General features: G+C 40.4%; 5 protein-coding genes and 3 long non-coding RNA genes across 13 annotated transcripts; 2 read left to right on the plus strand and 6 right to left on the minus strand.

Annotated features, from left to right (window-relative positions):
- The first annotated feature begins 1,553 nt into the window (after positions 1-1,553).
- Positions 1,554-3,069, plus strand: LOC119907896 (autotransporter adhesin BpaC-like). Its single transcript, XM_038725588.1, has 2 exons — positions 1,554-1,635; positions 1,730-3,069. Exons 1-2 carry the CDS (start codon positions 1,596-1,598, stop codon positions 2,869-2,871), a joined length of 1,182 nt encoding a protein of 393 aa, XP_038581516.1. The 5' UTR covers positions 1,554-1,595; the 3' UTR covers positions 2,872-3,069.
- Positions 3,070-18,153: 15,084 nt separating this feature from the next.
- On the minus strand, positions 18,154-73,764 carry si:ch211-264f5.6 (carcinoembryonic antigen-related cell adhesion molecule 20). 5 transcript variants are annotated; one of them, XM_038724116.1, is made up of 11 exons: positions 73,673-73,764; positions 45,176-45,499; positions 41,629-41,792; positions 41,249-41,375; positions 39,680-39,958; positions 36,135-36,413; positions 35,426-35,680; positions 34,373-34,484; positions 24,878-24,901; positions 22,868-22,907; positions 18,154-20,221 (listed from the first exon to the last, which is right to left on the minus strand). In XM_038724116.1, exons 1-10 carry the CDS (start codon positions 73,719-73,721, stop codon positions 22,889-22,891), a joined length of 1,632 nt encoding a protein of 543 aa, XP_038580044.1. In that variant the 5' UTR covers positions 73,722-73,764; the 3' UTR covers positions 18,154-20,221; positions 22,868-22,888. The 5 variants fall into 5 exon arrangements, with proteins under 5 accessions (XP_038580044.1, XP_038580042.1, XP_038580043.1 ...); XM_038724114.1 differs by having other exon boundaries at positions 18,154-20,224; XM_038724115.1 differs by lacking the exon at positions 73,673-73,764 and adding an exon at positions 45,747-45,907 and having other exon boundaries at positions 18,154-20,224.
- On the plus strand, positions 46,782-52,740 carry LOC119906775. The gene is made up of 3 exons (XR_005445028.1): positions 46,782-46,860; positions 51,416-51,528; positions 51,683-52,740. It is a non-coding gene; the product is annotated as an uncharacterized LOC119906775 (long non-coding RNA).
- Positions 73,765-74,986: 1,222 nt separating the features above from the next.
- On the minus strand, positions 74,987-80,264 carry LOC119906772. The gene is made up of 5 exons (XM_038724119.1): positions 80,111-80,264; positions 79,340-79,621; positions 78,190-78,468; positions 75,599-75,723; positions 74,987-75,382 (listed from the first exon to the last, which is right to left on the minus strand). Exons 1-5 carry the CDS (start codon positions 80,169-80,171, stop codon positions 75,269-75,271), a joined length of 861 nt encoding a protein of 286 aa, XP_038580047.1. The 5' UTR covers positions 80,172-80,264; the 3' UTR covers positions 74,987-75,268.
- A 5,635-nt stretch (positions 80,265-85,899) lies between these two features.
- LOC119906774 lies at positions 85,900-91,306 on the minus strand. Its single transcript, XR_005445027.1, has 5 exons — positions 91,209-91,306; positions 90,437-90,718; positions 89,295-89,572; positions 86,751-86,875; positions 85,900-86,531 (listed from the first exon to the last, which is right to left on the minus strand). It is a non-coding gene; the product is annotated as an uncharacterized LOC119906774 (long non-coding RNA).
- Positions 91,307-106,691: 15,385 nt separating this feature from the next.
- On the minus strand, positions 106,692-113,949 carry LOC119907224. Of its 2 annotated transcripts, XM_038724936.1 has the most exons (5): positions 113,845-113,949; positions 110,543-110,821; positions 108,916-109,074; positions 107,542-107,666; positions 106,692-107,323 (listed from the first exon to the last, which is right to left on the minus strand). In XM_038724936.1, exons 1-5 carry the CDS (start codon positions 113,903-113,905, stop codon positions 107,210-107,212), a joined length of 738 nt encoding a protein of 245 aa, XP_038580864.1. In that variant the 5' UTR covers positions 113,906-113,949; the 3' UTR covers positions 106,692-107,209. The 2 variants fall into 2 exon arrangements, 1 of the variants encoding a protein (XP_038580864.1); XR_005445081.1 differs by lacking the exons at positions 108,916-109,074; positions 110,543-110,821; positions 113,845-113,949 and adding an exon at positions 107,922-108,447.
- Positions 113,950-115,514: 1,565 nt separating this feature from the next.
- Positions 115,515-117,591, minus strand: LOC119907223 (zinc finger protein 501-like). Its single transcript, XM_038724935.1, has 2 exons — positions 117,466-117,591; positions 115,515-117,191 (listed from the first exon to the last, which is right to left on the minus strand). The coding sequence occupies exons 1-2, from the start codon at positions 117,527-117,529 to the stop codon at positions 116,212-116,214; spliced, it is 1,044 nt and encodes a 347-aa protein (XP_038580863.1). The 5' UTR covers positions 117,530-117,591; the 3' UTR covers positions 115,515-116,211.
- A 6,409-nt stretch (positions 117,592-124,000) lies between these two features.
- Positions 124,001-125,158, minus strand: LOC119907225. The gene is made up of 3 exons (XR_005445082.1): positions 124,589-125,158; positions 124,275-124,399; positions 124,001-124,056 (listed from the first exon to the last, which is right to left on the minus strand). It is a non-coding gene; the product is annotated as an uncharacterized LOC119907225 (long non-coding RNA).
- Between the last annotated feature and the right edge of the window lie 10,681 nt (positions 125,159-135,839).

The raw sequence follows: 135,839 nt of genomic DNA on the forward strand, positions 1-135,839 counted from the left end.
CTTAACTTAAAATGGAAAGTAGTATAAACATGGTTGAGTTGCTCTAACTTTAAACTGTTAGAATATTGCAGAAATGTATGTTGGTTAGACTTATAATTATTTGTTTTAAGAGTGGGTTCGGCTGGTGGGCGGGGTTCCTGGAGGTGGCATCCAGGGAAGTGGCCCCGTCTCCAGCTGGCTGTCATGCTCCAGAACATGACACCTCAAAGTATGAAGTTGAAACAAGTTACAAAAAGTTCCATCAACTACAAAAATCAATGTTGAACAGCAGGTGAACTTGCAACTTGCCAGAACTCCAAAATGTCCCTGCTAACCCAAACGCACAAGAAAAGTTGGCTCCAATATTCTCAAAATCACACAAATAAGCCACATTAAAAAAAGATCTGATGCCTGTTACAAATGTGGGACACAGGACAAGAGATTGCCCCAACAGGAGTGAGACAAACAAACAAACTCTGAATTCTAACTTCCTGTTAGACCTCTAATGAACAAAATGTTGACAGAATTTTAACTCAAACTACTATTTCCAAGGTCAACAATTAACCCTCAATGTCAAAAATTATTTTGCACTGGTTAAAGATATTATACTGATGTGAGATGTTTTACGAAGTCATTCCCTGTCTGAGTCATGTCAGAAACTTCCAGCCAGTTTTTCCAACAAGTGAACAAAATGTTTTTCTGTTGATGAAGGGAAGACAAAACTATCATTCCCTTAATGATGATTACCTGCAGATTGGCAGACAATGACCCAAATGATGTACAGTAGTAACAAAGAAAGATCAGTAAAGCTAAAAAACCCAAAGCAACAGTCGCTGTAAAATGTAAAATGTCACATCAGATGAATGCCACAGTATGTATGACATACTGGTTGCGTTGGTTGTACCCGTAAAACAAAACCAGCGAAACAGGGAAACATTAAAATGTCTACTCATCCTGTAGCATAGCTGCACATATTTCTCATTCTCACAGGTGTTTATAAAAAGGCGCTGAAGTCAAAGAGACATTCACAGCACTGGATGACATTCAAGCAGAGAATATTAACTTGTAAGTACTTCTACTTTTTCCTCTATCAAGCGATGCAATTTGTTTTAGATTAAACTTTTTTATTTGCAATAAACACTGGAAGATTTTTTTTATATTTTGTATATGTATATTAAAAGTCAGATTTCTCAAGTTTTTACTGCCCATTATATTATTATCCTAATAGAGTTTTTAATTGGCAATATAGTATATGCTGTATTTTATACGCTATACCTAAGAAACATGCAACATATTATTCTACCCTGTTTCATTGTATTCCAGTTGTTGTTTTTATATTTTGCATACAATTTAATATGAAGCACTTTGAGCTCGACTGGATGGATAGAAAGTTCTACAATTTTATTATTTAAACATTACTTTTTAATGGGAGAGGGTGGGAGTATTTTATTTGTTGGGTTTTATAATATATAAAAAAATATGAGCAAACTGTTAAAGTTAAGTCAGCTTTATCTCCTCAGTTTAAAATGCAAATAACCTTTTTCAGTTTTTCATTTCCTTGTTGAAAATAAACTATTTTTCAGTGAGCAGAGGAGAGAAACTATAACTGGATCACCATGATCGCAAAGATTTGTGTCGTCCTTCTTCTGTTTGTTGGTAAGAGAAACTTTCGTTCCAAATAAAGTTTTAAAATCAGTTTAAAATTTGGGACCAAATGTGAATCTGATCTTACATTTTCTGTTTTAAACAGCCTCTGGCAACACGGTCACAACCACCACGGCTCCACTGGATAACACCACAGCTCCACTGGATAACACCACGGCTCCACTGGATAACACCACGGCTCCACTGGATAACACCACGGCTCCACTGGATAACACCACGGCTCCATTGGATAACACCACGGCTCCACTGGATACCACCGCGGCTCCATTGGATAACACCACGGCTCCACTGGATAACACCACAGCTCCACTGGATAACACCACGGCTCCACTGGATAACACCACGGCTCCACTGGATAACACCACAGCTCCACTGGATAACACCACAGCTCCACTGGATAACACCACGGCTCCACTGGATAACACCACAGCTCCACTGGATAACACCACAGCTCCACTGGATAACACCACGGCTCCATTGGATAACACCACGGCTCCACTGGATACCACCGCGGCTCCATTGGATAACACCACGGCTCCACTGGATAACACCACAGCTCCATTGGATAACACCACGGCTCCACTGGATACCACCGCGGCTCCATTGGATAACACCACGGCTCCACTGGATAACACCACGGCTCCATTGGATAACACCACGGCTCCACTGGATACCACCGCGGCTCCATTGGATAACACCACGGCTCCACTGGATAACACCACAGCTCCACTGGATAACACCACGGCTCCACTGGATAACACCACGGCTCCACTGGATAACACCACAGCTCCACTGGATAACACCACAGCTCCACTGGATAACACCACGGCTCCACTGGATAACACCACAGCTCCACTGGATAACACCACGGCTCCACTGGATAGCACCACGGCTCCACTGGATAACACCACAGCTCCACTGGATAACACCACGGCTCCACTGGATAGCACCACGGCTCCACTGGATAACACCACAGCTCCACTGGATAACACCACAGCTCCACTGGATAACACCACGGCTCCACTGGATAACACCACAGCTCCACTGGATAACACCACGGCTCCACTGGATAGCACCACGGCTCCACTGGATAACACCACGGCTCCACTGGATAGCACCACGGCTCCACCCACAACCACTGCCACCTCCTCCGCCCTCATCAACAAAATCGGTCTCATTTCGGTTGTTGTGGCTGTGATGACACACGTACTTCACTCAAGGTGTTAAGTGCAGTTCCTATCTTGTTAATTAGCGGTTAAAAAAATAAGACAGGAGGATTTTAGATGCCTTAAAAAAGTTAAAAGGCTGATTTATTTTCTTGTTTGTGTACGGATGTTGGGTGGTTTGCGTTTTTACTGTTAATCCCTGACATGACGTGTCCCTCCAGGAGGTGTCTTTAATCAATATAAATCTGTGATGGGAGGACTCTGAAATGTTATTGCCTGTAAATGAATCTTCTTTTTGTTTGTAATTACATAATTAAGACAATAAAGATTTTGCAAAGTCATTCTTTAATGTTTTCACTAATGATTAATATTTGTTAAATCTTTAAAAAAAAATATAAAATTGTAGTATTTCTTGACAAAAAAAAGATACAATTACAATTTAAGTTGGATTACATGTCACTTACATTTATTATGAACCTGTGGGTGTGGCAAGATCAGGTCGCACTGACTAACATTAGCCACCATGAGCTGCTGGTCATACCAGGCAAAGCAAGGCAGCAAAACCCCTCAGTGTGTTGAACAGAGCAAGAGTTCAACTTTTCATTTGCAAGAGGACAAGGAAGTGACTTCTTCATTCAAGAGTAACAAATTCTTACTTTAATCATCAATGCTTGACTTTGGAAATAGTAGTTTAACAAAGAATAGTGAGTAGACTCTGATTTGAGAGGAACCAGAGTGAGAAGGGACAAAACACAAAGAAAAAACTACCAGCATGACAAAAAGAGAGGGAAATCAACACAGCTGTATTTCACACACTTGACTTTCATGATAATGTGGCAACTTTTTAAGACCATTCGCTGTTCCAATATTAAATATTTCTAATATTGAATCAAGCTCAGTAGTTTATTGACGTAACATAAAATCTAGTAAGAGTTGGTTTTCTTGTGTAGTAAAATCTCTTTGTTACTATAATAATGACATTCTCTCAATATGATAGAGGAAATGTTGCATAAATAGGATGATTTCCTTAAACTATTATAATATCTTCTTTGATTAGCATTTGAAGCAGCGACAGAGGAGCATTCATGTAAAACAGATTTTACCGCTACACCAACATAAAAGTCCTGCATCACTGTTTTCCTCTGAACAGATTTGTTTGCACAGTTAATTTGCAAGTCAACTTTATTTATCCCATACAGTGTTATTCTCACATTGCAGCCAGACAGTTCATCACTGTAACACTGAATGAAAAACCCAGATGGCAGTGACATAGAAAGAAAAAGCTCCCATCACAGTCTCTACAGTTGATTTTGTTTGTTTCACAAATGAAGTCTAACATGTGAAAAACATATGAGAGAATAATGAACCCACTAAAGAGAGAAATCATACGTCATTTTTATTTCTGCAAAGTACTAGCAGTCAGTTTTTTTCTCTTGAACTGTCAGTAACCATGTGATTCACTCAACAACAACGACAACAATGAAACGTTGTCATCACATTTCAACTGAAGTGACGTGTTCATGAGTTACAACATGTTCCTGTAAGAAACTATTCAGAGGTGATCTTTATCTATAAATCTCTAAATATATAATAATGCAAACACAGGTCGCTTATCTCATCCAGCCTGTGGAGCCACAGAGCTGCAGAAATCACTGACTGAAGGCTGAACGTTGTCTCCTGACCCGACAGAGACACAACCAGAGATGTTCAGATGTAGAACAGCTGGACTGAATTCAAAGGAAAGAACAGTCCGACATTTACTCCTGTCACCCAGAGTCCGAGGTCTGAGATCTGTCCAGGACGTGGTTAGCCTAGCTCCATCAAAAGAGACAAATTTAATCATTTACAGCCACATAAATCACAAACAATTACTTTTGGGCCGTCATTACAAATGAAGAACTCTCCTTTTAGTCATCTTGGAGTCTGGATGGCTACTTTTCTGCAGCATCAACACATTGTGCCACTCTGACGCCATCGTCTGCATTAAGGAGGTCAAGATGTAAAGAAATCAAGTCCTTTGTTGGGTTTTTTAATGGAAGATTATGTCAAACTGTTTCCAATAGAAATGTATTTGTTTACAGCATAAATTGGAGTATCTGAAGAAGAAAAAGCAATGCAGATTACTGCACCACAATCAAAATAATGTCACTGCAATGGATGACGTTTTTGTAGTTTGGTGAAAATCCAACTTTTGGACAAAATTGTTTACAGGAGAATTTTTAGCGATAACTCTCAACTAAGTTCATGTCCGTGTTTTGTGAGTGACAACAATGTATTTAACCATGTTTTGGCCAGTTTGAGGTTTTGAAACACAACGTTCTTACAGATGGACAGAGGAGAAATTATAAATAGTACATCTAGCTAAATAACAGTTATATTTTGTTTGAGAGGTTTGATCTGTGGATATTTTTTTATATAATTCTGCAGTGACGACTTGTGATTGTGAAGTTTTTATACTGTTTCATGTTGACCCCTCCGCAGAAACTAGAAATGTTGTGAAACTACTTGTTGCATTTATATATGTACATTAACTACATATGACCATGTTTGGTAAACAAAACAAAAAAAACTGCTGTGTTTTATCTGTTTGAATGAATCAGAGTCCTTCCTGCTCAACAGACAGTGATGCAAATGCTGCTGGGAAAAAGAAGAAACTGTCGTCAACAACCTCTGTTTCTGCTGACGAGAGAAACTGTAAATGACTTCGCTGTCAGCGGTCATCTGTCTGTGACTCCAGCTGATTAAAATCGGCCCATTCCTTACGTAACACAGACGAGCTGTGGGTCTGTTCATCAGAATCTGTTTTGAAAACAGTAATTTAATATTTTCAGTGATTTACATACAGGTACAAAAAAAACGAGATAAATTCACTTTACATTTCTAACATTTTTCTGTGTGTAAACAGTGAGACTATCAGGTAAATCTTTAGTGATAGTGGCTTAATATTCATTTATGTGTCATTTTGCTTATTTTTTTAGTTCCTGGCAGATTTAAACTTGTTAAATTGACACAATGAGAAGTCAGGCTTTTATCTGACTTTGTGCTCAGATACCAGTGTGGGGTAAGAAAGGTGCTAAATAAAGACAAAAATGACGGCATAGAAATGAACCACATGGACGTGGACTCCAGAGGTAATGTCTCATTTAGGCAGAAACACTTTCAGATCGCCTCTGCCAGATGTCTGCAGTCTCTTCTTGTGCTGAAAATGAACATGAACAAGACTACAAAGTTTGCACACCTGCCATGAGAGGTGCGAAGAGGTGAAAAACAAGTGCCTCCTTTTCCCGTCCCTCTTAGGAAAATACCGTTTAGTATTTTCTCCGTTCCTTGTTAATGAAATAAACAAACGTACCTGCAGAATTCAGATTGTGTCTGAGTGCAAACGCAACAAACACACCTAAATATACCAACCGATTATCAGCAGCTGCATGTTTGTGATGACAGATACTCAGTTAGCCATGACGCTAATCTGTCTCTGCCACACAAACAAATGTGTAAAAGTGATTATTAGTAGATGATCACATCACATACAGTATTTATAAAGATGTTTAACAGTGTGCGGGAGTTTACTGATGTTTGAAACGATCCCGTTTCTTCTTTGTTGATGTGACAGCTTTAAATAAGGTTGAATAAAATTCTTCAATGTTCCTGCTTCACGGGGAAAAATATATGATATCTAAAATTTAGACACATCTGGATGATTATTTTTCAACACAATAAATCTGAACATTTCTCCCTAAAATAAAACAGATTAATCAAGAACTGCAGCCTTGATTTTGTGTCGCCTGTCATTAATTTTGCTGTAAAAAGTGAAATAGTGATTAAGGAAATCTTTATATCAAATTGTTAAACAAGTGTTAAATTGTTAAATCAATGTGACAAACGAAAACGTTACTGTTTAAAAGGCTGCAGTTAATGTACTATGATATAATAACCAACAATAAAATTGAATCACATTGAATTATTTAAAAGGCCAATGACAGAAGGGACAAGTTTTAAGTCTCTTTGTCCTGCAATTTTAACTTGAAATAAGTTATTTTAATCCACTTAAAGAGAAAACTACCTAAAACGAAAGCAAAAGCAACCAAAGCAAAAGTGCAGAAGCAACGTGGAGGCAGGGAGCATTCAGGTACGCTGATGCATGGACACAATAGCAGTGGAACATCTAATATTAATCATGAGACACTGTTTGAATGGGTGTTCAGCTTCAGTGACACCAGCATTTCATCACACACACACTTCCTGTGATGATTCACATCTTTAAACACTGAACGCTTGTTACACTAACTCAGTTTTTAGAAGTAAACATGATGCAACGACCCACTAAGTGTCAGTAAGGGTGAATGTCTTCCGTTTCTCGTTAACAACTTTGTGTGACAGCTCTTATGAAAGCCAAGAAAAGATGAAGACGTCATCGTGATAAAGAATGAAAATGCTCATGTTCACATTTTTTATGACAAATAAGGAGATAGTCGGGCAAGTAGTCAAGACGTCACGTCACTGACTTGATTCTGTGGTTTGTGGTCAGTGACGTTAACTTGAATAAAATAAAATGTGAAAATACAATAAGTGTGTGACCAGTGTTGGGAAAATATTAATTTTCCCAGTAACTGCTAGTGTTACTTTTCCAGAACAGTGATATTATTACAGTTACTAATCCAAGTAACGCTGCGTTACTGTGTTACTGCGTTACTGCGCTGTTCATGCTGTACGTAGACACTGCGGTTATTGTCTAAGATGCAAAGAACATCGTCGTACGTTGTAAACTTTGTGCGACCAGCCAGTAGCTTTCAACCACGAACAATACTACATTTACTTTATTGAAGCATCTGCTGAAGCAGCAACGTGAAACTTAGACAAAGAAACTGCCAGTGATTACTATATAATATATATACTATATAAATAGATGTGCAGAAAAACAGTAGTTCAAAAGTCGGGATTAACGTGCTAGTTACTTTTATCACCCAGTAATAATAATAAGAAGACTTTATTAATCCCACAAGGGGAAATTCAGTGTTCTCACTCTGGTGTTATTAGTGTACACACACAGGTCTGAAATACACACACATGCAACAACACACCTCCGTGATGTTGCATGTGTGTCCAAGTAACGCCGGCGCCTCCAGCAGTTGGGGTCACCTTTGGCAGGGCCCAGGTGGCACCGCTCCAGCTACCGGTTCACGCTCCACAACTCTGGTCCGAGCTGGACTCGAACCTGCGACCTTCCGGTTCCTTGCCTAAAAGTGGACGCTGGTGTGTCATGCCATACACTGCCGCCTTCTGGTAAGCCGTTGTAAATGCAACTTAACATCGTCAAAACCAAGATGGCCGGCGGACGTTCAGAAACGCTGAGCAGCTCTGGTAAATCTTGCCATTCCTCTAATTAACCCCTGCAGGTAAATACATTTTGGTAACATCTAGCTGCAGCTACGGAGTGATACAATTGTTGAATTTTCCAAGTACTGATTTTATGTTGGGAGGAAATTACGATTAATCATCTGTCCACTAAATTGGACAATTATGCATCGCTGGCTATATTTTAACTACAATTGAGACTTTGTTTTTCTTGAAAATACTTCATGTGCACTAACGCTTTTGGATGCAAATCAATGGATTTATGTTACACTTGAGGTTTTTATAACAAAAACAACATTTTGTGCAGATTAGTTCCATTATGTGAGTAACATTTAGTGTGTTGCAGCAAGTGATAGAAAGGCATTCAGGATAGTGGAGCAAATTCCATCAGAATCAAGCGAGGATGATACTAGTGGCAGTGATGAGGAATGGCTGCCAGAAATAGGTGGATCCCCAAATGCTAGCAGCAGTGATAGTGGAGCTGAGGATGCCGAGGAGTCAGAAGTGAGGTTCAGCGTTTTTGCTTTGCATTAAACTCTATTCGAACATGTTAAAATATGTGACCACATTAGTTTAACAGCCTTAAAAATAGAGTTTTCACATACTATATACTATCATGTTGTTCATTGGTTTGTTAAATGCATGTTTCTTCAGTTAAAACCTTACGTGCATGCTGTGTGTTTAAAAAAAAATGAGATTCAAATTTTATTTTTTATGCATAAAGAGCAATAAAAACACATAGGAAAGAATTCATGCAGCAATTATACACCTACAAAATGTATTTATGTATTAATTTTTGTTCATTTTAAAGTAGTAGAAGTAGAACCAGTAGAGAAAAAATGTCAAATTTCTCCAATAAAATTTAAAAAGATGTATAAATATGCTTACTGACACTATGGTTAAAGTTAAAGTTTGGTTGGGTTAAGGAAAGATCGTGGTTTTGGTAACTTGGGAACGATGATCATACTTAAAAATTAACCTCGTTGATTGTTGGTAGGAAACGGGAAACGAACAGAGTGCTGTGGTACACCGCCTGACTTCCTCTTTTGCTCCCAGTGGACAAGAGTCCATGCAGGTCCAGTATTAAAGCTGGCTACTCAGAAAAAAGGTTTTAGATAAAATATCCCTCCACAGGATTTTTGTTTGGCTCAACTTATCCTGAAACTCAGATCCAGTCAGTCCTGTCCTCCAGCCTGAGACTCTCCATTTGGATGTCCATGCAAATTGTCCTCTGGCTCATTCAGTGGAGCTACAGACACAACACAGTCATCAGGATCGGCAACAACAACCAGATAAGAACCTGTTTACAGGCGGCATGAAGTGACCGTGGCGGTGTTAGTATCCCTGAGTCCTTTGCATACATGCAGAGCGAGTCGCAGACTAAAGAGGGTTTAGTGTGCTTGGGAGGAAAATATCAAGGTATAATCTCCATATCTGTGATGAGTATCAGCTGGCTGATCTATACAGACAAGCACAGGTGTTACCTCCCGTCTTAACAGGTGATACATATCTGAGGAGAGAGATGACCGTCAGTTTGTGCACAGATACAGAGTCCTCAGATCTAATCCAGCAACATGGAGTGACCGGACCATGCGCATACATATATGTGTGTGTGTGTGTGTGTGTGTTGTTGCTCACATGTATATATATATATATATACATGTGTGCAACAACACACTTTCTGTAAACAAGAAAAGTGCTGGAATACATATTAAGTGATTAATTGAAAAGATTTTTTTTATACATTAAGCAGGTGTCTATGTACAGGATATATATAAATATCTGACAATGATGATGATATGTACATGTTAAAAACTGTAAATATATGATTTGTGGTACAGAGGATTGTTTTCTGACTCTATGACTGATATAAATATTTGAGGTTGTGATTAGCTTTAATGCCCTCCAGGCTCATTTCAATGCTGTCTATCGATTCCAGAATAGACTAACCACCCACACACACACACACACACACACACACACACACACACACACACACACACACACACACACACACACACAGTATGAATAAGGAAACAGTAATAATAGCGACAGTGTTGCTCAGTGAAAAATCTTGTCTCGCTTTAGAGATTTAGGAGATCTTAATGGATGAATTGTGTTTTTAGTGTCATGAGCTTCCACGCTGCATTAACTTCCCCCTCCTCTGTATATTCTACACTACTCACTGTGCTGGAATTAAAGACATCAAACCATGAAATCCACCCGGCATGCATTTCCCCTTCGACACAGAGACGTTTAAATCAAAGAATTAATCATCACACAAATATTTCCAGCAATAAGACCGAATCTGGCAGCAGCTGCCGTCGCCTTCCGATCCCACTATCAGCTCCTGGAGGAGACATCCCGACTCCTTCAGAGGACGTCAGTCTGGGTTTGGAGACGGGCCTGCTGTTTCTAATTTGATCCCCGCCTCCAAAAATGTCACAATTCGACGTGCAGATTAAAATCCATTAATGATCCTGTTGCTGTTTCACCCCGTCACTTTCAGGATGTCATGTCAGGACACCTCGTTCAGTCCCCGTGCTATCTGCACACCCTAGAGATTAAATCCATTCCTGGAGTGTTTTTATTCCTAAGCTTTTTATTCGCTTACTTGCAGCCGAGCTCTGTTGAAACCTGCAGCTGTTTCGTTTAAACATCTCAAAGTTTACAAAGATACCAAGAATGTCAAGGCTGACCTGTTGGGGCATGGGGCCGTAGTAAGAGCTATAGGTTACATCCACACTACTACGTTTAGGTTTTAAAACGCAGACCTTCTGCTACGTTTAGACTGAAACAGCGAATCCGAACACCTTTGAAACGCTGCAGACGCTCACATTTGGCTTCCTGATCGGCTCTTATCGGTCATGCAAAGCAAAACACGATGCTACTTTTTATTAAAATATTCTGTACTGGGTAAATATACACTTATTCAATTGTACTGTGCATGTGGCCGTATCTGTTTCCCGCCGCGACAGTCTCTTTGTACTCCCGTGTTCCCCTCAGTAACAGTTCCACCTCGTGGTCGGTCCACGCAAAGAAATCTCTGCCGTGATTCTTCACCGTCGCTGTTCTTCGTTTGTCTGCAGTAGTATTTTGTTCTTTAGCCGAATCTTCTGCAACTGTGGACAATCTGCTTCCTGTTTACACCGGCTCGCACTCGCTCAGTGTAAACGCTGGTGTGGACAGAGATTCTTTTCATTTTAAAACAAAAACGTAGTGGTGTGGATGGAGACGTCAACAAAACAGGGAACCAGCTCTATAATGCTAAAAAAAAAAACTCCACAGGGAACCTTTAACAAATACCATTTCCCATGAGCCCTAAACTTTTAGTAGAAACTTGTAGCAGCATGTCATTAACTACACTAGTTTGTGTGTTTACAGGTTATGTTAGAAAAGGCCCCTTTCAGCACCGATTGCTTTCATGCAGCTTGTAAATACTGCTGGAAACGCAAATCCAGATGCTCTCAGAGTTTGGTGTAACGTCAGTGGCTCGGTCTCCAGCAAGCCCCTTAATAAAAATGTTTTTATCACACTTCCAGCAAGAGAATATAATACAAGTTATAACAATTCTGTAATTTAATTCAGTTCAATAAGTACAAGAGAGCAACAACAATATCTTGATGTAAAGAAAGAAAAAAAACATTTTAATTAGAAAAGAAGTGTGAAGATACATAAAATAAAATAAATAATTAATAAAAACATAATTCTTATTGTAGTAGTAGTAATAACAGCAATACTATAAAAAAAAGTAATACTAAATGATAACAATAACAGCATGGGTGAAAAGGGAATAAATGTATGGCTAGCTGTTTCCCCCTGTTTCTAGTCATTATGCTAAGCTAAGCTAAGCAGCAGCTGGCTGTAGCTTCACATGTACTGAACAGACATAAGCTGAGCATCTAACTGGCAAGAGAGAGATGACAAAACCGTTCTTCATAGGTGTGTCCTCCTGTTGTTCATTGTTCGAGTGGACCCGTACAGACCTGTGGATTTAGAAAAGCTTAACATGTGACAGGAAATGAAAACAAGTGGGAAGAGCAGACATGCCGGAACTGGAAAAGGTTCAAGTTCCCACAGAACTGCGCTGCTGATCCTCAAACTTTCAGATTCATATACAGATCAGATTATAGTCGTACATTTTTTATCACTTTTTCTGCATAAATATTAATATATTCATGTTCATGGCAACCTGGAAACAAACCTGTTGTGTGGTCACAGAAAGTGAACTTCCATATCTGTGAAACTGAAGGAAAAGACCTTCTATGTTTTCGCTGTGAGTTATCGTTCTGCCATCCCACCCGACAAGGCCGTTATTACTCTGCTCTGTAATGACACACACAGCTCCTGTAGGGTGGAACCTGCTGGTACAGGCCCACGGGGCCCGAACAGATGTCCTCCTGCAGTGCTAAAGGATCACACTCATTAGTTTACAGCAAGCCTCAGTGCTGATTTAACGCATGTATACACTAACAGTCTGCTTGCACAGCAAACACACATGAACCAGCTCCATTCTGACTGTCTGAGGTGATACGCTGCTTCACCACCAGGGGGCGGTAACAGATTCTGTTCAAAAGGATCAAAAGGTGTCTGTCTTCCTTCATTTGTTGCCTTTTTAGTTGCACAGTTGTATAAATAAAAGCTTCAGAAGGTGTATTAAAAGTCTGTTCCAAGGTGTTTACTGTAAAGATGTGTTTTTGCATCGACCGTCAAGGTTTTAGTTCCTTCCACTGCTGCAGAATAACCAGAGAAGATAAGGACAAAGTTGAGGTCAGCAAAATAATACATTTCACAGATATACAATTTCCAGGGATCCAGTAATGAGTTAACAACGTCAAGTACATTTTTTGGTATGTGTGTGAGTATGTAAGTCTGAAACTGAAGGAAATACATGCAAAACAAATATACACACGTTTTACCTACCGAAGACGCCATGAATCCACTGTTTATTAAATTAAAGGCGCTACACTTTAGAGACAAATATATACGAAAAGAAAATGCTGAGGTAATGAAGATATGTTTAGTGGTCACTCAAAATAAAAAATTCAAAAAGCAGAGAAAGGCAAGGCAACTTCATTTGTATAGCAAAACAACAAGGTCAGTGCTTTGCATAAAACATAAAGCAACAGGGAAACATAAAAAATACAATAAAATACACATTTTTAAAGAATTTCTAAAAGAGTTAAACAGAAAATAAAGCAGCATAAAACAGTACTTTGAAAATCAGAAAATAATTTATCTACTCCTTCAACTCTTGATTTTTTTTAACCTTGTGTAAATGTTATTTCCCTGCATTCTGGTCTAAATGTCATTTTGTCAACATCCAATTGAATTAATTGAATGTTGACCAGAGGATGGCGCTGGTCAGAGGATCACCTGGGTTTTGAAAATGAAGGACTGACACACATTTCATCACAATCCATGAATGTCCGCCCAGTCGGAGTGATGTCGAGGGGGAAATGTTTTCTAGTTATGTTTTCCCGTTTAACGCTGCCCCCCTCCTCCCTGCATGATTCACTGTTGACCCAGAGAGAAGTAACACACATTCCTGACTAAATGCTGCAGGCGTGTTGAGTCCTGTCAGCAGAACCTGATTCAACGCAGCTCCCTGCTCTGCTGCTCTGCTGCTCTGCACTGAGACGTTCAGATAATTACCTCAAGTCTGTACAGTAAATATGAAGCCACAGCCGGCTAACTCACCACTCCTGCGCTGAGTGTAATTTTTTTTTATCTCACAGACTTCTACAGAAAACCGATAACAATGAAAGAATGCACAGAGCTGAGATGGACCGAGGCGGAGCCAGGACACACCTTACAGCCTGCAGGCCAAAAAGCTGATGGAAGAATTACACCCCTGCTACTTCGTTATATTATCAACTTCTCAAGACATTCAGTCACTTGAGGGCTTTTTCAGGGACTCTGCTTGTGTATGTAAGCGAAGTAACACCCTATTGTGTTGTATCTTATAAAATCTGCAACTCTCAGGAGAATTCCCTGCACTGATGTCTACAGTCTGTGTTGCCAAAGCAAAATCAAAGTCTTAAGAGATGGAGGTATGGGAAGCAAATAAAAAATAAACCAAAACATAACAATTAATAAAGTCATGTATTAAAAAGTGAAAATGGTCTGGTTGAATTTGAAAGTGGACTGACAATGAAAGAAGAATCTTTAAGTTACAAAAAGACATATTTCTGTGTGTGTGTGTGTGTCAACAACCACTATTTACTCCTCTGTTGGTGTAAACAGTCGCTGCCTGTGTGTGCGTGTGTGTGTGTGTGTGTGTGCATGTGTGTGTGTGTGTGCATGTGTGTGTGTGTGCATGTGTGTGTGTGTGTGTGGCTGCCCTGCTGCTGCTTGTTCATAGAAACCACAGTCACTCATACAAACACACATACAAAACATGTCAAGCATGTAGCTGAAAATTGTCTTTCATAGACATTCACACTGACAGCGTTTATTTAAGACGTGTTTGGGTTAATCACAGTCAGCAGTCACCGGCGTGAACACATGCAGGAGGAGTTATGGTTCACCCAAACAATTTACAAAACATGCAACAAATGTTCTGGGTCCATAAGCAGAACTAAACTCAGGCCGCGATGACTTACCGGAAACAAACACAACCAACTAAACTCCAAATAAAACAATATGACCTTTTAACCAACCAAAATAAAAACACCAGAAAACTAATAAAGAAAATCTCTAAAAACTCTGAAAAACATCAGGTTAAAGAGGAAGAAAGAAGAGAAGAAGAAATTAGTGTGAACAAAAAGAATTATATATATATAAATAGAGCATTGCATAGCTGGTGCGCAGTGTCATTGATAGTTAGATAGCAAAAGAAGCTACAGGTGTCTCTAATGTATGTTTAATGTTCAACAATAAAAAAGCACATTTTAAGAGAAAAATGTTCTTTTGGCAAAAAAAATATGGTTTGCAGTGCTCGGCCTACCGACGTAGGATTTTAGGGGGGGGGGGGGGAAGATACACGTGTATTTTGTATAAAGTAAATTAAATAGAACTAATTGAAATTCTGTAATACTGTAAATGAAAAACAGTAATAATACTGTAAATAAAAATATGGTAATAATACTGTAATGTAAATGACAGTAACTTACTGGCATCCAGCTGTCTGTGCGCCTTTACGCAAGAGGCACAGCAGCGCAACTTCATTGATCATTCAAATCTCCCAACACGCTGTCAGGATCTTTCATGTTCTGTGACTTTACTGCGCACATGGAAACGTTTAAAACGACTGACAGCAGCCTCTCTAATCATCTTACTCAATCTCACAAAAGACAGAAACCACAGTAGGGGACAGATGTGATGCACGACCGGTTTATCATAGTTTGTAAGAACGCAGCGCAGTGACAGGAGACAGCGTCAGTCTGTGAACAGACTCCAGACTGCTTCACTGATGAACCACAGGGCTGCAGAGAAACATTAGGCTTCTTAATCAGAGGCAGATTCTATATCACGTCCACGCTTCTGTCCATATCCCCTCTCTGCTCTGAGTCTGCCATTCAGTCATCTGAGGGGTTTCAGAATGCGCCATTCATCCACCATTATAATAGCAATAAAAATAAAGGGAGAGGGAGATGACACTCTGATTGGTTTATTGCATGTTACGCCTAAAACACACCCACGACTAACTCACTGGTTAAGTGAAACCCTTTTGAACCATGCGTCTGCGCACTGACCATTTTCTCCACCTTCAAAATAGCAAAATTGGAGTTGGACACGCCCCCAAACGCAACTGCGCCAGACGCTTCACGCAGGACGCTCAGATCGTTAAAACATGGCCCTCAGTGTTTGGTGGAGATTCATGAAAGTGAAATTGATTTCATGTAAGAGAGGGCTCGACCTACCAACCCTGTGGAAGTAAATTAAAAATGAGTTCATTAAGACACTTTTTCTCCAGTTTAACTACACATTTGCAGCATAAATTCTGCAGGACACTAAAACTGAAACACATTAACTTTGCAGCCGAGCTTGTTGGGTTTCTTGTTATGAATGTTTCTTGGTCTGATGTATTTCTCTCCCAAACTTGATGTCTTCATCACTGTTGGTGGTGACGTTCAGTTTGAGTGTTGGTGTAGTGGTGAAGTGTTTGCCTGTGTCGCCACAGGAGCTCCTGGTTTTGGGCAAAAGATCTATACGTGTGTCATGTAATTAAGAGAACATCATCCACATAAAATATAATGCTAAATAACACCATCAACATGTACACGACAATTTCACTGACTTATATATAAATATTATGTCTTGTTTCTGTTTCCTTCAAACTGTGTGTGTGTGTGTGTGTTCTCAGTTTATCTTGGGTGTGTTTTGAAGGAAAGGGATTATCAGGAGGTTAATATGACCCAGGAACACAGCGTTGAGGACATTTTGTCTGGTCCTCCCCTCTTCAGAGGGACGCTCTGTTGGATTTCTGTACTTGTGATTTTACTCCTCTCACAGGTTTGTAGGGGGAGGGGCTTAGGTGGAAGGCAATGTCTCAGAATTCTGACTTTTTCTCAGAAAGTCTGATTTAGATTTTTTTTGAAAAAAAAATTCACATGTGCCCTAATCCTCTTCCATATATTGTTCATCATGTAACGTAACACTGGCTTTGAGAGTCTGGGGGTGTGTTGACTTACAGAAGTTAATAAGCTGTCATTAATGGCAAAAAAAAGCACATTTCATGGTTGTGCTCTGAAAGTGAAAAACAGGTTACAGAATCCCTTATAGCCATGCAGTTTTATAAGCAACCTGGACTGAACGCAGCCATTCGAGTGACTTGAGACTTGACTTGGACTCTAGCTCAAAGACTTGTGAGCATCTCTGGCCCTGGGTAGCTTACCCTTTAGCGTCATTTTGGAGTCTTGGGGCTTCGCGGTCAAGTTAGCAACGCTTACCAACAACAAATATGCAACGTCGGGGTAGACTTTCAAAATAAAACGCTAGCGTTGCGACCCATCGCCATTTTGAAACGACACGTTATCAAGTTTGTGAAACGTTTGAATTTGGTTAGGTTTAAGCACAAAAAGCACTTGGTTAGGGTTGGAAAAGATTAAAATAACTACATAAGTCAGTTAAAACGCTAGTTAACTAACGTCACTCGCGTAACTTGCGCAATTTACGGAACTCGCATAAGTGGCCCTCTATCCACCACCTTACTCAGTCTTTTCTGTTAAATATCATATACCTGCCTTTACTGTCAAAAACTGACGCTACAGGGCTTCCTCCACTGCACTGAACTGTGGCGCTAAAGGGCTCCCCAGTGCGTTACAAACTGACGCCTTGGCCATGCGTCCATATGTGTCAGGGAGTATAAAGAGGGTCTTCATATCGATGGGGCAAATTTTGCAATTATGTTAAATATTTACGAGAATTGTTTAGGGCTGTAAAATGCAACTCACAGCGGACGCATTGCAGAACGTCTCATCATTTGACCAGATGCACTAACACACAACAAGTGATGAAGGCCCAGCGGCCACTTTAAGCTGCACAAAAATGTATTAAAAAGATATCCAGGAAATGTTTAGATGCAAAAAAAGCATTTATAATGCATCGACACAATCATTATTTAGTAAAACTTGCTTTCTTGCCATGTTTAGACATTTGTGAAGAAACCACTTTTTTAACAGAATCAGAAAACAATCAGATCTAAACGGTGTAAGTCTTGTACTAAAAGATCTGTGTGTCTGCAAGAAGTCCTAAAGGCTGAAACTGAAATGAAATGACTTGTTGAGGTCGATGTCCTTCACAGTGTGTGTGTGTGTGTGTGTGTGTGTGTGTGTGTTTTGCTGTCTATCGTCGCCTGCCACGCCCTCGTCTCCTTGACTCTGTAGAGAAAACACAGTCATCCAACGGTTTCAAAGAACACTCGCTTCTTTCTGTGATTGGATGGTTTGAAGATAGACAGGCTCCGATTGGCTGTTTTAAACCATTTTAACAGCAGCCTCCCTGTCACAGTGGAAACTAATAAATAAAAACACAACAAACAAAATTAGGAAAATATTTCCACAACTTTTATGCATTTACACAGATGTTTACTTGGACATGAATTTTTACCGTGGGGACATTTATTTTATGTTTTGAGATTTTTACAGGCGTTATGGAGGCAAGACAGTTTCTGTAAACATTAAACAAAAATGTGTATTTCTTAACAAATAAATCATGATAATAAAACCCCCCATATATATTACCAAAAATGTAAATAAAAACGTGTTTAGAGCGTATCTATGGCTTTATTTACAATGACGGCATTTTCTCTTTAAGGCTGGCTGCATCATTTTTACTATGGTCCTGTTGTGTTGTTTTCATACACACATAAGCGTGTTGAAAAGGACACGTTGTTTTTAAGACTTTTTAAAAGCATCTTCAGGGTGAAAACACACAAACTGAAAAAGCACAAAAAATGAGATTTTGAATGTGTGATCTGCTCTTCAGTTCCAGTTAAGTTTTTTTTTTTTTTAACAAAATAAATACCTTTTCACACCAGAGATCAGTGCATGCTGCAGTCTTCAGATCACACATAACCACTAACGACACACCAAAAAAAAAAATCATCAAACAGCTCAAAAACAGAATAAATCACCTGGTTTGATGACAAAAAAAAACAAAACAGAAAAGGTGTGTGATCCAGCTAAAAACTTCAAATAATACAGTGGTTTCTCTTACATTTTCAAATGAACGTCAGGTGTGTTATTAAACTGCAGAAACTATAATTTAGTTTTAAACAACTTCAACCATCCAATTGTGTTAAAAACAAAAAAACTCAGTAGCACCGCCCTGACGCTCACCAAACTTTCCCTCCAAAACTCAAAGAATGTTGCCGCCTTTTTTCTTCCTCCTTTCGTTTTCTCTTTCTTCTACACCACCCCGTCCTGGCGGGTTGAATCTTGTCCACGCCGCCTTAAAAACATTTAACCCCTCCTCTTTCTACTCTCCCATTGAAGACAACACAGAATGATTTAAACGCTGAAGAGATTCCTGGACCATAAAGAAGGGGAGGAGAAAAGCAAGGAATCCAAAATCACAGCAAAGATAGCTTTCTATCTACGTAGATGTTCCTAACGGTCGGACAATTAGAGTATCTACAAAAGCACAAACCCTAACCCGGTCATGTTCTACTCTTAATCTTAAAGTTTTATTCATTAGTCATCATTATTCTTATTGGGACATCTCGTCTTACTTAACGGCCACACCACATTTCCATGGCGCTTTAATAAAAAGCCATGTGCCTCACAAATGGTGAAAATATCGCATTACAAAGTACCTTAAATTAACCTTTTAGTTAAGGAAGCAGCGTGACGGGGAGAAATGCAAATAAAGTGGGCTCAGCAGATGTGTTAGAAAGACTTTAAATGGTGAGCACCAGAGAAACTGAGGTATTTTGGATCAGACCCTTCGTTGCACTTGAAGCGTCCCCTATCAGGTAAACTCCACCCACTTGGCACAAAGAGTGAGATAAATCAAACCACAGAAACTTTTAGATATTATTTTAAACCAGAATCCAGAGTGTCTTCGTGTGTGGCCTCCGTGTGTGATCACCCAGGCATCACAGTCAGCTAGTATTCCCGTGTGTGTGTTTCCTCCTCAGGTTTCCGGCAGGATAAAGAGAGTCAGTCATCGTAACCGTCAGTCCATCAGCTTCAGTCCAGGAAACATCTCCGTCACACAAAGTCTCTCTGTGTTTTTAGTTTCCTAAAGGCAGCAGCGAGCCGGACAACAAGGTGAAGAATGACATTTGTTAACACCAGGCGGAGGAGAAGAAGAGCGAGGGAGGTCATGATCCAGCGATGGTGTAGGTGAAAAAAATCTCCAAATAAAAAGGTAAAAAAAAAAGAACAAATTTGATCAAAACAACAGCAAATATTCCAAACTCTGACAGAATCCAGCGCTGGGGTTAAATCAAGTTTCCATTGTCCTCGTCAGCCAGAGAGAGGGGGATGATGGGAAAGCTGGTTTAGATAGAGGGCTTCACAGGAAACCAGCTGGATCCAAATGGACGCTCCTCCTGGCTGCACAGATGGATCATGGGACACAAAATGGTTGGATGTTTGGGCCGGCATCTGCTAGACACAGAGAAGAAAAATGTTATTATGTTGTTGTCACTGTACGAGAAACCGCCTCCTCACAAAACACACACACACACACACTCACACCAACCCCATCTTGTTTGTCCAATCAGCTTTCTTTGTGAGCTTGTTGTTCTGCCGACACCCGTCTGTGTTACTGATTCATTGTTCAGTGACACAGAAGCGACGGGGATTACGGCTTTTCATTTAGGAACAATACTTAGATTAGATTCAACTTTATTGCCATTTTACAGAGGACGGGTATCGCTACTCGATACCTTTATGGTATCGACCGAAACGGCCCAGCATCGAGTGGAATCGTAACGTCTCCAGTCAAACCAGTACTTCAATCGATACTTTTTGTAGCCAGATTGCAGCACAAAATTACTTTTGTATGGTTTAGCTTGCAGCCAAACATGCACGCCTTTTATTTTTCCTTATGCGCCTGCACCATAAACTGTATAAAAAAAGGCCTGCACGCGCTCAGTCCATGCGTGATTTTAACAGGGCTGCGGTCTCAGGCACGTTCGTCACTGTTTCAGGTTTATCACCACAAGCTTGGCTTTCCGTTGGTTTCATCTTCTGGTACCATTTAACGCTTCTCTGTACATTTTTATTTGCTGTTCACATCACTTGTCGCTGATCGATCGCTGCGTTCCATCACATCAATTAAACAGCTGATTTTCCTCACGGAGTCTGCGGCTGCTTCAGGTGTAGTCGGTTTGATCGGCTGGACATGCAGCCTCTCTTTTTCCTCTGGCTGTGAGTCTTTAGTTTAGTGACTTGTTTAAACAGACTTTTATTAAATATACTGAGCGTCTTAGCTACTAAAATATCTAAAAGTTCCCTGTTAAACACGTCAGGGCCTTCACATTTTTTTGTTGTTTAGTTTCAGTCTCGTCTGTCGTCACGTATCAGGAGATCAAAGAAAAACACACACACTCTTTGGAAACACCTGAGAAAGCTGCAGGTAGAGGCTGAAAGCAGGAAACTGCTGCAGGGTTCAGACACACTGACAGACGCTGCCTGACTGCACTTCAAATCCGCACAAACGCACACACACATGCACACGCACACACACCCCTTCAGGGACTTCGAGACCAGATAAAACAAACATGTCTGATCAGCGGGCGTCCAGTTAAATCTTAAATGTCGACGACAGTTCAGGTCAACATGATTAACTCCCTTTCTTCTTCAAAGTAGATTTAACTACCGGTAACCAGATTCACACAACGGCAGCAGTTTATCTTTTATTTGTTTGATCAGAGGCCTTAAAGCCATAACGCACGCTTCACCCTCACCTGGCCATTACAGTCACTTACATATTCAGCCATATTTGTTTATCTATATTTAATCTTTGATATGGTATAGTTTTCCATTAAGATCACACTTATGACCTTAGTTTCTTTCTTTATGTTTTTTATTTATTTATTCATTTTATTTGACCTTTATTTAACCAGGAAGTCTCTTGAGATCGATATCTCTTTTCTGAGGGAGCCCTGGCCAAGACGGCACAGCAGTCTCAATTTAAATAGAAATAAAACACAGTCAAAAGAAACAAACATCACATTTAAAAGAAAGGGACTACTCCCGGTCACATGAGGTTACATGGCATTTTAACAAGGCTTTAGGATACAAGGATCACTAGAGTGGATCACTTTCTTGTATTAATGTCCAATATTTTCACAAGATATAGCAATTTTTATATAGCAGTGGGAGTGTAACACTACGCTATGCTGCTCATCTGTCTATCTTACAAACTGCAGAAGTGATAAATAAGACTGTGTGCAATAAGATTTGCCTAATACTGAACACCGAACAAGTACATTCACATATCTGCCTTTTTGTTTTTACCATTGCATAAATTAAATAGTCAAAAAGTGCTTTTTACTCAGTGTAAAGTAAATTACATGAGTTCATTTACTTTTAATGGACACGTGTAATATGTTTTACACTTTCTGTGAATATATTCCAATTAATCTTATTTCCATCCTGTACAGACGCCTTATTTTGACGTTGTCACATGTGTATCCTCCTTGTCGCGCTGAATTCATCCAGTCCGACCCAGTTTGATAAATAATGTTGTATGTGGTTTTCGTACGGCGTAACATGAAGACTTCACAGCCTCTCTTCAGGCAGGACTCTCATACTGCAACACTGACAGGATGAAGTCTCTAACCTGCCTGTCAGCTCGCTCTGGGCCGGTTCACTTACCATAAAGGCTTGAATACGAGTGCACTCCAAATGTAGGCGCGGCTAGCTTAATCTCCTTCTCACAGATGAGTGACAGAAACATTCACAGCAGTTCTTTTCTAAGAAGTCAGCCACAGATGGAGCGGATGTGCTGGAGACAGCGTCTGCAAACGGCTCGGACACTTTGAAATGCTTCCACGCTGCCGACATGTCAACGTGATTGTTTAGTAAAATTTAAACGATCATTTGACTCATTAGGCCGAACACTGAAAGTGCTTTTTTTTTGTTATTTTCAGCCGATTAATTTCAGTGGCCGAACATTCGGTGCATATTAAACATTGGCGTGGGAGTGCTGTCCTAGTCTTTCTTCTATGGCCATAACTTTATTCAAACATAGTTCTGTTTATATCCACATAATGTATTCAGATTGAGTTACATATGACTTACCAGCAGTGTGCAGGAACTTCTTTAGTACGGTGACTCGACCCTGAGGACAGAAAATAGTGATTAGTACAGCAGACTGATGACCTCGCTGTGGTGCAAAATTATCAGTGATAATACTTTGTCACCTGTACACAATCTGTGATATCAGCTAGAGTCAAACACTAAGAATAAGCAAGATTAAATAGAAATAAATATGACAAGGTGCGTACAGACTGAGATCAACTCACAGCAAGTTATTATAAAAAGGATAGACAGAGCTTTGACTTCATCAACCGCAGCTACATTATTATCATCAAATTTATTTATTTTGGAAATGAACTACTGTGGTTTGTTGATTCACTGACACGTCTTTCTGACAGCCTCATTATTACCCTGACACACTTTGAGGATGATGTCATCTCATCACACACACGTTGATACAGAGTGTCAGTGTTCAAACCAACGCACACACACAGAGTCTTTGTTTAGAGGTTACAGCCGGAGGAAGAAGGTGAAAGATCCTCGACTCTGAGGTATGAAATGTGAAAATGTTCAGAGAGCTGCTGCTGAATATTTATACCATCTAAACTAAGTTTCCTAGACGTTCCCCCGAAAAGAGAAGTGTTGCTCCCAAAAAGTTGTGTCTCAAAAGAGTTTCAGGATGTTTTGGGGATTTGTTGATAGTTTTTTGTCTGGCAGAAAAGTTAGTTTTGAAAGTTAGATCCATTTCTCACAGATATGGCGAGTCTAAATCAATTTTAAATAACTAATAAATACAAATAAGCCTTTCATGTTAAATGTGTTTGCTTTTAGTTACATTAGTGCAGACTTTAGCATGACACTGTGTTGATCTAACACTGTTGCCTTCATTTTTCAAGGTAACATTGATCACATTCTTGCAGTGCAGTCTAATCTCAGCCAACTTTAACTTCATACTGATGAAACTGTTGCAAAATATATGATCTCCATATTTTTGTTAAGTCTTCATGAAACCTTCCCCCGTGGCCTTGAGAGAAGCATTGAGAGAGTCGGGGAGCGACTGCAAAGTAAACATCAGCCTGCGTTGTTTTAAAAATACCTTTTTGTTGAATCACTGTATCTTATCAGAGAAACTGTGAGACACTTTTTGGCTGCTGATAAAAACAGCAAAACATCAAGGTTCAAAGATCCGCAAAAGGAAAAAGAATCAGTGGATTAAAAAAACCAACAACGGGTCAGAAACACAGACACAAGTTAAGAAAGTTCGGGGATACAGAGAGGTGAGAATAAACACTGGTAATAATATATGTTGTGTTTGTGACCTGGCTGCAGCAGAATAGAGTGTGACCTTGCAAACAGCCCTGTGGCTATGTATCCACTTTACAGCACTTCTTCAAAATAAACGTGTTTACTTAGCGGCAGAGGAAAAAAACATCTAAGAGGCTGTCCGGTCAGGGTGCAGCCATGTTTGTTTGTCTGGAGCTGCTGTTGTTTGTTAATGTGACATTTTCAATTCCCTCCCTCTTTTAAAAGGCGACATGCAGAACCATCTGTCAAGAACAAAAACCGCTGAACCAATTAGTTGCAGCACTAGTTTTCCAATGACGGACTAATAATTGACTAACGATTATTGTCATTATCGATTGATCTGACAGTTATTTTCTTAATTAAATATGTGGTCTAATGTGACGAATTGTGCAGTCCAAAACCCCAAAGATTCAGTCAGATTTCAAAATAGCACTTTCGTTTATGATTAATTGATTATCATAATAGTTACCAATTAGTTTTCTGCCGATGGACAAGCACACCTCTACAGTAAAATTAATCAACAACAATTTTGATTTGTCAATTAAACATTTATCGAGCAAAAAAGAAAAAACTGAACATTTTTAATTTAATGAGATTCGTCAAAAAACAAAACAAATAATTTAAAGACACCTCTTTGGATTCTGGCCTTTTGTTTGTTTGTGGTTTTTTTACATGTTATAGACTTAATTTGTGGATTTTTTTTTTTGTTTTTAAAAAGGAGCCCTGTCAAATAAAGTTTACACTTACTGTAATGTTCCAGTACTGCGGGACCTAACAATATGAAAAGAAGTGAAAATGAGTTTGTTTTTTTGAGGTAACAAAAGGTAGAAATGACTTGAATGAGATTGATTGTGTAGAAAAACACTAAACAGAAAACTAAAAGAAATCAGATAAACCAAGAAGATGAAAAAGAAACTGGAGGGGGAGATAGAGAAGTGTGAGCAGAAGAAGACGAGTGCAGACATGACAGAGGCATTCCTGCCATTCTCTGAAAGACAGGGCCTCGCCCTGAAGAAAACCTCAACAGACGTTGGTCCATTCTCAGACCCACAACCGAGTGTTTCTAAATGTATTGATCCTGGTCCCGTGTTATTGTGCTTGATGCAACAGAAGTTATTGTATTACTTTAATCAACCGAAAACAAGCTGCAGCAAAGCTCAGTCACATTTCATTAAGCAGACCTGTCTGTGCTGCTGTGGGTAAAAGCCATTTGGTGGCATGTTTGCCATCTGCTGTTGCTCTTCTGGAGCTAATAAAGTTGGGTGGGAGATGTGGAGCCAGTACAAAAAAAAATTAAAAATCCTCAATATTCAACGTGTAATTATAACTGAGGGGTGTGACCTGAATGGGTTTTCCCAGCTGGCAGCTTGTTTTTCTGAAAGCAGCATCAAGAGGAGGCGACAGCGGAAAGACTTTGAGTCCCAGCAGTTTGAATGGATTCTGCACAGGAGGTCTGATTTGTCTTACGTGAAATGTTTTTGTTGCTGCTGGATCTCCAAAAAGAAGAAAAGCATCCAAACTTTTTCCCGCTCGTTTAACTGGTTTCCAAAGATTCAAACAATATGAAAAACATGAAGATCCCCATACTGGTGGTTACTGACACCACTAATATACAGTACGTGTCTTATATCTCATCTGTCTTCATATTCGGCAGTCGCTTGTAATTATTTCATAATAAAGCTTTTATCTCCAGAGTCAATTTATCAGATTACAAACCAACCACAGGATGAACACATCAAGTTAAATTACAGGGCGAAGTCAGGCTTGTTTTTACGTCATTTTTTCTTCAAGATTAAATTCAAAGCATTTGCTTAATGTATAAATGAAGGCACTCTGGGTAATGTGAGCCACGAAGAGACGAGGAGACTGATTGCACTCCAGCTCCGAACAAAGCAAATGTCTCCAACAGTCAAATTGGTGAAGCAGACGGCTGCGGAGCTCGACTATTTTCTCTGCCGACATTAACTCATTTAAGGGGCTGTGCGATGCTAAACAGAAGAGAAGCCACACAAAGCTGTGCTTGTTTCACCAATTTCTTTCCTTGTGAAATACGGGATAATTGCATTGTTTTTAAGATTTAAAAAAATATTCAGATAAGATCACTCAAACATGGTGACGAGGTACTGCAGGCCGTCATCACTTTGTTTCAACATGAACCAAAAAGGTTGAGAAACCACTGGCTTAGCCATCATTAAGACTTACTACATAGAAGATCATGTGATGTGATCGAGAAACTTCTACCGGCGAGGTCGTGAGTGCACATTTGATCTTAGATTATTTTGTAACAAATATAAAGAAATGAAATTGGACTCTTGAGAAAGTATAAATCCAATCTGAATATTTTTGCATATGAGAGCATCGAACTGCAGGCATCAACACCTCCTGCCGCCCTCTCGTCGAGGACTCTTCCTGCCTGTGATTGACATGAGAGAGTGAAGGAATGCGGTCGAACTGTGTTCTCAGAATACCGAAACCCACGCGGAAAGACTTAATCCAGAGTGACAACGCCAGGTTCAATGAGTGGAGGAGCGTGAGTGCAGTTGAAGATAAACTAGAAGCAGAACTGACGACGTAAAGACGCCTTGTGTAAACAGTGTAACTAGCGAATACTTTGACTATTAAGTGTGAGCTTTTTTAGATGATTGTCTTGTGTTGCTGCTCTTTCTACCTGGACATTTATCTGTAGAGTTATAATCTTGTTATCACTGAAGTTCTGCGCTCTGCTCTTCTACAAAAAGTTGTGTGTCCACTAAAGATGTTTCAAAACACAAGACTACAGGAAGAGACTAAACTAAGCTTACCGGCTGCAGCTTCATCTTTAGCGTACAGACTGCGTGAGAGCGGTCTCCATCTGAACACTACTCAGCAAAAAAAGCCTATGATAACAAGTAAAATGTCAGACTGTCTGTTTAAATAGCCAGTATCTGCTAAAAGTGACACAAACATACAACACAAGAATAAAACCTGCCTCTCGTGAAACTACTCCTAAATGTGACAGAGCTCCATCGGTCTGTGAAATGACAGCAGGAGCTATGAGCAATATGTATAATAGTCTAAGCCTGTTCTTTGCAGCTGCTGCCTTCCTGCAAGCTGCCAGCTCTACTTTTAATGAGATAAATTCCTCAATAGTGCCAAACAAAAACAAAGCTGGGATTGATTTTGTTTCAAATCTTTTTGTTTTGTTCCTAAACTTGCCATTGTGGTGCTTAATTCTAAGGCCCCGTGTCTTTTGTCAATTCGTTGCAATGAGAAAAAATTCACGTTTTTACAACATGGTGAAAACGGCAGCAGCGTAACGAGCGTCAGAAGAGCAGCTGCCGTTTTCAGCTGGCAAAAAAAACACTTTGATGGACACGAGCCTAATGTGCCTCTTAGGGCTGGGTGATATGGCCAAAAATGTTATCATGAAAAATTTCATACCATTTTATATCGGTAATAATCACAAATGTGAGTAAATGATTTTTGCTCCTGAGTGAAAATTGAAGGAACCAGATGTTTAATTAAACTTTTCTTTATGGTCAGAATGTGAACACTTGATGCCAAACAGCGGATCACTTAATAAATCTGAGGGAGAACATTCAAAACTATTAATCACAAAAACGTTTTTCAACAAATATGATTAGTAAATTTTTTTCAGTCCCTTTTCCTCAACAAAATAAACATTTTAATAGAAAAATAAGTGGTAATTTGTCTGTGATTCAAAGGAATTAAACCAAATATTTATTGACGATATATTTAACCTTTATTATATTCTTATTGAGGAAAATTATATTGTGATAATTATTGTTTTATTGCCCAGCCCAACCTCTACTAGCAGCAGCAGCAGCAGCAGCGTTTCCTGTTCAGTGTGCCCAGAGAGAGCTGTGTGAAGTCTGAGAAAAGGCGTTTGGGCCTGAAGACGACGAGCTGAAGGAAAAAAACAAATCTGTTGGCGTGGAGTTAGAAAGAAGCGAGCTCACCAGACCTCTGTAGCTGGTAGTAACACACCCGAATCTCCAGCTGACCTGTCAGCGGTTTGCATGCAAGAGTTGCATTGTGGGTAATGTAGGTGGCAGGTTTTCAATTCTTTTTAAACTCTGTTACAGGAGCGTGAAGCTAAATCAGTGGAGGTCTCTGTTAATGTGAGGTTTTAATTGCTGCTGGAGGTTTTTAAAGATTTAATACAAATAGAATTCATGAATAAAATCATGAAAGGTTTTGGCAGCACTGAGAAAATGTCTGAATTGTGACGGACAGCAGGGCAGGTCTTGGTTTAGAGCTTCTGTAAATAAACTTAATGGAGCTGCTTTCATTTCCTCCCACACTTCACTGGACTGAGCGGTTGGATTAATCTGTTTTTCTTCACGGTTAGCAAAGAATTTCTTTTTGGGGGGCTCTCAGCTTTCTTGTGTGTAAAGATTGGATACAAGTCCTGACTGATTTTATCAGTTCAATCCTGTCATGAACTGCACAAGGTTCTCTCAGACACGGCTCTACATGCCTGCGGCAGGTGGTTTTGGTGTGCTGTAGTTAAGACTTTTCCTTCAAACTCTCCGTCTGCACCTGCAGCCGCTGCTGAACCTGCTAATTCTCTTCCTATTTAAAGTTAATACGGGCTGTTTGATTATCAGAGGACGGGATCTTTATTGTGACTTCTGAACACATGTCTTTGTTCCGCTCCCATGTCCCAGTACAACAGGTGTGTGTGTGTTACTTTAAACCTGAAGGGAACCGGTTTTAGTTTTACACCTCCAGGACGAGGACATTGTTGTGTAGTGGGGTCAATTTTCTGTAAGCGCCATGCTGTCAAATGAGCAAGAAAACTACGTCCCTTTGGATAAAAGCACCAACGAATGTGGTTTAATGTCAACAGCTTCCGTGTGTTATTTTTCAGTAACTCCACAGCTCACAGTAGATAATGCATGTGATTATGTAACAACAAGAAATGGCCTGCTGCAAAATGATCACCTGCAGCTTCAAACACCTTCTCCAGGTGATTTAACAGTTGAACAAGGGGACACCTGCCAACCAATCACAAACTGATTCTATTTTCTGTGGTTGTGTAGTGAGAACAATGTTATTGTATTAGTGTTTTTGTTAAGGTATAAAGTCTGATGGTGTCCAATGAAAATCTGCCAACAGGTATTGTGTTTGTATCACATCCTGATGTCTCTTCATCCTCAGTGCCAACAAGCTCCAAATGTGGATTAACATGCAGCGGAAAAGAGTCACCATTTCCTCCTGTTTGTTTGATTAAAAACTGAAATTATAGATTTGTTTAAAAGGATTTAGGCCTTTGGCAGGAACCAATGGGCTTGGAGCTGAGAGCCACAGACAGGAAGACAGGAACATATTGTTGGTTTGGTCTGCACAGGAGATTTGTTGACAATAAGAAAAACACAGAAGAACAGCAGACATCTCCTTTACTGTGAGGAGAAACATGGGACATGTGCGCTTTGCTACTATAAGAAAGAACAAAGCCATTAATATATCCAGCCTTTTAAATAAACTAATAATTCTAGCGTCCTACACGGCAGCATGTTTAACCACTGATGTAACGCAAAACTACACCTGTAATTCAGCACTGCCAGTACAGGTTCTTCATACTCTTTATCGCTGTTGTCAACACACTTAATGGCTGTTCTTTACTCCGCCGTCCTCATCCTGAGGCCACGAGAGGAGCTTCACCGCTGAACACTACCTCGACCTGACACCTGATGCCTCAGAGGTCATCAGGTGTCAGGTAGAGGTGACCGTCCGTCACCGCTCTGCCTGACTGACGGCGGAGTTTGTTAGAGAGGAAGTCGGGCTGGGGGGGGGGGGGGTTTGGAAAGAGGAGACGGATTAAAGCTCACACCCGCAGGGACAAACAAGGTGTCCTCTATTTTTACAAACAATCATCCAGGAAAACCTGTAGGATGACAAAAGGAGATCTGCAGGTGAAATGAGCCGCAATTCGACTTGTTTGTTTAAAAATAAAATTTGAAATTCAAACAGATGTCACTAACAGTGGCAACAAGGACGGCCATCAGACCAGGCCAACCATTTGAAACTTTGGATTTTAATGTCCTGGGAGCCGAACCGACAAACTGCTTTCACAACTGTGTGTGTCAGAGCTGCAGATCCCATCTGTTTGTTCTTTGTTTCAGGACGGCAGCTTGTTCTGCTCCTGTGTTGAAACCTGACAGGATGTGGTGCAGGATTGCATCACTGCCACTGTTTGGGAGGCCTGTTGCCTTCAGGTGGGAAAACATGTAATCTGCTGCAGCTCGTCTCGCTCTGTTGCTTCGTGTGACTACAACTGCTGCCTTAAGTCATTTATCAAATTACACTCCATTAGTTCACCAAAGAAGGTTAAAGTCAAGGGCAACTGGACTTTGTTAGCAATACCAGAAGACATTTCGTCCCTCATCTAAAAGGACTTCTTCAGTTCTGGTGAGGGACGAAACTTGACTTTAACCTTGTTTTCTTTGTAAGAGTTTGATCAAAGCTACAGAACAACAACAACGCAATTGGATCAAGTGTTGTTTCCAACATCAAGAACAATCTTTGAATCTTGAATGAACACAGAATGAAGGCCTCAGGATGCTTCAAATAAACCAGAAATATGACGCACCTCAACAGCCACAGGGTGAAAAGCCGAACGTCCCGGAGACGGATGACTAAGTTGAATTGCACAAATGGCGATAATGACTTTCAGACAGTCTCTCCCGTAAAAAATTGCAACACTTTTAAATCGGTTGGTGACATAAAAAGTGGGTGTGACCATTAGATTTACAAAAGTTGTCAAACTCATCAAACACCCAATTCTCCTGTTGGAAAGGTGGTTTCAGGCGCTGTTAGTTGATCTGGCAAGCACTTTGTATGAAGCATAGTGAAACCAAGACTTTCAGCAAAAGCTTTTTCCCCTGAAGCTCTGTTTTCAGCACTATACATTTTACTAGACGCCTTGTGGACAAGAGAGCTAGACAACAAACATGTCCGAAGGTGGATTTGGCCAATGTGACAGTTACTGTTGCAACAGTGTTGAAGGGCGTGGCAGCTGTAAAGAGTGTGTGTGTGTGTGTGTGTGTGTGTGTGTGTGTGTAACTGCTGTGTACATTAGTCTAACATGTTGCAAGACACCATGGCGTGAGAGGAATGAAGACAATTTCCATGGAGGTCATGAAGGCAGACATGACTGAGATCCATACAGACACGCAAACAAAGAAAATGACAGGTGTGCTGCAGACACACACACACATATATATCTGTTCTGTACAGGTACACATTCTAACAGAAGCATGAAATCTTACTGAGAAACTGTTTCGTGTTAAGAAATGCAGAAACAACAGACAAAAGTCTGGTGTGACAGATATAAAAAAAAAACATGACACTCTCTCTCTCTCTCCTCGGCCAAAGGTATGTGGACATACAGAGTCTGTTTTTCCTGGTCATGTAGTCCCAGTGAAGTGTTCTTCCAAATTGGTGCCAGCGGTTTGTGTTTGTCTTTCTTGTTTTAACATCACAAACCAGCTCCACAAACTGGCCTGCAGAGCCTTGACCTCAACACCTTTGGGATGAAGTGAGACACCGACTGTGAGCCCGACCTGACCACCGAACATCAACGGCCAAAATCTGGAGGAAAACCTTGCCAGAAGAGTGGAGGCTGTTCTAGCAGTGGCTAAATGCTAATGGTCTCTGAACAGCCAGGTATTGCTGGAATGTTTGAGTGTCCACAAACGTCTGGCCGTGTACCTGTAGTGCGCTAAGATAGGGAACGACGTCAGAGTAAAAGCCTGGCAACAATAGAAGTTTGACCAGTTTGATCAGATTAGATTTCTTAGCAAAACAAAAATAAAAACAAACTTTCTGGGGATATATGACGTTGGTACTCTTGGTTGTCCAAGTACTCCTCAAAACAGACAAAATGGCAAATCAAACAAATGTTCTGTAGCCACAGTTTCCTCTTGCCGTGACTGCTGCAGTTATGTATTTGCCTTAAATATGCAGAAATAGCCCGTCTATAAATGTTCTATGATGCAGCGCCTCTGCAGAGTCAACAGCAATGTTACACGGTTTATATATATATATATATATATATATATACAGTAGGTACGGAAAGTATTCAGACCCCTTTAAATTTTTCACTCTTTGTTTCATTGCAGCCATTTTCCAAAAATCAAAAAATTTCATTTTATTTCTCAGTAAAGTACACTCAGCACCCCATCTTGACAGAAAAAAACAGAAATGTAGAAATTTTTGCAAATTTATTAAAAAAGAAAAACTGAAATATCACATGGTCATAAGTATTCAGACCCTTTGCTCAGTATTTAGTAGAAGCACCCTTTTGATCTAATACAGCCATGAGTAGTTTTGGGAAAGATGCAACAAGTTTTTCACATCTGGATTTGGGTATCCTCTGCCATTCCTCCTTGCAGATCCTCTCCAGTTCTGTCAGGTTGGATGGTAAACGTTGGTGGACAGCCATTTTCAGGTCTCTCCAGAGATGCTCAATTGGGTTTAAGTCAGGGCTCTGGCTGGGCCATTCAAGAACAGCCACGGAGTTGTTGTGAAGCCACTCCTTCGTTATTTTAGCGGTGTGCTTAGGGTCATTGTCTTGTTGGAAGGTAAACCTTCGGCCCAGTCTGAGGTCCAGAGCACTCTGGAAAAGGTTTTCGTCCAGGATATCCCTGTACTTGGCCGCATTCATCTTTCCCTCGATTGCAACCAGTCGTCCTGTCCCTGCAGCTGAAAAACACCCCCACAGCATGATGCTGCCACCACCATGCTTCACTGTTGAGACTGTATTGGACAGGTAATGAGCAGTGCCTGGTTTTCTCCACACATACCGCTTAGAATTAAGGCCAAAAAGTTCTATCTTGGTCTCATCAGACCAGAGGATCTTATTTATCACCATCTTGGAGTCCTTCAGGTGTTTTTTTAGCAAACTCCATGCGGGCTTTCATGTGTCTTGCACTGAGGAGAGGCTTCCGTCGGGCCACTCTGCCATAAAGCCCCGACTGGTGGATTGCTGCAGTGATGGTTGACTTACTACAACTTTCTCCCATCTCCCGACTGCATCTCTGGAGCTCAGCCACAGTGACCTTTGGGTTCTTCTTTACCTCTCTCACCAAGGCTCTTCTTCCCCGATAGCTCAGTTTGGCCGGACGGCCAGCTCTAGGAAGGGTTCTGGTCGTCCCAAACGTCTTCCATTTGAGGATTATGGAGGCCACTGTGCTCTTAGGAATCTTAAGTGCAGCAGAAATTTTTTTGTAACCTTGGCCAGATCTGTGCCTTGCCACAGTTCTGTCTCTGAGCTCTTCAGGCAGTTCCTTTGACCTCATGATTCTCATTTGCTCTGACATGCACTGTGAGCTGTAAGGTCTTATATAGACAGGTGTGTGGCTTTCCTAATCAAGTCCAATCAGTATAATCAAACACAGCTGCACTCAAATGAAGGTGTAGAACCATCTCAAGGATGATCAGAAGAAATAGACAGCACCTGAGTTAAATATGAGTGTCACAGCAAAGGGTCTGAATACTTATGACCATGTGATATTTCGGTTTTTCTTTTTTAATACATTTGCAAAAATTTCTACATTTCTGTTTTTTTCTGTCAAGATGGGGTGCTGAGTGTACATTACTGAGAAATAAAATGAACTTTTTTGATTTTTGGAAAATGGCTGCAATGAAACAAAGAGTGAAATATTTAAAGGGGTCTGAATACTTTCCGTACCCACTGTATATCTCATCTCTCAACAAGTCTCAGTATCAATGTGTAACATGACCCGCCCAGACCTTCAGCTCTCTCAACAACAAGTGCAACACTTTAACTATCTTCATCAGCCCATCTTTTGTGTTCAGACTACAAAGCTTCAGAGTTAGAGAGCTGTGAGAGGCATGCAGCCAGGAGGCTCTTCACCCGTCTTCCTGCGTAGACATTCAGAACAGACAGAAACACTTTGGACTAAAGACCTGGACAGGAAAGACGTCCTGGCAGCTAGTTTATACTAGCTATATTTTCTGTTTTCCCAGGACCCATTGAAACCTTAAAGAGCATTGTCATAATCAGCCAAGAACCCACGTGAAATATAGTTTTGCAGCCTACAATCTCAGACAGGAGGTTCACCTGCACACCAAAACCAGACCGCTGTGAGAAGAAGGTTAAAACCACAGTTCTTATTGTCCATGAGCTCTGGGATCCAGGAGATCAATGCCTGTCACCCATGAACAGCCCCAACCGCATGCCCAGATAAAGACTTTAGAAAGGAGAGTACTTACGGTACTTTCTGTCTGCAGTAAAAGATTAAACCGATGGCGATGCCAACAGCGATGAGGACGCCGATGACGATTCCGGCAATGGCGCCGTCTGAGAGACCTTCTGTTATCTCCGCTGTAAAAACAACAACAATAAGATTTATAAAGTTGGCCTCTTGCTGAGAGAGAAAGCTTTAATGTAAATTTACTTTAAATTCAAAATAATGATCCATCTGGGAAAAATCGTAGTGGGATGTCTAAAAGTTAGAACATTTTGGCAAACGTCTGTAAATTTTTTAAGATAGTGCCATAATATTCAGAGTTTACATTGTGTGTGAACTACTGCTATGGTTTTAAGGATAGCATGTTTCAAAACAGAAACCACAGAGAGGATCTGTTCCCCTCTGACTGTGGGCGGTTTGGTGAGTCACCTCCGTGCAAGTGATAACTGATGCTGATACTGTACATTCCCACATGACATCCTATGTGCAACACCATTTTAAAGATCCAATAAAAATGCAGAGCCACATTCCAACATCATGAGACGAAAACCTACGCTGCTCCTGCTGATCTTTAACGGGCAAAAATAAAACTGATTCTGAACTGAAAAAGCAGAAATCGGTTTCACCGTATGGAATCTGTCGGTCACATTCATTTCACAAAGTCTAGGAGAGGCAAACTTACAGTCAGACATTTCCGTATTTTACGGGTTGAAAGTGAAATCAGTATTCCTTCCCAACAAAAAACATCGGTACACATAAACATACATCTTTACCACTACTGTAGTTAAAAAGTGTCATTTTAGTGCACTTACATCAGTCTAGGCTGGACTTTGTCAACCTTTGCTTGTAGCCTTATGCTTTGAATATTAACACTAGCATTTGACCCCCACTGCTAAATCGGGCAAAATTAGCTTATCAAAGATACATTACCATATACAATATTACCTTCCTATTCTTGCAGTTAAGTGGCCAAACGAACGTTTTACCGCTAACCCATTTTCTCAGTCCACGTCTGCAGGTGATACAGGTCAATGTATTACTTTAAAAATAAAATATATCTTCAAGGCCATCTCACCTTTGACAGTGAGCACGTGGGTGAACTTGGAGGTCTTGCCGGTAACAGTGTTGAACACCTCGCACGTGTACATTCCAGTGTTTTGGTAACCAGCCTTCTCAATGGCATACGTCTTCGTTGTGACACCAGTCAGTGTGTCGTTAAGCCTCCAGGTGAAGCTGCCGGCGGGTACGGACTCAGCATCGCAGGTGAGTTTCACAGGGTTGTCCACCTTTACGGCCTTGTCACCCTTCACCGACACCTGTTCAGGTCCGTCTGGAGATAAAACAGAAAGAAAAGAGGGTTTGTTACTTGGGTTTAATAAAGTTAACAGGAAGTTAAAGTTTATTAATGTGTTTTTAATTTTCAGGAAAGTCAGGACTCTAGCTTAGCATAAACACTGGAAGCAGAACCGCTAGCTTGGCTCTTGTTGAAAATATGAGCGGTGTGTCAGAAACCGTGCTCACCCTTATTAATTCCTCATATTGTCACTACCATGACTATTGCAACATATCAGAGATTTATCTGTTTACCTAATAATTTTTATTACATTGTACAAATAACCAAGACATCTGAATGAGTTTGGTTATAAAAATGCTATAAAAATAAATCATTGCTGGGACAAATAAATACACGCCCATAAATACCTCATGATGTAGAGCCATGACCCCGGACAACACAGCTGTGTCACCAGTACATTTTCAAGTCTCTTAGCAAAACAAACACTTACAGTTGACCACCATCATGTAGGCGGCGTCCACTTTGTGCACAGGGTTTTCGAGCTCACAGCTGTAGTTTCCGTTGTCCTCTTTCTGCAGCGGGTTGATCATCACGGAGCTCATGTCGGCGGCAAACACAATGCGGGTGCCGGGGGACAGAGGACTGCCATTTTTCTTCCATTTCCTGCTCATCACGGTGCCAGACGTTGCCTGGCAGCTGAGGTTGGCTGTGCTGTTGCCGGCGATGAGGGTAGCAGTAGGACCGGTGATTGTAATACCTGAGATGGCCTCTGTGAAGATTAACAGGAAAGGGAGGTTTTAGTTCTATTTTTACCACTTTATCTGTTCCAATATATTGTAGGTCCTTCTTGTCCCTACCACAGGTCAAGCAACCAACAAAACAACAACTGGATCCTACATTTCCCATAATGCAACTGGATAGTGTCTTCACGCGTGGTATACACCCACGTCTTTCAAACTCCACTGGATATTAGAAACTGTTAGTCTCCAAGCCCAAGCAGAGATAACCCTGCTGACATCACAGTGACATCATCAGGCTGGACAAACCTCCTCCAGAGACACAGAAGGCATTATACGACAGACTTAAGGAGGACGAACCAAGACCAGAAGACTGGTCTCCAACACCAAAACACAGAGTTGAAGTCGCAGCACAATGTGATGTCATCCAGCATGCCCCGAGCCCATTCTCATTCCCAGAGCATCTAATAGCCATGTTCGCTTGCATCTCTCGGCAACTGGTACCAACACACATGTTCACATGGCACCCTTTCGTGTCCCAGTTCAGAGCACTGGGGCAAGCCCTTTAGCACCATCTTTCAACGCTAACTACTACTATAAATAACAATTCCGTAAGTCCACTGACTCCGGCTGCATCGGGTCGCACGGCTGCGCCACTGTTTTGTTCCGTCTCTTTTGCCTGCCTTTTTTTGCTGACGTGTTTAGATGTTGTTGATTTGGTAATCGGTGCTTGCTTTTTCTGCCTCTACTATGATTAAGCAGGCCACGTAGTTAAAAGGTTTCTATTCTATTTTGTCTGTTTTAAACATGTTTATTGTTGTTTTACGAACATGAGTCTGCACAGGGCGTTTTATTTTGATTCTCTTTGCCGTTCTGAAGGGTCTAGTCTAGTCTCGTCTGCGAGGTGGTCAAGTTGATTGGGGTGGACGGGTTGGACAAAACCTGGACTTTCACCCAGGAGAAACAAAAAGTCAACAATGGCTCCTTTTAGTGATGTTACTTAACTTACATCATTTAAGAGATGTAAGTATTGTCCTAAACCTATCCAAGAGGTTTTGGTGCTTAAACCCAGAGTTGCTCACAAGTCTCTGAGCTAGAGTCCAAGTCTAGTCTCAAGTCTCTGAGCTAGAGTCCAAGTCTAGTCTCAAGTCTCTGAGCTAGAGTCCAAGTCTAGTCTCAAGTCTCTGAGCTAGAGTCCAAGTCTAGTCTCAAGTCTCTGAGCTAGAGTCCAAGTCTAGTCTCAAGTCTCTGAGCTAGAGTCCAAGTCTAGTCTCAAGTCTCTGAGCTAGAGTCCAAGTCTAGTCTCAAGTCTCTGAGCTAGAGTCCAAGTCAAGTTCAACGTTGCATTATCAACAATAAACCTGTAACCTGTTTGCAGCCAATGTTAATAATCAACGTGACAGCAGCCAGCGGGATGTAAATGATTATGTTAATCGACTACCACAAGTTTGGCAAGTAAATGCTCATTCATCTTTTCATAACAAACGGCAGTCAGAGTTAACCTCCTGTAGGTCGTAGCTAAAGTAAGAAGCAAGCTAATGTTAGATGGTGCTGAGGTTACTAACCTATTTTGCATTTAGTGCTTCTTTGTTTGGGCCTTGTTGTATGAAGTTTTAAAGCCAAAGTTTATGATTACTGAACAGCAGCAGTGTTTGTTGTCCTCTCTCACGAGTTTCAAGTCTGAAGTCACTATGTGTGCGACCTAAGAGCAAACTCAAGTCCCCATCTCTGCTTAAGTCCAAAGAGCGAAGTTTCACAGCGTTAACAAGTACTTTTATTTTGAAAATGTAACCGGACGTTTCCTAGTTATTCTAGCTAACTTGCTTGACGGTGCCAAACGGTATCCAGGACGTCAAAAAGCAACGCCAAGCGTCCGTATGTGACGAATTGGGATGAGAACGGGTTGATGCTGCTGCTGCTGCTTTGGCCAAATAAATATGTGGAGGTGCACATTCTGGGTAGATCTTTGTCGTGTAATTCTATTGTAATTCTGCCCTGTGATTGTGAAGTCAGATGATAAAATAATTGCTGCCACGATCACTTTCCAGAGTAGAATTAGAAACCTCTGTGCTCGCTCCCCCTCCTCTCGGTTCATCACACAGACAGAAAACACAAAAACTCTTCGGGGCATAACGTAAGACCATCCTCCAACCCGGCAGGTTTCACACACACATACAGAAATGGTTTGTCACCAACTTGAAAACAACTTCCTCCAAAAGCAACAACAAAAAAACATGTTGGCAGTAATTACAGACAGCACAGACTGAACCTTTAACCAGGCTGTTCTCTGTGTGTCTCAACACCTCCCAGGTAAAGACTGTGCTGTTGCTGCTGTGGGTCACTACAGCCTGTTTGTACTGAGTGTCACAAGCCTCTAGTGTGACTAATGTGAGCCCATTTAACAGTCTCATGCCTCGAGGGCTTGTCACCAGGAACAGAAAAGCTTTCGGTCTGCTTTTATTCAGCTGCCTGTTGGTTTCAGTGAACGTCTAGCTTATTCTAAAGATGAAACCACAGTATTTTGTTTTATTTATGCAGATGTTGAAATGCAATTTTGTATCCAAATTTACACTGAACTAAATTATAAACACAACTCTTTTGTTTTTGCCTCCATTCATCATGAGCTGAACTCAAAGATCTAAGACTTTCTCTATGAACACAAAAGGCCTATTTCTCTCAAGTATTGTTCACAAATCTGTCAAAATCTGTGTTAGTGAGCACTTCTCCTCTGCCGAGAATCCATCCACCTCACAGGTGTAGTATATCACGATGCTGATCAGACAGCATGGGGATTGCACTGGTGTGCCTTAAGCTGGCCACAATAAAAGGTCTTAGGCTGGCCACAATAAAAAGCCACTCAAAAACCTGTGCAATACCAAAAACAAAAGTGTTGCATTTATGTTTTTGTTCCATGTATTTATTTGTTGATTTTCTAGTCATTCAGCAAAACACTTCAGAACAACAACTACTGCTGTTAAAGGGCAATGTTTCAAAATGACCACAGTAATTACATCACATGGGAATTCGTTGTTGGGTTTTTTGAGTCTGGTATCTATAGATGCTAACATGGCTCCTGTAAAAAGCAGAACCCTGACCCGAAATTTAAACGCGACAGTATTTCAGAAAAGATTTCAGCTGCAGACAGAAAACAGTTTACTCAAAAGTTTTCTTTTTCAAATGAGGAGGTGTTGAAGGAGTCAACGGCTGCAAGGAAACAATTTATGTTGACATCTTTTGTCATGCTGCACTCTACAACTCACAAAGAGTATTTCTCAAAAAGCTCAGGCAGATTACTCACGCAACACAGCGAAGGAAACGGCAGGAGAAGAGACGGTGCGCTGGGTTTTGGCGTTTTTGGCCCTGCATGTGTAACCTTCCTTATTACTTCCTATTCCGTGTTTTTCGATCACATCCAGAGTCAGGACGGGACCCGATGCCTCCATCAACTGCTCGTTGTGGTACCAGGTGAAGGTGGCGGGTGGGTTGGAGAGCACTGAACAGGACAGGCTGAAGTTGGAGCCAGATTTTAGGTACTCTGGAGGGTTCACAGGAGTGATGGTGACTTGATCTGGTCCGTCTGTGGAGCAACGACACATGGAAAAGTTCAGCTTCAGCAGTTTACATTAGTCCTCATATCTGAAAGGAGCTGTATTTCAGCTTTCACTAGGCTGCAGCTTCTCATCGGGGATGTCCCAATCAGGTTTTCTTTGCCCCAATCCTGATGCACGTCCTTTAATATTGAGTATCTGCTGAAACGATCCGACACATTGAAATAACCTACTAAATGTGGCTCACATTATTTTTCAATTATTTATGGTCCTAAATTTAAATAAATATTACATCTACATGTCTAAATTATAGAACCAAATGAAAGTTTGGCTTTCTCCTAAAGACAAAAACCTTGAAAAACACCTCACTAATGCTGGGACATGAAAAAAAATAAAATAAAAAATACGTAAAATAGGTCTCTCTCTCTCTCTCTCTCTCTCTCTCTCTATATATCTATCTATCTCTATCTATCTCTATATCTCTCTATCTCTATCTCTATATCTCTCTATCTCTATCTCTATATCTATATCTATCAATATATATCTATATATATCTATATCTCTATCTATATCTATATATATATATATATATATCTCATTAAAAATACTTCAACACCAGACTAGACGAAACCCTCCTTAGCTGAAGCAGTGAAGGATTTGATTAATTAATAACAGGGTTAACCAGCGGTCGTTGTGGCGTTGCTGCCTTTCAGGTTAGTCATGAGGAAGGAGTGGAAGTGCAGGTTGCTGTGTACACAGTGTGGTTTTAGTGCAGGCTGAGAGGGAGAGCCCTGCAAACACACACCACAATCTAAACTACAGTCACACGGCTACTGCTCAGACACCCAACCTGACCAGGTTTACAGTCTTAACAGCAGCGGACCCACCAATACGGTCAAAGGTCAGAGATCAATGTGATTCAGAGTAAGAAAACCAGTAAAACCATCTTTGACAAATGACCTGTTGGGGTGTGAAGGAGTGACGGCGACTGACTCATCTAAGTCTTTTGTTGTCCAAAGGGTGTGGAGCTGTCACAATGGCGTGCAGTGTTTCAAATGGTGCAAGACTCAAACCTTAGTGCAAATACATGAACCTGGCTGAAAAAGACGATGTGTCTGGAACTGCTGTGAAGAATAAATCAGCGCTAAAGTAAAATTAGCTAAAAAGTAAATGGATGTTCTGTTTGAGTTTCTGTAGGTTGTTCTCTGTCCTTTGAACAGTGGTGGCCATCACCGCTCATGCTAACCAACTAGCTCTTCTGTTTAGTCCCAACACGTCATTTCCTGTGTGGGAGGAGTTACCGGCAGCGCAGTACTTACAGTAGACAGTGAGGTTGAAGGGGGCGCTCGTCGCCTTCTCCAGGCTGTTAGAAGCTGTGCAATAAATGGGCCCCAGCAGGTCTGTCCTGAGAACACCTGCGATGGTCAGCGCACTGGACAAGTCCCCCTGGGATTCAATCCAACGCAGAAAATACATCAGTTATACATTAATGAATGGAATTAATTTACACAACAAATACTTAAAAAAAAGATGCCCAGCAAAGATTTCTTGTAAACAAACAGTTCTCATTCAGTATTTCTCACTAAAACTATGTAAGTAAAGCATCACATGCTACTTACAAACTGTACAACTTCAAATCATCTTTAATCTGTGTGTCTTTACAGCAAACATTTGAATTGAATTATAATTTAAAACGGACCTCTTTCACTGTGAGCCGTGTGCCGTCGGCCACGATGGGCGCGGTGCCGTTGGTCCAGGTGAACTTGAGGAAGGAGCCTTTAGCGGAGCAGTTCAGAACCACGGTGCTGTTCAGCTCGATGGCCTCAGGCAGGCTGGAGGTGATGGCCACATTGGACACCGCCTCTGCAGGGAGAAACAGGGAGGTTGTTTTTGCTTGAGGAACAAATGAATAGAACTGAGTGTGGGAAGAAAAGACGCCTGAGATCAGAGCAAAGGAGGAGATCATGACTCCTCCAAAAAGGCATTTTAACAGTAAGTAAATACAATATTTTAGACCATCGTATCAGCCTTTTTTTACCTGCAGAGAGAACCAGGCCTTTGCTTTTAATTGTTCCTGCTGTTTTAAGTATATTCCATCATATCGATTATGGCAAAAATCACAATCACGATTATTTTGGTCATAATTAAAATCAGGATTATCATCATCACGATTTGCTGACTTAGAGAAACATCATGCATTAACTGAACTTTTAAAATGTAATGCTTTTTACATTATCCGAAATCGGAGTGGAGCAGAGCAGGTGAGAGGTGAGGTACACGACAACTCGCTGAAATTCAACCGGAGACGCAGTTACTTAAACTAACAGTGAGAAAGGTTTAAATCTGGTAATAAGTTAGACGATGGAGACACGGTGAAGATTTTAAAAGCACAGACCAGGTAAAGGAAGGCTTTACGCCCCTGGTTTAGTATAAATTGTAAAGCTACAAGTAGAGGAGAGAAAATTTGTGCAGTGTAAAATTTCATTGGCTTAAGCTAATGGTGACTAGCAAGTTGGAGCAGTTATAACCCCTCATCGCGGCTCCAGCTGAAATAAACATGCAACGGTCTGACTGAGAGGGAGTTGGGGCTTTTGGGGAGGGGCGTGGTGTCGCTCTACAGGAAAGGGTGCTCTGGATTTAACACAAGACAAAACAAGTATCATTGCGAAACAGTACGCAGCATAATTCAATCAACTTGTTAATCGTTGGAAGCAGAAATTGAAATCGTTGATTACATTTCAATTAAAAGCACAGCCCTAACTTTAGTTTTCTGATTCTTAAGATTTAAATACGTAAAAATAGTATAAATGCACATGACAGCGACAGACAGGTGACAACTTTAAAATGTCTTGTTTTATCTGTCCAGCAGTCCAAAGACCAAGAACAGCAGCAAGACCTCACATTTGAGAATTTGGAACTGCTATAAATATAACTTAAATGATTAACCAACTGTCAAAATAGATTAATTTATTTCATTCTACTAATCAATTAGTCTGCCATCATTGTTGTTTCAGCTTTTTCTACTGTCAAACAGAGCTTTGCCCCCCAGAAATCAGGTATTTCAGGGTGGATTTTCTGTTGCGATTAAAGTAATCTACAGTTTTGTTGATGAGCAGAGCAGCTAGAAGCAGCATGATTATACGTGGGGGTGGAGAATTTACCATCCTGCTGGCCCGAGGCCGGTTTCTCTTCACACAGCCGTAATTGTACTAAATCAACATTTGAATGGAGCGAATGAAGAATTCAGAGAAAAACTGCAGTAACTTCACCTGCTGGACTCCATTTCTAAATACCCAGGCTGGTGGCTGATAGCTGATTAGGCATCAGTAGGTGTGTGGGGACAATGTGAAGGAGCAGTAACTAGTTCTGACAGCAGGGCAAAGAGTCATCCAGTTACTTCACACAGTGTTACTTTGGAGACCATTTTTCTCAGATCAATTCTGTTGATTGTCTGTAAACCCAATTCCCCTGCAGGGACGTTAAGGATCTACTGATGCAAAAGGCAGAGACTAAAGAAACAAGAGTCAAAAGGAGTGCTGCACCGCTGCCAACCATCCTTTGATAAATAAAGATTGGTTGACATGAGCTTTAGTAAACTGAGTATATTTGAGTTTTGAACTGCTGTTGGGACAAAACAACACGTGTGTATGTAGCTTTAGGGAAATCGAAAACTGTACTGAGTATTTTAAAACAGTCACCATTTTATAAATGTATTAATTAATCAAACAAACAACTCGACAGAATAATTGATAATCGATGGGATTATCAGTCGCAGACATTGTTTGGTTTCTATTATTCAGGTCACTCAGTGTAAATCTGCATGTCTGCATGCAGAAACCCGTCTGTGTTTCTGTGTTATAACATGTAAAAGAAAAAAGAATAAACCTTTTCTGGGAGCTCAACAAACTAAGAAGCCAAACAAACATAGTTTGTCATTTTGTCAACAAATCTGATGAAAACCAACGATGTGTTGATCTCTCAGAGGCTGAACTCCGAGCCCTGTGATCCTTACTTGAAGACAAATCTTCAAAAACACCTCACAAATACATCGTTTCATTTTCAAAATAAGACTTCCTAATTCCCTTAAACAGGTGGACATTGTAGTTTTTACACAAACAGCAGCAAATAGTACATTTGTTGGGGACTATTTTCAGCATCAATCTACATTTGTTTGCCGTTGAGCGGGTAGAGCACAGCAGGCTTATCAGAGCTTATCTGAAAAAAGAAAAATAAACATGAAAAACACTGAGACTGAACAGGAAATGTGCTGCAAAACCAAAACCAAGACCTAGTTGTGGGTTCAAAACCAGTCCTTCAAAATGTCTTGCTAAACAGTGGCTTTGCCAGCACATATATTTATAGTGTGTGTGTGAGTGAGAGAGAGAGAGAGAGAGCTTTGAATCAGCAGTACTACAGTATGAGGGCTGTGAAGCATTAAAAGACACAGCACAGCACAAAGACCTCTAACTGAACTGAAACCAACCGCAGGTACAAACACTGAACCAGGAGGGGACAGTGTCAGAGTAAGAGCCTGCTCTTGTCTCTGTCAGTTGAAGCTGAACTTCTCTTACTTTAAAAGCTATTTGTTGAAATGATAAGCTAGAGAAATGACAGTAGCCAACTCACTCAAGGCATTACTGTACAGGGGTGTTAATGAAGCCACGGAGCATTATGATGTAGAAAACATGCTTGAATTGTGGGCAAATCAAATGGGGAAAGGAGACTCTTGTTCTCCTCCGCCGAGGAATATAGTCCTGGAGCCCTGGCTACACTGCTCTACACCCTCAACAGGTGTGGCTTGCGCCTTGAAATGGACCCAGACTGCATCAGAAAGTCTAGCAGTTGTATCCAAAGTTACTTTAACTTTAGGAGCCGCTGGTCAACTCCTCTTAAACAGAATCCAAGAAGCCCTTTACAGTCAGAGAGTGGCCACTTCAAAATGACCTAATCCTGTTTGAAACACCTGACTAAACTCTATCCACTCCCCTGAAGAGGCTGTTCACCTCTTGCCAGGCCGTCCAATCAGAAGAGGCTGTTCATAAGTGTTAAATACAACATTTTAAAACATTGTATTTTGAAATGGCATCAGTTTCCACAGACGTTGCAAGCATCGATATAAGCCTATATATAATTTATTTATCATTATGACACACTGGTTAATTGGGTGTAGCTGTAATCCACGACAGTGGAAAATAGGCAACACCTCGACAGGTGAAACTGTACAAGAAGAAATAAAGTTAACTTACCGAGGACTCGGAGGAGTAGATCTCCGGTTTGTGTACCCTCTGGTGATAATATGCTGATGCTATAATCGCCGCCGTCAGCTGCCGTCAGGGATGTCAGGGTCAAGTATCCGTTGGTCGCGTTGATCGACGCTCTTCCCTGGAACCGTGTGCCCACTTTCAACCCTGACCGACTCAAGGTAGCAACATTAAATTGAGCCCCGTTGTTGAAATTCCAGGTTATGTAATCATAATTTGCTTTGTCAACCAGGGTGGTTAACGTGACATTTCTTCCCACAATTGCGTCCACCGGACCCGATGGCAGTACGGACTGCCCCGCACAGCATCCTGGGGGTGAGAGACAAGTCAGGTGAAGTGGTTAGACCTGTGGTGTGGAGTTCACCAGGTAGAAAACTTTACTCTGTGGTTCTTAAATATTTAAGGCCTTATTTCAGCATGGATCAGATCAGACCAGGCTACACCCAGGACATTACATTTCCGCGCACAAACGACAGAAACCAAGCAAAAACACAAAATAATAATAATATAAATGCCAGTTAAATAGTGTTCTAGTAAGTATTCTTTTTCCTCTTACCGATAAAAGCGAGCAGAAAGAGAGGCGACTTCACGGCGAACAGATCCATCCCGGACGGTTCGAGACTTTCCAGCAGAGACAGAGACGGAATGCGGCAGTAGATTACCTGCTGCTGGGAGAGGGACACACCCAGACACGGAACACACACATGCGCTCCCCCCACACACACACACACCGCTTTGTATCAACGCCACCTCCGCACACACGTCATTGACACCAGCCCCCTTTTCTTCAATGAATCATCTGAATTCCCGCAGTTTGAGTTTCTCGTCAACCCATGCGGTCATTCACAAGTTTAAACAAACGTGCTGCGTTACTTTCCCACCCGATGGAGTAGGGAAACATAATTCATTTATTATTTCTGAAGGACACCATAGAGAGCTCATTAATTTAATGAACAGCGCATTAAATATCAGAACGTGCAAGGGTGCGCCGAGAGCTCTTTATTCCAGTAGAGCAATTAAAAAAATTAGTGAGCAGCTTTAATTTTCTCTCTGGGGGTATAAATGGCTCTTTTCACATTAATAACCCAGTTATGACCCATAAGCAATGCATAAAAGTTTTTTTTTTTTTTTTTTAAATCTCTTAGTGTCCATTAATCAACCCTTTCAACACATTCACCATTCAATTTTTACTTTTCCAAGATATCGCATTATTCATGAATGAATAATTCTGATTTATTAGACGCATGAAGGACATTTACACAAAGACCCCCTGAAATGTGTTAAAAAAAACAGAAAAGTGGAAACATTAACTGGATCCAGCAGTTTCAACATGTAGTTTAATGAGGCGCTGCTGCAGCCCTGTGGACATCTGGGGAAGTCTTTAGAAGTAAAGGCCCAGTGTGTAAGACTTTCATTGGAGTATAATCGCCTAAAAATAAGAATTCAAAGGGTTTCTTATAAACCCTTTATATCTACAGAGGGAGCAGGTCCTTGTTTTTAGATTTATTTAAAAGGTACAGTGCAGATTAATGAACATATTTGTCGTGGGTTGGCTGAGTGAAGGCTGAGGTGTGGACCCAAACGCAGACCAAAAGCGAGGATGCAGTTCTAAAGGATTTATTGACTCAAAAACCAAACTGAAACAAGCTTACATGGAAGTCCAAACTGAGGTAAATCCATCAAACACAAGGCGATCCAAAAACACAGGGAATAATCCAGAACAGGGACAACAGAGCACAAGTCAAACACTCAACATTTGATACAAAGACTGAAGACAAGTGAGGACAACATATACACAGCTGAAATCCATCAGGTAATCAACCACAAGAACAAAGCTAGACAAGGACACCAGCTACAGAGGATTACCAAAATAAAACAGGAAGTAAAGTTCACAGGAACACACAAGGACAGATCTACCAAAGTAAAACACAAACCATGGAAAGACAGCAAAATCAGGACACGGACAGAGACGGGGACCAAACAGGAGGCAAGACTACATTAAAACATGGAGATATAAGACTAAGGACTAAAACACAGACCATAATGATAAAACACAGAAGTACGCAGATCAGAAAAACACTAACATGAACAAAAGCACAGGACTAAGGAAATAATGGCAAAAACCAGAAACCCACAGGGAAAAAATACAACTCATAATAATATTTGCTTTTCAGCAATGTAAATGTGCCAGAATTAACCCAAACTATATTTTATCTGTTGTCTCCAGGTAGGTCACGACGTCACAAGATGCAACACATCAGCACAATAAAACAATATATTATATATACACACTACACAGCGCTTCAACCAGACTGTAGGATGGCGCCTTTTCAGGTAAATTATCCAACAATAGTCGATTTTTGAGTAAATGGATCAAAAATTCTTAAAGTCTTAATTGACCTTGTTTGCAGTTGGAGGTGTCCTGTCAACAGTTTCACAGACGTCTCTTTCATAATAGTTGTTTATTGGGGAAAATGCTTTTTGGGCTGCAGGGGAATTTTTTTGGAAGTAAGGCTGAGCAGCGGCGCTGTGTTCAGTTCCAGTAATACATCCATGGTCCTCATCGTCTGCAGTGTTTCCACCGAAGCCCAGAACGGACAAATTAAACACTGGTTCTAGAGAGGACCTTTAGTGGCCACCGTAGTTTTCCTACACAGCGTGAGACGAGGTTATTCAGCTGGTTGCAAACCTCAATACTAGTTGATATAAAAGCATTTTGAAATTTTGAACATAAAACTAAATACTGAACAGGATAAACTGAGTTTTTCATGTTTGTAAATAAATGGAAAGACGGAATAAATGGACTAAACATAAGATTTTATCTTTAAAATGACAGGATTAGATCTTGAGCTAAGGAGGAGAAGGAGAGCATTTTTTATGTTGATGGTGCAACAGGAAAAGTTCATATTAATGGATTTTGTCATTCCTGTTCTTTGTCTTTAATTGATTTGGTATATAATCACGCTCTAAATTGTTCCACTACAGGTCCAGAATCTGGAGGTTTTAAGGGGATGTAAACAGGAAGTACAATGTTATAAAAACTATAAAATGCCATGGAGTCAGTTATTTTCAGCCTATATTTATTTACATTTTGGCAGTGGTGAAAGATTTACTTAAATATTTTACTTAATAAAAAATATTAATACTCTGTAAAAGCATTCCAACTCAAAAGTATCAGCATCAAAGTACACTTGAAGTACTAAAAGTGGGAGAAGGGCCCATTTCAGACATTAATCTTAAACACTCCAGGTTATACAAACCCAAAAAATAAGCCTTACAACAGAGCTGGTTCTGAGCTAAGCTGAGTTCTTATGTAGAGAGATTAAAGGAAAACGAGAGCGCGTTCTGGTGCCGTTCATGTCGGTTATAAAGCCATCGGGCAGGATGAGAGACCTCTAAGTTCCCCAAACACACACCTGATGATCAGCTGACATCCTTAGCCACCGTCAAGATGACAGAGCGTCAGGTCAGAATATGAATTTCATTGCATGCTTGCGTTTTGTAAATTGTTTGCACATTGCAGCTGGTTTGTGTTAGTTACATAGAGCAGAGCCCAACAAGTTCGACACGTGCGTCGCCCATCAGATTCTGTCTCTTGCTACGCTTCCTGTCGGAGTTGAACACATTTCTCTGCTTAAACTGAAATGCTGATCTTCAATATATTTAAACATTCTTAATGCAAAACACGTCTATAAGATGATGAATTCAATCAATAAGTCTTAGAAAATACAGTATTATACTAAAGCAACCAGACTTTAATGGATAAGATGATAATACAAAGAGGAATCTTTTTACTTTTCTGCTCAGACTGAAACAGATTTCCACTGCTGAACATTATGCCTTTAAAGTGAAACCAAATCATCTCAAATATCAGCACATTTTAAATAACTTTAAACATCACGATTACACAGAACACATTTAAAGCTCAAAAAACAATTTTAAATCTCATTTGTCATTTTTATGTTTCTGTGCGGATTAAATTATTTGTCTTCTGGGAGTTACACAACGCCAGCTGAGGAGTAGATCTGGTCCCGGTTCGTGCTGGCTGGATCGAGGCTCTGGTAATTTGAGTCTTCACATGTGGAGACTGGAGTCCTGTTCTCGTGGATGACAGATCGCTGAAAATAAAAGATACAGTGGCAAGAAAACAAATGTGAACCTTTTGGAATTTCATGGTTTTCTGTATAAACTTGTCATAAAATGTGAGCTGATCTTAACCCAAGTCAAGGGTACTGACAAATATAATAATCCCTCAGGTCTTCATTGACCACACACATTCAACATGGCAGTGCAAAAGGTAAGTGAACCCTTCAATAACTGGTTGAACCCCGTTGGCAGCAATACCCTCAACCAGGTGCTTCCTGTAACCATGGATCAGACCTGCACATCATTCAGGAGGAATTTTAGCCTGTTCTTCCTGGCAGAACTGCTTTAGCGCCGTCTTATTCTTTGGCTCTCCAAGTCCTTCCATAGCATCTCTACTGGGTTGAGGTCTGGCTCTGACTTGGCCGCTCCAGAAGGCAGATTTTGTTTTTCTGAAGCCATTCTGTTGTGGACTTGCTCCGGTGTTTTGGGGTCGTCGTCCTGTTGCATCACCCAACTTCTACACAGTTTCAGCTGACGTGCTCACATAATCCTGAATAATTGTTTGATACATCTGTTTGATACTGGCCAGGCCCTGATGCAGCAAAGCAGGCCCAAATCATGATGATGCCTCCACTATTCTTTACAGTTGGGGTTATGTTTTCATGATGATATGACGTGCCCTTTCCACACCAGATGTAGTGCTGTGTGGTTCGTCCAAGTAGTTAAATCTTAGTTTCATCAGTCCACAAAACATTTTGCCAAAACCGCTATGTGCTCTTTCGCAAATGTCAGGCGTGCAGCAGTGTCCTTTATAGTGAGCAGCTTCCTTTGTGTGTTCTGCTGTAGATACTGTGTTATGGCAGAAAATTGTTTCCTCTTACATTTAATTTTATTATTATTATTATTATTATGTGTTGTATTTTATCCTCAACCCTTCCTCTCCTATACTTCTGTTAGTCTGTCCACATTTACTAGGGTTTAGGTCAGAGCTGTGAGATTGTTTTGGTGTTTTCCTCTCTTGTTGTTCCTCTCCTCTCCTGGAATGATCGTTCAAGGCCAAGAGAGGATCTCTGTTCCCCAAAACATAGAAACCTAGACTGTGTAAATGATCATGCATCCCTTTGCTCGGGGCCAGACGTTAGTGACTGTCTTAGGAGACAGAAGCTCTGGTCCAGCTGATTTCGGTTTTAGTACTTCTGTTTATTCTCTTTTGTTAGATAAATTCTTCAAAGATAGCAGTTTGTTGTTACTCAATTATTTGCTCAGCCCCTCACCAGGAATATAATTTCCACAACACTCTGCTTGTTCAGTGTTTAATGTACTGTAGACAGAGATGTCAGCCAGTTCCAATGATGCCTTCAAATCTTTGGCTGTCACTTGGGGTCGTTTCTTTACCTCACTGATGAGTCTTGGTTGTGCTCTTGATGACATTTTGACTGGGCGCCCACTTCTGTGTCTCCATTTGTAGAATGTTTGACAAACTGTAAACTGTAAACTGTAAAATCTTTGAAATCACTTTGAAACCTTTGCCAGCTTTATGTAAATCAACAATTCTTGATCATAGATCCTCTGAAAGCTCTTGTTGGTGAGGCAGCATGTTTTTCTTGAGCAGAGCAAACTCCCAAAGTCAAACTCATTTTCTCAACGAGACTCCAGGTGTGCTAAAACCTGACTCCAATTGGCTTTTTTTGAGGTCATTAACTTAAGGGTTAACATTGCACACTCACCATGAGGTTTTTTTTTTGTTGTTCTTAATGAAGGGATCAGATTTTATTTTGTGTTGTTATTTTAGACACATTAAATTTTTTCAATACCCTTGACTTAGATGAAGATCAGATCATATTTTATAACAAATTTATGCTGAAAACCTTGAAATTCCAAAAGTTTCACACATCTTTTCTTTTTATTTTATTTAAAATACAGATCCAATAGTGGCATTGTATCATGTTCTGATTCAAGTCACAAAAAGTTTTATCTAATGTGTAATTTTATTTTCTTGAGCAGGTTTTCCTCAGCATATTAGGAGACATCATTGACACTGAGTTTAACAGTAAACAGAGACAGAAAGAGTAGAAGAGAGTTACCTCCACATTTCTGCCATTTGAAGATCTGAGGTTTCTGTTTCTCATCCATTTGTAGAGCAGCAGCAGAAAACCAGCCAACAGCAGGACAATCACGACCACACAAACAACCAGAGGAACAAACAGAGGCTGAACCACAGGCCCATCATCATCTGGACGAGAGACACAGAGGTTGAGAAAATATCTTATTTTAAGGCCACATGTACTTTTTGAGCACCTGAACACAGAGCAGGGTGTACGTTACTTCCTATTCTGTAGAAACAGTCTCTTGACATTTATTTGAAGTCAGCATTAAACCCTAATTAAAATGTCTGTTCCCTCTCAGGTCTCTCACCTTTGATCACAATCAGATACGCAGCTGGTTTTCCATCACAGTAGTAAAGTCCGGAGTCACAAGGCTGCACGTGGATTATAGTCAACGTCTTTTCATAAGATGAAACATAAAAACGTCTTTGTTGCTGTATTTCACCAGACTCTCGGCTCCATTTTTGGAAAAGCTGAGCCGCCAACATCAGGAGGGCATTTCAGAGTGACAGTGGTCCTCTCTGCAGCCGTGAGACTCTCTGTCCCTGAACACAACAAAGAAAACAACATTCATGTTTCATAATGCTCCATCATGCATTTATCAAACAACCTGTTACTTGACAGAGGTATTAAAAAGTTTAAAGAGTCCATGTAAAAGTTCCTGAATGAGGTTTTAGATGAGAGGATTTAATTTGGTGTAATATTTCCTGACTCTACATGAAGAAGAGCAGTGATGTCTTTTACAGTATTTAAACAGTCTGAAGATAAAATTTCCTGTGAGACCTGCTCACAAGATTAAACATTCAGTTTAATCAAACCCCTAAAAGTTAGAACACACAGTTTATACTCAGTAACATTCAAGAATCTTCAAAGCTATTTGTGACTCATTCTCTTTGTGAGAAGCTCAGTTTGAGTTTTATTATTCCTGCACTGGGATGTGATCAGACACAGGGAGTTTGGCAGTTTAAAAGAAAAATAGAGTTTGATTTCATATTTAGTGAAGCATATTACAATCTTTATAAAACAGGAAGTAAATGTAAATTTAATATTTAGTTTAGTAAATTTAAAATTAATGACAAAGTACAACAGAACACATTTGAAATTACAATTTCCTTAATGTGCCGATAAATTTCTGTTATCAAAGATTAAGAAAAATGAAAAATTTAGCTCAGAGGCATAATTTTGAGAAAAGAAAACAGAAAGCAGAACGACTTGAGTAATGTTTGAAGTTACCTCTTGGGGTCACTATCAGCTCCACAGGTTCATTATTGCAGTAGTATCTTCCAGTGTCTGAGAGGCCAGCTTTGCTAATCGTAAGTGAATTATCTTCCAATAAAAAGTATCGTCTGTCTGGGACAAGTATGTGACTCATGTCTCCGTTAATAGGCATAGGTAGTGCAATTTTTTTTCTATTCCACTCTTTCCACCACGTCACTTTACCCGTCACAGAGTGCGGACATCGCAGAATGGCCTGGGTATTCTCCTCGGCTACTTCATATTTTATTGCTGCAAAAGAAACTTTTTTTATGAATAAGAAAGTTCACATTTAACTGTCAAATGCAGTGATTACACATTGAATATGACCTCATCAATTTGTGTGTTTACATTATAAGTCAGCCATAACATACAGCACTGAGACAAGATTCAAGCCCCGAACATACCAAGACCTCACAGTAAAGTGCAGACTACATCTTCTTTATTAATTATTATTAAGATTATAAATGCATTAAATAAAGTTAAGTCCTGTTGAGTTTCATGATATAAGCCATACTGAGTCCCAGTTGGGAAGAAGGAAATGTAACCAATATTAATAATAATTCAGGCTTCGGACTCGAGGTGCGGGACTCGTGAACAAAGTTTTCTTTTAGGAAGCGTCTGATGAGCTTGCCGTTATGTGTCCTCAATGTGTAATCACTGCATTTGACAGTTAAATGTGAACTTTCTTATTTATAAAAAAAAGTTTATTTTGCAGCAATAAAATATGAAGTAGCCGAGGAGAAGGTTTTTCCTATGCACGCTCACCGAACCACCACCACAACCACTGATCCTGTGTAGGCTGTGTTACACTCACCTAAAGGATTATTAGGAACACCATACTAATACTGTGTTTGACCCCCTTTCGCCTTCTGAACTGCCTTAATTCTACGTGGCATTGATTCAACAAGGTGCTGAAAGCATTCTTTAGAAATGTTGGCCCATATTGACGGACAGCATCTTGCAGTTGATGGAGATTTGTGGGATGCACATCCAGGGCACGAAGCTCCCGTTCCACCACATCCCAAAGATGCTCTATTGGGTTGAGATCTGGTGACTGTGGGGGCCATTTTAGTGCAGTGAACTCATTGTCATGTTCAAGAAACCAATTTGAAATGATTGGAGCTTTGTGACATGGTGCATTATCCTGCTGGAAGTAGCCATCAGAGGATGGGTACATGGTGGCCATAAAGGGATGGACATGGTCAGAAACAATGCTCAGGTAGGCCGCGGCATTTAAACGATGCCCAATTGGCACTAAGGGGCCTAAAGTGTGCCAAGAAAACATCCCCCACACCATTACACCACCACCAGCAGCCTGCACAGTGGTAACAAGGCATGATGGATCCATGTTCTCATTCTGTTTACGCCAAATTCTGACTCTACCATCTGAATGTCTCAACAGAAATCGAGACTCATCAGACCAGGCAACATTTTTCCAGTCTTCAACTGTCCAATTTTGGTGAGCTCTTGCAAATTGTAGCCTCTTTTTCCTATTTGTAGTGGAGATGAGTGGTACCCGGTGGGGTCTTCTGCTGTTGTAGCCCATCCGCCTCAAGGTTGTGCGTGTTGTGGCTTCACAAATGCTTTGCTGCATACCTCGGTTGTAACGAGTGGTTATTTCAGTCAAAGTTGCTCTTCTATCAGCTGGAATCAGTCGGCCCATTCTCCTCTGACCTCTAGCATCAACAAGGCATTTTCGCCCACAGGACTGCCGCATACTGGATGTTTTTCCCTTTTCACACCATTCTTTGTAAACCCTAGAAATGGTTGTGCGTGAAAATCCCAGTAACTGAGCAGACTGTGAAATACTCAGACTGTCCCGTCTGGCACCAACAACCATGCCACGCTCAAAATTGCTTAGCTACCCCTTGGACACATTGTCCAGAAACATGATATTCATGTTTATGCTGATGACACACAAATATACTTGCCCGTCAGATCCACAGACCCTTAAATGCTGAGTTCACTTACCGACTGCCTCTGTGATGTCAAAAATTGGATGTCAAACAATTTCCTCCAGCTGAACAAAACAGAGATCCCGGTCATTGGGTCCCAGAAGATGGTAAAGCAAATACTGCCATCTGCTGGTTCCCTAGTGAATCACATTAAGACTGTTGCAAAGAACCTTTGCGTCTAGTGCGACAGTAATTTAAGTTTCGAGCAGCACACCATAAAGCTTGTGCGATTATGTTTTACCAGCTTAGAAATCAGAATCAGTTTTATTGCCAGGTACATTTTCACAGACGAGGAATTTGCCTTGGCATAAATTGGTGCTTACAGCACACATGAAAATAAATAGCACTTTCAGCTGGGAGAGCTTGTCCTGCAGCAGGGCCGGGATGATGGTGTTGAAACCAGAGCTGAAATTCACAAACAGGAATTCTGGCATAGGTTCCTGGGGAGTCCAGGTGTTGGAGGATGTAGTGAAGGGCCATGTTTACTGCAAGGGTTCCAGGAGTGGGTCTGTGATGGATTTTAGTTGGGACAACACAAGGCGCTCTTCATTACCACAGAGGTCAGGGCGACGGGACTGAAGTCGTTTCTCTCTCTCTCTCCCTGCTATATCTGTGACCTTTCAGTCCCATACACACCAGCATGTACATCGAGATCCTCGGGCAGAGGTCTGTTGTCTGTTCCAGAGCTAAAAACTAGAAGGGACAGAGCATTTGCGGTCAGGGCCCCGAGGCTCTGGAACAGCCAGTCTGATGAAATCAGGGTGGCTGAGTCAGTGAATTATTTTTAGGCCCTTCTTAAAACATACTTTGATCGGAGAGCCTTTCCTTTTTTTCTTTTCTTTTTTAATCTGTTCTTTTACTGTTTTATGTGTTTTATTATCTTTGCACATAAAGTGCTTTATAAATAAAGATTATTATTATTATTATTAAAGGCAGAGACGTAATTACCTTATGAACATGTTATGCCAAACATGTTAACAGTTGACTGCTTCCACATCCAGCAGACACTGAGCAACATTAGCATGAGTGTGCTTGTGTGTTTAATGAGTCTCTGGCGCTCTAATAATGGGGCGGCGCTGTTCAGCACTAAATCTAGGAGGGGTGACGGCCTACTCGGTTGTGTTTCTCTTCCTAGATTCGGGGTGCTGGTGTGCGGTGTTGTCCACAGTTTGGCGTATCTCCACTACTCCCCTGCTGCACTGAGATTAATAAGGTTAGGCAGCTCTAGCTGAGAAGTAACTGAATTTATTCACCTAAGACACTGGGGTTGTTAATGTGTTCTGTGCTCTGGTGTTTCCCTGGTCAACTGTGTGGGTAAGTGTGTGAGTGTGGGTGTGTTTAATCAGTGAGTCATAGTCAGGCACGGTGCCAGGATTTTTTTCTCTACCAGTGCTAAGGGGGGACTAAACCAATAGTCGGGGGTGCTAAGAAAAAATTATTGTACGTGCAATTTCATGATGTCAGCTCTACTTTATAAGGAAATGTTGGTTTTTTTCAATAAAAGCAGCTAAAGTTCACCACACATTCAACAGAAATGTAGTTAACACCTGTGGAATATTGCTGTGCTAGAGACGAAAAAGATCACCACTCTGTCAGAACAAGAACCAAGAGAGAATCGAAAATCAAATCATCAAAACGGACGAACGAAACCGAACAATATGATATAAGCCCGTGGCAAGCTTGGAATTAATGTTTAACCAAATACCAAAGGATGAAAGCAACAGGTTGCTGTCCTAACGTCTTCCACATCACACAACTCGGTATGGGCTGGGAAAGCAAAAGTACCTAGCACTCAATCGGCCAAACACAATCGGCCACAGGCCACCGGCCCAAAAACGCCTCCATCCTAAGCGACAGGGCAGCGGGCCACCCCTCAGAAGGTCATCGGACAAATAGGGCTTTGGCATGACCAAGAGAGATCCAGCCAGATCGGAACACCCGGATACCCCGACAATCTACGGAAAACACCGGTCTCTCTCTTTTCACAGGGTGGCACTTCTTAGATAGGGCCTTACCAATCATATGGAAGATTTATCCATCCATCCATCGTCAACCGCTTATCCTGCGTACAGGATTTTTACACATTTGTGGATCATTTCCTCTCAATTTGTGGGTCATGTTACATTTGTTACGCATCTGTGGAATTTTTGTCCACTTTTCCCTTTTATGCATTTGTAGAATTTTGTCTGTACAGCAATCTGTACCGCAGAAATCTGTAGAAAACAATCTGTAAATATTTCACTACCCACAAACATGTATATTTATGTGTGTGTTCATATCCACATAAATACAGTGCAATTTGCAATTAATCAAAATTCTCTCTGTACACAAATATTTTAATTTCACATACAAAGTGTTATTTACGCATTTTTCGATCTATTTCTACACACAAAACAGTTTTTGCACATTTCCGGATCACTTCCTGTCAATTTGAGGATCATGTTACATTTGTTACGCATCTGTGGAATTTTGTCCACTGTGCCCTGCATAGATCTGTTAAAAGAGATCCATAAGTTTAAGAGGAGTTTACTAGCTACAGCAGCAGGTGGCGGCAGCAACATTGCCTCCCATGAGTTGACAGAATATCCACTGCACTACCCAGCGTCATCCTCATCTGACGGCAGCTGACAAAGTGTTGGGCGCTAAAACATTTTGGTTAGGGTTAGGCAGCAGAGAGATGAAAGGAAACCCAGAGAGCGTTTTGGTGTCATTCAAAGATGTCTGTTATAAAGTCATCGGGCAACCTTGAGTTCCACATACAGCGTCAGGTCATGATATGAATTTCATGCATGCTTTTTGCACATTGCAGGTTTGTGGTAGTTATATAGAGCAGAGCCCAACAAGTTTAAAATATACGTCACCCATCAGATTCTGTCTCTTGCTTCTCTTCCTGTCAGAGTTAAACACATTTTTCTGCTTACACTGACATGCTCATATCTTCATTTTTTTCAATTTCAAACATTCTTAATACACAACACACATATAAGATGATGAATTCACTCAATAAATCAATAATAAGTCTTAGCAAATACAGTATTATACTTTAGTAAGCACACTTTAATTGAGACGATGAATATGAGGATAATAAAAAGAAAGAGGGATGAATACAAGATGATTCGTCTTCTTACTTTTCTGCTCATACTGAAGCAGATTTCCACTTTAAAACTGAAATTCTTTTCCAATTTTGAAACCAAATCACTTAATCAACCACTTTCAAGGTTTTCCCAAATATCAGCACATTTTCAATATCTTTAAACATCATGATTATACAACACACATTTAATAATAATATTGTAATTTTTACGTTTCTGTGTGGATTACATTATTTGTTGTTTTCTGGGAGATGAAGAGTAGATCTGGTCCTGGTCCGTGCTAGCTGATCGAGTCTCACCACGTGTACACTGGAGCCCTGCCCTGGATGACAGATAACTAAAAATAATAATAAAACACATATTTAACATATACAGATCACTGATCCAGAGGTGCCAGTGTATCATGTTCTGATGCCTCTGGTGGCCACAAATTCACTCACGCAACATTTATCTTACTTTCATGAGCATTTTCTTCTCCGTGTAATAGGAGACATCACTGACACTGAGGTTAAAAGTAAAATGAGTAAAAGAGAGTTACCTCCACATTTCTGCCATTCGATGCAATGAATTTTATGTATTTCATCCAGAAGCAGTAACCACCCAACAGCACGACAATCATGACCACAAACATGACCAGAGGCACGAGCAGAGGCAAAACCTGAGGCACAACGTCCCCTGGGAGAGACACAGAGGAAGGGTGTGGAAGAAGTTATTGTATCTTAAGGACATTTATTATAATAAATAATAACTAAAAAATGTATCCATGTAACTAACTACATTTAATGAAATCGTGTAGTTTAGTTAGTAATTTGAGGTGCTTTCACTTTACTTTATTGTCTTTTGTAATAACTGTATCTTGAGGTTTGGACTGTTGGTTGGACACAACAAGTATTGTGAAGGTGTGTCTTTACACATAGAGTCAAATAAAGCGTTCTGAAGGGCATATTACAATAGTAGAATATAAACAGAGCACTGCACAGCCTCATTGTAATAAATATCCATCAGTTCATTTTGCACCTTTTTTCACCCTCAGCCAACAGATCTTTCTTTGTTTATTCCCTCTTTTTCTCTGTTCCCCCCTTTGGTGGTTTGGAGCCCTGATTCATTTTCCTTTAGCTTGGTCAGTGATAACTTTAAATCCAATGTGATCCATGCTGAATTTCTTGGTTCCGCCTTCGGACGACTTTTCAACTGACTACGTATAAGGGGATCATGACTTTTTTTAAAGAGACATTTTGGCCGATTTTAACTGCATAAACTAACTTTTAATAATCATATCAAATAATCAAAATTGTAATAATCAAACAAAATTATTATTGTTGTTGTTTCAACCAATAAAATGACCCATTCTGAGCGGCCCACAGAGGCCCAAATACCAGATGGCTGGTACCTCAAATTCATACTTATGTACAGTACTTGAGTAAATGTACTTAGTTATATTCCACGGTGAGCAAGTTTGACCAATTTATTTAAAATTTCTTACCTGCGGCGACATTACAGCTCAGAACGAAGGCCAACAGGCTGCAGCAGATAGTCGCTCTCATCTTCTCGCAGGTTGAAATGAATCAGTACACAGAATAACATCCGACCTTATCTTGTCAAGGCTGAGAAAAGGAACTTTGTGGTCACCAGCGTTTGTTCCTCAAACATAAAAACATCTTTTCAACAAACCTCAGAGTCTTTTTGTGGTCAAATACTGATGTTTCCTTTAGTGTAAACATGAGCTCATACCAACAAGAAATACTGTCTGGGTGCTGGAGTTCCTGTTATTTAAATATATAATATAATCACATTTCCCACACAACTGACTCTGTACCAGTACGAGAAACAATCTGAAATGACTGTCTAAAAGGCAAAGACATCATTACCTTATGAAGTTAATATGCCAAACATGATAACAGTCAGCTACCTCCACATCCAGCAGAGCATTAGCATCCCGTTGGAGAGGAGTTTGCGTCCAGAGCAGCAACAGCTGAAAAGCAGAGAGCAGAGATGCTAAACAACAAAACCAGACCCACATGGAACAGATCAGTGTGTGCCCTCTAGTTTGAATAGAACAGATCGTTGTGAACATCTTGTGAAATGGTTCCAGGCTGGGTTCAACTGGTTCACTCTGATTATGAGGCGGTACTGTTCAGCGCTGATGGCCTACTTGGATGTGCTTTTCTGTTTCTTCCTTTGACTTAGGTTGCTGGCACTGTTGGTTCTTTTGGAAAAGTTAACAGCTGCATACAACCTGGAAATAGAAAAGATGAACAAGCTTGCAACTTTCCCCAAAAGCAAGGAGGCTGTAAGTGAGGAAGATGAGAAAAAAAACAAACTGGAGAGCTGCGCACACACTAAAGATTATGCAGAGCAGAGCACAAAAGTTCAAAATTTTCCACTAGAACTGCTGCTGTGTTTTACTGACTGTTTTACAGACTCAGGTAACTTTCCACTTTGATAAAGTTTAGTTGTTGCAGTTAGATGCTGCTGAAATACAAAAAAATATGACATATAAACAACAGTTACATTTACTAGTGATGGGCAACGATTAATCGCATTGTTACGCGTAAAACTGAATAATAAATTCTAAAATTGTTTATTGTGCAATTTCAATTTAAATGTACTGCTATATACACAAAGGTGTAATAACATGTGGTCTGCAAACACTTTAAACAAATAAGGTGCTTTTTACCAGCCGTATTCCCTTTACACAGCAGCAATACAATATTTCTTGTAAATCTCAACTTAAACATTAAAGTAATCCACTGCTAGGGCTTCACCTTTTTATTGGCATCAGGCAGCTTTTGTCAGGGAGCAGCAGAAACAGTCTGTTCAGTAGGGTTGGGACTCCATTCACTTTCAATTTCTTTGAAAGGATTAATACATTTGACAAAAAAATTGGCACACTTACAAGCTTTTCCTGCACTTTCAGCTGCCTCTCATGATCAGGAAGGTCACTGGCATCACATGACCAAAATTTTCATATCCATTTTATATCACATGATGACAACCAAGTTATCTCCAAGTCAACTCAGCAAAGTTCATCTGCTGATACAGACTGTAAGACGCAGATGAAACATAAGTGAGTTAGTGGTTTCTAAGTTTAAAGGACTAGTTCAACATTTTAGGAAATACACGTATTCACTCTCTGCCTGAGTGAGATGATCACATCTGTTCTCATGTTATGTCGCTGTGTTAAGGACGAAGCTGGAGTCAGGATGTGTTTGGAAGCAAGGGGAAACAGTACGCCTGGCTCTATCCAAAGTTCAAACACTATAGGTGACAATCTAAAAACAAAATTTAGTCGCCGGGAGGGGAGACTTATCTGCCTGAATTCAAAATCCAAGTTACAAAGTGCTTTCACAAAGGCAAAGATGACAAAACACACATACAACAGATGAAACAAGATACAAACACGAAAACATTTTTAAGGAATTAAAATACAGTTAAATGTATAAATGTAAAATCAACTAAAATCAGGAAATACTCTCCTATAAAAGTCCTATGTTTTAAGAAGGGACTCAGCCGACCTGATTTCCACGTGCAGGCTGTTCCAGAGCCTCGGTGCCCTGACGGCAAATCCTCTGTCCCCTTTAGTTTTCTGCCAGGCCTCTCGAACAAAGAACAGCCTGAGGATCTCAAGGTACGTGCAGGTACATACTGGAGTAATAATAACACTAATGTTGCTGTCGTTCTGCTGGTTTTCTCCTGTTGTCCCCCCGCCCTCTCTTCTCTTAAGGACAGGAGTTAACTGTTTTATTATATATTATTAATATATTATATTAAATTAACTGTTTACTTGTAATATGTAGGATTAAAACATTAATTCATCTTCGCTTGCGCTTCTAAACAGCGAGCTACTGTGTTTCCGGCCCCACTGTTGTTACTTTAGTTGCCAGAGCTCTCTGGTTTATACAGACCGCACACAACGGGAGATTGCTTGAACTTGATTTGAACTCCATTTGGAAAAAAGGCAGGGTAAAGTTGTAAGATTGCAAAGAAACTCCCGCACACTGTTTAACTTGCAAAAATAAATTTATAAGTTAGCAATGTTTCAGTACAAGACCTTCATCAGGCAAATGGTGTTACATACGAAGAAGCCATCTTTTGTAGGAGGTGACTTGTTTGTCAGCACCAATCACCCACTTCCACGTGAAACAAGGCAACATTGCAAAATATTCATTCACATTTTGATGACTATGGATCAAGCTTAAGCTTAAACACAACACTCTCTATAGAAACAATAATATATTGTCCCAGAGAGATCTATAATATAAGGATGTAGGTTCTCAGATCTTGCTGGTACCTTAAACATTAATAGATAGAATATCATAATAAACAACATGTGACCTCACAAGAGATTCAAAAGGCAATAATTTCATACTTCATTAATTTAAGTATTAAGTAACAATGAAATGTATAGAAAAATAGAAAAAGCATACATACACCATAAATATTACTTACAGACCTCCAAAAACATCAATGCACAAGCTTTGCGGTGTGCTGCTCGAAACTTAAATTACTGTCGAACCAGACGCCAAGATTCTCTGCAACAGGCTTGATGTGATTCACTAGATAACCAGCAGGTGGCAGTATTTGCTTTACCATTTACTGGGACCAGGGTCTCTGTTTCTTCTCTGAGTTCTGCAGGAGAAAATTATTTGACATCCAATTTTTTGACATCACAGAGGCAGTCTGTAAGTGAACTCAGCATTTTCCAGTGAATAGACAGATTGGTTGGACCACAGACTGTATGTGGACGTAGTCATGGTGATGTCACCAGCTGGTTTATGCAGTGCCGTTTTGAAGCCTTGAGTTTTGGCCGCCGCCATGTTGATTTTTTGCAACCACTGCACTGAACGTGTATTTGGACAAGACGGTGGAGTTAACGGCCGTGTGTGGCGCTAGGTGCATCTGTGATTCACGTTAAGTGTCATTTTAACAGGGCTGATAATTTTGTCTAGCGAACAACAGCCTTAAAACTAAATGTCCTCGCCAGAGAAAGTGAACAGCCGACTCCTAATAAGCTTTTTCAACGGCGCTGGTTACATTTGCACAGTGCTGTGGGTACAAGTCACTCTAGCCTGATTGACAGGTCGCCATGGTAACGACTTGTCAATTATAGATAATCCCGCCCTAAAGCCTCCCCTGCTTCCTGGTCTCTGTTCCTCTAAATGGGACCATAATTTACTAAATGAACATCATGCTGTGTTGAAGAAGACTTGAAACTAGAGACTGAGACCAGAAACTCATCAGGAAAGTGTTTACTGAGGGAATAAATCAGCTGACAAGTAGAAACATTTTAACATTATTTCTAATGGAACTATTTTATGTAAATCTTGAAATTGGTCTATAGTTCTGATGGAGGGAGAGGTCCAGGCATGACTTTTTCAACAGTAACCCTGGAGTAACAACAACATTTTAAAATTATCAGGAACACAACCGGCCAATAAGGACCTGTTAAAAACAGAAACCAAAGGCGGTTTGAAAGATGGCATTACTTTCAGTAAGAACTTTGAGCTGGAAGACTCTCATTTGTGATGAAACTGCATTGTGGGTAATAAAGGCTTCACTTTATCAGTCAGATAAGATAAAAACAATTCACAATCATTACTACTTTCAGCTGGGGAACAGGGAGTGGCTTTACCAGCTGATTGACAGTCTAAACTAAAAATCTAGGGTTATGTTGATGGGCAGAAATAAGTTCTAAAAGATAGTGTGTTCTTGCATCCTTAATCATTTTGTTGTAGTTTAATAGTGCACCCTTCATGTTGAGGTAGTGTACTTGGAGACTACTATATTTTTTTCCCATCTACGCTCTGCTTTCCTGCTGTAGACTAAGTCCTAACCTTAAGAGGTGCAATACTGTTCAGTGAAGACAAGCAGATCCATTGGTGGGGGAATCAGACCTCTGTGAGTTTTACCTCTCAAACAATGTGCAAAACTTTTTGATGCTTTACTCATTTGGTGGACGAGAACATTACAGCGTACTTGATGACATTTATTTTTCCACAAAAATAAAATATCCTCATGTTGTCATTTCTGCTTATGTGCAGATTAAACCATTTGTTGTTTTCTGGGAGTTCCACATTTAAACCGTATCATGTCTGTTGTGTGTTTGTGAATGAGGAGGAGATCTGGTCCTGGTCCCTGATGGTTTAACTGAGGGTCTGGTTAGTGGACTCTTCACGTGTGGAGATTGTAATCCTGTTCTCGCGGGTGACAGACTGAAAATGATAAAACATATAATTAACAAATGGACATAAGATCACTCATCAAATGGTGGCAGGTGCTTTTCTGCCCCCTAGTGGCCAAAGATTCCTTCATGCAGCATTTATCTTATGTTTGATCACAGTGTAGGAGGAGACATGATTGACACTGAGGTTAAGAGTGACAGACAGAAAGAGTTAAAGAGAGTTACCTCCACATTTCTGCTATTTGAAGTTCTGAGGTTTCTGTTTTCTATCCATTTGCAGAGGAGCAGCAGATAACCAGCCAACAGCACGAAGATCACAACCAGAAACACAACCAGAAGCGAAACCAGAAGTTCAACCACTGGCCAATGATCTGAGCGAGAGAGACAGAGGAGGGGTGGGCAAGAAGGTGGAGAGAGAGAGAAGTGTGTAAATTAATAACTTATTGTGTTGTAGAATAAAGACATTTCATTTAATAATGAATAATTCGTTTATTACAAAAATTACATTTTTAAAGAAGACGGGAAATCATTTGTTGGCAAAACATGACACTACATCTGTCTGACAGCTTCACTTACTGCTTACTTTACAGATTAGGATTTCTGCACAAAATGTATGAAGAGCTAATAAAATCTGATGTTTGTTACAAAATAAACTATCCAACAGTTTAAACAAGTACAGCTCAAATTAAATTAATCCATTCGTCAGGTAATTAGTAACTATTTTGATGGTTGAAGTCATTTTCCCTGTAAATCATCTGATGGTTCAGCTTCTCACGTGTGAAGATTCGCTGCTTTTCCTTTGAATGATCGTGATAATTGTGATCTTTGTTAATAATGTCGAGGTTTGGACGTTTAATTAGACAGAACAGCATTGTGAAGGTGTCGCTTTGGGCTCTGGGTAACTGTGATGGCGTTTCTCACTGTTGTCAGAATCTTTACAAAACCAAACAATTTATCAATTAATGGAGAAAATAATTACAGATTAATCCAGAATGAAAATGATGATTAGTTGCTGTCCAACACAAAATAGTTCAAAATGAGCTCGAGCTCAACAACTACAGCAGCAACATCTGCTTTAATGCACGATGAATAATAATCTGATGAAAAAATATTTAATAACACAACAAGCAGACGGACGTTTTAAAGACATTTTCCTCATTATATTCACACACTTTTAATAAAGTAACATTCTCACTGTTCTAACTCAGCGGGGTAGTAGTGCTTTTCTGACTGTACCTGTACACTGCTTGGTGGTTTCAGGGGAAGCTGAGGTCGGTGTGGAGCTGGTGGCTGGAGCTGTGAACAATGAAAACACAAAAAAAGAATCAATACTGACATCAAGAAGAGACAATCTGCTCTGGATGGATTCATATGCGTTTGAGAATTGAGAGTGTTGTTCCTGTTGTGGACAGCAGGGGGGGGGGGAGGCATAAAGTTTTTTTCCAAAGCAGAGGAGCTCAACATTGGCAGGCTGGTGTTTAAAAATCTCTCTCTTGACAAGACATGGTTGAAGATAAGCATATAGCTGCACCATGTTTGCTCAGTGTGTTATATTGTGGCCAGATTGTTACACAGACAGTCAGTGGTGGGATCTAAAATGGGAACTCCTGGATATTAAATGTTCTCTAGTGGTCCCACTAATATTTGCTTTAATGTGTACTGAAGTAGCATATCACATGACATGGTTAAGTTATATTAGAGTCCAAAAAAGAGCACTCATATCTTAAGATGTATATTATTATTCAAATGATCTATTAGCCACTCTGCATCATTTGTGTCTACCTGCAGGATGTCTCTGGTTTGTCTTTGTCAGACTGTTATTTTGGATGCTTTTACTGTGTACGCTCACTCATGTCTCCCGGCTTTATCTTTTTTATCTTGTTTCATTCCCTCATTGTGAATATCTGTTATTGTACTGTGACGCATTCATGAGGTATGGACCCAGCGGGGCATGGATCACATCCTGCTTCTCACTTATCTCACTAGCGAAAGCCTTAGAGAGAGAAACATAACGTAACTCTAATTTCTCTGTTCGAAACAGAACCAATGCTGTTCAAATGGTCTCTTTTCTGTCTCGTGAGATGCATCGATGCTGACTCGCTGCTGCCTGTTACCCATAAGCCTTTGCAGCTGACACATTAAATGGACAAGATGGCAGACAATCCAAATTTATCTACAACTTTGTCACTTGAAAAGCGAAGCGTTCAGAGGCACTTGCCTTCTGGCTCGAACTGAGCCTATGAGTAAAAGTGCAGCCCTCTAAGCTGCGGGTCCAACTGTCCTTTAACGGCAATTTAACAGTTAAGTTGAAAAAAGAAGCTTCTCAACATGCACAAAACAGCCATGAACATTACAGGCAGGAGAGATAATGAGATTATGAAACAGGCTAGGAAAATTAAATCAGACAGGTTCTTGTTGACGTCTGTTGTGATGTTTTTTATGAAGCAACACTGCGCTGTGCCCGAGTAGAATTTCCCCTTGGGGACAATAAAGTTAACCTAACCTCATCTGGAGTTGGAGTCTGAACTAATGTTGGAGAATATTCATTTTGAAAGAGCAACGGAAAACACACACTTGACCAACCGATGGTGCAACCGCATCCCTCACTCAGTGTGTCACAGACTCGCGTTCACAGGGCAACGAAATCTGAATCATGCTGGTGTGTAACAATACATGAAGAGGAACCAGTTAAACCAATAGAACAACATAATTATCTTTGTTAGGGAAAATACGGGACCTTCTGAGCATCAATACCTCTAACCGAATGTTTTCTGTAACTTTTGATCAGACCCACAGCTCGGAGGAATTTCGGTCTTTTACTCCTTACAAGACGGCTTTAACTGAGTGAGGTTGGTAGGCCTCCTTGCATGAACTGATCTCTTCAAGTCTTTCCACAACATGTCTATTGGATTAAGGTCTGGATTTTGACTTGCTTTTTGTGCGTTAAACATTCTCCGGCAGACTGACTCGTGTGTTTAGGGTCATTGTCTTGGCATTTTGATCTGCACCTGTTGATAACGCCCCTTGAAAATCGAATTTGCATTTGGTCTGGTGATGTGAAGCACAAATGCAGAAAATTGTAAAGGGCTCACAAGCTTTCTTGGGGGTCTTTCTGTTGATCAAAAAAATGCTTCTTTTCTGTCCCTGTTTTTTTTTTTGTCTCGGGTTATCTGTACTTGCTCAAGCCTCTCTGAACATTGGTACAAAAATGTTGGCACAGTCATCTGAGTCACCTTCAGTTGCAACCATTCACCATCAGCAATGAGCAGCAGGGTGGTGAGTGCGTTGGAGATTCAGGCTACACACAGGCCGCCCTACCTTACAGGCAAAGGTTGTCGGGGCTGCATGCAGCCTGAAAGGAATACCAGCCAACACCACTCAGGGAGGACAATACGAATTAATCCTTATCATAATAGACAGTTATAACTGTCCTAAGAAGATGGGTGGGGTTACACACAGAGGTGTTTCCAGGCTCTTGAAACAGTGGGGGCTTAGTCCAGCCCACAAATCTTTCATGTTTTCACCTGTTTTCAGCCTGTGGATGTGGCACTTTTTCACCACATAATAAACACAAATAAATAATAAAAATAAAATTATCTAATGAGAATGAAGTCATGATATTTTAACAAAATCTACCTGCCCCTCTGCTGTGCATTATTCTGCATTACTGCTCTGCTGACCCCTTTTAGACCGTCCGACAGACACAGTGCCCGTCTGGGACTGTTCTTCTCTTCATCATAGAAACTGATGAAACACTTGCGATCAGGCAGGAATCTCAACACAAATCCGCACAGATGTCAACTTCAGCACCTCTGATAAAGTGGTACGGTGCGGGGTCACGTTACGTGAACTTCAAGCAACGTGTGGCAATATTATTGCGAGTAGCCTCCGCTCTTTGAAGACCTGCGAGACAGCCTGCGTCATGAAGATCATTGCATTAACATGGAAAATATTTTAGTTGCTGTTGTTGAGTTACATTCAAAAATGACCCGGCGACGCACGAATTAAGTGTGTGTAAGTATGAAAAATATCAAACTACTTTACTTTTAAACTTGGATTAAAATAATAAATGTTGTCATGGTGATCACAATGTTTGATTCATAAAATCTTACAAAACACATGCAGCTGCTTTAAATAGCAGCTTCACTTTCACATGGTAAAATATTAAATATCTGAAACATTAATATTGGAAGGTGTTTTTTTTACTGACCTGCGGTATTTTTTTGTTTTGGATGGTTTATTTTGTCTAAACTCCAGGTTTAAATCATCTACAACCTGTTTCTTCCTCAGGTACAGCACTGGTTTTGTAGTTCTGCAGGCAGCTTCTCAGAACTTATACTTCTTATATGCTGTTAATAGCCTCAGGGTTTCGCCTTGCTGGGCAAGAAATGCTGAGTGTCACTTCCGTTTTCAGTGAACAGAATCCACAGAGGGTAAAAAAAGAGGGGAAGGAAGTTTTGTAACCGACAATGTGGTGAGTGTCCACCCAGAATAAACACACTAAAGTCACACTAAATAACAGGAAGACAAACATCCACTCTGACACATGTAGGCCTCTTTCACTTTGCTGTATTATCTGACACTGATTCCTCCAAGAGAGACTGTCTGAACATAAGCTCCCGTGTGTTTAAACGCTACTCCCTTTCTATAACGGCTGGTGTTTTGGTTCAACAAGTGACTGTTGGCCGAACGCATCCGTGGTTGCCCATAGTGACGGGAGCTGTTGGAAACAAGAGGAAAATGTATGTGTCCTCATGAAGGCCTTGTTCATTGTACTTTAACTACTTTAATTAAATGTTTAATACATGTTGATCTGCTTTTTGAACATGGTGGAAACCTCTAGATTAGCGCAGCTAGCGTCTCTTGATTGACTTTATACCCGTACATCGAAATATTCTTCTGTTTGTGGACCTTGAAGGTCCCAAAGAAGAACTCAGGGAAGCAGCTGTGCCTCTTTAACCAGATGTCCATTATGGCGCGTTCCATTTGACATGGGAAGTCGGAATTTCCGAGCTCAAAGTTCAAAAGTCTTTTTTTTACTGACCTGCGGTATTTTTTTGTTTTGGATGGTTTATTTTGTCTAAACTCCAGGTTTAATTCATCTACAACCTGTTTCTTCCTCAGGTACAGCACTGGTTTTTGTAGTTAGATTTCCGACTCGGGAAGTCGGGAGAACCGCACTACCCCGACTTTGTGATACAAGATGGCTGTCGGTGTATCAACAGTTAGTGAAAGCAGTAGTTTATACTATTTATTAGCCCTTCTGTGTACTTGTGACTCTTAGAAATGTTCGTCCACAAAGTGCTGCCCAGCTTCTGTCTGTGGACGTGTTGCTACTGTGTTTACTGTGAGTAAATACCACACAATGTGTTTTTTTTATCAGCCGGCGTATCAATGGCTAACCTGGCGAGTTGTAAGCAACAGCTGGCCAGTAACGCCAGGAACGCCGTCGGGTGTGACGTCATTCCCAGCGCCGACCTCCGACTTCCGAGGTCAATGGAACGCAGCATAAATCTCAGGCTTTAAGTGTTTTTCTCTCGCAAAAACAAACCCAAAAACACCACTTTTTTTTTACCTTTATTTATTCAGGGGAGCTTCACTGAGAGGAAGCCTCTCTTTTGCAGAAAGACCCTGATCACAGTCACACCTGGAAGCGGCACAGTACAACCACAGCCTGATCTGCTGGCCACTAAGCAGCTACCCTGGAGCTGTTAATTATTCTATTCTAATTAAATCACTCCTTTGTTTAGCTTGTCCAAGTTTGTTTTCTGTGGCAGTTCATTGTGGTGCACCATACAGTAACAGGTTGACTATTGCCCCCTCTGCCTGGAGGGAAGAAAAACACCCACTGGTAGAGAAAGTAGTATGTAGCTGCAGTGCCGGTGGCTGCATTTTCCGGACTGCACTCCCAGGACCGGAACTGCATTTGTAGGACCCTAGTTTCCCTTGACAATGCCAGCTAGATATCCAGTTAACTGGTACTCTTAAAGGCATTGACAGCCACCTGAAGCCCCTTACCCTTAACGTAACCATCACAGGAGAGTGTGCCTAAAGTCAGTGATTCTATGCATGTCGATTGGTTCACCCTACAGCTGCGCACGGCCGATGTGCTAGCAGACAGCTTTAACCTCCTTTGCACATGAAAACCACCAATTTACTAAGTGGGCTCTCTTGAAAGTACAGTATCTCCCAAAAGTGAGTAAATATCTGATTATATCTTTTCATGTGACAACGCTGAAGAAATGACACTTTGCTACAATGTAAAGTAGTGAGTGTGCAGCTTGTATAACAGTGTAAATTTGTTGTCCCCTCAAAATAACACATCACACAGCCATTAATGTCTAAACCGCTGGTGACAAAAGTGAGGACACCCCTAAGTGAAAATGTCAAAACTGGGCAAAATTAACCATTTTCCCTCCCTGGTGTCATGTGACTCGTTACTGTTCCAAGGTCTCAGGTGTGAATGGGGAGCAGGTGTGTTAAATTTGGTGTTATCGCTCTCACACTCCCTCAGACTGGTCACTGGAAGTTCAACATGGCACCTCTTGGCAAAGAACTCTCTGAGGATCTGGAAAAAAAGAACGGTTGCTCTACATAAAGATGGTCGAGGCTGTAAGAAGACTGCCAAGACCCTGAAACTGAGCTGCAGCACGGTGGCCAAGACCATACAGCGGTTCACCAGGACAGGTTCCACTCAGAACAGGCTTCGCCATGGTCGACCACAGAAGTTGAGTGCACGTGCTCAGCGTCATATCCAGAGGTTGTCTTTGGGAAATAGACGTATGAGTGCTGCCAGCATTGCTGCAGAGGTCGAAGGGGTGGGGGGGCAGCCTGTCAGGGCTCAGACCGTACGCCGCACACTGCATCAAACTGGTCTGCATGGCTGTCGTCCCAGAAGGAAGCCTCTTCTAAAGATGATGCACAAGAAAGCCCGCAAACAGTTTGCTGAAGACAAGCTGACTGAGGACGTGGATTACTGGAACCAGGTCCTGTGGTCTGATGAGACCCACATAAACGTATTCGGTTGACATGGTGTCGAGTGTGTGTGGCGGCAACCAGGTGAGGAGTTCAAAGACAAGTGTGTCTTGCCTACAGTCCAGCATGGTGGTAGGAGTGTCCTGGTCTGGGGCTGCATGGGTTCTGCCGGCACTGGGGAGCTACAGTTCATTGAGGGAACCATGAATGCCAACATGTACTGTGACATACTGAAGCAGAGCAGGATCCCCTCCCTTCAAAGACTGGGCTGCAGGACAGGAAGGTGGAGGAGCGCACGGTCTCTAACATCCACCAGATCCGTGATGTCGTCATGGAGGAGTGGAAGAGGACTCCAGTGGCAACCTGTGAAGCTCTGCTGAACTCCAGGCCCAAGAGGGTTAAGGCAGCGCTGGAAAATAATGGTGGCCACACAAAATATTGACACTTTGGGTCCAATTTGGACATTTTCACTAAGTGGTGTCCTCACTTTAGTTGCCAGCGGTTTAGACATTAACGGCTGTGTGATGTGTTATTTTGAGGGGACAGCAAATTTACACTGTTATACAAGCTGAACACTCACTACTTTACACTGTAGCAAAGTGTCATTTCTTCAGTGTCGTCACATGAAAAGATAAAATCAAAGGTTTACATAAATGTGAGGGGTGTACCCTATACACTTTTGTGAGATACTGCGTAGGGTAGAGAACTGCAATTAGCGGCCGTTTTTCTCCCGGTGGCCACAAGGGCAACAACATAATCCCACACTCAAACCTGCTTCAACTAGCAACACAAAAGGTGAGATTTATGCTTTATCTGAATTATTGACTAAGTGGTTAGTTTGAGTCTAACTACATCTACATCTGGTTCACCACCCCACCTCCATTAAAGCACAGAGCTGCTTCCCTGAGCTTTGCTATGGGAATTTCCTGTTTTAGACGGCAAGTTAACTTAAACTCTAAATCAGGGGTTCATCAACAAACTCTCTGTTTCTCTATGACTCCTCCCCTCCTGTGGAGCCTGAAGCAGCAGTCTGACACACTGTTGTTTCCTCATTCACACTGCCGATGTCAAAACACACATTGAACGCTTTCATTTGCAGAAGTTAGATATTCGTTTATTGCCCAAACATGATCTTTAACGTGACCGCTTTTATGATCAATCTGCCATCGATGTAAGAACAGAGACAGTTATTGTAGATGTTGTTGATTCATCCTCAGCTCAGAATACAATCTTTAGGCTGCACTTCTGTATAACACTGTGACTCTGTGAACATTTAGGCAGCTGTCAGGTTGCACAGAAACGTTTAGTGTGGGCTACACTACTGCATTAATCCCTGTTTAAATCATACTCACCTGTTTTAAGCTGTCAATGAACAATCATTCATCGTGCAGCTGAAAAAACTACATGTCAGTTTGAACTGCCAATCACAGGTCCATAAGTAAACTGTGTCTTATCTGTTTGATCCATATTTTTGATCCATATTTTCAGCTTCAGTTATTGCCACCAGCGTTTTGTCCTGTCAGGTTACAGCTGAATAAACATATTTTAAAAGTAACCCACAGTAAAGGATTCCAGCACTTTATCATTCATTAAGGAAATTCAAATTAGCTAAACTCACTGAATAAAATGTAAAAGTGTTAACTTATAACTCCTAACTCCACCTAACTCCTTCCTCCACTCCCGTTTTATGCACTCCGCTCTTTCTTTACCCATTGCCATGATGAATCGTAGTATTGGCCTTTTTCATTTCCCAGGCACACGCTTTAATGAGGTTCAACATACTTTGATGAACTAATTCTGATCAGCTGTTGTGGAACTGAAAACTCGGAGTTTCCCATTTCAGGTTTAATCAAGGCAGGCTTGTGTGACTGATGAACGGTTTGGAAATGGGCCATTTTTTCTACAGGAAGTAGTGGTAGCCTATTAAATTTGCAATGTAAATCTGTATTTTTTTTTCACATTTAATGTAATGTTACAAAAGCTGAAAGCTTCTTGCTGAGCACATAATCATATATCTAAATAACAAACAGATGAGTATTGAAAAACTAACAAGTAGCTTAAAGGCCTTTATGGAGGAATGCCACGTTAATCTTTTTGCATATTACTAAACTATTGAACTCACATTGTAAATGAAAGTTATGTTTTCTATAGGTTATTTTCATTTTGAGCACGGTTTTGGGGTTGAATGTCAAAATAACCTTGGCCTACAGTATAAATAAAACTATGAACTATTTTCTAAATTGTATTAGTGATGGTTTAATTAGGCAAAAATAACTTACCAAGAACTTGGAGATGAATAATTCCGATTTGCAAAACGTCTATTGATATTATGTTGAAGCTATAATCCCAGCTGTCACCTGACATCAGGGATGCTAGAGCCAAGTATCGGTACGATGCGTTCACTTTCAACCCTCCTTTACTTAGGGTTGTAACCTCAACGTGTTTAGTCTTGTTGTTGAAATTGCAGATAATAAAAACCAACGTAACATTTCTCCCCAAAATTGAGACCCGGAGGCCGGATGGACCCGCACAGCATGCGGGGGGGGGGGGGAGAAACATGAGGGACAAGTCAGGTGAAGTAGTCAGTCCTGTGGTGCATTTAGTAGCCTATGTATTAATCTGGTAAAATAAGTACAATAGGTGGAAGTTTCTGTTTGGTTTGCTCTGGTTCTTAGAAAATGTGTCATTCAGCATTATGACCATGAATTCAAACAGGCAACACAACAGAAAGCTACAGGTTCCTGTTTTCTAGAAATAAACCCGTAAATAAAAGCATCTCAAATCAATCTAATCTCTAAAGAAATTACACTGAAATATTTATCTCTTCTTACCGATAAAAGCGAGCAGAAAGAGAAGCAACGTAAAGGCGAACAGATCCATCCCAGACGGTTCAAGTCTTTCCTGCAGAGACAGAGAAAGCAGAACTGCAGCTGGAGGAACTCAGATCTCTCTCTCTCTCTCTCTCTCTCACACACACACACACACACACACACACACACACACACACACACACACACACTGCTATTTCCTGTATTTAAATACACAGTCCAGCAAATAGCAGATTAGGATGAATTTGGTTATGGGTGCCGTCGTGTTCACACAGTATGACATTCCTGATGTGAGTTTGTGGTCAGAGCTGCTAAAGGTCAGAACAGAAGTGCATGCAGGTTTGATTCTGAGCTGAGGGTGAACGATGAAGATGATGATACAGTGATGAAGGTGCAGTGTAACACAGGTGGTGCCATGACGGGGAGGTTATTTACTGCCACATGATCAAATGTTTATGTACATAACAAGTACATATTCTTGATCATTTATGATTCTTTTATATCTTGTCAATTTTATATGTTTGATTCTTGATCTGTAGCAGTTTACTTTCTTACCTTCTTTATTGTTATGCACCAAAATACCAAAGCTAATTCCTTGTATGTGTAAACCTACTTGGCAATAAAGCTCTTTCTGATTTCTCGTCAGATGCAAATTTTCCATATAGCTATGTATTTAACTAGGTTGCAAATAACCCACAAACAATGAATACTAAATGCAATTAACAGCATGAAATAAATCTTTAGCAATAACCTGTATTTAAACGAATTAACAGACACAAACCAGGGATACATTTAAATACACTCATGCTGCCATCTACTGGTAGAGAGGAGAAACATCAGCTTCATCAGCTTTCGTCTTCATAGGCGCTTTACAGTGTTTAGGCCAAATTAAATATCAGACACAATAACTTCTTAGGTTAAACTATATTACAAACTGAACTGCACCAAACCAATCTCATTTCCTCTTGTACACATTATGATGATCACAGAGAATCTTTGTTTCTGGATGTTACGCGGCAAATCTCTGAAATATTTTGGTATGCTTACGATCAAAAATTAGTTTGTTTAACTAGATTTAATTTTGTTCTGTGTAGGGTTATGGGTTTATGTGAGTGGTTATCTGAGTAAAGGTGAATGCATCTGTTTATGAACACATACATGCAAGTATCTGAATATATATGTACTATTTATTATTATTCCGCTTCTAATCTTTGTTTCTAATTGGTTAGAGCTGTATATGATGTCTTTTTTTCCCCTCTATATTAATGTTGGTGTCTTATAAGCTCATGCGGGCTGAACGTAATGATACGCATGACACAATAATTCATTCATTCATTCTTTCACAATGTGCTCAATGAGGCTGCAGTCAGTAACAATTGAACATACAATGCAAAACCTTCTGCACCTCTAAACATTAATTAAAAATATCAATAAATGTTTGTACATATTTATTTATACACTCACTATTAGTACATGACTAAATCGTATGTATAAATGTACATCTAAATAGTTAATCGTTTCCTTGCACTTTCTAAACGATCTTAGCTTGTGTTTGTGTGAGGATTCAACCATTTGTGGTTTTCTGGGAGTTATGTAAGGTTAAGTGAGTGAGGAGTAGATCTGGTCCTGGTCCCTGCTGGCAGGATCGAGGCTCTGGTAAGTGGAGTCTTCACCCGTGGAGACTGGAGTCCTGTTCTTGGAGGCGACAGATAACTGAAAATAACACATATTTAACATAGTTAAAGATCCCTGTTCTAATGGCGGCACTGTTTCCAGTTCTCATTCTGTTTCTGCCCGCTAGTCACAAATTTATTTATGCAGCATTTATCTAACATGTCATTTTATTTTCCTGAGCATCTACAGTATATTAGGAGACATCATAGACATCGAGGTTAACAGTCAGAGACAGCAAGAGTAAAAAAGAGTTACCTCCACATTTCTGCTTTTTGAAGATCTGAGGTTTCTGTTTTTCATCCATTTGAAGAGCAGCAGCAGAAAACCAGCCAACAGCAGGACAATCAGAACCACACAAACAACCAGAGGCACAAAGTAAACTGGGGAGAGAGACAGAGAGGAAAGGTGGGTAAGAAGGCTGAGAGACAGAGAGGAAAGGTGGGTAAGACGGCTGAGAGACAGAGAGGAAAGGTGGGTAAGACGGCTGAGAGACAGAGAGGAAAGGTGGGTAAGAAGGCTGAGAGACAGAGAGGAAAGGTGGGTAAGACGGCTGAGAGACAGAGAGGAAAGGTGGGTAAGACGGCTGAGAGACAGAGAGGAAAGGTGGGTAAGACGGCTGAGAGACAGAGAGGTGTGTTCAGGGTCTAAACAGAAGATAACTTATTGTACCGTAAGTGTCACGGTGGGTTATGCAGAAAAACAGGGACTGGACCCAAACGCAGACAGAACAGGCAGATAAGGCGTTTGACAGTAAAATGTCTTCAGCAGCTTCACCAGCTCAGCTCAGCTGTTCCTCACCCAGTTTTATTCCTCCTACACAGCTGTTTCTGTTTCAGTTAATGATTGTGTTTCAACCTACATAGCCTACTGAATTTGGTACATTTATTGATACACCTGACAACATACCTACAAAATCCTTGACTTTGTGCAAGTGTACGTAGAAGAATTCATTTTGAAGGCAAAGGGTGGTTACTATTTGATTTAGATTTTCTTTCCGTTCACTTACATTGTATTTTAGTAATTGATAAATATAATCTATTAAGATTTTTGAAAGCATTCCTACTTTACAGCATTTTTCCACACCTATATACATATAAACAGTGGTTGAAATAAGCATTGAACACGTCACTATTTCTCAGTAAATATATTTCCAAAGGAGCTATTCACATAAAATTTTCACCAGATGTTGGTAACAACCCAATTAATCCATACATACAAAGAAGTTCAGAAATAAAGTTATGTGTAATAATGTCACAGGGAAAAAGTATTGAACACATGAAGAAAGGGAGGTGCAAAAAGGCAGTTAAAAAGCAATCTAGACCCTTGTCAGTACAAATTAATATCAGCTGGTTCAGTCCCAACTGATGGCCTACAAAAAGGTCTCATTGCCAAGGTCTCACACATCCCATGATGGGTAAATGCAAAGAGCTGTTTCAAGACCTTTGCAACCTAATTGTTGCAAAACACAATGGTGGCATTGGTTATAGGCGCATTTCTAAGCTTCTGAATGTTCCAGTGAGCGCTGTTGGGGCCATAATACGGAAGTGCAAAGACAATCATTTCACCATAAATTTGCACATTATTACATATAACTTTATTTCTGAACTTCTTTGTTTTGGTTTCTTTGTATGTATGGATTACTTGGGTTCCTACCAACATCTGGTGAAAAATTCATGTCAATAGCTCCTTTGGAAATATATTTACTGAGAAAAATGGTGACGTGTTCAATACTTATTTCACACGTGTGTGTGTGTGTGTGTGTGTATATATATTATTTCTTTTTGGAAAGTCAACAAAATAATTTGAGACAGTTTTACACCAAAGCAAACTTAAAACACGAATGTCAAAGCAGCCACAGCAATACAGACCCTTCATATTATATATTATAACGTGCATCTGTTTGTCTATCACTGTTAAACATTAACTGTATAAAAAGAAGTGGACATGGCCACCGTGACATCATGGTTTGTGGTCTATCGTTTCCTGGAGCCAGACTGGTTAGTAAGGTGCATCTGTAAATGGGATATTAACTAGGATGCTGGTTTAACAGGCTTAAAACAAAAAATGCATTACTTAGCAGAAAAAATGTTCTTAGACAAAAACACATACAACACCCAAGTTCCCCACTAGTTAAAAGAAGTCCACTGCAGTGGACACAATCTGCCTCTATCCTGATTAACAGCTGGCCTTGGTAGCAAGTTAATCACCTTGTAGCCCCGCCCTGAAATATACTCTGCTTCCTGGTCTCTGTTCCTCTTAACGGGACCATAATTTACTAAATGAACATCATGCTGTGTTGAAGAAGACCTGAAACTAGAGAGTGAGACCATGAACTCATCAGGAAAGTGTTTACTGAGGGAATAAATCAGCTGAGAAGTAGAAACATTTTCTCAGAGACTTCTATACAATCACACTTCTTTCTGCAGCCGGTGGAGTCGCCCCCTGCTGGCTGCTGGAGAGGACGCAGGTTTAAGGGACTTTTACATTGGCTTCACTTGTCAGACCCGGAGGTTGCCAGTTGCTGTTAACAGAGCCTCCAGTTTGTACACTTCACTGATCACAGACCTGTAGAGTAACATCAGTTCTGTCCAGCCTCACGCTCGCTCTCTCTCCCATTTCAATTAACTGGTCATTTGTTTTCAGCGGTTTAGACATTAATGGCTGTGTGATGTGTTATTTTGAGGGGACAGCAAATTTATATACGTTATTCAAGCTGCACATTCACTACTTTACATTGTAGCATGTTTCATTTCTTCAGTGTTGTCACATGAAAATATTTACGCAGATGTGAGGGGTGTACTCACTTTTGGGAAATACTGGATCCTCTAAGACTTCTTGTCTCTCACCTTTCTCAGACTGCTCATCTTTGGTCACATTCAGATGCACAACTGGTTTTCCATCACAGTAGTACAGTCCAGCGTCATCAGGCTGCACGTCTGTTATAGTCAGCGTCTCTTCCGTGGTTGAATATCGAGCGTGCTTATCCATCTCGTTTTGACTGGAAACAGTGATGTTTGTTCCACGGTTTTCTCTGGTCCATGTTGGATCTCTTGACCCAGAAACAGCAGAGGGACAATTCAGAGTGATGTTGGTTCTTTCTACAACAGTGAGTCTGGCTGTTTCTCCTGCATGACCAAACACAAAGTAAAAAATATGTTTTATGTCATTAAATACATGGATTTTCTTTGAGAAACTGACCTGTTTTTACCCCAAAGGTGGAGGAATAACATGGTCTAAGTGCATTTACGCGCTGTACTTAAGGACAGTTTTGAGGTACTTGTACTTTCTTTTGGTATTTCCATTTTCATCAACTTTATACTTCTACTCCTCTACATCTCAGAGGCTGAAATTGTACTTTTAACTTAAGGTTCTGAACACAGGACTTATACAGGAGTATTTTCAGTGTGGTATAACTACTTTAACTTAAGTAAAGGATCTGAATACTTCTTCAACGCCTGGCCATGACTTTGCTTGCACAGACTATATATATATTTATACACACAGGCTGGTTAAACACAGGTGAGACACATTAGGCAATCAGCAGTTAGACAGACAGAAAATAAAATAGACTAAAACACGAGAGGCAGAAATTTTCACAATAATACAGGAAACTAACACAAGTGGACATTTCTCATTACTCTAATTGGAAAAATTGGGAAATACTAAGTTCTCTTCTTCACTGAATGATCATACAGTTGCAACTGTCCAGCATGTTCAAATGTAGTGAAGCGCAAAAGCAAATTTTACTTCAATAAAGACAATAGTTCAATTTCCCCAACATAAATGTACACCACAAAAGTAAATTTAATGGAGGACGAAAGTAAAACATAATATTATAAGTTCTACAATAGTTGTGTTATTGAAGGTAAAAACACATTTACATCTAATTTATATATGTTAGTAATATACAATAATATATTACCATAACAAAATGTACTGTACATGCAACAGGAAGAAAACAGGAAGCACAACAACTTTCTTAAAGTTTGATGTTACCTGGTTTGATCACCATCAGCTCCACAGCTGGTTCATTATTACACAGGTATCTTCCAGTGTCCGAGAGATTAACTCTGCTAATGACAAGTGACTTAAATTTATCTCCCACTGAACCGTATCGTCTGTCTGTGTTATTGCCTCTTATCTCTCTTTCACCATCAATTATAAATATGTCAACTCTGTTTCCGTTGATCTCTCTGCTCCACGTCGCTTTACCCTCCACAGGGTGAGGACATGGCAGAAAGACAAAGCTCTTCTCCTCGACTACTACATGATTTATTCCTGCAAAAGAAACAAGTAAAAAAAAAGTTCACATTTAACTGTCAAATGCAGCGATTGCACATCAAATACGACCTTATCAATTGGTGTTTTTACATTATGAGTCAGCGATACCAAACACATCTGAGACAAGCTTCAAGACCTCACAACATAGTACAGACCGCACATTCTTCATGAATTATTATTAATGCAATAAATAAAGGCCAGTTCAATCCTGCTGAGTTTATTGATAAGCTCATTATATGCTGATTATTTTCACCAATAACTGATTGTTTGGTTTGTGAGGATTCTGCCTTCAGTTACCAATATAAACTGTTGGGTAGTTTAATTTACAACAAAACATCATAGTTTACAAACTCCGTGTAAAAGGTTTCCTCAAATTTATAGTTGGGTGCATAATTTCAGAGTAAATGTACTTAGTTACATTTCACTTCCAATAATAAATGTATTTTAAAGTGAGCAAGTTTAACTGATTAATTAAAAAGTTCTTACCTGCGGTGACATTAAAGCTCAGAACAAAGGCCAACAGGCAGCAGCAGATAGTCGCCCTCATCTTCACGCAGGCTGAAACACTGTACACAGAATAATGTCCCACCTCAGCTTATCCATGCTTAGAACAGGAACTGTGTTGTAACGGAGTTCCTTAAACAAGAGAAACACATGTTCAACACACGTCAGTGTTTCCTTCAGTGTGATCATGAGTTCATACATCTTTTACTAACAACAAATACGGTGTTGGTGTTGGAAAGTATTATGTGTTTAGTAGTATCCTTTAGAAGATCGTACCTGCGCTGACATTACAGCACACAACAAAGCCTGAACAGACAAACTGTTTTATTGTGAGCTGAGCAAAGGATGTGTAAACCCCACATTCTCACATTTGTCTTTTTGTGGTCTGATGATTCCTGTTGTTTAAATATAGAGCATGATGACATTTCCCTCAAAACTATTTCTTTGCCAGTAAGCAAGAGCCTGAAATGACTAAAAGGCAAAGACATCATCACCTTATGAAGCTGTTAGAGAGCAGATGTGGTAAATAGGAAAAAAACAAAAGGACATGGAACAGATACGAGTGTGCCCTGTTTTTAGTTTTAATAGAACAGATCTGGGTTCAATGAGTCTCTGGTGTTCTCATTATGGGGTGGCACTGTTCAGCACTATATCTAGGAGGGGTGTTTCTCTGGCTCGTTCAGGATCCCAGGGTATGAAGCGTGGCTGTATTTATAAATACTAGTATAAAAATCTACTCAAGTAAAAGTAAAAAGAGAATGTTTTTGCTTCATTATGAAAGTGTGGCGGAGCAGATAAGACTATGGCCGTACTGGACTGCATATGAAGTTTATATTCCAACAGGTGGTAATTCTAATGGCCCATCAAAGGCATTAGCATAATTAATTTATAATTAACATAGGCCTAAGCATAATTAAGTAGTTACCAGCAGGTTGCTGGTGCCATGCAACATTAGCAATGTCATGCACGGATGTCTTTTGGCTAATTGAGCAAGGCCTCTAACCAAACTATGAAAATTTCTTTTACCAACTACCTGTGGTAAAAAGCAGGGCGTGAACTGTACTGTGAACTGTTTACCTGGCCCGTTACTGGCTGGTGGGGAACAGACAAGTGGCCTCGGTTTACACCAAAGTGCAAATTTAAACAGTTGTGTGTACAAGCTGCACACTCACTACTTTACACTGTAGCAAAGTGTCATTTCTTCAGTGCTGTCACATGAATAGATATAATGAAATATTTACAAAAATGTGATGGGTGGACTCACTTTTGTGAGATACTGTTTATAAAGCTGGCTTTTGTGGACGGGGCGCTGTCATATTGAAACAGGAAAAGGCCAAATACAAACTGTTGGAAGAACTACTGTCTATAATTGTTTTCTGTAACATCAAGATTTCCTTTAACAACGTCCCAGTACGTTTGTCAATATAGTGAATATCTTTTATAAAGTATAAGTATAGGAATAAATATAGTATAGTAGACATTTCTCACTCTTCTGCCCTGGATCCTACAATTACCAGAATCAAATAATAGAAATACTTTTCCAAGTCAATCTACACATAAATGACACAGCACTAATTAAAACAGAGCAGAAACAGGCTTGGTGGCGACCATCCCAAACAGTTCAAATAAATAATCTTTTCACACCTGATAACTAATACTTTTCTATTCTATGAATTAGCCTGGGAATAAATCCTGTAAAAAGCACAATAGTTTTAAATTATAGTCTTGTACTGTTTGTGTCTCACAGTCTGATGTCTCTTCTTTCTTCATTGTTGTCCAGAAACTATTAAAAACTCATCATTGAGAGCACTGACATGTTCCTTCATCACTATGAACACACACTGTAGTTTATTCTGAGTCCCAGTCCCACATCCTCCATCCTGCTGCCCCAAATACTCACTACAGTCCACATGTGGATTCATCCGCCGCTGAAAATAGTCTCCAACAAAGCACAAATTAAGCGAGGATCTTTCAAAGTTTAGTTTTTGTGTGCAAAATTCCCTTTTAGTGTTTCAACAGAGTGTTTCCTTGCTGAGCCGAGGCAGAGGGATTTGTCTTGGTAGTTACTTGGAAGTTGGTGCCACAAGATTCGTCTAAGGACAAAGATACCCAGTTGGAGAGTGATCACGACAATGATCGACTCGCACAATTTACTAATGGCATCCGAGTGTTGTACAAAGTCCGGCTTCAACAATTTTCATTTTAACTCTACTTCATTCACCACCTCGGTGTTTTAGTGTTTACTCTGCTCATCTTGCTTTCCCCTTCAGTTCTCTTCTCCCAGCACACTCACCCAAATATACTTTGGCCGTTAATATGCCTGAGCGGGCTCTCCCAAGTAAAGCCTATATGTGGGAAACACTGCTGCTAGAAAGAATTGAAAAAAGAATAAAAAGTTATATTTTCTATAGGTTATTTTCATTTTGAGCACGGTTTTGGGGCTGAATGTCAAAATAACCTAGACCTACAGTATAAATAAAACTATGAACTATTTTCTAAATTTTATTAGTGATGGTTTAATTAGGCAAAAATAACTTTGGAAGTAGGAAAGCGCTCATGTTAAATGAGGTACAGAGGAACCTAGTAAGTGTCCACTGTTCTCCTATACTCTAATTACGCAGTAACAACGTTACACACATTCTTCCTCAGTATTTCAACAGAAACAAGAAGACCTGGGGTGGATTATATAAGGATTTCATTATAGGTCTATTGTTTGCATTAAACTGTGATGAATTCTTAATTCCTTTGTTGTTCTTCTTTTTGTCCACTCCTTGATGCTGGTGTTGACCACAGGACAGGAACTACCATCGATGGCCACTCGGCTTTTGGCCATACTAGGAAAAAAAGTATATGGTTAAATGTAAATTCAGTACAGTCCACTAAAACACATCAAACACAGCCCACACTAACTTTTAACAAATATTCGGCTCGTAGTCTTGGTTTGATTTTTGCCTAACACCATCATTAGCTAGAGCCTATGGCATTTTCAAACTGCTGAAATTAGCCCAGCGGCTAGCGGACTTTCCCCTTTGCTCATAGCTTTATACATTATTATATTATATAATTATACTATTTCTTACTCACTGGTTTGAATCGCTGCCTCCCTCGACACAACAACACGGTTGCATTTCAGTCTGCATTCACATTTTGTTGAAAGAGTAGCTGATATTTCCTTCGCGATAGCAACAAGTTGGCACATTCAGGCAGTTCGGAGGCCGTTTTACTTTGAAATGTGGAAATGACGTCATCAGCAGGCGTCAGCAGGCATCATCACGTGGTCTTCGAAAACAGCCGAATGACACGAGTGGATTTTCTTTCCATCGGCGGAAAGTTTGTTTCAAAACTCCGTGTGTGAAGATCGACAAATACAGGCGGGACTCACAAATGCCTGTTTGAAAGTGACAAATACTTTTCAACAATTTGTAAATTAAAACTGGATTCACAAATGCATATTTGAAAGCTGTAACTGTTAGGAAGATATTCACAAACGTGGTTCATTTATTTGTAAACTATTAAATATAATCACAGATAATTTTATTATTTGAGGAATTTATTTATGTATTTGCAGATCTGTTTTCTAGTTTACAAATCTTCATTTTGTGTTTTTGCAAAGTGTTTTATATTTACAGATTACACATTTACACACAGATCGCTCATCTGTTCACACAAATAATACTGAAACATAAATACCCCCATATAAATGCTTCTTTACGCCAAATAGCCTACATTATGACATTCCTGATGTGAGTTTGTGGTCAGAGCTGCTAAAGGTCAGAACAGAAGTGCATGCAGGTTTGATTCTGAGCTGAGGGTGAATGATGAAGATGATGATACAGTGATGAAGGTGCAGTGTAACACAGGTGGTGCCATGACGGGGAGGTTATTTACTGCCACATGATCAAATGTCTGTGTACATAACAAGTACATATTCTTGATCATTTATTATTCTTTTATATATTTTTATATATATATGTTTGATTCTTGATCTGCAGCAGTTTACTTTCTTACCTTCTTTATTGTTATGCACCAAAATACCAAAGCTAATTCCTTGTATGTGTAAACCTACCCAGATGCAAATTTTTCATATAACTATGTTTGGTTGTGAAATTATATAAAAATACAGAGTAAATACACGCTGTATATAACTGGGTTGGAAATAACCCATCAAAAATAAATCTTTATCAATAACCTGGATTTAAATGAATTAACAGACACAAACCAGAGATACATTTAAAAGCACTCATGCTGCCATCTACTGGTAGAGAGGAGAGCTTTATCTCCTCTGCCTTCATAGACACTTTACAGTGTGCAGACCAAATTAAATATCAGTGCTAAGTAACAGTAACAACTCTGCACACACAATAATTTCTTTCTGTTTCAAACTAAATTGCACCAAACCATGTGCTAAAATGAGGCTGCAGTCGGTAACAATTGAACATAGAATGCAAAACCTTCTCTAAACATTAATTAAAATATTAATAAATGTTTGTACATATTTATTTGCACACTCACTATTAGTACATGACTAAATCATATGCATAAATGCATATATAAATGTACATCTAAATAGTTTATTAATCATTTCCTTACACTTTCTAAATGAACTCAAAGATCTAAGACTTTCTCTATGTACACAAAATACCTATTTCTCTCAAATATTGTTCACAAATCTGTCAAAATCTGTGTTAGTGAGCGCCTCTCCTTAGCCGAGATAATCCATCAACCTCACAGGTGTGGCATATCAAGATGCTGATCAGACAGCATGGGTATTGTACAGGTGTGCCTTAGGCTGGCCACAATAAAAGGCCTTAGGCTGGCCACAATAAAAGGCCTTAGGCTGGCCACAATAAAAGGCCACTCCAAGAGCCTTTCCGAAACTAGACCCTCGCCACTTCCACTCCAACACGGAGTGAACTCTGGTCGAATTCACCCTCCAGGCCAAATTGAGCTCCCTAACCCACGTAAGGTTTAAATACGACGACAAATTTTGGACGAACTACCCTTTCACCCCGGCGTAAATAGGATCTGATATTACCGCTGCACTCACTGCTATAATACGTGTATCAAATAAACAACAGTGGTATTAAGATTTAGGACTGATGTGAAGGAAAAGTTTGTTTTTTTAATAACGAAACTGAAAGCATTTGTCATTCATTTTGTGTTTGTGTCGAATATTTCTTTAGGAACATGACTTTATATATTTACGAAAAATAAATATTATATTCTTTTGTCTGTGAAGATTCTCAGTCATCCAGGTCATAGTTATCCAAGGGACTTCTTCTTAAGTCCCTTGGATTATGGACGAAACGTCTTCCAGTATCTTCAACCAAGTCCAGTTGCCCTTGACTTTAACCTTTGTTGGATTATATTCTTTTATGAAAAGATTGATATTCATTGTAAAGAAAAGCGAAAGTACGAAACTGGAGTCAGGGCATGGTTAGACTAAACTGCTGGAAACTTACAGGTATTTGCCCCTATTTCCAGAAAAAAAACGCATAAAATAACAAACCCAAAATGAATCAGGAATAACTCCTCAACCTTTTGGCCAATATGCATAATTCTCCTTTGAAAGGTCAGAGGCTAAGGAATATAAATCCATTGTAAAATAACATATTTATTTTACCATTACAGACTAAATGGATCAATGCAATAAAGAAAATGATATTTTCATCCTGACCTGGTAAAAAAGCTATATTTTTTATGCAATAAACCATCAAAACCATCATAAGATAGATTATAATGCAACAGAATATCTTCTGATACACCTAGAATGCAATTGTAACTGTAAATTTTATGAAAATAAACTAAAATACAACAGTTATCATACAATATATTCAAAATATACCAGGTGAATGTCTATATTTTGGCAACATTTACTGTTTAGATGTTGACTTTTATTGGGAGTTATCTTTAAAACACTATTTCTGTCCATACAATCAAGTTCCAAATAACAAAACATCTATGTAGCTCCTACAAGTCGGCTACCAGGCCGCAAAAAGACCGTGTGTTTTAAAGCGGCACTTTTCCTGTTCTGTAGAAAAAGGCGAGAGAAGGCAGGCACAGCTCCCGGGTATTGCACAATAATCAAGTTGGCGCCCGGAGATATTTTTAAAAATAACGGCAAAAATCGTAAAAGTCAGCAGTTTTGACGATCGCGTGCTGCACCCGGTACCGGGGGTGTCGGTGTTCAACAGGTAGCTTAGCATAAAAACCTATCAAGCCCTTTAAAGCTCACTTTGTGTTTGTGTGAGGATTCAACTATTTGTGGTTTTCTGGGAGTTATGTAAGGTTAAGTGAGTGAGGAGTAGATCTGGTCCTGGTCCCTGCTGGCAGGATCGAGGCTCTGGTAAGTGGAGTCTTCACCAGTGGAGACTGGAGTCCTGTTCTTGGAGGCGACAGATAACTGAAAATAGCACATATTTAACATAGTTAAAGATCCCTGTTCTAATGGCGGCACTGTTTCCAGTTCTCATTCTGTTTCTGCCCTCTAGTGGTCACAAATTTATTTATGCAGCATTTATCTAACATGTCATTTTATTTTCCTGAGCATCTACAGTATATTAGGAGACATCATAGACATCGAGGTTAACAGTCAGAGACAGCAAGAGTAAAAAAGAGTTACCTCCACATTTCTGCTTTTTGAAGATCTGAGGTTTCTGTTTTTCATCCATTTGAAGAGCAGCAGCAGAAAACCAGCCAACAGCAGGACAATCAGAACCACACAAACAACCAGAGGCACAAAGTAAACTGGGGGAGAGACAGAGAGGAAAGGTGGGTAAGACGGCTGAGAGACAGAGAGGAAAGGTGGGTAAGAAGGCTGAGAGACAGAGAGGAAAGGTGGGTAAGAAGGCTGAGAGACAGAGAGGAAAGGTGGGTAAGAAGGCTGAGAGACAGAGAGGAAAGGTGGGTAAGACGGCTGAGAGACAGAGAGGTGTGTTCAGGGTCTAAACAGAAGATAACTTATTGTACCGTAAGTGTCACGGTGGGTTATGCAGAAAAACAGGGACTGGACCCAAACGCAGACAGAACAGGCAGATAAGGCGTTTGACAGTAAAATGTCTTCAGCAGCTTCACCAGCTGAGCTCAGCTGTTCCTCACCCAGTTTTATTCCTCCTACACAGCTGTTTCTGTTTCAGTTAATGATTGTGTTTCAACCTACATAGCCTACTGAATTTGGTACATTTATTGATACACCTGACAACATACCTACAAAATCCTTGACTTTGTGCAAGTGTACGTAGAAGAATTCATTTTGAAGGCAAAGGGTGGTTACTATTTGATTTAGATTTTCTTTCCGTTCACTTACATTGTATTTTAGTAATTGATAAATATAATCTATTAAGATTTTTGAAAGCATTCCTACTTTACAGCATTTTTCCACACCTATATACATATAAACAGTGGGTGAAATAAGCATTGAACACGTCACTATTTCTCAGTAAATATATTTCCAAAGGAGCTATTCACATAAAATTTTCACCAGATGTTGGTAACAACCCAATTAATCCATACATACAAAGAAACCAAAACAAAGAAGTTCAGAAATAAAGTTATGTGTAATAATGTCACAGGGAAAAAGTATTGAACACATGAAGAAAGGGAGGTGCAAAAAGGCAGTTAAAAAGCAATCTAGACCCTTGTCAGTACAAATTAATATCAGCTGGTTCAGTCCCAACTGATGGCCTACAAAAAGGTCTCGTTGCCAAAGTGTCACACAAGACACATCCCATGATGGGTAAATGCAAAGAGCTGTTTCAAGACCTTTGCAACCTAATTGTTGCAAAACACAATGATGGCATTGGTTATAGGCGCATTTCTAAGCTTCTGAATGTTCCAGTGAGCGCTGTTGGGGCCATAATACGGAAGTGCAAAGACAATCATTTCACCATAAATTTGCACATTATTACATATAACTTTATTTCTGAACTTCTTTGTTTTGGTTTCTTTGTATGTATGGATTACTTGGGTTCCTACCAACATCTGGTGAAAAATTCATGTCAATAGCTCCTTTGGAAATATATTTACTGAGAAAAATGGTGACGTGTTCAATACTTATTTCACACGCTGTGTGTGTGTGTGTGTGTGTATATATTATTTCTTTTTGGAAAGTCAACAAAATAATTTGAGACAGTTTTACACCAAAGCAAACTTAAAACACGAATGTCAAAGCAGCCACAGCAATACAGACGCTTCATATTATATATTATAACGTGCATCTGTTTGTCTATCACTGTTAAACATTAACTGTATAAAAAGAAGTGGACATGGCCACCGTGACATCATGGTTTGTGGTCTATCGTTTCCTGGAGCCAGACTGGTTAGTAAGGTGCATCTGTAAATGGGATATTAACTAGGATGCTGGTTTAACAGGCTTAAAACAAAAAATGCATTACTTAGCAGAAAAAATGTTCTTAGACAAAAACACATACAACACCCAAGTTCCCCACTAGTTAAAAGAAGTCCACTGCAGTGGACACAATCTGCCTCTATCCTGATTAACAGCTGGCCTTGGTAGCAAGTTAATCACCTTGTAGCCCCTCCCTGAAATATACTCTGCTTCCTGGTCTCTGTTCCTCTTAACGGGACCATAATTTACTAAATGAACATCATGCTGTGTTGAAGAAGACCTGAAACTAGAGACTGAGACCATGAACTCATCAGGAAAGTGTTTACTGAGGGAATAAATCAGCTGAGAAGTAGAAACATTTTCTCAGAGACTTCTATACAATCACACTTCTTTCTGCAGCCGGTGGAGTCGCCCCCTGCTGGCTGCTGGAGAGGACGCAGGTTTAAGGGACTTTTACATTGGCTTCACTTGTCAGACCCGGAGGTTGCCAGTTGCTGTTAACAGAGCCTCCAGTTTGTACACTTCACTGATCACAGACCTGTAGAGTAACATCAGTTCTGTCCAGCCTCACGCTCGCTCTCTCTCCCATTTCAATTAACTGGTCATTTGTTGCCAGCGGTTTAGACATTAATGGCTGTGTGATGTGTTATTTTGAGGGGACAGCAAATTTATATACGTTATTCAAGCTGCACACTCACTACTTTACATTGTAGCATGTTTCATTTCTTCAGTGTTGTCACATGAAAATATTTACGCAGATGTGAGGGGTGTACTCACTTTTGGGAAATACTGGATCCTCTAAGACTTCTTGTCTCTCACCTTTCTCAGACTGCTCATCTTTGGTCACATTCAGATGCACAACTGGTTTTCATCACAGTAGTACAGTCCAGCGTCATCAGGCTGCACGTCTGTTATAGTCAGCGTCTCTTCCGTGGTTGAATATCGAGCGTGCTTATCCATCTCATTTTGACTGGAAACAGTGATGTTTGTTCCACGGTTTTCTCTGGTCCATGTTGGATCTCTTGACCCAGAAACAGCAGAGGGACAATTCAGAGTGATGTTGGTTCTTTCTACAACAGTGAGTCTGGCTGTTTCTCCTGCATGACCAAACACAAAGTAAAAAATATGTTTTATGTCATTAAATACATGGATTTTCTTTGAGAAACTGACCTGTTTTTGCCCCAAAGGTGGAGGAATAACATGGTCTAAGTGCATTTACGTGCTGTACTTAAGGACAGTTTTGAGGTACTTGTACTTTCTTTTGGTATTTCCATTTTCATCAGCTTTATACTTCTATTCCTCTACATCTCAGACGCTGAAATTGTACTTTTAACTTAAGGTTTTGAATACAGGACTTATACAGGAGTATTTTCAGTGTGGTATAACTACTTTAACTTAAGTAAAGGATCTGAATACTTCTTCAACGCCTGGCCATGACTTTGCTTGCACAGACTATATATATTTATACACACAGGCTGGTTAAACACAGGTGAGACACATTAGGCATCAGCAGTTAGACAGACAGAAAATAAAATAGACTAAAACACGAGAGGCAGAAATTTTCACAATAATACAGGAAACTAACACAAGTGGACATTTCTCATTACTCTAATTGGAAAAATTGGGAAATACTAAGTTCTCTTCTCCACTGAATGATCATACAGTTGCCACTGTCCAGCATGTTCAAATGTAGTGAAGCGCAAAAGCAAATTTTACTTCAATAAAGACAATAGTTCAATTTCCCCAACATAAATGTACACCACAAAAGTAAATGTTATGGAGGACGAAAGTAAAACATAATATTATAAATTCTACAATAGTTGTGTTATTGAAGGTAAAAACACATTTACATCTAATTTATATATGTTAGTAATATACAGCCCATTACTTAACAAAATGTACTGTACATGCAACAGGAAGAAAACAGGAAGCAGAACAACTTTCTTAAAGTTTGATGTTACCTGGTTTGATCACCATCAGCTCCACAGCTGGTTCATTATTACACAGGTATCTTCCAGTGTCCGAGAGATTAACTCTGCTAATGACAAGTGACATAAATTTATCTCCCACTGAATTGTATCGTCTGTCGGGATCATTGTGTCTTATTTCTCCGTCACCATCAATTATAAATATGTCAACTCTGTTTCCGTTTCTCTCTCTGCTCCACGTCACTTTACCCTCCGCAGGGTGAGGACATGGCAGAAAGACAAAGCTCTTCTCCTCGACTACTACATGATTTATTCCTGCAAAAGAAACAAGTTAAAAAAAAAGTTCACATTTAACTGTCAAATGCAGCGATTGCACATCAAATACGACCTTATCAATTGGTGTTTTTACATTATGAGTCAGCGATACCAAACACATCTGAGACAAGCTTCAAGACCTCACAACATAGTACAGACCGCACATTCTTCATGAATTATTATTAATGCAATAAATAAAGGTCAGTTCAATCCTGCTGAGTTTATTGATAAGCTCATTATATGCTGATTATTTTCACCAATAACTGATTGTTTGGTTTGTGAGGATTCTGCCTTCAGTTACCAATATAAACTGTTGGGTAGTTTAATTTACAACAAAACATCATAGTTTACAAACTCCGTGTAAAAGGTTTCCTCAAATTTATAGTTGGGTGCATAATTTCAGAGTAAATGTACTTAGTTACATTTCACTTCCAATAATAAATGTATTTTAAAGTGAGCAAGTTTAACTGATTAATTAAAAAGTTCTTACCTGCGGTGACATTAAAGCTCAGAACAAAGGCCAACAGGCAGCAGCAGATAGTCGCCCTCATCTTCACGCAGGCTGAAACACTGTACACAGAATAATGTGACCTCAGCTTATCCATGCTTAGAACAGGAACTGTGTTGTAACGGAGTTCCTTAAACAAGAGAAACACATGTTCAACACACGTCAGTGTTTCCTTCAGTGTGATCATGAGTTCATACATCTTTTACTAACAACAAATACGGTGTTGGTGTTGGAAAGTATTATGTGTTTAGTAGTATCCTTTAGAAGATCGTACCTGCGCTGACATTACAGCACACAACAAAGCCTGAACAGACAAACTGTTTTATTGTGAGCTGAGCAAAGGATGTGTAAACCCCACATTCTCACATTTGTCTTTTTGTGGTCTGATGATTCCTGTTGTTTAAATATAGAGCATGATGACATTTCCCTCAAAACTATTTCTTTGCCAGTAAGCAAGAGCCTGAAATGACTAAAAGGCAAAGACATCATCACCTTATGAAGCTGTTAGAGAGCAGATGTGGTAAATAGGAAAAAAACAAAAGGACATGGAACAGATACGAGTGTGCCCTGTTTTTAGTTTTAATAGAACAGATCTGGGTTCAATGAGTCTCTGGTGTTCTCATTATGGGGTGGCACTGTTCAGCACTATATCTAGGAGGGGTGTTTCTCTGGCTCGTTCAGGATCCCAGGGTATGAAGCGTGGCTGTATTTATAAATACTAGTATAAAAATCTACTCAAGTAAAAGTAAAAAGAGAATGTTTTTGCTTCATTATGAAAGTGTGGCGGAGCAGATAAGACTATGGCCGTACTGGACTGCATATGAAGTTTATATTCCAACAGGTGGTAATTCTAATGGCCCATCAAAGGCATTAGCATAATTAATTTATAATTAACATAGGCCTAAGCATAATTAAGTAGTTACCAGCAGGTTGCTGGTGCCATGCAACATTAGCAATGTCATGCACGGATGTCTTTTGGCTAATTGAGCAAGGCCTCTAACCAAACTATGAAAATTTCTTTTACCAACTACCTGTGGTAAAAAGCAGGGCGTGAACTGTACTGTGAACTGTTTACCTGGCCCGTTACTGGCTGGTGGGGAACAGACAAGTGGCCTCGGTTTACACCAAAGTGCAAATTTAAACAGTTGTGTGTACAAGCTGCACACTCACTACTTTACACTGTAGCAAAGTGTCATTTCTTCAGTGCTGTCACATGAATAGATATATGAAATATTTACAAAAATGTGATGGGTGGACTCACTTTTGTGAGATACTGTTTATAAAGCTGGCTTTTGTGGACGGGGCGCTGTCATATTGAAACAGGAAAAGGCCAAATACAAACTGTTGGAAGAACTACTGTCTATAATTGTTTTCTGTAACATCAAGATTTCCTTTAACAACGTCCCAGTACGTTTGTCAATATAGTGAATATCTTTTATAAAGTATAAGTATAGGAATAAATATAGTATAGTAGACATTTCTCACTCTTCTGCCCTGGATCCTACAATTACCAGAATCAAATAATAGAAATACTTTTCCAAGTCAATCTACACATAAATGACACAGCACTAATTAAAACAGAGCAGAAACAGGCTTGGTGGCGACCATCCCAAACAGTTCAAATAAATAATCTTTTCACACCTGATAACTAATACTTTTCTATTCTATGAATTAGCCTGGGAATAAATCCTGTAAAAAGCACAATAGTTTTAAATTATAGTCTTGTACTGTGTCTCACAGTCTGATGTCTCTTCTTTCTTCATTGTTGTCCAGAAACTATTAAAAACTCATCATTGAGAGCACTGACATGTTCCTTCATCACTATGAACACACACTGTAGTTTATTCTGAGTCCCAGTCCCACATCCTCCGTCCTGCTGCCCCAAATACTCACTACAGTCCACATGTGGATTCATCCGCCGCTGAAAATAGTCTCCAACAAAGCACAAATTAAGCGAGGATCTTTCAAAGTTTAGTTTTTGTGTGCAAAATTCCCTTTTAGTGTTTCAACAGAGTGTTTCCTTGCTGAGCCGAGGCAGAGGGATTTGTCTTGGTAGTTACTTGGAAGTTGGTGCCACAAGATTCGTCTAAGGACAAAGATACCCAGTTGGAGAGTGATCACGACAATGATCGACTCGCACAATTTACTAATGGCATCCGAGTGTTGTACAAAGTCCGGCTTCAACAATTTTCATTTTAACTTCATTCACCACCTCGGTGTTTTAGTGTTTACTCTGCTCATCTTGCTTTCCCCTTCAGTTCTCTTCTCCCTGCACACTCACCCAAATATACTTTGGCCGTTAATATGCCTGAGCGGGCTCTCCCAAGTAAAGCCTTATGTGGGAAACACTGCTGCTAGAAAGAATTGAAAAAAGAATAAAAAGTTATATTTTCTATAGGTTATTTTCATTTTGAGCACGGTTTTGGGGCTGAATGTCAAAATAACCTAGACCTACAGTATAAATAAAACTATGAACTATTTTCTAAATTTTATTAGTGATGGTTTAATTAGGCAAAAATAACTTTGGAAGTAGGAAAGCGCTCATGTTAAATGAGGTACAGAGGAACCTAGTAAGTGTCCACTGTTCTCCTATACTCTAATTACGCAGTAACAACGTTACACACATTCTTCCTCAGTATTTCAACAGAAACAAGAAGACCTGGGGTGGATTATATAAGGATTTCATTATAGGTCTATTGTTTGCATTAAACTGTGATGAATTCTTAATTCCTTTGTTGTTCTTCTTTTTGTCCACTCCTTGATGCTGGTGTTGACCACAGGACAGGAACTACCATGATGGCCACTCGGCTTTTGGCCATACTAGGAAAAAAAGTATATGGTTAAATGTAAATTCAGTACAGTCCACTAAAACACATCAAACACAGCCCACACTAACTTTTAACAAATATTCGGCTCGTAGTCTTGGTTTGATTTTTGCCTAACACCATCATTAGCTAGAGCCTATGGCATTTTCAAACTGCTGAAATTAGCCCAGCGGCTAGCGGACTTTCCCCTTTGCTCATAGCTTTATACATTATATTATATAATTATACTATTTCTTACTCACTGGTTTGAATCGCTGCCTCCCTCGACACAACAACACGGTTGCATTTCAGTCTGCATTCACATTTTGTTGAAAGAGTAGCTGATATTTCCTTCGCGATAGCAACAAGTTGGCACATTCAGGCAGTTCGGAGGCCGTTTTACTTTGAAATGTGGAAATGGCGTCATCAGCAGGCGTCAGCAGGCATCATCACGTGGTCTTCGAAAACAGCCGAATGACACGAGTGGATTTTCTTTCCATCGGCGGAAAGTTTGTTTCAAAACTCCGTGTGTGAAGATCGACAAATACAGGCGGGACTCACAAATGCCTGTTTGAAAGTGACAAATACTTTTCAACAATTTGTAAATTAAAACTGGATTCACAAATGCATATTTGAAAGCTGTAACTGTTAGGAAGATATTCACAAACGTGGTTCATTTATTTGTAAACTATTAAATATAATCACAGATAATTTTATTATTTGAGGAATTTATTTATGTATTTGCAGATCTGTTTTCTAGTTTACAAATCTTCATTTTGTGTTTTTGCAAAGTGTTTTATATTTACAGATTACACATTTACACACAGATCGCTCATCTGTTCACACAAATAATACTGAAACATAAATACCCCCATATAAATGCTTCTTTACGCCAAATAGCCTACATTATGACATTCCTGATGTGAGTTTGTGGTCAGAGCTGCTAAAGGTCAGAACAGAAGTGCATGCAGGTTTGATTCTGAGCTGAGGGTGAATGATGAAGATGATGATACAGTGATGAAGGTGCAGTGTAACACAGGTGGTGCCATGACGGGGAGGTTATTTACTGCCACATGATCAAATGTCTGTGTACATAACAAGTACATATTCTTGATCATTTATTATTCTTTTATATATTTTTATATATATATGTTTGATTCTTGATCTGCAGCAGTTTACTTTCTTACCTTCTTTATTGTTATGCACCAAAATACCAAAGCTAATTCCTTGTATGTGTAAACCTACCCAGATGCAAATTTTTCATATAACTATGTTTGGTTGTGAAATTATATAAAAATACAGAGTAAATACACGCTGTATATAACTGGGTTGGAAATAACCCATCAAAAATAAATCTTTATCAATAACCTGGATTTAAATGAATTAACAGACACAAACCAGAGATACATTTAAAAGCACTCATGCTGCCATCTACTGGTAGAGAGGAGAGCTTTATCTCCTCTGCCTTCATAGACACTTTACAGTGTGCAGACCAAATTAAATATCAGTGCTAAGTAACAGTAACAACTCTGCACACACAATAATTTCTTTCTGTTTCAAACTAAATTGCACCAAACCATGTGCTAAAATGAGGCTGCAGTCGGTAACAATTGAACATAGAATGCAAAACCTTCTCTAAACATTAATTAAAATATTAATAAATGTTTGTACATATTTATTTGCACACTCACTATTAGTACATGACTAAATCATATGCATAAATGCATATATAAATGTACATCTAAATAGTTTATTAATCATTTCCTTACACTTTCTAAATGAACTCAAAGATCTAAGACTTTCTCTATGTACACAAAATACCTATTTCTCTCAAATATTGTTCACAAATCTGTCAAAATCTGTGTTAGTGAGCGCCTCTCCTTAGCCGAGATAATCCATCAACCTCACAGGTGTGGCATATCAAGATGCTGATCAGACAGCATGGGTATTGTACAGGTGTGCCTTAGGCTGGCCACAATAAAAGGCCTTAGGCTGGCCACAATAAAAGGCCTTAGGCTGGCCACAATAAAAGGCCACTCCAAGAGCCTTTCCGAAACTAGACCCTCGCCACTTCCACTCCAACACGGAGTGAACTCTGGTCGAATTCACCCTCCAGGCCAAATTGAGCTCCCTAACCCACGTAAGGTTTAAATACGACGACAACTTTTGGACGAACTACCCTTTCACCCCGGCGTAAATAGGATCTGATATTACCGCTGCCCTCACTGCTATAATACGTGTATCAAATAAACAACAGTGGTATTAAGATTTAGGACTGATGTGAAGGAAAAGTTTGTTTTTTTAATAACGAAACTGAAAGCATTTGTCATTCATTTTGTGTTTGTGTCGAATATTTCTTTAGGAACATGACTTTATATATTTACGAAAAATAAATATTATATTCTTTTGTCTGTGAAGATTCTCAGTCATCCAGGTCATAGTTATCCAAGGGACTTCTTCTTAAGTCCCTTGGATTATGGACGAAACGTCTTCCAGTATCTTCAACCAAGTCCAGTTGCCCTTGACTTTAACCTTTGTTGGATTATATTCTTTTATGAAAAGATTGATATTCATTGTAAAGAAAAGCGAAAGTACGAAACTGGAGTCAGGGCATGGTTAGACTAAACTGCTGGAAACTTACAGGTATTTGCCCCTATTTCCAGAAAAAAAACACATAAAATAACAAACCCAAAATGAATCAGGAATAACTACTCAACCTTTTGGCCAATATGCATAATTCTCCTTTGAAAGGTCAGAGGCTAAGGAATATAAATCCATTGTAAAATAACATATTTATTTTACCATTACAGACTAAATGGATCAATGCAATAAAGAAAATGATATTTTCATCCTGACCTGGTAAAAAAGCTATATTTTTTATGCAATAAACCATCAAAACCATCATAAGATAGATTATAATGCAACAGAATATCTTCTGATACACCTAGAATGCAATTGTAACTGTAAATTTTATGAAAATAAACTAAAATACAACAGTTATCATACAATATATTCAAAATATACCAGGTGAATGTCTATATTTTGGCAACATTTACTGTTTAGATGTTGACTTTTATTGGGAGTTATCTTTAAAACACTATTTCTGTCCATACAATCAAGTTCCAAATAACAAAACATCTATGTAGCTCCTACAAGTCAGCTACCAGGCCGCAAAAAGACCATGTGTTTTAAAGCGGCACTTTTCCTGTTCTGTAGAAAAAGGCGAGAGAAGGCAGGCACAGCTCCCGGGTATTGCACAATAATCAAGTTGGCGCCCGGAGATATTTTTTAAAATAACGGCAAAAATCGTAAAAGTCAGCGGTTTTGATGATCGCGTGCTGCACCCGGTACCAGGGGTGTCAGTGTTCAACAGGTAGCTTAGCATAAAAACCTATCAAGCCCTTTAAAGCTCACTTTGTGTTTGTGTGAGGATTCAACTATTTGTGGTTTTCTGGGAGTTATGTAAGGTTAAGTGAGTGAGGAGTAGATCTGGTCCTGGTCCCTGCTGGCAGGATCGAGGCTCTGGTAAGTGGAGTCTTCACCAGTGGAGACTGGAGTCCTGTTCTTGGAGGCGACAGATAACTGAAAATAGCACATATTTAACATAGTTAAAGATCCCTGTTCTAATGGCAGCACTGTTTCCAGTTCTCATTCTGTTTCTGCCCTCTAGTGGTCACAAATTTATTTATGCAGCATTTATCTAACATGTCATTTTATTTTCCTGAGCATCTACAGTATATTAGGAGACATCATAGACATCGAGGTTAACAGTCAGAGACAGCAAGAGTAAAAAAGAGTTACCTCCACATTTCTGCTTTTTGAAGATCTGAGGTTTCTGTTTTTCATCCATTTGAAGAGCAGCAGCAGAAAACCAGCCAACAGCAGGACAATCAGAACCACACAAACAACCAGAGGCACAAAGTAAACTGGGGGAGAGACAGAGAGGAAAGGTGGGTAAGACGGCTGAGAGACAGAGAGGTGTGTTCAGGGTCTAAACAGAAGATAACTTATTGTACCGTAAGTGTCACGGTGGGTTATGCAGAAAAACAGGGACTGGACCCAAACGCAGACAGAACAGGCAGATAAGGCGTTTGACAGTAAAATGTCTTCAGCAGCTTCACCAGCTCAGCTCAGCTGTTCCTCACCCAGTTTTATTCCTCCTACACAGCTGTTTCTGTTTCAGTTAATGATTGTGTTTCAACCTACATAGCCTACTGAATTTGGTACATTTATTGATACACCTGACAACATACCTACAAAATCCTTGACTTTGTGCAAGTGTACGTAGAAGAATTCATTTTGAAGGCAAAGGGTGGTTACTATTTGATTTAGATTTTCTTTCCGTTCACTTACATTGTATTTTAGTAATTGATAAATATAATCTATTAAGATTTTTGAAAGCATTCCTACTTTACAGCATTTTTCCACACCTATATACATATAAACAGTGGGTGAAATAAGCATTGAACACGTCACTATTTCTCAGTAAATATATTTCCAAAGGAGCTATTCACATAAAATTTTCACCAGATGTTGGTAACAACCCAATTAATCCATACATACAAAGAAACCAAAACAAAGAAGTTCAGAAATAAAGTTATGTGTAATAATGTCACAGGGAAAAAGTATTGAACACATGAAGAAAGGGAGGTGCAAAAAGGCAGTTAAAAAGCAATCTAGACCCTTGTCAGTACAAATTAATATCAGCTGGTTCAGTCCCAACTGATGGCCTACAAAAAGGTCTCGTTGCCAAAGTGTCACACAAGACACATCCCATGATGGGTAAATGCAAAGAGCTGTTTCAAGACCTTTGCAACCTAATTGTTGCAAAACACAATGATGGCATTGGTTATAGGCGCATTTCTAAGCTTCTGAATGTTCCAGTGAGCGCTGTTGGGGCCATAATACGGAAGTGCAAAGACAATCATTTCACCATAAATTTGCACATTATTACACATAACTTTATTTCTGAACTTCTTTGTTTTGGTTTCTTTGTATGTATGGATTACTTGGGTTGTTACCAACATCTGGTGAAAAATTCATGTCAATAGCTCCTTTGGAAATATATTTACTGAGAAAAATGGTGACGTGTTCAATACTTATTTCACACGCTGTGTGTGTGTGTGTGTGTGTATATATATTATTTCTTTTTGGAAAGTCAACAAAATAATTTGAGACAGTTTTACACCAAAGCAAACTTAAAACACGAATGTCAAAGCAGCCACAGCAATACAGACCCTTCATATTATATATTATAACGTGCATCTGTTTGTCTATCACTGTTAAACATTAACTGTATAAAAAGAAGTGGACATGGCCACCGTGACATCATGGTTTGTGGTCTATCGTTTCCTGGAGCCAGACTGGTTAGTAAGGTGCATCTGTAAATGGGATATTAACTAGGATGCTGGTTTAACAGGCTTAAAACAAAAAATGCATTACTTAGCAGAAAAAATGTTCTTAGACAAAAACACATACAACACCCAAGTTCCCCACTAGTTAAAAGAAGTCCACTGCAGTGGACACAATCTGCCTCTATCCTGATTAACAGCTGGCCTTGGTAGCAAGTTAATCACCTTGTAGCCCCGCCCTGAAATATACTCTGCTTCCTGGTCTCTGTTCCTCTAAACGGGACCATAATTTACTAAATGAACATCATGCTGTGTTGAAGAAGACCTGAAACTAGAGACTGAGACCATGAACTCATCAGGAAAGTGTTTACTGAGGGAATAAATCAGCTGAGAAGTAGAAACATTTTCTTACAGACTTCTATACAATCACACTTCTTTCTGCAGCCGGTGGAGTCGCCCCCTGCTGGCTGCTGGAAAGGACGCAGGTTTAAGGGACTTTTACATTGGCTTCACTTGTCAGACCCGGAGGTTGCCAGTTGCTGTTAACAGAGCCTCCAGTTTGTACACTTCACTGATCACAGACCTGTAGAGTAACATCAGTTCTGTCCAGCCTCACGCTCGCTCTCTCTCCCATTTCAATTAACTGGTCATTTGTTTTCAGCGGTTTAGACATTAATGGCTGTGTGATGTGTTATTTTGAGGGGACAGCAAATTTATATACGTTATTCAAGCTGCACACTCACTACTTTACATTGTAGCATGTTTCATTTCTTCAGTGTTGTCACATGAAAATATTTACGCAGATGTGAGGGGTGTACTCACTTTTGGGAAATACTGGATCCTCTAAGACTTCTTGTCTCTCACCTTTCTCAGACTGCTCATCTTTGGTCACATTCAGATGCACAACTGGTTTTCCATCACAGTAGTACAGTCCAGCGTCATCAGGCTGCACGTCTGTTATAGTCAGCGTCTCTTCCGTGGTTGAATATCGAGCGTGCTTATCCATCTCGTTTTGACTGGAAACAGTGATGTTTGTTCCACGGTTTTCTCTGGTCCATGTTGGATCTCTTGACCCAGAAACAGCAGAGGGACAATTCAGAGTGATGTTGGTTCTTTCTACAACAGTGAGTCTGGCTGTTTCTCCTGCATGACCAAACACAAAGTAAAAAATATGTTTTATGTCATTAAATACATGGATTTTCTTTGAGAAACTGACCTGTTTTTACCCCAAAGGTGGAGGAATAACATGGTCTAAGTGCATTTACGTGCTGTACTTAAGGACAGTTTTGGTTTGTGAGGATTCTGCTTTCAGTTACCAATATAAACTGTTATAGTTTAATTTACAACAAAACATCATAGTTTACAAAACTGTAAGGTTTCCTCAAATTTATAGTTGGGTGCATTTTCAGAGTAAATGTACTTAGTTACATTTCACTTCCAATAATAAATGTATTTTAAAGTGAGCAACTTTAACTGACAATTAAAAAGTTCTTACCTGCGGTGACATTAAAGCTCAGAACAAAGGCCAACAGGCAGCAGCAGATAGTCGCCCTCATCTTCACGCAGGCTGAAACACTGTACACAGAATAATGTCTGACCTCAGCTTATCCATGCTTAGAACAGGAACTGTGTTGTAACGGAGTTCCTTAAACAAGAGAAACACATGTTCAACACACGTCAGTGTTTCCTTCAGTGTGATCATGAGTTCATACATCTTTTACTAACAACAAATACGGTGTTGGTGTTGGAAAGTATTATGTGTTTAGTAGTATCCTTTAGAAGATCGTACCTGCGCTGACATTACAGCACACAACAAAGCCTGAACAGACAAACTGTTTTATTGTGAGCTGAGCAAAGGATGTGTAAACCCCACATTCTCACATTTGTCTTTTTGTGGTCTGATGATTCCTGTTGTTTAAATATAGAGCATGATGACATTTCCCTCAAAACTATTTCTTTGCCAGTAAGCAAGAGCCTGAAATGACTAAAAGGCAAAGACATCATCACCTTATGAAGCTGTTAGAGAGCAGATGTGGTAAATAGGAAAAAACAAAAGGACATGGAACAGATACGAGTGTGCCCTGTTTTTAGTTTTAATAGAACAGATCTGGGTTCAATGAGTCTCTGGTGTTCTCATTATGGGGTGGCACTGTTCAGCACTATATCTAGGAGGGGTGTTTCTCTGGCTCGTTCAGGATCCCAGGGTATGAAGCGTGGCTGTATTTATAAATACTAGTATAAAAATCTACTCAAGTAAAAGTAAAAAGAGAATGTTTTTGCTTCATTATGAAAGTGTGGCGGAGCAGATAAGACTATGGCCGTACTGGACTGCATATGAAGTTTATATTCCAACAGGTGGTAATTCTAATGGCCCATCAAAGGCATTAGCATAATTAATTTATAATTAACATAGGCCTAAGCATAATTAAGTAGTTACCAGCAGGTTGCTGGTGCCATGCAACATTAGCAATGTCATGCACGGATGTCTTTTGGCTAATTGAGCAAGGCCTCTAACCAAACTATGAAAATTTCTTTTACCAACTACCTGTGGTAAAAAGCAGGGCGTGAACTGTGAACTGTTTACCTGGCCCGTTACTGGCTGGTGGGGAACAGACAAGTGGCCTCGGTTTACACCAAAGTGCAAATTTAAACTGTTGTGTGTACAAGCTGCACACTCACTACTTTACACTGTAGCAAAGTGTCATTTCTTCAGTGCTGTCACATGAATAGATATAATGAAATATTTACAAAAATGTGATGGGTGGACTCACTTTTGTGAGATACTGTTTATAAAGCTGGCTTTTGTGGAGGGGGCGCTGTCATATTGAAACAGGAAAAGGCCAAATACAAACTGTTGGAAGAACTACTGTCTATAATTGTTTTCTGTAACATCAAGATTTCCTTTAACAACGTCCCAGTACGTTTGTCAATATAGTGAATATCTTTTATAAAGTATAAGTATAGGAATAAATATAGTATAGTAGACATTTCTCACTCTTCTGCCCTGGATCCTACAATTACCAGAATCAAATAATAGAAATACTTTTCCAAGTCAATCTACACATAAATGACACAGCACTAATTAAAACAGAGCAGAAACAGGCTTGGTGGCGACCATCCCAAACAGTTCAAATAAATAATCTTTTCACACCTGATAACTAATACTTTTCTATTCTATGAATTAGCCTGGGAATAAATCCTGTAAAAAGCACAATAGTTTTAAATTATAGTCTTGTACTGTTTGTGTCTCACAGTCTGATGTCTCTTCTTTCTTCATTGTTGTCCAGAAACTATTAAAAACTCATCATTGAGAGCACTGACATGTTCCTTCATCACTATGAACACACACTGTAGTTTATTCTGAGTCCCAGTCCCACATCCTCCGTCCTGCTGCCCCAAATACTCACTACAGTCCACATGTGGATTCATCCGCCGCTGAAAATAGTCTCCAACAAAGCACAAATTAAGCGAGGATCTTTCAAAGTTTAGTTTTTGTGTGCAAAATTCCCTTTTAGTGTTTCAACAGAGTGTTTCCTTGCTGAGCCGAGGCAGAGGGATTTGTCTTGGTAGTTACTTGGAAGTTGGTGCCACAAGATTCGTCTAAGGACAAAGATACCCAGTTGGAGAGTGATCACGACAATGATCGACTCGCACAATTTACTAATGGCATCCGAGTGTTGTACAAAGTCCGGCTTCAACAATTTTCATTTTAACTCTACTTCATTCACCACCTCGGTGTTTTAGTGTTTACTCTGCTCATCTTGCTTTCCCCTTCAGTTCTCTTCTCCCAGCACACTCACCCAAATATACTTTGGCCGTTAATATGCCTGAGCGGGCTCTCCCAAGTAAAGCCTATATGTGGGAAACACTGCTGCTAGAAAGAATTGAAAAAAGAATAAAAAGTTATATTTTCTATAGGTTATTTTCATTTTGACGGTTTTGGGGCTGAATGTCAAAATAACCTAGACCTACAGTATAAATAAAACTATGAACTATTTTCTAAATTTTATTAGTGATGGTTTAATTAGGCAAAAATAACTTTGGAAGTAGGAAAGCGCTCATGTTAAATGAGGTACAGAGGAACCTAGTAAGTGTCCACTGTTCTCCTATACTCTAATTACGCAGTAACAACGTTACACACATTCTTCCTCAGTATTTCAACAGAAACAAGAAGACCTGGGGTGGATTATATAAGGATTTCATTATAGGTCTATTGTTTGCATTAAACTGTGATGAATTCTTAATTCCTTTGTTGTTCTTCTTTTGGTCCACTCCTTGATGCTGGTGTTGACCACAGGACAGGAACTACCATTGATGGCCACTCGGCTTTTGGCCATACTAGGAAAAAAGTATATGGTTAAATGTAAATTCAGTACAGTCCACTAAAACACATCAAACACAGCCCACACTAACTTTTAACAAATATTCGGCTCGTAGTCTTGGTTTGATTTTTGCCTAACACCATCATTAGCTAGAGCCTATGGCATTTTCAAACTGCTGAAATTAGCCCAGCGGCTAGCGGACTTTCCCCTTTGCTCATAGCTTTATACATTATTATATTATATAATTATACTATTTCTTACTCACTGGTTTGAATCGCTGCCTCCCTCGACACAACAACACGGTTGCATTTCAGTCTGCATTCACATTTTGTTGAAAGAGCAGCTGATATTTCCTTCGCGATAGCAACAAGTTGGCACATTCAGGCAGTTCGGAGGCCGTTTTACTTTGAAATGTGGAAATGGCGTCATCAGCAGGCGTCAGCAGGCATCATCACGTGGTCTCCGAAAACAGCCGAATGACACGAGTGGATTTTCTTTCCATCGGCGGAAAGTTTGTTTCAAAACTCCGTGTGTGAAGATCGACAAATACAGGCGGGACTCACAAATGCCTGTTTGAAAGTGACAAATACTTTTCAACAATTTGTAAATTAAAACTGGATTCACAAATGCATATTTGAAAGCTGTAACTGTTAGGAAGATATTCACAAACGTGGTTCATTTATTTGTAAACTATTAAATATAATCACAGATATTTTATTATTTGTGGAATTTATTTATGTATTTGCGGATCTGTTTTCTAGTTTACAAATCTTCATTTTGTGTTTGTGCAAAGTGTTTTATATTTACAGATTACACATTTACACACAGATCGCTCATCTGTTCACACAAATAATACTGAAACATAAATACCCCCATATAAATGCTTCTTTACGCCAAATAGCCTACATTATGACATTCCTGATGTGAGTTTGTGGTCAGAGCTGCTAAAGGTCAGAACAGAAGTGCATGCAGGTTTGATTCTGAGCTGAGGGTGAATGATGAAGATGATGATACAGTGATGAAGGTGCAGTGTAACACAGGTGGTGCTATGACGGGGAGGTTATTTACTGCCACATGATCAAATGTCTGTGTACATAACAAGTACATATTCTTGATCATTTATTATTCTTTTATATATTTTTATATATATATGTTTGATTCTTGATCTGCAGCAGTTTACTTTCTTACCTTCTTTATTGTTATGCACCAAAATACCAAAGCTAATTCCTTGTATGTGTAAACCTACCCAGATGCAAATTTTTCATATAACTATGTTTGGTTGTGAAATTATATAAAAATACAGAGTAAATACACGCTGTATATAACTGGGTTGGAAATAACCCATCAAAATAAATCTTTATCAATAACCTGGATTTAAATGAATTAACAGACACAAACCAGAGATACATTTAAAAGCACTCATGCTGCCATCTACTGGTAGAGAGGAGAGCTTTATCTCCTCTGCCTTCATAGACACTTTACAGTGTGCAGACCAAATTAAATATCAGTGCTAAGTAACAGTAACAACTCTGCACACACAATAATTTCTTTCTGTTTCAAACTAAATTGCACCAAACCATGTGCTAAAATGAGGCTGCAGTCGGTAACAATTGAACATAGAATGCAAAACCTTCTCTAAACATTAATTAAAATATCAATAAATGTTTGTACATATTTATTTGCACACTCACTATTAGTACATGACTAGATCATATGCATAAATGCACAAATGTACATCTAAATAGTTTATTAATCATTTCCTTACACTTTCTAAATGAACTCAAAGATCTAAGAGTTTCTCTATGTACACAAAAGGCCTTTTTCTCTCAAATACTGTTCACAAATCTGTCAAAATCTGTCCCTTAGGCTGGCCACAATAAAAGGCCTTAGGCTGGCCACAATAAAAGGCCTTAGGCTGGCCACAATAAAAGGCCACTCCAAGAGCCTTTCCGAAACTAGACCCTCGCCACTTCCACTCCAACACGGAGTGAACTCCGGTCGAAGTCACCCTCCAGGCCAAATTGAGCTCCCTAACCCACGTAAGGTTTAAATACAACGACAACTTTTGGACGAACTACCCTTTCGCCCCGGCGTAAATATGATCTGATATTACCGCTGCCCTCACTGCTATAATACGTGTACGAAACTGAAAGCATTTGTCATTCATTTTGTGTTTGTGTTGAGTATTTCTTTAAGAACATGACTTTATATATTTACGAAAAATAAATATTATATTCTTTTGTCTGTGTAGATTCTCAGTCATCCAGGTCATAGTTATCCAAGGGACTTCTTCAGTTCTGAACTGAACTGTTCAGAACTGAAGAAGTCCCTTGGATTAGGGACGAAACGTCTTCCAGTATCTTCAACCAAGTCCAGTTGCCCTTGACTTTAACCTTCGTTGGATTATATTCTTTTATGAAAAGATTGATATTCATTGTAAAGAAAAGCCTATATATTTGAACCTGTTTAACTTATCAACTTAACACTCCGCCCTCACTGGTTTCGGATGGCACTCAATGTAGCGGACCCTCCGCATGAACGCGCAAACGCAGTGGAAGTATGTAGGGAGAGGGAGTAGCAAGCAGTTTCGGAAAGGCCCCAAATATATGTCGTTGTACTTAGTAGTAAGTACAAAACTGGAGTCAGGGCATGGTTACACTAAACTGATGGAAACTTACAGCTATTTGCCCCTATTTCCAGAAAATAAACGCATAAAATAATAAACCCAAAATGAATCAGGAATAACTCCTCAACCTTTTGGCCAATATGCATAATTCTCCTTTGAAAGGTCAGAGGCTAAGGAATATAAATCCATTGTAAATTAACATATTTATTTTACCATTACAGACTAAATGGATCAATGCAATAAAGAAAATGATATTTTCATCCTGACCTGGTAAAAAAAGCTATATTTTTTATGCAATAAACCATCAAAACCATCATAAGATAGATTATAATGCAACAGAATATCTTCTGATACACCTAGAATGCAATTGTAACTGTAAATTTTATGAAAATAAACTAAAATACAACAGTTATCATACAATATATTCAAAATATACCAGGTGAATGTCTATATTTTGGCAACATTTACTGTTTAGATGTTGACTTTTATTGGGAGTTATCTTTAAAACACTATTTCTGTCCATACAATCAAGTTCCAAATAACAAAACATCTATGTAGCTCCTACAAGTCAGCTACCAGGCCGCAAAAAGACCATGTGTTTTAAAGCGGCACTTTTCCTGTTCTGCAGAAAAAGGCGAGAGAAGGCAGGCACAGCTCCCGGGAATTGCACAATAATCAAGTTGGCGCCCGGAGATATTTTTAAAAATAACGGCAAAAATCGCAAAAGTCAGCGGTTTTGATGATCGCGTGCTGCACCCGGTACCGGGGGTGTCGGTGTTCAACAGGTAGCTTAGCATAAAAACCTATCAAGCCCTTTAAAGCTCACTTTGTGTTTGTGTGAGGATTCAACTATTTGTGGTTTTCTGGGAGTTATGTAAGGTTAAGTGAGTGAGGAGTAGAACTGGTCCTGGTCCCTGCTGGCAGGATCGAGGCTCTGGTAAGTAGAGTCTTCACCAGTGGAGACTGGAGTCCTGTTCTTGGAGGCGACAGATAACTGAAAATAACACATATTTAACATAGTTAAAGATCCCTGTTCTAATGGCGGCACTGTTTCCAGTTCTCATTCTGTTTCTGCCCTCTAGTGGTCACAAATTTATTTATGCAGCATTTATCTAACATGTCATTTTATTTTCCTGAGCATCTACAGTATATTAGGAGACATCATAGACATCGAGGTTAACAGTCAGAGACAGCAAGAGTAAAAAGAGTTACCTCCACATTTCTGCTTTTTGAAGATCTGAGGTTTCTGTTTTTCATCCATTTGAAGAGCAGCAGCAGAAAACCAGCCAACAGCAGGACAATCAGAACCACACAAACAACCAGAGGCACAAAGTAAACTGGGGGAGAGACAGAGAGGAAAGGTGGGTAAGAAGGCTGAGAGACAGAGAGGAAAGGTGGGTAAGAAGGCTGAGAGACAGAGAGGAAAGGTGGGTAAGAAGGCTGAGAGACAGAGAGGAAAGGTGGGTAAGAAGGCTGAGAGACAGAGAGGAAAGGTGGGTAAGACGGCTGAGAGACAGAGAGGAAAGGTGGGTAAGAAGGCTGAGAGACAGAGAGGTGTGTTCAGGGTCTAAACAGAAGATAACTTATTGTACCGTAAGTGTCACGGTGGGTTATGCAGAAAAACAGGGACTGGACCCAAACGCAGACAGAACAGGCAGATAAGGCGTTTGACAGTAAAATGTCTTCAGCAGCTTCACCAGCTCAGCTCAGCTGTTCCTCACCCAGTTTTATTCCTCCTACACAGCTGTTTCTGTTTCAGTTAATGATTGTGTTTATTGATACACTTGACAATATGCCAATTTGAGACGGTTTTACACCAAAGCAGACTTAAACACCAACATACTGTATGTCAAAGCAGCCACAGCAATACAGACAACAACAGCAACTAATGCATGAAATCTGCAGAGACATATAGAGGGAGAGACAGAAGAGAGAGATGGGGCCCACAACCATTTCATCATAATTTATAATAATGCAGTGCAGCAAGGATACAGGCACTTCATAGTGAGAAAGAGCGTTTATAACTTGGATCTACATGTCTGTCACTGTTAACCACTGACTGTATAAAAGAAGTGGACATGGCCACTGTGACGTCACCCATTGGTTTGGTAAATGTGATATTAACTAGGATGCTAATTTTGGCTAGCAAACAACAGGCTTAAGACTTGAAACTAGCGACTGAGACCATGAACTCATCAGGAAAGTGTTTACTGAGGGAATAAATCAGCTGAGAAGTAGAAACATTTTCTCACAGACTTCTATACAATCACACTTCTTTCTGCAGTCGGTAGAGTCGCCCCCTGCTGGCTGCTAGAGAGAACACAGGTTTAAGGGACTTGCTGTTAACAGAGCCTCCAGTCTGCAGTGGAGTTTGTACACTTCACTGATAACAGAAGTAATCACAGACCTGTAGAGTAACATTAAGGCCAACTAAGGCTGCCACTGACCAGGAGCCTGTTGTTCTCTGATCGCTGTTGATGACTCTAGGTTTTATTTATATCTGCTTTAATCAAGTGTTTTCTGTCTTTTGTCTTCATCTTTTTAATCGACTTAACAATTTCAACATTTAGGTCTGTTGCATCTTACTCTCATTTCGGGGTTGCCCACTTTTACTTTGTTTCTTTGTGGTTTCGGTGTTTGCAGGTGATGGTGCAGTTGGTGCTGCCGGACCAAGTGTTCTTGCCGTTGTTCGTCTTTCTGTAGGTGTAGTTGGCGTTGAGGTTGTTGCAAGTGGTGTCTTGTTACCTACAGTGAGAGATACTTAATAAACCAGGACACAAAACTGCTAAATGACCACAAAAGTTGTGAAAACTTAATGTTGAGCTAGGGGAAAGGCTGTGGCCAAGTGTTCTCACGACTTAAACCAGCTGAGACAAGTTTGAAAACAGTAGAAGGTCACATCCACTTTTTGTGGTGAGTCGTCGAGCACCAGAGTTCTCACAACTGCGTCCATTACTTCCTATTTTGTAGGCCTATTTGAAGTCAGCATTAAACCTGCTCTCTAGTCTGTTCTGTATGTTATGAAAATATTTTCAGTATGTTTCTGCAGTTATACCTCTCAGAGCACTATTTTCTTTTCAGGAATTAAATGGTCTCAAAAAATAATTTCCTGTCTGATACCTGTGCACAAGAATAAACATTCAGGAAGGAAGAACAGTTTATACATCAGTAGTAGCAGCAGCAAAGCATTCAAAAGATTTATTTATTTAAAGATATTACTTCAGTTTGAGCATGATGTTAAAATTTCTTGTTACAGTATTATTCCTGCACTGAGATGTGATCAGGCAGCAGAGATAACTTTCCAGTTTTGTAGATAAATCATGTAGTAATGAATTTTATTTCATGTTAAGTGAAAAATTACTAACCTAAAAAAATACACAGAAAAGTACAACAAAAAAGCTACAGTAACAGGAAGTAAAGGTGACAAATGAATTCTGTTCTGCCAATCTAATGTGGCATTAAATTAATTAATTACAATCTGATTATGTGTTTTATGATTAAAGTTATATTTGTTATTTAAAATTTGTTCTTAAAGGGGCCATATGTGTTTTCTTAATGAAGTGAAAGTCTTTTTTATTGCCTGTGTGTGAACAGATTGCAACCTCACATAAAAACGATCCACTTGCCGTGTTTTTCTGTTACCTCTGACGGCCAGAATGTGGACTCGATCTCGTTTGCTGAGGTGTTGTTGCTGAGTGTACGGTACCGATTCAGCAGGCTCGGGAGCACCTTCCCGGGAAAATCCGACCCGGAGTCTTCACATAGGATTAGACTAAAAATGACCAACTCCTAGCACAATACAGACTCCAACGCAGACTTCTCATAAGGATGAAAAACAACAACTAAGTTTTATGTGCTGAAGCTCAAGTTAGATTATGTTCGGTGCAATATTCTAGTTGTATGGCTTTCCACATTACTTCATCAGCTAACGTGATCCATATTACTATTCTGTGGACCACCAGTATTTTATGCACTAATGAGTTCAAGCATGCATACGAGCGCGCAATTTAAAACGGCACCACTAGTGACCTCTGAAAACTACATATTGCCCCTTTACAACGTTTAAAAAAAAACCCAAAACATTTTACATTTGAAATGCACAATTTCATCATGTGCAATTGAAATTTAAAATTGAATAAAGATGAAACATTTAGCACAGAGACATGATTTTAAAAACAGACAGGAGAACAACTTTATTAAAGTCAGATGTTACCTGGTGGGATCACCGTCAGCTCCACAGCTGGTTCATTATTACACAGGTATCTTCCAGCGTCTGAGATGGTAACTTTGATAATGTAAAGTGACTTAAATTTATCTGCCAGTGAACCATATCGCCTGCCTGGGTCGTTGTATCTTATCTCCCGGTCACCATCAACTGTAAGTATGTTGACTTTGTTTCCATTGCTCTCTCTGCTCCACGTCACTTTACCATCCACAGGGTGAGGACACGGCAGAGACACCGAGTTCTTCTCGAATACTTCATGATTTACTGCTGCAAAAGAAACAAAATAGTGGTTTATGGTTTAGCTGACTTATAATGTAAAAACACCAATGTAAACTTTCTTATTTATAAAATATTGAGACAAGCTTCAAGCTGGAGAACACTGCATGTATTTCATGAATTATTATAATTATTATTAATGCAATAAATTAAGTTCAACTCACTCCTGTTGAGTTTACTGATATATGGCAATTATATTGGATCCCAGTTTAGCAGAAGTAAATGTAACCAATAAGCACAGGTGGAGGAAGTATTGTACTGTAAAAATACTTGCGAAAGTCCTGCATTGAAAAGTATGTAAGTGTCACGACCCCTTGCTGTGACACCTGAGTGACATCTGTTCAGGAGTGAAAGTGGTTTTGAATTTATTTCTGCTTTTGGTATGAATGTGGTGGGTTTTAGTTTTGTCCGTCTGTGTTTTCTTTTGTTTCTCTCTCATCTCTCTATTCAATTCAACTTTACTGGCATGCATGTAAAACAACAATATTGCCAAAGCTACAAATAAATTACAAAAGAACACTTCATTTCATACAGTTCATTAAATAAAGTAAATAAAACAGTACACATGTGTACGTGAGTGTGTGTGTATATTAATAGACAACAAAATGCAAAAAAATAAAAAGAATCTGTATCAAATGTGAAATTGAAAAAATAATAAAATGAACAATTACTAAAATAAACAATGAAAATAATATTTATGATTCTATTCTGAGTTTTCACTGGTTGTCCTCACTTCATGGCATGCAGAGACATATTTTGCTGCAATTATTTCACATTTGGGCATTTCTCCCAGTTAATAGGGGAGTTTCTGTGTGTCTGATATAAATTTGAATTCTGGGTATATTTGGGAAATGTTTGCAAAGTTCTCTTAATGTTTTATATTCAGGGCATGAGGTTAGAAAGTGCAGCTCTGTCTGTACCAGTCAGTGCTGTGGGTCTTTCCTCTTGTGGTATCTGCCATCCTACAGGCCTGTTGATTTCCCTAAAGCCTGGATTGGAATTATTTCAAACAAAGGACTGTAAAACAGGTGCCAAAGCCCGTTTCACACGTAGTTGTAAAATAGTGAGTCAGACACAAAAGCTGAACCACTATTGGCAGTGCTTGTAATCTAATCCTCAGGTATAAGTAGGACTGAGCACAGCCAATCTTTCCACAACTTGTGTTATCAACACAATTTTGGATCCCTATAGAAACTGTTACAGAAGATAACGTTTCCTTCCTGCAGAAGAAGATGGATAAAACTCCGTGCTTAACTGAGAAGATCACGTCCGTGCTCTACCTTCTCAACCTAGTCGACTTCACTGATTCCTGTTGCTGCCGCAGAAGAATCAGCTGTGACATTGAAACTCTTGGCATAGTCAGAACCGAGCCGAGAGAAACTCCGCCGGATTTCCTAAAAGGACTGACGCATCTACTCGCTACCAAAGCGACACATAAGAGGCTTTAGTATGTCTGGGCAGCAGACAGTTCTATAACTTTGTTATTGTAACTTGTACAAGCTTCATGTGGTGAATTTCTGTTAATAAACTCCAAGTGATATTTAAAGACCGCCGTGTCTTGTTTTATTGCTTGTGCGGCTCTACGCATCTTTGCATTGACTTTGCATGTAAACTCACCGCCCCGAACGCTCGCTTCACTTTTGGTCTGAAAGCACCATGTCTCTCCCCCTCCTTTGTCTCTCACTCTCACACACATACATGCTTGCTGGTTTGTTGTATGCTTTTGTACGTTTTCATTTTATTTGCTTTATTTCATTTTGCTTAGAACATTATTAGTGATTTACTTGCTAAAGTTATTGATCTACGCTTGAGTTAAATAAATCCTTTTATAATTTTAAGAAGTCGTTGCCTGTGATTATTTGTGTATAATGTTGCAGTAAGAGTTGGTTGCTAACTTTGAATACTAATAGTTTTATTAATATTTCTAGAATATCTTTGATATTCAGCTAATAACCAAACCTGACCATGTGATGAAAACCCCAACACTGGTATGTCTGGGGGTTAACTGATTTTAAGTGATTGTAAAATTTAATTGATCTTTTCTGTGTTATAAATTAAGGCTGGTGCCAAAGGATTATGGGGTATGAACCTCAGGGGTTTCAGTCAGGTTAGGATGATGGATGCATGGAAAATGTGTGTGAGGGTGTTATAATGTGCAATAAATAATAACTATCAACTAAAACAACATATCCAGAAACCAAGGCGAAGGTGGAACCTGTGGAGTAAAACAGATTAGTTAGCAAGTTAGCAGAGAGGTCTGTTCGTTCGTCCTCAGCCCAGCAGCGACCTCTCCCTAAGAATGAGAATAAAATGTTAAATACTCTACAGGGCAATTAGCCCGGGCGCCCAGAGTTACTGCAATCAGCTCTTCCTGTACAAGGAAGAGAGAGAAGCCACAGCCACACATGATCCCACATCTGTATTTTTAGCAGGCTGAGCTTTGCTCGCTCTCTCTCTTTTCGAAGACACCAAACATCCAGTCCCCACCAGATCGTACCAGAAAGCTGACAGTAATTATAATCAGGAAAACTTCCATAAAGTGTTAAAATATCCCGTGTGCCTGTTGCACAATTATATCACCTCTAATCAGTTTGATTCCTCAGCTGATGATTCTGTTGATTATTTTCTCCATTAATCGATCATTTGGTTTGTAAAGATTCTACCTTCACAGTTACCCAGAGGCCAAAGTGACACCTTTTCAACACTTCTTTAATACTATTATTCAAAAGTAGAATCACCTTTTGAGAAGCTGGAACTTTGGAAAACTAGTTAGCAATTTGTTAACTGTCAGTTGATCAATTAATCAACTAGGCCTAATTGTTTCAGCTGTACTTCTATAAACTGTTGGGTACTTTAATTTACAAAAAAACATCCTTATTTACAAGCTCTATGTAAAACGTTCTCAAATGTAGTGTGCGTTACCTGAGAATAAATGCACTTACTTACATTCCACTGCAAATAAGAAATGTATTTTAAAGTGAGCAAGTTTAACTGATTAATTCAAAAGTTCTTACCAGCAGTGACTTTATAGCTCAGAACGAAGGCCAACAGGCAGCTGCAGATAATCGCCCTCATCTTCAGGCAGGCTGAAATGACTCTGTACACAGAATAATGTCTCACCTCAGCTTATCGAGGATGAAAACAGGAACTGTGTGGTTACATATGTTAGTTTTGTAAACAGAAATACACTCACCTCAGTGTCTTTTTGTGGTCAAATACAGTTTCCTTTAGCGTGACCATGAGCTCACACATATTTCACCAACAACAAATATTGTATTGGTGCTGGAAAGTGTTGCGTGTTTAGTTAATATATATAATATTTTAATTTAGAAGTTCTTACCTACGCAGAACAAAGACTTAAAGAAAAAAACAGAAAAGGATGTGTAAGCCGCATATTCTTTTGTTTTTGTGGTTAATGAACACTGATGGTTTCTGTTATTTAAATATACAGCATGATCACATTGCCCTCACGTGATACTTTGCCAGTACTTAAGCAAGCGCCTGAGGCTTCTAGTAACAGAGAGTGTTTTGCTACTGAACATATAGCGTTTCTCTTTTTCTTATTTTTCTTGTGAATGTTTTCCTGTTTTGATTTCTCTGGAGTTACCTGGGTCAACTATGCGTGGGTGCGTTTAATGTATATTTGTGAATCACAGCTGACCATTGAAGTGTATTTACCTGGCCTGTCACTGGCTGGCGGGGAACCGAGAAGTGGCCTCGGCATCACTTAAGTACCAGCCGGTTCATTGTGCCCCACATTGTTTGCGTAAGCTTGCAACTTTCCCCAAAAGCAAGGACAATAGTGGCAGCTGCCCACGCATTGAAGAGAACAAGACTGTATATTTTTCATCTCATCACACCAGCAGGAACCGTTTGTTGAGCTTACTGAGAAGCTGAACAAACGGGCTGCAGATGGTTTTTTTGTGCATAATTCGTAAAATTGTGTGTTCAATCCCCCACACTGCATGAGTGTCTTTTCTCTCCCTCTACAACAAATTCATTATGAAGAGACTGTTAAACATACTCACAATAAAGCAGGTGCTGGAGGGTGATTGGTTCACATCCATCAACCTATATTTCTACAAAAATATGAAGTTTGTCTGTGGGATTTTTTGCACTTTCATTAACATTTGGGCCTGGATCCTAATTTCAGCTCTAATTCATCCCAAAGGTAATGGATAAGGTCAGAGCTCTGTGCAGGCCAGTCAAGTTCTTCCACATCAAACTGGGAAAACCATCTCTATATGCAGCTGGCTTTGTGGACAGAGTGCTGCCATACTGAAACAGAAAAAGGCCAACCACAAACTGTTTTGAACTTTTGTCTATAATTGTTTTTGTAGCATCAAGATTTCCCTTAACAAAGACCATACCATGAACAGTTTAAGGACAGGTTTGTCCCCAGTACATTTGTCCATATAGCATATGTCAAGTATAAAGTATAGGAATAAATAAAGTATAGTAGATGTTTCTCACTCTTCTGCTCTGATTTCTACATTATTAGAATATGTTACTGTGAATTCAAAGAAGCTACACCTAGTCAACTCAGACACTGGACCACAATTACCAGAAACAAATAATGAAAAAAATACTTTTCAAAAATAAATGACACAGTATTACTTATTACTTTTGCTACTTGAGGGCGACCATCCCAAACAGTTCAAATAAATACTCTTTTCACACCGTATAACTAATACTTTTCTATTCCATGAATTAGCCTGGGAATAAATCCTGTAAAAACATAATAGTTTTATAGTCTTGTACTGTTCGTGTCTCACAGTCTGATGTCTCTTCTTTCTCCATTGTTGTCCAGAAAGTATTAAAACCACATCAGTGAATCTCGCTGCTGCACTGAGTCACATGTTCCTTCATCACCATGAACACACACTGTAGTTTATTCTGACTCAGTCCACATCCTCCGTCCTGCTGCCCCAAATACTCACTAGAGCACCACATGTGGATTCACCCACCACTGAGTTTTAGTATTTTTGTGCCCTTTTAGTGTTTCCACAGTGTTTCCTTGCTTAACCAGGGCGGAGGGATTTGTCTTGATAGTTCCTTGGAAGTTGGTGCCACAACAGTACCAGGATGGAGATATCCACTTCGAGAATGATCACGACAATGAATAACTCTCTCAACATACATATGGCATCTAACTTTTGTATGAAGTCCGGCTTCAACAAATTAAATTTAAACTCTACAACGTTCACCACCTCAGTGTTTTAGTGTTTACTCTGCTCATCGTGCTTTCCCCTTCAGTTCTCTTGTCCCTGCACACTCACCCAAATATACTTTGGCCGTTAATATCCCTGAGCGGGCTCTCCCAAGTAAAGCCTATATGTGGGAAACACTGCTGCTAGAAAGAATTGGCTCAAAGAGCAGTTTCATTTATTTCCGCTGCTCTCACCAACACACTTGTGTGTTTTGACAATATGGAGTCGAGTGAATCTTTTATCACAAACACTGCAGCTAAATGGTTTCTCCCCTGTGTGAACAGGCAAGTGCTGTCTCAGAGTTGCATGTAGTGTGAATCTTTTGCCACAAACTGAACAACTAAATGGTTTCTCCCCCGTGTGGACTTTCAAGTGTTGTCTCAGATTCCCCTTTTGTGTAAACTTTTTACCACAAACTGAACAGCTAAATGGTTTCTCCCCCGTGTGGACGGTCAAGTGTCGTCTCAGAGTTTCATGTAGTGAAAATGTTTTACTACAAACCGAACAACTATATATTTTCTCCCCCGTGTGGACAGTCAAGTGTCGTCTCAGAGTCCCCTGTAGTGCAAATCTTTTAGGACAAACTGAACAACTAAATGGTTTCTCCCCCGTGTGCACATTCAAGTGTCGTCTCAGATGTCCCTTTCGTTTGAATCTTTGACCACAAACTGAACAACCAAATGGTTTGTCCTCTCTCTGGACAGGTTCCCTGGTCTCCTCCCAATCACAACTATCATCAGTCTCAGGTTCAGAAGGGAGTGAAGTCTGGTCATGAGTAGTTGGTTGTAAAGGACTATCTGGATTAAAGTTTCTGGCTGGTTCTGGTCCTCCACAGTCCTCTCCATCAGCTTCTGTTTCCAAATGCTCTGCATCTCTGTTCCCTTCAGTTTGGCTTTGATGAAGCTGTGAGGACGGAGGTTTCTCTTCACCATCTTCTTCACTCTTCACAGGGACAGGAGTGAATGGGAACTTGGTGATCTCAGCCTCCTCCAGTCCTGGAAGCTGCTCTCCCTCCTGACTGGTCCAGAGTTCCTCCTGTTCCTCTTTAATATGTGGCGGCTCTGGTGGGTCCCCCTGGTCCAGCATGGGGCTCCACTGCTGCTGCTGCTCAGGGGGAACCTCTTCTTTACTCACCAACAGCTGCTGGACGCCTGTGAATAAGGAAATACATGTATGTTTTAGGAATAAAAAGTTAAAGTTGATAGAATGAAAGTTAATCATGCATTTAGAAACTGATCCTCCATGCAAATAAGTCCAAATAACAAATATGTATTTATAGTCAAATGTGCATTTTTCTTCTCTACACAAGAAACTGAGTGTGCTCACTAAGAACAGGCCATTTTAACAGTTTCTATGTCTTTACCATAAAGCAAAACAAAATGGGCTGATTGTGGACTACAGGAAGTGACAGACAGAAGGACACACCCCTATCACCATCAATGGGACTACAGTTGAGAGTCAGCAGCTCCAGTTTCTTCAGGTTCCCCATCAGCAAGCGGACCTGGACTTGCCTCACCGACACCGTCTCAAAGACCCAGTTCAGACTGCAGGCCAATGTGATTCAGATCTGAGTGTGAACAGCTGAAGTCACATGGAATCTGAAATCCAGTTCGGATTGGGCCACTTTCATATAGTGGTCCAAATCAGATACAGGTTAGATATTCTTAAATGCGACCTCAGTCTGGACAGTCAGATCAGAACTCGTGCTACTTTGATGTCACTCTAGACTGACCGTCGTCACAACTCTGTGGAAGTGCCAGCCACAATGAATGAAAAAGCCCCACAAGAAGCGATAATTCAAAAATGTTACTCCTTTCTTCCAGTGATAAGACAGCTCGGAAATGTACCCAAAACCAACAGAACCTTTAAAATGTTCCACCAAATGCTATAATTTAGCTTTTCACAGTGTTATTGTGCAGAAATTGAAAACACCGGTCAACATCCTGTTTTGGTGGAAACTGCTCAGCACATCACAAAGCTGCCATTCATGAAGAACCTCTACACCCAGCAGTGCAGGAAGAAACGTCAACAGGATCAAAGATGGGGCTGGCCAGGATTAAAGAAATTCCCCAAATTCAATTCTTCTTGATTTGAATGATCCAATATTGATTAATAAAATTCAGACATTGATCTTTTAATATATGCCTTTTCCTGTGGATGCGTGAAGCTTGAGTCTCAAGTGGCCACCCTTTGGTTGTTCGAACAACGAGATCTGGCCACAAAAACATGTCCAGGGTTTCTCCACTGAAGGCAAAGACAAGCATAAAGGCAGCTGTCTGGATTGCATTTTGGATATTAAAGCTACAAGACAGAGAAGAGCCAGATAAAAGAAAAGCAAGATGTGCAAAATGGAGGTGAAATATTTTGGAAATATGAACAAATTTCCGAAACCATTTAACTAGACATCAACCAGATACACAATCTGCAAAAAAGTCCCAAATCTAAGATCTGATCTTAGAATCAACCATGCCGGACTTGGAAGCAGCACACCTGCCTCAGGAGGAGGTGGGCTTACGACCTCAGGCCAGCAGCGACAGTCGGGAGTCTCCGTGGCCTTTGCGAGAGGAGCTAAGTACCAACGTAACAGCCATCAGCAGCGAGCACTTACTGACAGCGTAACTCGCTATTTGGTTGAAGAAATGGTGCCATTCCACACCGTTGAGAAAGCAGCGTTCAAAGCCGTGCTACAGGCTTTTGATAAGCAGTTCTTCCCGACCGAAAGTACTTTTCTCAAACAGCGATCCCTGACGTGTATCTGACAGTGAAGGACGGCAAATACGGGACTTGAAGGACGTTGATCATTTCTCTGTGACAACAGATATTCAATTCAATTCAATTTTATTTATATAGCGCCAAATCACAACAACAGTTATCTCACAGCGCTTTTCATAAAAGAGCAGGTCTAGACCGTACTCTGTGATGTTATTTACAGAAGCCCAACAGTTCCCACCAAGAGCAAGCACTAGGCGACAGAGGCAAGGAAAAACTTCCTTTTAAGAGGCAGAAACCTCGAGCAGAACCATGGCTCAGGGTGGGCGGCCATCTGCCTCGACCGGTTGGGGTGAGAGAGAGAGAGAGAGAGAGAGAGAGATGTAAGGAGAGAGAGAGGGGAGGGAGGCAGCCTACACAATATACACACAGAGGTACAGACAGTGAAGGTAATGTTGCTATAGACTGAATGAAAAATGGTACAGATATTTATAATAGTGTTAATGGTAACAATCGCAATAATAACAATAAAACTAGCAACAATAGTCGTTGCAGCAGAGGGTGTCGAGCAGGAACACGGGGGCAGCAGCCACAGATCCAGACTCCACAGCTCCAGAGCCAGAAAACCTGCAGGAAGTGATAGGAGGAGAGAGGAGAGACGAGAAAGCACAAGACTACCAGAAAGAGGAGAAGTTGTGTTAGTAACATGCAATAATGGGATAAGGTTGCATACAGAGGGAGAGAAAGTAGAGGAGAGAGGAGCTCAGTGCATCATGGGAAATCCCCCGGCAGTCTAGACCTATAGCAGCATAACTAAGGGATGGTTCAGGACTACCTGAGCCAGCCCTAACTATAAGCTTTATCAAAGAGGAAAGTCTTAAGCCTGCTCTTAAATGTGGAGATGGTGTCTGCCTCCTGAACCCAAACTGGAACCTGGTTCCACAGGAGAGGAGCTTGATAGCTGAACGCTCTGGCTCCTAGTCTACTTTTGGAGACTCTAGGAACCACAAGTAACCCTGCATTCTGGGAGCGCAGTGCTCTGGTGGGGTAGTAAGGTACTATGAGCTCTTTAAGATAAGATGGTGCCTGACCATTAAGAGCTTTGTAGGTAAGAAGAATGATTTTAAATTCTATTCTGGATTTTACTGGAAGCCAATGCAAAGAAGCTAAAACAGGAGAAATGTGATCTTTTCCTGGTTCCTGTCAGAACACGTGCTGCAGCATTCTGGATCAGCTGAAGAGTCTTAATGGACTTTTTCGAGCAGCCTGATATTAAGAAATTGCAGTAATCCAGCCTAGAAGTAACAAATGCATGGACTAGTTTTTCTGCATCATTTTTAGACAGGATGTTCCTGATTTTCGCAATATTACGTAGGTGAAAAAAGGCGGTCCTTGAAATTTGCTTAATGTGAGACTTAAACGACATGTCCTGATCAAAGATAACTCCAAGATTCCTCACAGTGGTGCTGGAGGCCAAGGCGATGCCATCCAGGGAAACTATATCTTTAGATAATGCGTCACGGAGGTGCTTAGGCCCCAGAGCAATAACTTCAGTTTTATCTGAGTTTAACATGAGAAAATTACAGGTCATCCAGGTTTTAACATCCTGAAGGCACATTTGAAGTTTAGCTAACTGATGAGTTTCATCTGGCTTGATCGATAGATATAACTGAGTATCATCTGCATAACAATGAAAGCTTATGGAATGTTTCCTGATAATATTGCCTAAAGGAAGCATATATAAAGTGAAGAGGATTGGTCCAAGGACAGATCCTTGAGGAACTCCATGAGTAACTTTGGCGTGCATGGAGGACTCATCGTTAACATGTACAAACTGAAATCGATCTGATAAATAGGACTTAAACCAGCTTAGAGCGGTTCCTTTAATGCCAATGAAATATTCCAGTCTCTGCAATAGGATCTGATGGTCAATGGTATCAAATGCAGCACTAAGATCTAATAAAACCAGTACAGAGACAAGTCCTTTGTCTGATGCAATAAGGAGGTCATTAGTAATTTTCACCAGTGCTGTCTCTGTGCTATGATGAGCTCTAAATCCTGACTGAAAATCCTCAAATAAACTATTGCTCTGTAGAAAGTCACACAGCTGTTTAGCAACTGCTTTCTCCAGAACCTTAGAGAGAAATGGAAGGTTAGATATAGGTCTATAGTTGGCTAAAACATCCGGATCAAGTTTGGGCTTCTTCAGAAGAGGTTTAATTACAGCTACTTTAAAGTACTGTGGTACATAGCCTGTTGATAAAGATAGATTGATCATATCTAGTATAGAGGTGCTGACTAAGGGTAGAACATCTTTAAGCAGCCTAGTCGGGATGGGGTCTAAGAGGCAGGTTGATGGTTTAGATGAAGAAATTATTGAAGTTAGTTGGTAAAGATTGAGGGAAGCAAAACAGTCTAAACATGTATCTGGTTCTACAGCTGTTTCTAAGGTTCCTGAGTTAAGAGATAAGTCGGTGCCAATTGAGGGCAGGTCTTGGTGAATTTTGTCTCTAATAGCTAGAATTTTATCATTAAAGAAGCTCATGAAATCGTAACTACTGAGAGCTATGGGAATACTTGGCTCAATAGAGCTGTGACTCTCTGTCAGCCTGGCTACAGTGCTGAAAAGAAACCTGGGGTTGTTCCTATTTTCCTCTATTAATGACGAGTAGTACGCTGCTCTGGCATTACGGAGGGCCTTCCTATAAGTTTTAAGACTATCTTGCCAAATTAAACGAGAATTTTCCACTTTGGTGGAACGCCAATTCCTCTCAAGTTTCCGTGATATTTGCTTTAATTTTGCGAGTTTCAGTATTATACCATGGAGCTAACCGTCTTTGTTTTAGTATTTTCTTTTTTAGAGGGGCTACAGAGTCGAGTGTCATTCGCAGCGAGCCTGCAGCACTATCAACAAGATGATCGATTTGGGAGGGACTGAAATTAGCATAGGAGTCCTCCGTTACTTTGTGACTAGATAATGTATTTAGAGCTGATGGAATCGCATCCTTAAATTTAGCTATGGCACTATCAGACAGACATCTTGTATAGAAATTTTTGCCCAATGGCGAGTAGTTCAGCAATACAAACTCAAAAGTTATCAAACAGTGGTCGGATAAAGAGGGATTCTGTGGGAACACCACTAAATGTTCAATTTCAATACCATACACCAAAACAAGGTCGAGGGTGTGGTTAAAACAGTGAGTCGGTTCATGAACACTCTGAGAGAAGCCGATGGAATCTAACAAAGAGATAAACGCAGTACTGAAGCTGTCATTCTCAACATCCACATGAATATTAAAATCTCCTACAATAATAACTTTGTCCGTTTTAAGGACTAAAGTTGACAAAAACTCTGCAAATTCAGATAAGAATTCAGAGTACAGACCAGGTGCTCGGTACACTATAACAAAAAGAATTGGTTGCAGTGATTTCCAACTTGGGTGCGAAAGACTAAGAACAACACTTTCAAATGAGTTATAGTTTAGTTTAGGTTTAGAGCTGATTAGTAGGCTAGAGTCGAAGATAGCTGCAACTCCACCTCCTCGGCCTGTGCCTCGAGGAATGTGAGTATTAATATGACTGGGAGGGGTGGATTCATTTAGGCTAACATATTCTCCATCACCCAGCCAGGTTTCAGTAAGACCAAATAAATCAATATCATAATCTGATATTAGTTCATTTACTAGTACACCTTTAGAAGAGAGAGATCTGATGTTTAAGAGTCCACATTTAACTCTCCTATTCGTTTGCACTATTGCTCTTGTGGTTTTATGCACAGCTCCTCTTCTGTTTACCTTTTTAAATAATTTCGATGGTCGGGGGGCAGACACCGTCACTATAGGATTTTCACTAAGTAACTCCTGAAATGGAGGAGCAGAGAAGTGTGTTAGACTGCGACTCTGCGCAGGGTTTTGGGTGGGTAACTGCTGAAAAAGAAGGGCAGAGAAGTGTGTTAAACTGCGACTCTGCCTCCTGGTCTCAACTCTGGGTTGTCATGGATTTGGTCCACTAATAAACTTGGCCAGATTTCTAGAAATGAGAGCTGCTCCTTCCCAAGTGGGATGGATGCCGTCTCTCCGGATCAGACCAGGTCTTCCCCAGAAAGTCTGCCAATGATCAACAAAGCCCACATCGTTTGCTGGACACCACCTCGACAACCAGCGGCGGAATGACGACATGCGGCTATACATGTCATCACTGGTCAGATTTGGCAGGGGTCCAGAGAAAACTACGGTGTCCGACATTGTTTTTGCATATGTACACACCGACTCAACATTAATCTTAGTGACCTCCGATTGGCGTAACCGGGAGTCATTACCGCCGACGTGAATAACAATCTTACTGTATTTACATTTATCCTTAGCCAGCAGTTTCAAATAAGACTCAATGTCGCCCGCTCTGGCCCCAGGGATGCACTTAACTATGGCCGCTGGCTTCGCTAAATTCACGTTTCTCAAAATGGAGCTGCCAATGATCAGAGTTGGTTTCTCAGCGGGTGTGTCGCTGAGTGGGGAAAATCTGTTAGAAATGTGAACAGGTTGATGGTGCCCCGTGGACTTGCTTGCGTGGAATGCTTACGACTATTCCTCCTTCGGACAGTCACCCAGCCCCCCCCCTTTCCTGGCTGCACAGGGGATGCCGGAGGACGGCTACCAGAGGCTAACTCAGGCCATTCCGCACCGACTACCGGGGACTGGCTAGCTCCAGTAGCTAAAGACTGATCTACCAAGGTGCGGAGCCGGACTTCTAAATCACTGAGCCTCGCCTCCATGTCTATAAATAAACTACACTTATTACATGTACCATTACCGCTAAAGGAGGCAGAGGAGTAACTAAACATCTGACACACCGAGCAGGAGAAAGTAGGAGAGAGAGAGGGAGAAGGAGAAGCCATCGCTAGCTGCTAAGCTAAAGTCGCTAACGGCTAAGCTAAATTACTGTAGCGTCAGTTACCAAAACTTTAGAACAACTATGAGATTGAACAGCAGTCACTAAAAGATGGAAAGAACTGTGAGTGCTTAGGCAAAATTACTGTAAAGAATAAGTGTTTAGCGAACAGTTGGCCGCTGTAATCAAACAAATGTAACTGTTATTTAGCGAGAGCAGCATAACACGGTACCAACACACAAGCACCGGAAACGGAAATGAGTCGACACGCTTACCGCAATACGTCAGCAGTACGTCAATACGTCAGCTTTGCACAAGACCAGGCTCAGTGAAAAAAAGAAAAAAAGAAAAAAAACAAAAAAACAAAGTGGAGTCTTCACCAGTGGAGACTGGAGTCCTGTTCTTGGAGGCGACAGATAACTGAATATAATACATATTTAACATAGTTAAAAGATCCCTGTTCTAATGGCGGCACTGTTTCCAGTTCTCATTCTGTTTCTGCCCTCTAGTGGTCACAAATTTATTTATGCAGCATTTATCTAACATGTCATTTTATTTTCCTGAGCATCTACAGTATATTAGGAGACATCATAGACATCGAGGTTAACAGTCAGAGACAGACTGAATAAAAGAGTTACCTCCACATTTCTGCTTTTTGAAGATCTGAGGTTTCTGTTTTTCATCCATTTGAAGAGCAGCAGCAGAAAACCAGCCAACAGCAGGACAATCAGAACCACACAAACAGCCAGAGGCACAAAGTAAACTGGGGGAGAGACAGAGAGGAAAGGTGGGTAAGACAGCTGAGAGACAGAGAGGAAAGGTGGGTAAGAAGGCTGAGAGACAGAGAGGAAAGGTGGGTAAGAAGGCTGAGAGACAGAGAGGAAAGGTGGGTAAGAAGGCTGAGAGACAGAGAGGTGTGTTCAGGGTCTAAACAGAAGATAACTTATTGTACCGTAAGTGTCACGGTGGGTTATGCAGAAAAACAGGGACTGGACCCAAACGCAGACAGAACAGGCAGATAAGGCGTTTGACAGTAAAATGTCTTCAGCAGCTTCACCAGCTCAGCTCAGCTGTTCCTCACCCAGTTTTATTCCTCCTACACAGCTGTTTCTGTTTCAGTTAATGATTGTGTTTATTGATACACTTGACAATATGCCAATTTGAGACGGTTTTACACCAAAGCAGACTTAAACACCAACATACTGTATGTCAAAGCAGCCACAGCAATACAGACAACAACAGCAACTAATGCATGAAATCTGCAGAGACATATAGAGGGAGAGACAGAAGAGAGAGATGGGGCCCACAACCATTTCATCATAATTTATAATAATGCAGTGCAGCAAGGATACAGGCACTTCATAGTGAGAAAGAGCGTTTATAACTTGGATCTACATGTCTGTCACTGTTAACCACTGACTGTATAAAAGAAGTGGACATGGCCACTGTGACGTCACCCATTGGTTTGGTAAATGTGATATTAACTAGGATGCTAATTTTGGCTAGCAAACAACAGGCTTAAGACTTGAAACTAGTGACTGAGACCATGAACTCATCAGGAAAGTGTTTACTGAGGGAATAAAATCAGCTGAGAAGTAGAAACATTTTCTCACAGACTTCTATACAATCACACTTCTTTCTGCAGTCGGTAGAGTCGCCCCCTGCTGGCTGCTAGAGAGAACACAGGTTTAAGGGACTTGCTGTTAACAGAGCCTCCAGTCTGCAGTGGAGTTTGTACACTTCACTGATAACAGAAGTAATCACAGACCTGTAGAGTAACATTAAGGCCAACTAAGGCTGCCACTGACCAGGAGCCTGTTGTTCTCTGATCGCTGTTGATGACTCTAGGTTTTATTTATATCTGCTTTAATCAAGTGTTTTCTGTCTTTTGTCTTCATCTTTTTAATCGACTTAACAATTTCAACATTTAGGTCTGTTACATCTTACTCTCGTTTCAGGGTTGCCCACTTTTACTTTGTTTCTTTGTGGTTTCGGTGTTTGCAGGTGATGGTGCAGTTGGTGCTGCCGGACCAAGTGTTCTTGCCGTTGTTCGTCTTGCTGTAGGTGTAGTTGGCGTTGAGGTTGTTGCAGGTTGTGCCTTGTTACCTACAGTGAGAGATACTTAATAAACCAGGACACAAAACGTCTCGGGTTACGTATGTAACCCTGGTTCCCCGAGAAGGGGAACGAGACACTGCGTCGGTTACGACACTATGGGAACGCCTCTAGGCGAAGCAGGTCTGAACGTGAATGAAATCACTCCAATCCTATTGGCTTGTTGCTAGAACGGTAAGGTGTGACGGAATAACCGGAGGAGTATAAAGCACACCTGTACACACTCATCATTAGCTTAAACTATGAAGCTTCAGGCGGGGAGAGAGGTGCGGCGGGCCGACGCAGTGTCTCGTTCCCCTTCTCGGGGAACCAGGGTTACATACGTAACCCGAGACGTTCCCCTTCGAGGGAACTCGAACTGCGTCGGTTCCGACACTATGGGAACGAGATACCCACTAAACTGTGCCGAAAACCCTGCCTGCCCCAGTGTGCAGTAAAGTGGCACGTCTAAGAGGAGAGCGCACGAGTGCCGGGTGCCAAAGGAAGGTCAAGACTGTAAACCGAATGAGTGTGTGCGGAGTGGCCCAGCCAGCCGCTAAACAAAAAATCCTGCAAAGAGGCCCCGGAAAGGAGGGCTCGAGAGGCCGCCATGCCTCTGGTAGAATGAGCCCTCACAGCCACAGGTGAAGGCAAACCGCGCACCTGATAGGCCAGGGAAATAGTCTGAACAATCCAGTTGCTAATAGTATGTTTTGATGCAGGGAGCCCGGCCCTGGGAGACCCAAAACACACTAGCAGCTGGTCAGCCTTCCTCCAACGGGAGGACCTCAGAGTGTAAATACTCAGTGCTCTGACAGGGCAGAGCAGATGAAGTCTCCTGTCCTCAGATGAGGTGGAGGATGAAATGCCTGCAGCACTGTGGACACTGCCGCACAAGAAGGCACTTTAGGGATGTATCCTGAACGAGGGTGCAGGATAGCCCTAATATTCCCCGGGGCAAACACCAGGCTTTGCGGGGAAACCGAAAGCGCTTGGAGATCCCCCACCCTCCCCCAGAGAGGTGATAGCAAGGAGAAAGGCCATCTTGAGGGTCAAGTGCTTAGCCTCACCTGACTCCAGGGGTTCGAAGGGGGCCTCAGCCAACGCCCCAAGAACCACTGCCAGATCCCAAGTGGGAACCTTGGACCGAGTCACAGGTCTCATCCTCCGGGCACCACGGAGGAAACGTACAACCAAGGGAAGTTTCCCCAAGGTCCCCTCCCTCAGAGGGGTGTGGAAAGACGAAATAGCTGCCACGTACACCTTGAGGGTGGAAGGGGAAAGACCAGCAGAGAACCGGTCCTGGAGGAACAGGGTCCACCGACCACTCCCTACACTAAGTGGAGAAAACGCTCCACTTCAGGACGTACATCCTCCGTGTGGACGGGGCCCTGGAGCTCAGGAGGGTCTCGACTGCTCCGGCTGTTAGACCCGCCTCTAGGTACTGTGCACCCTCAGGGGCCAGACCCACAGTCGCCATATGGCGGGGCAAGGGTGAAGAACCCGGCCCTGCGCCTGGGACAGCAGGTCTCTCCTCAGGGGAGATACATCGCCCTGAGCGATAGTAACCTCTGCTGGGACCACAGGAGGATCTGACGCGCCAGTCTGTACAGAGGGCGCGAACGCAGACCGCCCTGGTGATTCAGATAGGCTAACACCGCTGTGTTGTCGGAACGAACCAGGACGTGGTGGCCTTGGAGATCGGGCAGGAAACTCCTTAGAGCCTGGAACACCGCCAACATCTCGAGACAGTTGATATGCCACTCGGATTGATGCACCTGCCAGGATCCCCTTGCAAAGCGGCCATTCATGACCGCGCCCCAGCCCGTGAGGGAGGCGTCTGTCGAAATGACCAGCCGGCGACAAGACCCTCCCAGCACGGGCCCCTGGGACAGGAACCAAGTTTCCTTCCAAACTGATAGGGAGCGAAGACACTTGCGCGTAACCCAAATCAGACGGAGAGGATTTCCCCTCGGGGAAAAACCCTTATTCCTTAGCCACCACTGCAGGGGTCTCATGTGCAGCAGTCCAGATGGTATTACGCTGGACGCAGCCGCCAGGAGACCCAACACTCGTTAAAAGTGTTTTATAGTGATGGCGTGGCCTAACTTCACCCCTTTCACGGCAGCCAATATGGTGTCGACACGTGCCGGAGACAATTGTGCCCGCATCGTTGTCGAATCCCATACTACCCCTAGGAACGTAGTCCGTTGGGTGGGTGCCAGCACACTCTTCTTTGCGTTGAGCCTTAGCCCTAAACGCCGCAGATGAGCCAGAACGACATCTTGATGCCAAACCGCCAACTCTCGAGACTGGGCTAGGATGAGCCAGTCGTCGATGAAGTTGAAATCCGGATGCACTGGAGCCTCAGCGGGGCCAGTGCTGCATCCATACACTTGGTGAATGTGCGAGGGGAAGTGCCAGGCCGAATGGAAGAACCCGATACTGGTAAGCCACACCCCCGAAGACGAACCTCAGGAACTTCCAGTGAGAAGGACGGATGGAGACTTGGAAATAGGCGTCCTTTAGATCTATCGTGACAAACCAATCCTCAGATTGGATGTGCATCACGATGGCGGGGATGATGAGCATCTTGAACCTGAATCTCCTCAGAGACCGGTTAGAACCCGCAGATCCAAAATAGGGCGCAGCCCTCCGTCCTTCTTGGGGACTATGGAGTACCACGAAACCACCGTCGACCGGGAGGGGAGAAAGACTCCTTTACCCCGGTCTTCCCTGAACTCCGTCGGGACTGGATGACGGTCCTCAGATCGCGTCTCTCAGAAGGCTGAGGGTGAGAGCGCCGTCTCGCTGCCCCAGCTCCTCAGGGGGGCTCCCGAGAAGTGACACTCTGCTTCCTCTCCTCTCCGTAGGAGCTCGTAGAGGGAAGGGACGTATGCCTGGCAGCCTCAGCTGCCTTGGGTCCAGACCGGCGAGGGAGGTACTGGCGGAACGCTTCGCCCTGCGTCTAACGCTCCGTGGTTCTGCGAAGCTCCACCAGATCTTCCTCAGAGGGACCCCCCCTCTGAACCATCTCCTGTAGCAGGTCGGCTTGGTAGGCTTGAAGCACCGCCATGGTGAGCAAGCTCGCACCTGCCTGGCCCGCTGCCATGTGCACCTTCCCCACGAGCGTAGATGTGGTGCGACATGGCTGGAGAGTAACGCCGGCTCCTCCAGGGAGGACGCAAGTCGAGGGGAGAGATAGTTTGCAAGCGCATCCTCCACCCGAGGCATTCTCCATGTAAATCAGGAAAGAATGGCAGAGACCGGCGTGGAGGTGGCGTGTGGTGCTTAAGAAACCTTTCATCAAGCTTACCACTAGCCTGTGGTGTCTGCTCCTCCTGTGGCCAGTTGATGTTGAGCTTAGCCACGGCTGTAGTCACCACCTCCAGCAGCACATCATAGTCGGGCGCCGCCAGATGACGCCGCCCCGACACCCGGAAGTCATCGTCCACTACGCTGAGTACGTGCACATTGCTGCAGCGTCTCCGGATCCAAACCGCGAGCGGGAGAAGCCGAGAACGGGCTCCCGAACGAGGAAAGGAAGCGTCGGAGCCAGCGGATGAAGGTCGGGAAAAAGCCTCAGCCGTCCCGAAATCCTCCGACAGATCACGCTGTAAACCCCATGAGTGAAGCTGCCGGGCCGCCTCAACGGCCGCAGGGCCCACGCCACGGGGAAAACACATCCGGCCATCCTCGGAAAAGAGAGCCATGCTGTACCTCAGTACCCGCACGGAAAGGGCTTCGCAACGGGCGCAGGCAGCCCCCTCGAGAGCCGCCCGGGCGTGCTCCATCCCCAAACATGAGACACACATCTCATGAGAATCTCCATCCGTGATGTACGGAGGGCAAGAAAAAAAACACCTTCTGTACATCTGGTTGCCGGACATGCTGGTACACTTCTTCAGGTAAGACATACTGCTTGTAGGACTGGAGCTTTCTTCAAACAACATACAGAGCGCCTGCTGAATAGAAAAAAGCTAATGATGAGTGTGTACAGGTGTGCTTTATACTCCTCCGGTTATTCCGTCACACCTTACCGTTCTAGCAACAAGCCAATAGGATTGGAGTGATTTCATTCACGTTCAGACCTGCTTCGCCTAGAGGCGTTCCCATAGTGTCGTAACCGACGCAGTTCGAGTTCCCTCGAAGGGGAACTGCTGACCACAAAAGTTGTGAAAACTTAATGTTGAGCTAGGGGAAAGGCTGTGGCCAAGTGTTCTCACGACTTAAACCAGCTGAGACAAGTTTGAAAACAGTAGAAGGTCACATCCACTTTTTGTGGTGAGTCGTCGAGCACCAGAGTTCTCACAACTGCGTCCATTACTTCCTATTTTGTAGGCCTATTTGAAGTCAGCATTAAACCTGCTCTCTAGTCTGTTCTGTATGTTATGAAAATATTTTCAGTATGTTTCTGCAGTTATACCTCTCAGAGCACTATTTTCTTTTCAGGAATTAAATGGTCTCAAAAAATAATTTCCTGTCTGATACCTGTGCACAAGAATAAACATTCAGGAAGGAAGAACAGTTTATACATCAGTAGTAGCAGCAGCAAAGCATTCAAAATGCTTCAGTACAAATTATTTAAGGATATTACTTCAGTTTGAGCATGATGTTAAAATTTCTTGTTACAGTATTATTCCTGCACTGAGATGTGATCAGGCAGCAGATATAACTTTCCAGTTTTGTAGATAAATCATGTAGTAAAGAATTTTATTTCATGTTAAGTGAAAAATTACTAACCTAAAAAAATACACAAAAAAGTACAACAAAAAAGCTACAGTAACAGGAAGTAAAGGTGACAAATGAATTCTGTTCTGCCAATCTAGTGTGGCATTAAATTAATTAATTACAATCTGATTATGTTGACAAAGCAGCGTTCAAAGCCGTGCTACAGGCTTTTGATAAGCAGTTCTTCCCGACCGAAAGTACTTTTCTCAAACAGCAATCCCTGACGTGTATCTGACAGTGAAGGACAGCAAATACGGGACTTGAAGGACGTTGATCATTTCTCTGTGACAACAGATATGTGGTTAAGTGTAACCATGATGCCATACATGAGCCTGGCCATACACTATCTCAGCGCAAATGGGAACTAAAATCCAAGAGGGGTCCCTGGACGAGAGGAAACTGGATTGCCACAGACAACAGGGCAAATATTGTGGCAGCGGTGCGAAAGCTTGGCTGGCAATGGCTAAGCTGCTTTGGCCATAATCTGCATTTAGCTGTGTATCAATCAACCAATGTAATGAAGACAGAAAAGGCCCGAGCCATGGGTTTGTGCAGAACGTTGGTGACTGGCAAAAGAAGAGAAACCTGCAGAAAGAACAATATGAGCTTAACGTGCCCCAACATTGCTTAGTTCTGGTGAGTTGTGCTAAACTTCCATTCCAATTTCTTTAGACATTGACATTTCCATTTTTATAGGAGTGGCTAAACATAGGCTACCTTACTGACTTACTAATCTAACTGTGCCTGCAGCCAGGTATGCATATTGTTATTCTATTATATAACAGTAATATAACAAGTTTGTTGGCAGATTTGTTTTTAATGTCACAGCATCCTAAGGTAGTAATGCCTTGAACAGGTAACAGTCCGTGGATGTTTTAAAACGCGCTCATTCAAACGCAACTTTATTGTACAAAAAATGTGTAACAAATGACGACAAAAACGGTTCCATAATTCATAGTAAACTCAAAAGATAATGAAAAAACAACAAAGTTGAAGTCCTGAATAGGCCTAATGATAAAGTGGTCAAAATATGCTCGACTGACTCACTAGCAGCCATAACTAGGTCAATATACGGATGCCATTCTGTCACCTGTGTTTAAAATAAATATTATTTTACATGTTATTATTATGTTTATTATATTAATAATTTAAAAAGCGAATACGAAACGAAACGGCCCAATGGGCCAATCAGTGCTCTGAATTTCTGCTGCCCATTTTAATGATAAAGATACTTTATTGATCCCACACTGGTAAAACAACACAACAGATGGAATATACATTAAATAAAAAGAGTTATATCCAATATGCAGATGTGTGAGCATTGTACGGATCGCGAAATGGAGGTAGTGGCACAAAGTAGAAATAAATAAATATGATTGCACAGGACAAAAAATGGTAGTTGCACGTGCCTCAAAGAGTGGACTGACTGTGACTCTTGCTGCAAAGAAATATGTATAGCTGAAAAAATTATAGAGCATCCACATGAAGGCCGAAAAAAAAAAACGGCAGTACATGCTGATTCACATGGCCCAGTGGTTGCAGCCTACAACGAGCTGTGCACTTATTGTACCGACTCGTGCAGTTAACTGCCAAAGCGCTGTGATTGGTTGCTTTATCACGGTGGGAACAAAAAAAAAATCCATACTGTCACTTGTTGTCTACACCCAACAAGAACTGCTGGAGCTCGCTCTGTTTGCTAACAGAGGGCTGACAGGGACACCAAAGAAACTGGTAAGCGAAGAGGCGAGGGACTTTGTTCATGAATAACAAGTGGCGCAACCCTGGACATGCTACTATCAGGGAACAAATGTGCAACAAGGACATTGTACTTTTAGCAGTTAGTCTGAGACCGTATTATCTACAGAGGGAGTTCTCTGTTGTGATCGCCATTGTTGTTTACATTCCTCCGTGTGCCCATGCGGAAGCAGTCTGTGGCGTAGTAGATGCTACTATAACGAACCTACAATCTAAATATCCGTACTCATTTAACACTCACTCTGGTGATTTCCCTCCCTCCCCAACATTCTGCACACGTTTATTCAGTTGACTGCACTACCCGAGAAAATAAAACACTTGATCTTTATCAGGAGGATACTGATGTTCTTCCTGACTGTATCACAGAATACAAAGAGTTATGTGCAGATATTGCTGAGCACGCAATCACGTATCTAAATAACAAACAGATGAGTACTGAAAAATTAACAAGTAGCTTAAAGGCCTTTATGGAGGAATGCCACGTTAATCTTTTACCATATTACTAAACTATTGAACTCACATTGTAAATGAAAGTTATGTTTACTATAGATTATTTTCATTTTGAGCACGGTTTTGGGGTTGAATGTCAAAATAACCTTGGCCTACAGTATAAATAAAACTATGAACTATTTTCTAAATTGTATTAGTGATGGTTTAATTAGGCAAAAATAACTTACCAAGAACTTGGAGATGAATAATTCCGATTTGCAAAACGTCTATTGATATTATGTTGAAGCTATAATCCCAGCTGTCACCTGACATCAGGGATGCTAGAGCCAAGTATCAGTACGATGCGTTCACTTTCAACCCTCCTTTACTTAGGGTGGTAACCTCAACGTGTTTAGTCTTGTTGTTGAAATTGCAGATAATAAAAACCAACGTAACATTTCTCCCCAAAATTGAGACCCGGAGGCCGGATGGACACAGTCAGAAATAAATACAGAAATAAATAAATGCTCAATAAATAAATAAGCATCCAATTAAATACACAAAAAAAGAAAGTAAATAAATAAATGTAGGTAGTAATTAAATTATACAAGGAGACAGAGATGTATATATTTAATTAGTGTCTTTACTTATTTATTGTCCGTTATAATCTTCAACTTTATTTATTAATTACTTATTTTTTAAATGTATTTATTTATGTGTTTGTACAAGGTTTTATACTCTCTAGTCTGGAAACTTCAGTACGTTTATAGTGGTGCTTTTTCCCGTCATTCTTACCTCTTCTATTACACATTCTCCTAACCATATCCACCAAACATGTGTCTTCTTTTGTTCTGGTTTCCAGCCACTCATCTGTTTCCATGGTTTCTGTCAGTTAGTTCATCTGCATCACCTGTGTTTAGTTAATTACCATCATCATCATCTGTTCCACCTGTGTTCTGTTAATCAGTGTTCATCTGTGTTAGTATTTAGTTCCTTCAGTTCAGTCAGTCTTTGGCCATTCTACTTTGTAGTCTTGTTTAGTGTGTGTACGTCTTGCCTGTTTGCACCTTTTGGAGTTACTTTATAAGTAAAACATTTGGAACTTTGGACTCCTCCTCTTCTGCTTGCACCACACTGTGACAGATATAATGTAAAACAAAGTTTTATTTTCTGAAATATGGCATACTGGCATAGTAACCTAAGTTACTATGTAATTTCTGGTTTACTTCAACACAGATATTGGGGTTGTTCTTTTGACCCAGAAGTTGGGTTATATTAACTACAATGTTTTTTTTTTTTTTAACCCAACATTTGGGTCAGGTATTTAATCCAGAAGTTGGGTCAAAAAGAATAACCCAATTTCTGGGTTGAAATATCCCAGAAATTAGTTGGTCCCTTTTTTAACCCAGGAGTGGTAAATCCTTCTTTAGACCAAATGGCCTACATTATGACATTCCTGATGTGAGTTTGTGGTCAGAGCGGCTAAGGCGCTGACAGCAGAGTTGGAACAGAAGTGCATGCAGGTTTGATTCTGAGCTGAGGGTGAATGATGAAGATGATGATACAGTGATGAAGGTGCAGTGTAACACAGGTGGTGCCATGACGGGGAGGTTATTTACTGCCACATGATCAGATACATATGTATAACAAGTACATATTCTTGATCATTTATGATTCTTTTATATATTTTTATATCTGCAGTAGTTTACTTTCATACTTTATTTATTGTTATGCAACAAAATACCAAAGCTAATTCCTTGTATGTATAAACCTACTTGGCAATTAAGCTCTTTCTGATTTCTGATCAGATGCAAATTTTCCATATAGCTATGTTTGATTGTGAAATTATATAAAACTATGAATACATGCTGTGTATAACTAGGTTGCAAATAATCCATCAAATCAAATACCAAATTATCAGCATTAAATAAATCTTTATCAATAACCTGGATTTAAATGAATTAACAGAGACATAAACCAGACATACATTTCAATACACTCATGCTGCCATCTACTGGTAAAGAGGAGAGCTCCGTAGACCAAATTAAATATCAGTGCTAACAGTAACAACACTAATTTCTTAGGTTAAACTATATGACAAACTGAATTGCACCAAATCATCTGCTCAATGAGGCTGCAGTCGGTAACAATTGAACATACAATGCAAAATCTTCTGCATCTCTAAACATTAATTAAAATATCAATAAATGTTTGTACATTTATTAACACACTCACTATTAGTACATGACTAAATCATATGTATAAATGTACATCTATAGTTCAAAAAGCATTTCCTTACACTTTCTAAATGAACTCAAAGATCTAAGACTTTCTCTATGTACACAAAATGCCTATTTCTCTCAAATATTGTTCACAAATCTGTCAAAATCTGTCAGTGAGCACTTCTCCTTTGCTGAGATAATCCAGTTAAAAAAAGTTAGTTAACTTATGTGTTAACTGATGTATGTATTTATTTTAACCCAAACCATGATCTTTTCCTAACCTTAACCAAGTGGTTTTGTTGCCTAAACCCAACAAAGTAGTTTTTGTGCCTAAATCTAACCAAACTGCAACGTTTCACAACTTTAAAGAGGTGGTATTCCGCTTTTTGGCTTTTTCCCTCTCCTTTATTGAGTTATATATCTTTTTTTTGTGCATGTAACAGGTTTGCAAAGTGAAAAAGCCCAAAGTCCAGCCCAAAGGGAGTTCACATCTCCCACAGAAAGCTCTGCTCTGAACCGCTTGAAAACAGCTCGTTTGTAGTCCAGCCCTTCACTTCCTTTACTTGTGACGTCACAATGAAAACATGTCATAAAGCTTGCCAAGCGGCTAGCGGGGTCAGACACGCCCTCAAACCAAGCTAGTCTGAGCGGAAGCCCTTTGGCTCGACTCGCCTTTGTTTGGTTTTCCATTGTAGAAATGTTGCACCTGTACCTGCTTCCAGGTACTTTTTTTCATATCGCCTCCATCGAGGTTCCAAGCGAGCTGAGGGACACTAAAATGTAACATGAAAACATGACAGACTGCTGACTGGTCAGAGAGAATATTCACTATTCACTGCATCATCATTGCTGCACCAGACAGAGACCAGCAACAGAAAGTTTTTTTATTTTACAGTTTTCGTACGGAATTTCATCACTAAATCCACTTCTGAGAAGTTTTGAGGTGAAATCAGCTGTATAGATTTTGAATAT

The sequence above is a fragment of the Micropterus salmoides genome, unplaced genomic scaffold, assembly GCF_014851395.1.
Source record: "Micropterus salmoides isolate LMB-PRFRI ecotype aquatic unplaced genomic scaffold, ASM1485139v1 Ms_hic_scaffold_17, whole genome shotgun sequence".
NCBI lineage: Eukaryota > Metazoa > Chordata > Actinopteri > Centrarchiformes > Centrarchidae > Micropterus > Micropterus salmoides.

Bases quoted from the DNA above. Each gene is read 5' to 3' on its own strand.
- LOC119907896 (XM_038725588.1), top strand. From the start codon at position 1,596: ATGATCGCAAAGATTTGTGTCGTCCTTCTTCTGTTTGTTG. The intron at 1,636-1,729 runs GTAAGAGAAACT...TGTTTTAAACAG, and splicing joins CGTCCTTCTTCTGTTTGTTG to CCTCTGGCAACACGGTCACA.
- si:ch211-264f5.6 (XM_038724116.1), bottom strand. From the start codon at position 73,721: ATGGATCTGTTCGCCTTTACGTTGCTTCTCTTTCTGCTCGCTTTTATC. The intron at 45,500-73,672 runs GTAAGAAGAGAT...TCTCACCCCCAG, and splicing joins CTTTCTGCTCGCTTTTATCG to GATGCTGTGCGGGGCAGTCC. The intron at 39,959-41,248 runs GTAAGTACTGCG...GTTGCTCCACAG, and splicing joins CTTCAACCTCACTGTCTACT to ACGGACCAGATCAAGTCACC.
- LOC119906772 (XM_038724119.1), bottom strand. From the start codon at position 80,171: ATGAGGGCGACTATCTGCTGCTGCCTGTTGGCCTTTGTTCTGAGCTTT. The intron at 78,469-79,339 runs GTAACATCAAAC...TTGGTCATGCAG, and splicing joins GCTGATGGTGATCAAACCAG to GAGAAACAGCCAGACTCACT. The intron at 75,724-78,189 runs GTGAGAGACAAG...CTCTCTCCCCAG, and splicing joins AGATGAGCAGTCTGAGAAAG to TTTACTTTGTGCCTCTGGTT.
- LOC119907224 (XM_038724936.1), bottom strand. From the start codon at position 113,905: ATGAGGGCGATTATCTGCAGCTGCCTGTTGGCCTTCGTTCTGAGCTAT. The intron at 110,822-113,844 runs GTAAGAACTTTT...TTTCTTTTGCAG, and splicing joins GAGCTATAAAGTCACTGCTG to CAGTAAATCATGAAGTATTC. The intron at 107,667-108,915 runs GTAAGATGCAAC...TCTCTCCCCCAG, and splicing joins TGGGCAACCCCGAAATGAGA to TTTACTTTGTGCCTCTGGTT.
- LOC119907223 (XM_038724935.1), bottom strand. From the start codon at position 117,529: ATGGGGAACCTGAAGAAACTGGAGCTGCTGACTCTCAACTGTAGTCCC. The intron at 117,192-117,465 runs GTGTGTCCTTCT...CCTTATTCACAG, and splicing joins TCCCATTGATGGTGATAGGG to GCGTCCAGCAGCTGTTGGTG.